The sequence below is a fragment of the Carassius gibelio genome, chromosome A6 (assembly GCF_023724105.1).
Source record: "Carassius gibelio isolate Cgi1373 ecotype wild population from Czech Republic chromosome A6, carGib1.2-hapl.c, whole genome shotgun sequence".
In the NCBI taxonomy this organism is placed as follows: domain Eukaryota; kingdom Metazoa; phylum Chordata; class Actinopteri; order Cypriniformes; family Cyprinidae; genus Carassius; species Carassius gibelio.
The window spans coordinates 21,694,011-21,838,189 of NC_068376.1; the positions used below are offsets into that span (position 1 = coordinate 21,694,011).

The 144,179-nt window shown below is 36.4% G+C and overlaps 2 protein-coding genes and 1 long non-coding RNA gene across 8 annotated transcripts in view; 1 reads left to right on the top strand and 2 right to left on the bottom strand.

The window, feature by feature from the left end:
- The first annotated feature begins 6,036 nt into the window (after positions 1 to 6,036).
- On the top strand, positions 6,037 to 115,491 carry LOC128015698 (neuronal growth regulator 1-like). Of its 3 annotated transcripts, XM_052599749.1 has the most exons (9): positions 6,037 to 6,403; positions 27,046 to 27,284; positions 45,254 to 45,379; positions 52,100 to 52,231; positions 67,065 to 67,185; positions 70,463 to 70,611; positions 84,031 to 84,072; positions 87,514 to 87,555; positions 115,192 to 115,491. In XM_052599749.1, the coding sequence occupies exons 1-9, from the start codon at positions 6,234 to 6,236 to the stop codon at positions 115,290 to 115,292; spliced, it is 1,122 nt and encodes a 373-aa protein (XP_052455709.1). In that variant the 5' UTR covers positions 6,037 to 6,233; the 3' UTR covers positions 115,293 to 115,491. The 3 variants fall into 3 exon arrangements, with proteins under 3 accessions (XP_052455709.1, XP_052455710.1, XP_052455712.1); XM_052599750.1 differs by lacking the exon at positions 87,514 to 87,555 and having other exon boundaries at positions 6,039 to 6,403; XM_052599752.1 differs by lacking the exons at positions 84,031 to 84,072; positions 87,514 to 87,555 and having other exon boundaries at positions 6,041 to 6,403.
- LOC128015696 (foot protein 1 variant 1-like) lies at positions 37,496 to 41,352 on the bottom strand. 4 transcript variants are annotated; one of them, XM_052599748.1, is made up of 3 exons: positions 40,095 to 41,352; positions 39,483 to 39,578; positions 37,496 to 38,210 (listed from the first exon to the last, which is right to left on the bottom strand). In XM_052599748.1, exons 1-3 carry the CDS (start codon positions 41,088 to 41,090, stop codon positions 37,779 to 37,781), a joined length of 1,524 nt encoding a protein of 507 aa, XP_052455708.1. In that variant the 5' UTR covers positions 41,091 to 41,352; the 3' UTR covers positions 37,496 to 37,778. The 4 variants fall into 4 exon arrangements, with proteins under 4 accessions (XP_052455708.1, XP_052455707.1, XP_052455706.1 ...); XM_052599747.1 differs by having other exon boundaries at positions 39,483 to 39,650; XM_052599746.1 differs by having other exon boundaries at positions 39,483 to 39,674.
- A 19,739-nt stretch (positions 115,492 to 135,230) lies between the features above and the next one.
- Positions 135,231 to 144,179, bottom strand: part of LOC128015701 (uncharacterized) — a 26,415-nt gene continuing 17,466 nt past the window's right edge. The window contains exon 4 of the long non-coding RNA XR_008183991.1: positions 135,231 to 135,393. This is a non-coding gene — a long non-coding RNA (uncharacterized LOC128015701). The remainder of the gene's footprint in view (positions 135,394 to 144,179) is intronic.

A 144,179-nucleotide genomic window follows, 5' to 3' on the forward strand; every position in this document is an offset into this window, starting at 1 on the left:
TCAAGGACTCCAACTGTGACCAACTGTGTTTGTACTGGTGGGCAATTTCCTGTTGGCTTCCACTGTCACTCTCTTCGATGATGCCAATTGAGCATAACACAGGATAAAATTTTCTTTTTCATTTTGGCAGAACAATAACTGCCAGTGTGGTGGATCTTTGCATGCATAACTAAATTCATCCCATGATCTGACTCCTGTAGACCATCTCTGTTTATAAAGGAAACCTTTTGCTGAACATATTAACGTTCTGAATACATCTTTAAACTACTCTCATTATGCATCAATAAGACCTTGCTTGCCGTGACTCCAGCTACTAATCAAAAGTGAAAATGTCATCAAAATGCCACCTTGATAATCAAAAATAGTAATATCATTCTTGCTTATCTCAGCTGTATAAACAGTAAAAATCATTTCATGAATTTATTGCATTATATACTCGCATTTTGGCTTCAACTTCAGTATTTCTTGACTTGGAATTTTACAGTTGAAAATTTGATTATGACAAACAGCATAACTACAATGAATAATATCAGAAATGTCTTTCTTCAACCACATCATCCAGTCAACATGCAAAGTTTAAGAGAAGGTTGTCTCACATGACCCCATTTGTCACTGTTTGATACATCTTAAAGGTCATTCTTGGATCTTGAGATTAATTGAAGATATAAATCAAATACTTCAAAGCTAGCTTGCCTTGATTTCCACCGCACAAATAATTACATTTATATATATATAGATCCCATCAGTGTGACTATTTCAGATATATGGCAAAACTTTATATTAAGGTTCCTTTTGTTAACATTAGTTTATTAACATTTATTCATTTTAGTTAACGTTAATTTCAACAGTTACTTTTACATTAAAACAATGAAAAGTTATATCTGATTGATTGATTGATTGATTGATTGATTGATTGATTGATTGATACGAGTGCTCTTCTAAAATCCTACATGAAGTTCTACATGAAATTTTCAGAGGAGTGTGTTTATTTAATCCTACAACAATACAGACTATATATGTCATGTTACAAATTATCCAGTGTTCCAACCAGCAACAAAGTGGTGGTGTTCCTGCAGTGAATCAGCGTTTTGAATGAATTGGTTGAAATAAACAAATCAATTGATTGATTCAATAATATACTTGAACAGAATGACTGTCAATTGGAAAATTGGAGATATAAACTCATAACTCTGAGGAAAAAAATCAGAAATATGAGCTATAAACTCTGACTTCTGACTTTCTTTTCCGCAATTTCTGAGTTCCCATCTCACAATTCTGTGTTCTGAGTTTTTCCTCAGAATTTTATTTACATCTCGCAAATCTGACTTCTTCTCTTTTTTTTTCTTTTTTTTTTTTTTTACTGAATTCTGAGTTTACATGTTGCAGTATTTATTTTCTTCCACTGAAAAATAGTTATGATAAAAAGCTAATTGTGACTTTTAATTTCACATTATTGACTTTTTTGCAATTGCAAGTTTAAATCTCCAAATTCTGAGTTTATATGCCTGTCTCAAAGTTATTTTCTTTTTCTTTTCACAGAATTGCAAAATAATAATAATAATAATAATAATAATAATAATCAGAAGAAAAAAAGCTTCACAGTCTTGTTGGACTGAATCAGCACTTTGGGAATGTTGCAAATTCAAGGACAATTATTATCTGAATAGTTGCAATGTATCTAGATTTCCTCTAACTGCATAACATCACTTTTATTATTGAGTGCACTGCTCTTTAGTTGCTCTGCCCATACCAGTAAAGCTACTGCAGGGTGCACAAATCGCTCCTGGACTGCTCACGTCAGGCATGTAACCGATGTCATGCAAGTGTGAGGAAAAAGGAAAAAATATTCTGTGATTTAAGCCTCCAGCCAGGCTTACGTTTCAGTAGCTAGTTCATCATAGATTAAACTTTCCCCTGACTAACGTTGTACTATAACATTGTCCATTCTTTTTGACTCTGAATCATTGTCATTCTTTTAGAGATACAGCTTGTTTAATAGCTCTGTGGTATAAAATAGTAAGGAAGACTATGGAATCTAAATGTGTTTCTTTCTTATAAAGATTTGGCAAGACAGCACAACACAAAAGACCCTGCCACTGTGGTAGAATCCTGAGCGTCATTTATCTTGTCCATTATTTCAGGAGCTGCACTGTGTAAAAGTGTGAAAAGCTCCCATTTTCCCTCACATCTTCACAGAACTGTGTTGGAGTAATAATAATCACAGCTTTCATGCATGAGCAGGTAGACTCAGTTCCGTGTGCTTGAGAGAATTTCAAAAGTCATTTTGGTTATTAAGTGACTAGTTTTGCTATATTGTTTTGTCTTATGGTACTTTCATATGGGTGAATGGACATCTTTGACCAAGCCTCAAACTTGGTAAAGTTCTCTCTCTGTCTGAGAAAAAGGAGCGATTCCTTGATTTTGAGGATGATGTCTTTTGGATGATATCGTCTTCTACTATATTATTAAAATAATATATTTTCCATCTCTCATTTGTTGGTTATACGTTACCATGAATAACTGTTGCAAATACTGTAGCTGTTACATTACTTGTAACGTAAAAGTCACAAAAACTCAATAATTAAATCCAGTGAACATTATTTCATCCAAGTAATTAATTAATTCAAAGCACAATTGGTCCCTAAAGGTGAAAACTATTCAGAAATATTAATAAAGGTGACAATTGTTCAGAATAATATTAAAGCATTGATGTGCTATATATTTTAAATACAGTTTATTTGTCATATTTTCATAACTGAAGTGTCTTAAATTCAATGTTATGATGTAATATCCTCATTATAACTTTGGTATAACTTCATTATAACATAGTTACTTTGGTACATATAAATATTTCTTATGCTGAAAGATGGCAAGCATATTTGTAGAAGTCTCTGAGCTATGGAAAGTGACAAAATTATAATTGACCCGTTTTTCACAGCAAGTGACAAAGCATCATTATGTTTATGTTTAGATTCTTTTGAAGCTGTGAATAATATTTTTGTTCTGTCTCCATTATTCTCAATAATACCTAAATCAGTATTTTTCAATATAGTTGTTACTTTCAACACATATATATAAATATATATTATTATTATTATTATTATTATTATTATTATTATTAATGTGTTGAATATGCATGTATTCTCCTCTTATTTAAACAATTACCTAGTAATGCATGTTTGGCTCAGCGTAAATGATTAGTACAGACCAGCTATGCCAGTCCAAATTAGATGCAGAATGGAATGCAGGGACTTTGGTTGCCATTAACGCTAATGACATTCAGGCAATTATATCCAAACCATGTCTTTCCCAATTAAAAGGAAAATACTCAACAGGAGCAGGTTCAAAATGCTTTTATCAGAGCCATTTTACAAATGGGCCAACCATGTCAGTGAGTCAACAGTAAATATATTTCTAATTAGACAAATACATTAGCTGCAGGATCCACAATTGATTAAACTAAACCCAATGAGTATGAAGCCAGTCTTGGTGCAGAATTGTCCCTTAGAAGATCCTCATCTAAAAAAAGAGAAACCTTTGGTTCCACTGACATTGAATGTTGTGCGCTTGTACAGTATCGATTGTACCATTTAAAATAAAGAAGGCGATACCACAGTGTGCAGAGAGAAAAGTAACAAAGAAAAATACATTTTTGAAAGAAAAAAAAACTGTATTGAAAACCCAGAATGATGGGAAAGGAAAATCAAAGGAATGGTCACATCATGAGGAGAAAATGAAAACATTCAATGAGCACATGAACACTACAAGCACAATAAAGAAAAACCTATATCCCTTATCAAAGCATGTCTGTACACCTTGTAGCTTCTTCAACAACCTGGACCTCGCTAGCCAAAAGAGGCGAATGTGAGCAAGCAAACAAGTAGTTGCAACTGTGGAAAGTGCTGTTTCAGATGGTGCCAAAAAAAAAAAAGGAAAAACTTGTGATGGGTGTGAGAAATCCCCCAAGCTTATTAGTGAAAATGCTGATCTGGTTCTCACTTTATGCTTTAGCTGTATTGTACTCTACTATGACTCTTAAAAGCATACTGCTTTTCCTCTTAAAGAAGCTATAGAGGAAAAGCACTGAGGATTATAGCCTTGAGCAGTAAGGGAAAAAGGGAAAATGTAGGTTACTTTAATGAAAGATTTTGAGGTAGCCTTTAGCTGCTATTGTGGGATGTGTCAACCATTATTTTAGCTGAGAATGATTTTTCCTTCAAGCACTTCCTTTGTTCTAAAGCAGTGGCTTTCAACTGGTGTGCCGCAAGTCTGCACTGATTGGGTCAAGGACACCAGGGGGAAAAGTGTTGAATGCAGATAATAAAATGGAAGTATCTAATTGTGTACAGTACTGATTGAAAACTGACAACTTTTTTTTTGGGGGGGGGGGGGGGGGGGTATTGGCTTACAAATATTTAAAACGCAGAAAAAAAATATAATCTTTTGTTGTTGACGTCCAACCTTATGACCTGCCATAAATTGGCTTATCAGAATCATAAATTGGCTTACCAACATTTAAAAGACAGAAAATACTTTTGTCATTGATTTACATGTTATGACCCAGACCTAGGAATTCATTATAAAACATAGTGCGTGATCAGTGGATTGTTCTTTTGTTTAACAAGATGCCAAATGTTAAGTTGATGAAACAGCTTTCCAAAACAAAAAATAAATAAATCTTTCAATATGTAAAACTCCATAAAACAATTTTGAATGTTAAGAGTTGTGAAAATTACATGATCTAAGACCGTTATACAGTGTGTGCCAATATAAAGACTGTAAGTCTGTCCATCACAACCTTAAATTCGGTATGCTGTCAACCTGACTAAGGTGAATGACTTTGAATGTCTTGAAGGAATGCTTCATTCTGATTGGTCAGTTGTGAATTTCAGCACACTCATTCAGGCAACTGAAACCAAAACATACTATAGTAAGCTATTATATAAATATATTTAACACTATCATGACAGTTTGTAACTATTTTATGTTTTGGGCAAATTGGTGGCTAATTCATATGATAGCCTATTATTTGGAGCTTTCTTACAATCTGTCCATGCATGGACAGTTAGGTTTGGACCTTGACATTTGTTTTGTTCTTAAAATCATAAGTTTTTGTACAAATCACATCATACAAATATTATATCAAATTGTCCCCCGTTAAAATAGTTGCAAACCTTATTGGTTTGACATTTTAAATTAATGTTGTTTGTATATAACTAGGGTTGATGAAAGTGACTATTTTAAGCGGCCCCGATTTCTCATGAGACCGGACTCACTCTCTTGTTTCATACACATGCCACTGTCAATAGCTGCGAAAATGAAGAGGACTTCAGTATTAATATTAGGCCTACTGTAGCTAAAGTTGCAGTTTTGCATGTGGTTGCAAGGCCAGTTGTTTCATATTGTTTGGACTATTTTAGCAGAAAATATAAGATATGCATGCAGATTTTTTTATTCAAAGTCAGATCAGTATTTCATGTCTATGTAGCTACTGTATCTGCTGACTATATGGTGTTATGTAATATTGTTAATAATATGTTTAATCTTAAAGACAATTTTGCTTACTTTGGTATGATAAACAACACACAAAAATACTTAGACTAAGAGAACTAAGAAATCTTTTAAGCTACTGAGTCTAAAAATGGACGGGGACATCCCTCCTGCAGTAACTTCTCAGAACAAATAGCAGCCTATTGCATAGCTGCATGGGCCACCAATGACACAAACAAGACCTGACCTATGTCATTTTACATTTTGCTCTTTTCATCTTTAATCTAAGGTTTTGTTTTTTTTGTTTTTAGTTTTTTTAGAGACGTCACACGCAATAGCGTGTTTGCAGAAGGACGCCTTGAGGTTGCAGGGCGCTAAACCCCGGGTGGTCAAAACTCACTCATTTAAATAGTATTGCCGTGGCAAGAATAAGCACCCGCTTAACTGCTCCATCACGAGCTACAGGGAGCAGGTTGCCTGGGAAACGGCCGCATGGCAACAGGATCAGAGCCGGGGGGTTGTCTGCTGCTAGCTCTGCTCCCGTTTCCTCACTAGTCACTAGATGGTGTGCAAGCCACTGGAGAGTCGGCTTCCTCCCGCGGTCAGGTTCCGATCAAAACAAATCTGGGATACTACACGGAACGCCATTTCTCGGGGTTTTCGAAGAGGATTATTATATTTTCTTCCAGATATTTATATTTTTATTTTTGATAAGGGCGCGGATCGTGCTCCACTCGGCGGTGATGGACATAATGATTGCAGTGCAGGATGCGTGCGTCTCCGGTCAGTGGCTCACCGCTATAATTCTCAGTCTTTGCTGCTTTTTACCGTCGTGTTTGCCCGCTGGACAAACTGTGGACTATGCGTCCAGCGAGAGTGTGGTCAGCAGACAGGGAGACACCGCGCTGCTCAGGTAACGTAGGAGACTCAAGTCACTGTAGAAGTGTTGAAACTAAACTCGGCTGGCACCTGCATCAGTCGCTCTGCTCTCCGTTTTGTAAACAACGCGCGGCAGATCCCCCAGTGCCGACCCGTCACTTTTATTTGGGTCACAAGCCCTGCTGATTCCCATATAGACCAGAACAGTTTGGGACCATGCTGATTTTACCGACGTATTTTCGAGTTTTGGAGATGAACTGACTCTGTTATACATTTTTAAAGTCTAGGGTCCAGATAAGGGGTCTCTATATGGGGTTTCATAAGGAGCTGAGGAAGGGGGTAGACTTTTGTAAACCCCGCCAAGCGGAACACTTTGCACAATTACAATGAAGTCATTCATGATTCCCACCGTCAGAAAGAGCCCAACGAATGTATGAGTCCTGAAAAAAAATGAAAATATCAATAGATAGAAAAGTTGCTCACGATTATGTGCGGGATTAATGTGGAACTAGAGTCATGTTATAACAAAATTACAACCCATCCGCGTTTATTGAACCCCTTTTTTTCATGGGTGTGTCTGGCGGTATGCAAGTGTCTGATGCTTAGTTTTAGTTTTAATTTTATTTTTAAGTCTCACTAGTCCATTCTTGCCGTTTGCTGCTAGATGTTATACTCCCAAATTCTCCCTATTCATTTTTTTCTTCACAATTTCAGATATTGTCTTATTTCATCCCGGGGAGCCTATATTTTTCTTTTTTTAGACCTGATCCAAACAACGTTTATATATTAAATTCCATAAAAGATGTACTGGCAAAACAATTTAAAACATTATATGACATTTTAAATATTTGACCCCTCTTGCCAATTTAGCTTGTCCCCCTTTTCATTTCTAAATATATTTTAGCACAGGACATATACATTTCATTTTTTCCTTCAAAATTTCCAATATTGTCTTGTTTCATCCCGAGGAGCCTAAATTTTTCTTCTTTTAGACCTGATCCAAACAAGGTTTATCCCCCTTTTCATTTCTAAACATATTTTAGCACAGGACCGCTATGGTGGGAAGCTCGACTCATTTCATCGAGTCGGTTCTTTCGAGCAGTTCGTGTTAAAGAACCAGTTCAAAAACCCATTTAGCAATTCTTTTGCTCTTGTTTTCTTATTTTGTTATTCCCGTATATGTTTATTGTAGTGTCACATATTCTAGTGCAGTATGTTGTAGCCAAATAATTAAGTGATTTAGAATTGAAAACCAAATTAATTGTGTTTTATTAAATTACATTCATAAAGTTTATTACATCTCTGCATGCTTTAAAATAAAGTATTATTTATGAAAACAAACTGTAAAGCCAAATAACTAAGTGATTTCGAATTTAAAACCTAATTAATTGTGTTTTTTTAAATTACATTCATTAAGTTCATTACATCTCTGCCTGCTTTAAAAGAAAGTTTTATTTATGAAGACAAACTGTCAGCTGACGAATTAGACGTGTTCATGACAAATTTCATAGTTTAAATAGTCAGTGACTCATAAACTGCTCAGACTGATTAAGTCCGATTCGTGACCTAATAGACCTAAATAATTATGATCCATCACCCTTTGTTCACCCATTTTTGCCACAAAATTGTTTGCTCGGCTTAAGTGACAGTCAATTTATACCATTTGGTTATATTTAGCAGACTATTCAGACTTCAGTTATGCTCCTTGCTGTTTTTTTTCCCTAGAAAGCCTCGATTGTTATCTTAGATTTTTTCATATACCCACATAGGCTAAAATACACCATATAATGTTTTTTTCATATTGTTGTTACATTTTCAGAAATGAAGTTACTTATTGAAGTAATTTCAATATGACAACATTATTGTATCTCAAAAACTGTAATGGGAGGCTACTTTGCACTGTGAAAAGGGCTGTCATGAGTGTCCCAGATGACCAGAGAGTGTCAGTTTTGGTCTGTGAATGCTTCGAGCCAATACTTTAAACATGTTCCTCACCAGCGGCATCGTTTTATGGAGACATGGGTGGGAACCTGCTTTTTTTCTTCTCATGCCACACCTCTTACTGTCAGTGCTGATTAATCAGAAGGAGGTTAATGTGAGGTTTTCTCCTCTGTTTCATCTCTTCTGTTGTATTATTAACTACACCAACACTTTAACTATAGTGCTGTGCTCTCTAAAATAATAAATGGATGTGGTCGAATATATATATATATATATATATATATATATATATATATATATATATATATATATATTAGCTCGTCTTGTATTTTGCTTTATTTGTGAAATCGTGCTGTACTCAACACAAAATGATCACACATTTAAGCATGTAGGTATTGAAGAGAATGTTTATGATTTAAAATGTTAATCACTTCTTATCTATTCTTTCTTTATCCTTGGCGTTGTTGATCTCTTGAGCTGAAGAGCATGAACTATAATGGTTCTTGACTTTGTGCCAATAAGCCCACGTTAAATATTTGCAATTTGGGTGTAATATATTAAAGGGTATGATTCTGCTAAAAAGAACATTATTTTTGTGTATTTGATGTAATGAAATGTGTTTATGTGGTTTAAGGTTAAAAAACACATTATTTCCCACATACTGTACATTTTTGTTTCTCCTCTATGCCCCGCCTTCTGAAACGCGTCGATTTTCACAAGGCTCACCTCTCTGAAAAGTGAGGTGTGCTGTGATTGGTCAGCTATCCAGTGCGTTGTGATAGGCTGAATACCTTAAGCGTGTGACAGAAATGTTATGCCTCTTAACATATTGTGAGACCTTGTCCAGCCGGAGCGATGAGACAAAAACATAAAACCCATAATAAATTAGGGCTGGGCCTGGGTAAAAAAAAATTAATTTTCGATTAATAGTTTTTTAAAATGTGTTCGATTCAAAATCGATTCTCAAAGGCCATGAATCGATTATTTTTTCCATATTTATTTCTGCAAACATTGACCGCAAGATTAACGTTAATCTAATTACTAGTCTTCTCCACTAGATGTCACCCTCTTATATGCCTTGTGCGATGTTACCAAGGAGCGAGAGGCGAACCTGTCATTCATTCATTCACTGCTTAAAATGGCGGTTTCAGGTGCTTTGTCGATGTTGATGCCACCTTCACATAAAAATTCAGAGTTATGGAAGCATTTTAGATTTCGTAAGCAAGACGGCAACGATAGTGTTGTGAACAAGTACAAAGCATTTTTCATCTTGCATCAAAATTGTATTGTATTTATTTAACATATTTGTTATCATTTGAAAATTAGAGATGGGTTCTGTTTTAATTTACCCAAGTGAACCTAAAATGAAAAAGTTTAATATACAGGTTTGTGGCTCTTAATTTCTTTTTATTAATCACCCAATTGTAAACTTATGTTCACTGTTCTTTTTTATACATATAGTTTTTGTATTAAATCTTTATTCATTGACTTGAATCGAGAATCGAGTATAGAAAATTGAATCGAGAATCGAAATTTAAAATCGAATCGAGAATCGAAATCGAAAATCGAATCGAGAATCGAAATCGAAACGATTTGAGAGCTTGTGAATCGAAATTGAATCGATCTGGAACATCTGAATCAATACCCAGCCTAGGGCTGGGTACCGAACTCCGATGCCTTTATGATATTGAACGAAAGACTTCGATACTATGAGTATCGAAAAATTATTAACTTTCGGTGCCAAATTTCGGTTCCAAAAGTCAAGCGGCGTTTTTTTTTTTTTTTGCCGAACGACTGTGTCCGTGTGAGCTTGTAGCATGCGTGCATGTAAGGACCCAAATTCGCCGTGATTGGCTGTCCACCACCACGTGTCGTGACGGGACGGGGAGGATTTCTGAAAATACTCGCAGTCACACAATACAACTGTAGTTGTTTTTTCTCAAAACGTTTCCGGCTGCACTTTATTAAAGTCGATGCCGAGTCAGCGAAGTGCAACATATGCAATAAGAGTATTGCAACCAAAGCCGGTGTTAATGAAGCATTTGTTTGGATGAGTGCTTTCCCCTCCCTCCCGGTTTAGTTTGGTCTACTCTATTACGTATCTTGAAACACGCCCCCTTTCACGTCGTCTAAAAAACAGAGAGAGAGAGAAAGATTTATTCAGTATAGCGAATTTCTTTAAGCAGCAGTCCACTGTATACGTTCACTTAAAACATAACCGACTGTGTTTACGAGAATACTTGCAGAGACAATTATTTTGATATAACTGTGTGTGTGTGTTCATTCAGAAGTTACGATACTCGAAAGATGAATTCATTCTCTGTACGCACATTGTCTGAAATGCTGCTCACAGCGCGTGCTTTGAATGAGTGAGCACAAGCTCCGAATGCGCACAAATTGTTTAAAAAGCTTGAATCAGCAATATTTAGAAACAAATGCAAACGATCGGCTACGATCCGTTTCACCCCTTCAAGCGAGTGAACAACGCGAAGCAAGTGAAGTTAGGAATTTTACGTCACTATTCACGATAGCCCATCGGACTGGAAAACACATAGCCCCGGGACGTCAGGATAGCGATTTTGCAAGCCCTGCACCTCATATCTATCCAGTTCGTGAAACACTGGTTTCCACACTGGTTTCTAAAATAATAAATTATTATTTTAAAAGATTGACTCAAAAGAATAATCTGTTCACTAATCGGATAATGAACTTATACCAAGCCGATTATCTATTATTGAACATCTCGAATGAATAAAGACTTCAAGTTCATCTGTAAAGCACATAAAGCTATCGTTTGAGTTTATAAACTTCTATTTCTTGCATGACTCGTATGGATCTGCTAACTGAATGCAAAGTGTGAGTTCTAGAAGAATGTTTGTGTCTTGATGAGCATGTATCGCTCACTTGGAGTCGCTAAATGAACAGCTGTTGTTCTTTTTTTTTCAACGGAGGATCAGTTGCCCTATTGGTTAAAATCCCCAAACTGTTTACTTAAATATAAAATTAATAAATGACATAAAAACAGGGGCGTTTGCGTTATGATGTGGTGGGCTGCTGTGGGCCAGAAAGCCTGGGAAACTTTTTGGTCCCAGTCCGCCGCTGAATGGCACACCCCTATCCAAAAAAAAACAACCAGTTGTATTAATAATGTTATCCTGAGTGCGAAGTGTTACCAGAATTTGTTTTAATTAAGGTAAAAAATAAAAGTTTTGTGTTTAATGTATTTGTGCTGATGTTGTATCGAAACTGAGGTATCGAAATTGGAACCGGATCGAAAGATTTCGCCAAACAAAGTAGTTTCGCTTCCACATTGAAACACACAGCGTCTATACAACATGGCGGCAGCAACAACAATACTACAGGAGAATAAAAGGTATTCTTTCTTTGTGTGGACATCTGGGTGCCGTTATGCAAATCTTCCCACATAGTGACGTGGATATGTGGGGGCGTGTTAGAATGAGCTGTTTCAGGAGGGCGTGGACGAGTCTCAACTTTTATAAAGAATATCTCTTTGGAATTAATACTTTAATCTTTGGAACTCCACAGATCTTCTTTATTCACCAAGAGCATGTTACACTCCAAAGAAAAAAGAAAATTTGAAATCGCATCATATGACTCCTTTAACATATTTTATACTACAGATGTGATGTCTGTGGTTCATCTTAACATTATAATGTTAACATTATCACATTTTTCTTTAATTTTGTTCAAGAATAAATTCAATATTAAGTGGCCACCAAGGAGTCTAAATTCTGTGTGGTATCTTGTAAATATAGAGAGAATCCTGGATGTTATTATTGGTGATACAGAAAGCTATTAGAAAGCCAGGCATGAAGATAACATTATCTGACATTCACCAGCCATGAATACCAGAAGGCAAGATGTTATTCTATGTTAAAGCACTGCAGGAATGTACAGTAAATATGAAAGATTGTGGTTTACTTGTTACCCTAAAAAAAAAAAAAAAAAAAAAAAAAAAAAAAATTTCATTCAAATGTGTTCGCATAGATGTTTTCACGAGCTGGTGTGAATAAATATAGATTTAAACTCAAAGACACAGGAAATCTGCGCATTACCTGATATTTTATTCGAACCCAGAAGCGCTAAACAATCCTGCAGTGTGTTTTTCATTCATCATCGAAGCCGGAGCGCGCTCTTGCGCAGAAAGTCAAATCAGGAAACTCCTAATATGGGCAACAGCGTCCAGCTATCGCTATATGAAAGCAGTTGTTTTGACAGGAGAACTGAAACTTTTGGAAACACGAAGACATTAATATACGATTGCAACAATATATGTTTTTTTCAAGTCATCTCCAGCAGGTGATAAATACAGTATATAAACAAAACAGTACTAATTGACATAGATTTTTTACAGTAGAAACTATTCTGCCTTATTATGTGATAAATAAGTGTTTGTAGTATATAAAAAATATTATTATTTGTTAGTTTCAAGCAGTTATTCTAGCAAATTAAAAGCTAGAAATTAAAGATTTTTAAATTCCTATAGTATCCACTACCAGACAAGTCTTCACAAAGCCTGCATTTATTTGTTCCAAAGTACAGCAAAACAGTAAACTGAAATATTTTTACTAGACTATTTAAAATAACTGTTTTCTATTTGAATATATTTCAAAATGTTATTTATTGAGATTTTAAAGCTTGCTAATAAAAGTATTAATTTCTATCATTTCTTTTCCAAAAAATATATTTTTTGAATGACATACTCTACAATGTTGCAAAGGCTTTTTATTTCACATAAATGCTGATCTTTGGATCCTTCTGTTCATCAAAGAATGCTTAAAAAAATGTACTCATGTTTTAAATATTGATAATCAGCAAATCAGCATATCAGAATGATTTGATTTCTTAAGGATTTGACACTAGACTGGAGTAATGATGCTGAACATTCACCTTTGATAACAGGAATAAATTACATTTTAAAATATTTTCAAATAGAAAATAGTTATTTTAAATAGTAAAAACTTTTACAACTTTTGCTGTACTTTGAATCAAATAAATGCATGGCTTGATGAGCAGAAGAGACTTCTTTAAAAACATAAAACATCTTACTGTTCAAAAACTGTTGACTGGTAGGCTATAGGTTACAGAAATGTTCTATTGTAATGTTTTATATTATATTGTAATGTGTGTGTGTGTGTGTGTGTGTATATAATTTACGTCCCCCTCACTTCTGAAAAGATGGCTACGCCCCTGGTACTTGTAATAAGATTTAAAATAAGTAAATATTTTTTGATTACATAATATGTTTAACACAATATCAGTAACTATTTGTCATTTATTGATTACACCCTTATTTTATTTTATTTTACATTTTCCTTTTATAAAAAACCTATGATTATATAAGTTCAAAAAGTATTGTATTAATTGTTTTATTTTTATTTATTTATTTTTATTTTACATTTTTATGATTTAATTAATTATAAGCTTTCCATCAACTTATGAACCCCAGTTTGAAAAAAACATGATAGGGTGACGCTTAATGCACTTTTTGTTGTTGATGATAACAAATAGAATATATGGGGGGGGGGTTTTTCAGTTCTTTTCTGTGGCAATATAGTTGTATAATTGCAATATTTTAATAGAATATTCCTAAAGAAGCCCAATTTCAAGGTCATGGTCATGGGCCCGAGGTCATGAATCTCAGGATAAAATATGCAGATAAAACAATAATTATCATCAGATAATGGTTATAAGTAATTATACCTGAAGTAAGCACACAAACAAAATAAAACAAAACAGTACTGCCTTGAAGTATATGTAACCTCCTTTCTCCTCAACCTGTCACTGATTTTCATGGCTTTTGATGAAGCAGGCTTTCTAGATACCAGATAAGCTTCTTTGTCCCTCAGGTGCTAGATACCCAGTCTACTCTCAAACTGGAGAGCACACGGGCCTGTGCCGTTCACTTTAACAGTAATTCTATCATTAGCCTTCGCCACATTTACTGTTAATATTGAAGACTTATTTGTCATTGGCTCTACTATATGGTATTGAATTTATTATGAGTACAATAAAGTCCTCATTGAGAACACTAGAAACATCTGAACCATTTGTTAATATTTGGCTTAAGTGCTTCTAATATTCTTTGTGCAGCATTAAAAGGAAACTGTGTCTCAATTTATTTGTGCAGTGCATTGCCATGGCTGCAGGTTTTTAAATGGAGTCATGTAAGCAAGCCTTTAATTAGTCCCTGTCATTTGCATAATGAATCAATGTGTGTGGATTGCACGTGGCTGTTAATGCAAAGTAGAGCCAAGTAATTGGAGGGACCGCATTGGTAATTATTAGTGTATGGAATATAAAGCAGTGAAGCAGATCAATAGCATTTAGGCTTTCTTTCCCCTTCCTAGAACTTAATGTGACGTATCACTATGTTGGCAAACAAAGAAATCAAAAAACTGCTTGATGTAAGGCAATGTTGACAGCAGTTTCACTTGTATATGAATAAAAATAATATTCTAGAATCTAGATAATTGGGATATTTTATGAGGATTATTTATTTAACATAGATACTTCAGCTTCCAAATTGTGTACTGACATGTTTATTTATTTATTCCCTGCCATTGGAAGCATAACATTCTCATATATAGCTTGTTAGTCCAGTGCAAATTAATTTTGTGTATTTGGCTTTGTTTTTATTGCTTTTATTCAAATCTATTTCCAGTGTATTCAAGGTAAACATTGTCATGTGTAAACCTCATCATGTGTGTTTCCTGCAAACTAAGCTCCTAAAAGTTCCTGAAGAGATCAAACTTCTTAGACAGATTAAAAGATTTTGCTTTCAAATATTTTAAATGTCTTATTGCGTGCTGATAGGCTTCTGCTAAGAAATTTGGCAAGGCTTCACTCTGACTGAGTCTGGTAGTTTTCACCATTTTGAATGCCCATTGAGCACATTTGAGTTACATAACAGGCCCAGTTTTCCGGCTGGATGGCAGTTGCAGTTTTACTTCGCTGTTTGTTAGTGTCTGAAAAACAATGGGCAGTATCATGTTGACAACATTAGATCTTTCAGAAACTATTTTTTAAGTTTGAAATGAGAATGTATATATATAGTATATAATGCATACTGTATTACTTGCACTCTAAATAAATGTTTGGTTTGCATCAATCTTTTTGATTTATGACAGCTTATAATAAAATTATGTTCAGCCAGCAAACTAGCTTTAGTTAGAGACTTAATTGGTAGAATAAACAACCCTTTGCAAAAAAAGTTAAGTTGTTCCAATTAATTGAGTTCTTATTTAACATGTAAATATAATAAACAAGCAAGATTACTTTGTAAATTAAATGGATAGTATCCATTCCAATGCAAAGCATGCTGAGAACTAGAAATCCGAAGCCCAATTTTCTAAGTAATCAAGACAATTTCATTTAAAAAAATTTGCGTACTGTTCTCTGAGGTCCACTTTATAAATTATGTTATAAAGATGTATACATCCATAAACATCTCAATTTAGAAGTAGGGCCAATAGGCTGTTTTAAACCAACTCAGCAGAACACGTTTGAATAGGCGTGGCAGATTGTTGACTCGGAAGTAAACGCCCACTGTTATGATTGGCTAACATGTTTGACAGCCTACATCCTTCATATATGGACGCTGCTGTGGTTTACATTAAAAATGCATGAATGCTCAGTACATATCAAATGATCTGTAATAACAGACAAAGCAATCGTGACCACATATTAAAAAAAAAACACTTGTGTGATGTGACATTACTGTCTTTTACAGTAGTTTCAATCTTTCTGAAAATCCTGCATAGAATTGTGCCGTGTTTGGAAACAAATCTGAAAAGTGAAGTGAATAGTCTCGAACATTAAAAATAAAGTTCAACACTCTTTCCTAATGTTGGGACCACACTATACACTATTACACTATATACTTGAATCGGTGGGCGGGGCTAAACAGGCAGCGACACAGAAGCAGGTGTTGATCTTCTTCTGCAGAGGCGGTGATTAGCCACACTAGTACATCACAAAGTGGCACATTCCACAACCTGTCAGACTGACTTCAATATAAGCTGTTTTGACTTGTGAAATTTACAGAATGTTTTTAATAGTACAATAACCTCTTTCAGAATTTATCAAGAGAATTTTGAGTTCTCAGTCCAATGACCCCTTTAAATAAATAAAATAACACAGAATATATGCACATACTGATTATAATGGCAACAAAACTCATGAAAATAAACTTTGTAACCTAAGGCATCTAATTAATTAATACATTTACATTTTTAACTTGCAAGATGTGGTAGTAGGTCCCCTGAATTTTCTTTTTAGAGTGTTGATCTTCTGAGATAAAAACATAATTAGCACATGATTCAAACTAATCAAACAAGCTAAAAAGTAGATGATGTTATGCCCCATTTATGGCCGCGATGTGATTTTTGTCCTTCGGGACTCATTATGTGCAAAAACATCTATTTCATCATTTCAAGCAAAGTTCTACCTAACTAGACTTTAAATGAACTGTCACCCGCAAGCTTTATCAAAACAAGAAAATGAAAAACGAATGAGAAATGAACTTGTCTCAAAAGTTGCATGCCTGACAGGTTTATTCAACAGCCTCTGCAAAATGAGTGACACCTTACCAGCTTGACAGTTCTGGATGTTCATAAATTGAACCAATTCTGGGAAGTTATCAGTGGCTAATTTAGTGGACCACAGTCTAAGAGAAAGAATTTGCAAGGTTGTCCAATTAGCAATGAAGAGTGTTGGGTTGTGAGTGCATGTCAGCAGGGGAGAGAGGGCCAGTGGAGGCGTGTCATCAATCATCTCAACCGCCTTGCCTCTCCATTCTTGGCAGACTGGAGGCCCTGCTCAGACTGGGAATGCCACACCATCATCACAGACTGTCAGATGCTAAGATGCCCGTCATTTCTTCTGAACATTGTTTCATATTTTGCATATCTCGCTTTGTGCTTAATAGGTCGCATAATGCCAGATTTTCCATTTGTCAGAACTATAGAGGACTAGCATTACGGCACAATATTAGCTGAAGTGAGCTTATGTATGAAATGAAAGTAGTTGCCTCTTGAGAGAAGGCAGCGCTTGGTTTCCTTCGAGAACATGAGAGTTTTAATTGCAGCTGTCAAAAAAACCCAACAAACATGAACAATGGCGTTTAATTTGTACCAACTCACTACTTTTTACTTTTAGACCACCCAACTTTTCTTTGTTGCTAATTCTCTGATGCTTTAAAGGTGTCTGGTATTCTAAAATCAAATGTTTTAAAAGGCCATTAATGAAATTGTGGTAAAAGCAGAGGACTCAATCTGCAATTATTAAAGTGCTGTGCTGAGCTGAGAATATGTTTTAGCCAGAAGAACAAACTCACAATGCTTGACATTGTTCACACATTGTGGATAGGCTTGTATAATTGTGCCAGTTGGATAGCGCTTGCATGCTACATACATTTATCAGATAATTGGATAGTTCACCCAAAAAAAGAAAAGTCTGTCATGATTTACTCACCTGTATGTCGTTCCAAATTATAAGACTTTTTTTCTTCTTCTGTGGAACACCCCTTTTTGTCCATACAATGGAAGTCAATGTGGTCCAAAACAACATTGATTTCATCCCACGGACTTGTATTGTGTGTCATCCAGTGGTGAACGAAGTACACAAATCAAGTACTTGAGTAAAAGTACAGATACGTATAGTAAAATATTACTCCAGTAAAAGTACTCCTTTTCCAATGTTACTCAAGTGAAAGTATAAAAGTACTCGATTTTTTATGTACTTAAGTAAAAAAGTACTGAAAGATAGATGTTTGCAATTTTATATAGGCTACTTAATTTAATTTTATATTAGCACCGATTTTTTTTAATAATGTTTAATAATTTTCATAATGTTTTTTTCCTTCTCAAATCTTGTCTGTGGTGTAAAAACACCCCTGGCCAAACGGGGTGCATCTCTTCCAAGTTTGATAATTACTAGGGCCGGGACTTTAACGCGTTAATTGAGATTAATTAATTAAACAAAAAATAACGCGTTAACTAAGATTAATTAATTACAGTAAAATAAAACTTAAAAATAAACTTATTTTTGCACCGCGGAACGTTTCTCACTGGATGAGTTTCGGCGGGACCGATTATACTGGAGCACCAACTAGCGTTCGCATATCATCGCAGCAGCACATCGAGCCTCAAGTATCACCTAAACGCAAAACATATAGCAGCTAGCGTGGACTTTACATTTTATGTTGAACTATGTATTATTTTGTTGGTGCAACAGTTTATGTTGAACTCTTTATTGTTTTGGCCAAGGTTGTTGAGAGTTGGACTTAGTATGTTATGGCCTCTGAAGCAACAGAGAGATGTTTTCTAATAGTCAGTGTTTCCAATGTTCTGAATGTAATTGACAGTATTGTGTTTTACTTAAAAAAAAAAACACTTTACATAAGGTTCCAGCACCTATAAGCTTCCTGAATTTCTGAAATGTACTATTTCTAAATTGTTTCTAAATATGCTATTGCTACACTTCATGGCAAAAATTGCACTGGTCTGCTAGACTTGGTTGAACAAAAATAAACAATATTTTGTTGCTTAAGCTTATGTATTCAGTCATTATTCAATGGTATACTATAAATCCATGTGAAAAAAAATTACTTCTCACTGTTCTCAGGTCAAATATTTATATGCGATTAAAATGCGATTAATTTTGATTAATTAATTACAAAGCCTCTAATTAATTAGATTAATTTTTTTAATTGAGTCCCGGCCTTATATAATTACTATAATTACTATAGTTACCATCTTATGAACATCACATCACACACACACACACACAGATTTACACACACGGATTTAGTTCCCATACAACTGACAATTTTGACCTAAATATTATTTTCAGTGACAATAATTAATCCTAAATTTCGAAATGAATAACTTACTTTTAGCAACATCGCACGTGGCTCACAAGATCTACTTCTGGAGACTCGCACTAAACGGTTGATTTGAATCAGTGAGTGGTCGACTCCAGAACAGCTGCAATCGGATAATTTGAATTCATAAACGAATCGTTTGGTGTGATTTGCGATCAGATTTAAACGTTTATTTTGAAAAGACTCAGTTCGTTCATGATGAATCAGACACAGCTTCTGCGTGTCAGAGCACGTGATATATTATAGGGAGTAACGATATGTTTTATGAAATGTAGTGAAGTTAAAAGTAAGATTTTATGCTTTGGAATGTAGTGAAGTAAAAGTAAAAGTTACTCAAAATAAAACTACTCCAGTAAAGTACAGATACTTGAAAAATGTACTTAAGTAGAGTAACGAAGGAAAGCTACTCCGTTACTGTCCACCACTGGTGTCATCTTATTTATGCCGAAGAATAAGAGTGTCGTACAAGTTTGGCTCATCATGAAGGTGAGTAAATAATGACGATTTTTATCTTTGAGTGTACTGTCCCTTGTTGTGTAAACGCCTACCAAAGTGTTTGAACTAGTGTTAGATAGCAGAGGCTATCTAGTGCATGTCCATAGGGTGTGTTGCCGTGGTTACCATGGCCGGGTGTCTCTTTCTGTATCGGGAACACAAGAGCAAAACCAGTGAGAGTCTGTAATATACATCATGTTGTTCACTGTTTTTTAAAGACATCTTAGCATGGACGCATTTTAACAAATCTTCCATTGATTCAGCCTCCCTGCTCTGCAGCATTTCAATTTTCCCCTATTGCAGCATCACAGCACCTATCATAGTCCCTTTAAAGAAAATGGTCCCCCCTGTTGACTCTCATCTAGTATTGAAATGCTCTGCAATTGTTTCTCTATTTGACTGTCAGCATGGTGGAATATTTTCCACTCTTCTCTGGCACTATGCTGTTACAGCGTAAGCCGGGTTGTTGTTGAAATGCTTTTGTATTTGAACGCATTAATGTTTTAATCACACTGATTACATTTTAGTGTTGCTAATCCCTTTGCTCTGTAGCGGAATCTGATTAAAGCGTTCTCACATGCACTAGTTTCTCGATGAATGTAAGTGTGCTTTCAAATCTCAGTTATGAATCAAAGATCTTTGTGGGACGGACATACTATAAGCTGGGCGTAATCTCTGCCAAATGGTCTCAGAGAAAGCTTACCCAAGGAGGTTCAGTCCCTGCCAAAAATGCAGGGAATGTGAGGGAAGAACGCTCATTAAACTACCTTATTCTTCTACCCTCCATCCCAGTCAAATTAAGGGTTCTTAAAACACACGCCTTCATGTCATACGTCTTCTTCCTGCTATAAATGGCAGCCTAGTAAATTATTTTCTGTTTGTAGTTTGTTATGTCATGATATATCAGCGAGGCTGTTTTTTCTGAAAGTAAGCACGTTCAATACTGGCATGGAAACCACAAAGAACGAGTTTCCTTCACTCCTTGCGTCTTCTTTTGAGGTCCTGAGATGATATCTTCCAGCGCAAAGAAAACATCGGGTGAATGATCGAGTTTTTCTGTAGCCTAGTTCTTCCACTACATTAAGTGGCAAAGGGTATGATGGCTTGCAAGAAATATGTCACTTAAGGAAGACAGTGAGCAGAATTAGGTCATTCAAAATCTGGCAGGGTCCCAGCGGACCCTCACTCATATAATTTATCCAGTATTTGTTGTAGGAATTAGAATTGAAGTTGTGAGACACTTTGCTGATTTATTCACATACTATTCGTCTCAACAGGGTTTGAGTTTTAGTACAACAGCTGAAAGCTCCTTGTTCACATGCTGTTTTCATGTTTGATTCAATTCAGTGATATTTGTATGGGGCTTGTCATAATTCAAACCATTCCAAAGCAGCTTTACAAAGAATTCAATTCAAATCATCCTGGACGGAACCATTTGTGTATAATTATCGTAATGATAGCTTTTATAATAGCTTTTTGGGGTATAATTATAAAGCCTAATAGAGTGGCATCAAAGTATTTAGCTGCATATACGGAACAATATATGGATTTCAATATAAGCCAAGAAGAGACAGTTTTTTTTTACTTTTAATGCTGATTAAAAGTGCATTTAAATCATTGCAATATTCAAAATTGGTTGGATGGGTTGATACTACTGTGCTGTATGTCCCCATATATGCCTGTGTAATTTAGATATACTTAAATATTAAAAGTTTATTAAAAAGAATCTCTTATTTATCTGTATTTTATTTATTTAATAGCTTTTATGAATCTTTTTCTATGAACTTGTTGTTCCTGTCCTTTTATTCATCCTGTTATTTGTCTTAAATTATCTGTTAATTAAGGTATAGTTAATACAGTTTAAGTGGCTAAGCTATTTATGAAAGTCTGGTATACAATTTTATAGATATACTCACTAAAATTGTTACACAAGTCACCCAGCCCTAATGATTAAAGAGAATAGATTCTCACCATGTAATGAACAGTAGTTGGTATTTGTCTGGCAACAATCATAAACTACTGAGAAATAGTGACATATAATTGATGATTGATGATAAATGATTTTAGCAAATTTTTTGATTTAATGAAAATAAGGCTCACTGTGATGCCCTGCTCCCTAAATTACATATAAAATAAATAAAACACAGAATACATGATTAGAATCAAGTAAAATTGTAAGTCTAGGTACAATCAGAAGAGTCTCGTTGACAGGAGAGGTATTATCCAACAAAAGCTTCTTAGGTGAGCAGAATCCAAACATCATATAAATTCAAATGGAAACTTTAAATTTGTCCTTTGAGAGGTAACACTGTAATAACCATAACTATTAGTTGTCTGATGCTTTGGACTGGAGCACAGATGGCTAGGGGAGGCTGAGATCCCTAGTGGATTATTTGATGTATTTTTGCCGGTTTTGAATGGGTAATTTTGACACAGGAGATACAGTGTTCATTTGAAATAGCAGATGTTGGGATAATATTGTGCATGCATGTGAGAGTGTGTATGTGTGTATGAGAGATAGAGGTAAATGGTAGTTAGTTGCAACATAATGTGCATTTTTGTTCATTTATTAAAACAGTTTTTTTTTAAAAAAACTCTGTCCTTTAGAAATCACGACCTATGTGACCTTAGGCAGCATTTTTATAGTGTCCCCACATTCAGTCATCTTTATTAGTTTTGGCCATTGTTTGGCATTTGTCAGCCAAAAGCTTCAGTTTCCATGTCCATCATTTCTCATCACTAAAAGCACTTACGGGAATGTCGCCAGTTGATTTTCAACACAGTAGAGACAATATTATAGCTTGGCTATGACATTTACTCTGGTGTTGAGAACTTGTGGCACCTTGTGAGACAAGATTTATTGGCTGGGATCGACTTAATCTTATTTTAATCCTCAGGTCTTCACAAAAGAGTAGCTCTCTTGCTTTAGCTCTTTGGCACACGTAAAATCAACAGTGGGGTCAACATTACGCAGGCACACATGTCTTATGAAAGAAAAAAAAAGATAGAGAAAAAATTGTGTGGGAAAAGGCTCCTTTGGGGATTGAGGAGGATGCTGCAATCCCAGTGACATTCTGTTCTTGGATCTCTCTGATATTCAGTTTAAACATCTTCTGTTATAGGATTTGCTCTAGTAATGCAATTTTCATGTATGTAGTATGTAGGTGTTCTGCTGATGTTGAAGTCAACATGAAATCTAAATTGACCCTATTTACTTGTTCCTGTTCTTATTCTGCGCAGCACATCTTTGCATGCTATTGTCTCTCAAATCTTTAATCAAAATGTAATAACTTGCTCCGTCTCTGAAACAACTTCTCATTTTGCCTAACATCGTCTTGATCAGTGGGGGAAAAAAGCCAAACATGCTTCGAATACTGTATGCTGTTAGCTGCATCCACTGTATGAAACTAGCATAGCGAGCACAGAGAAAGCTGGAAGGTGCATTTTCAGCTGTTTCCTTCCCAAAATCCTGTGCACTATTCCTATTCCCAAACTACCCTGGTTGTGTGCCTGCTGGCTTGAATCGTTCTGCTTTGAAGAAGGAAGAATATCTGTGAGGTTGTGGTTCAGTTTGAGGCATTTCAAATGCCTCCACAATTTGATCATAAAATGGGGTTTGCAGGAATTTTTCAAGCATTAAAAAGGTTTTAGTAAAAAATATGTAGATAAAATTGCTGTTTACTTTTTAATTCCTAGTGCATGCTACATGTAATAATACAATTTAAAATAGCTGCTCTATTTTAATACATTAAAATATAATTTATTCCTGTGATGGGCTGGCAAACTGAATTATCAGCAGATTTGGTCCTCAAGGAACTCTTCTTACTCTCAATGTTTTTGTGGAAAGGGTCATACAGTGCAGTGACCATTTTAAGGACTTAGTACACATTCAGTGTGTTTAACGCACCTTGGCACAGTTCTTTAGATGCCTCAAATCCAAAAAACGTACACTTCCAGCCAAAACAAGAAAAAAGCCTCCTGCTTTTTAGAAATCATGTTTTGAATCAGAAAATACCAGATGAAGACCTAATCAGTGTTGCACAATGTGGAAAGCCTCTATGGATTCTAAAAGAGATCATGAGAGGAAAAATCCCACCATGAGTGTGAAGAGGTTTGCCCTTATGAGCTTCACAGAGCAGTGCTTTGAAGGGATGAATAACGATGATTGAGGGAAATTTTGGAGGAAGAGAAAGAACAAACATGACTTGATTATGGTCTCTTCTCTCTGCTGTTTTCAGGCTTTGAGAGTTAGATGCTTATTTCAATTCTGAAATCCTGAAAATACATATTTGGATGTGAAATACATGCTGCAGTGTTTGTTTTTGTTTTTTTTGGGTAGGAGAGAGTTGGCAAGATATGTCAGGAAGTAAGATGGCATTTCTGCCATATAGCTGCCTGTGATTTGAGAGATGATCATGAGAAAATAGATATTTTTAAGAAAAGCGGTGCACATTCTCTAATGGTAAGGTGTCAAATCAAATATATGTCTATATATATCATACATATTGCAAATGTAAAACTAGGCTAAATCCTGTCCCCACTGACTTCCATCATGGGGGGGGGGACTACTATAGAAATCAGAGGGACCAAGAAACTGTTTGGTTGGCCACTAATGAATGATGGTGAAAACACAGACAGTCCTACAAGTCCCACAGTCCTAAGTCAAGGGGTTTAAAGAATAGCACATGCTAGTAGGCACATGCACCTTTGCACCTGTTCCTTACAGGCAGTACAAAGGAAATATAGCACATGTGGAGGTCTTTCTTTCACAGTAGCTTACATCTCAGTAGGAAGCACTTAAGCCTTTGTGAGAGTTATTGTGAGGTATGTCCAAATAGATCTCTGTGGTGTATGACACCAGCCATCCTGCTGTTTCAGGGGTTAGAAATGGTGATGAAACCTTCAGTGTCAGTGATGTACAGCTTTCTACCAGTTTAGCTTAAAAAAAAATCAGATTTTTTTATAACATACTAAAAAGTATATCCTAAAGTCATTCCAAACCTATGTGACTGTTAAACAGTTTTGGTTCAATTGACTTCTATTGTATTCACAATAACACAAACATACATTTTTCCAAATGTCTTAGTTTTGGGATCAATTCTCACTATTAACTATGACTTTCTCCTCAACTCCTAATTTGCTCAAGGAAATTATATTAAAAAAGCATTAAACAAAAGCATTAAACATTTCAAAGGAATAATTTTGGCTTTTGTAGGACAGAGTTGAGCATTAACATTTGCAAAAACTTAAGAATGTACTTCCATATTCTGCAGTTGTAGTTTGGTTGAATACATAATTTGAAGTCATGGTTATATATGTGTGTTTATTTACCACAAGTATTTATTTAGATAATTATTTATTTAAGTGTAAAAACAGTTACAACATCTAATATCTCTTGTGACATTAATGTTAATGTGAGGAGTATATCATCTCTTTTGCCTTTAATTAGTTATGCTTATGAATGTAGGCCTACATAAGTTATACTCTGTTATCTGTCATTTAAATTCAGGATGTGGCATGCATAAACTGAACTGCACAAATTATGACATAGCACTAATATTTCAGATAGTTTGTCATACTATTCAGATTGAAGATGTTACTAACAGTACTAATAATTCATGTTCTGATATGGATTTACAAAGTTGTCTGCAACATGCAATTTGAGATGATGAAATGTTTTTAATCTAAAAGGTTGTATTCTAGAAGCATCAATACATTTTTAATAAGATCTGCTCTAAATCACATTCTCAAGTGGGCCGTTCTCATGCATAATGGTAAATCAACTGCATCGTTTTAAATCTTGTCTCATTCTGTGTACAGTTTTTGACAAGCCCTAGAGAAACTAAGTTAAATCCTGTTTCATAACATTATTATTATTTTTATTTTTTTTGGCTGGGGGTGGGTGGGGGGTGTAGCATGAGAACATGTCAAGCACATTTCCAAAAGATCCAGTCGACATTGAGAATGTGAGTTGCAATGTACCGACGGGTATGTTGACTCCCGTTTCACCTCTAACCTCAAGAGCATCCTGTGTGAATAACTCTCAGCATGGACACCGTACTCCATTGCTGACACCTGATACCAGATTAAAGTTCCAAGCCATCTTTTTTGTTAGTTTGCTTGGTTTGCTGAAGTCTTGTTTTGAGGTCAGAACTGTCATTTTGAAGACGTCTCGTTTAAATGAATACAGAAGACAGAAATCCAGGAAAGAAAGGCAAATCGGCATAACCTTGAAACAAATCAAATCAAAAACATGGTTTTTGAGGAAGAGGGCTTGCCATGCAACCTGTCCATGTTGGTGTCTGCATAATTTGGCTTCAACAAAGTGACGGAAGGATTTGCACAAAAATTCTTTGGAGTTTAATTGGGCCGCATGGCTTTTAATGCCAACAACAAAGGAAATGGAAAGTGTTTTTTGCTTTCATTTTTTTTTAAATGTTGATAAGTCTATTTAATTTGCTGCCCTAAATGCTTGATTATTCAGTTATTTGCTTTTTATGATTTACATTTGACGTTTTTTTTTTTTTTCTGTGCTGTTTTAGAACAACATGGCCCCATTTTTGGGTTGCGACCCACCAGCTGGGAACCACTGCTTTAAATGTTAAATAGTCATTTTGTTGTTTTTGTTGTTGCTTGGTATATTTTGTGCACACCAGGGACTAATGTAGTTTGTATGATTTACAAGTGGTGTTTATAAAACATTTTATGTTTATAAAACATCAAACATTTATGAACAAACATAAAAAAAGAAGACTTTTTTTTGTTTGTTTCTTTTTTTCTTTTTTCTTTTTCCATGTTATACATGGAAAGACAATATCTTGACAGTATATATATATATATATATTTTTTTTTAATAGTCATCAGCTAATAAATCACATTCTTGGTCTATATGTTTATAAAAAATAAGGGTGAGTTATACAGTGTCATTTACAAGTCGATGTATCAGAATGGTAATGCATTTTATTTGTATTTTATCAAATAATTTTATCATTCTCTACAACATCAGCTAAAAATGTGTTGCTAATTTAACACAAAGCATGTTTCCATATGCCATTTCAAACAGCCAATGATATGAAAAGCCCCAACCTGCGAATTGATGGGATTGGTTGCATATTTGTGATGGCAGGAAACGGGCTGTTTCAAACAGCATTTTTGAGATCGTCTTCGGTACACCGCAGTTCTATGGCAAAAATACTCAGCAGTGTTGAGTGATGAATTTGCACATGGTTTGTCTCGAAGCATACTAAAAGCTCTAGACAGATATGTAAACAACATTAAAAACTTGATTTTCACCACATGGAGTCCTTAATTTTCTGCTTTGTTTTTGTTTTCAGATGCTACCTGTTAGATGGAATCTCAAAAGGAGCATGGTTGAATCGTTCCAGTATCATTTACGCAGGGAATGACAAGTGGTCAGGGGATCCTCGCGTGTCCATCTTATCAAATGTGGGGGATAAACATGAATACAGCTTACAGATACAGAAAGTGGATATAACGGACGAGGGCTTGTATACCTGTTCGATACAAAGTGAACGCAATCTACGCCCAAAGCTCATCCAGTTAATTGTAAAAGGTGAGTGTTTCATCAACAACTGCTTATTTCATCATGGTATGCTATGTTTTTTATTGATAAAAAAAAAAAAAACTAATTTAGTATTATAATAACACCTGGTTTGGTTTTTAGTTGTGAGGAGGGTTTCTTAAGCTCTGAAGTATTCATTGCATTAACAGCATTTGTCCTCTTTACTGATCATATTTCTTAATGCTGATAATAAAAATTTGTATTTACATCCATGTTCATAATACTATTTTTTGATTTCAAAGGCCCAAACACTCTCAAAATGTCAAAAAATAAAGTAAATAAATAAATAAATTCAGACTCTTGGCCACTGCATGCAATTTTACACTATTTATTAAAGCTTCAAGCACATTTTAAATGTGTATATGTTTGCATTAATACTGAAAATATGGATTGAATGTGTTACTAATGACTTTGAAATCATCAAACGTTGGAAAAAACTTTTTCATGTTTCTTTATTTAAATAGGGATTCTAGCTTCACATGTGTGTGTCCCCCTTTTAAGGAATTAGAGTAAAGTCTGTGAATTAGCATATAGGCTATATATAGCAGTTGGAGTGCAGGATTGAGTATTATGTAACACAGTGATTAAATACTGCAATTTTCAAGTGGATCTAAATAAATAAAAAATTATGGGGTTTGATTGTTATTTTCATATGTATTGATACAATTTCCTCACAGTGGTCAAATAAGTCAAAAGTAACTGTAAATTGCAAAAAAAAATTAGTGTCTTTAGAGGAGTGACTCAATTTGTGGTTCAGATTTGTAGAGGAAATAATTACATTTTTTCTCCATCGTGCTCAGCAGCATAATTACTGATAATGTCCATGTGGAATAAAATGTTACATCATAGTAGTCCATGCGCATGGCCACTCTGCAAAACTCATTTTTGATGATGTTAAATGGGCATCAGTTGATATAGTATATTATAATTTCTTTAGTGAGGAAAACATTAATTCACCTGTTAGCTTTGCATATTTCTATTGGTCATCTACACTTATCAATATTTTTACCTACCAGACTGAATAGTTATTAAGAAAATAATTCCACCAATGTGGTTCTTTGAACAAACCTCTGATTGCCAGCTAGAAAAATTGGCATAAACCTTTATATGTCTGCATGATAATCCCCTCCTCTCAGTGAATATTATAAGGTCTGCTCTCAGAACTTGTGTACATAAACTTTATGTGTATGAAGAAAATAATCAGCTTTCACTATAAATGACAGCAGAGGCCAGGTATGCTATTTGTGCGTTTTGCTTTTCCGGATATTTTTTTTTAAATATATAAAAATTAGTTGGAGTTGTTCGATTCAGCTAGGAAAATAAATATAATGTATCTATGTGTTCAACTATATTTGTGCATGTACTGTATATACTGTAGTTTCCTATTATTTCCTTTAGTTTCTTTTCAAACTATATTAAAATTGTTATGTTTATTTATATATTACAATGTATATATGCATATGGAATATTATTTTACATATTACTAATTATGTATTGACTTTTTTATTATTATTACTTCAGAACTATTTTACTAGCCTTTTCAGTTTAGCCAGCTATTACCTTGATATCAGCTCTGCAGAATCTGGGCATTCTCTCAAGCAGCTTCATGAGGTGCCACCTGGGATGCCTTTTAAATTATATTCAAGGAGTTCCTATGTATTTTGGTTCCCTTGTTGGCTGCTATTCCTTTACTATCTGTTCCAACTCTTTAAAAATGATCAGCTCATTTCAGTTGGACGCAATTTTAGTTTTATAGAGAAATTCATATTCAGGCACAATATGTGTTTGCTGCAACACATACATAAAACTGATGATGTTAATGAATATTTCATTACTCTTTTGAGCTGTTATGTAGATATTTGTTTGGTCGCTGGGTTCATCTCACATCCTAGTCATTCCGAGATATTTTAGTAATGGATATTTATCTAAATTATCTGGTAGGCTTATATTGTGTATATATATACAGTCGACACCTCAGTAGGAGGTCCATGGCCTATAATTAACTAGAGAAAGATCACCGCAAGCACCCTAACCCTCCTTGAGATAAAGCAAACTAATACAGGTCAGTCATATCTGAAGATGTGTAGTTTCAGAGGCCGTAACCTGTAGTCCATCGCTGAGTCGCTTCTGTGTAATTATAATCAACAAAATGAATGTCCTCCTTTTTCACACTCTTAGCCAAAGGCTGTTTCATGATCATGATGGATCTTTTGTCCTTAATAGAATCCATTACTTGCCTGTATCTCTACATGATCTGGGATAATTAATAAGCACTGGTAAGAAAATATACACGCACGGTTGGAGTAATGACAACAACTTAAGATAGAGAACAAAAGCGACAGGAAACACATGATGAACAGCAGTCTTGTAATAGGAATCGGTGAGTGGTAAACTTAATCTCCTGCAGAATTGTAACAGAAATAACATCGCTAGATTGACTCTTACAGTGGCACAAATCCTGGAACACCAAATCATATGTAATACAATTAAAACGGCTTATTTGTCCTTTATAACATTTGAACAGACTGTACTTGCGGTCTCTTCAAGCTCTCTTGATGTATCCTGAACATTTGTGTGGACGAAACCGTTTGGCTAGGACATTCTTTTTAGCCGACGGGTCAATACTGGGCATCATCAGAGAATGAGTGTGCTTGTTTGTTTTGTAGGGATCGAATGAGGATGGCCCACACACATTTTCTCCACCGCTTAAATCTTAGCCTCGTTTACCAGACAGTACCATTTGTCACAGTCCTCAGTGAGTCACCATCAAATAGAGCTGTTTGAGACTGCCACATTATTCTTTTATAGATGTGCTCAGTTAGTGAATGACAGATCAAATGCATTGCTATTCTGCTATAGCTAAATATTAAGAGTAATGGTCTGTTTGTCATCAGCAACCACCATTTTGTTTATTGTGGAAGATGAGCCAAAGAAATGAGACAGCTTGGCACTGTGCATATTCCAGTATTGCAGTAACAATGAAACTGAAAAAAAAAAAAAAATGTCTGTTGTGGCGTCTTTTGAAGTGAATCATTTCTGTGGAAGAAGTCCAATTATGAAACTGTGATTATCATGAGATAGCTCTACATTTCAAGGGCTTCTTTACTGTTGAACTTCCAAGTCTTTTGAAGTCATACAATAGCTATTTGATGAACACACTGAAATTTGAACTTTTGAAGTCATAATAGACCATTTTTTAGTTAGTGAACATTGTGACTTTTTTATGGGTGGAGCTTAGTTGGAGGCAGAAAGATTCCCACGACCGCTTTATTAACGCTAGCCAGCAAGCTTTTATTGCTTGTTTTTTTAACGGTGACTAGAGAAAATTAGGTTTTATCTGAATATGTAATGTCACTCACTGTCAGGGACAGCGATTGAAAATGTTAACTTCGACGGAAGGAACCAGATTGGATGACTCGTATACGCTCACTTAAAGGTGCACAGTGTAATTTTTAGCGGCATCTAGCTGTGAGGTTGCGAATTGCAACTTTCGGCTCAGTCCCCCACTCACTAGTGATGCGCGGGTCGTCTCATAACCCACAGACCCCGCAGGTAACCCACGGGTCGGGTTGGGGAAGGCAAAGAAATTGTCACCTTTGTTTGCGGTGCGGGTTGGTGCGTGTCATTAAAAACAAAATTTAAAAAAATCCATGTATGTTGCGTGCAAATCCCAAAAGCCTATATTAAATATTTGGATTATATATTTTCATATTTTATTAGGTTCTTTGATAAGGTTACAATACGAAGGTCTACTTAGCAACGTAACTTGCGTGATGTCCCCATTGTGCGGGTCGGGTCGAGAAATTTTACATTATTTGCAGGGCGGGCTGGGACAGGCCAAATAATTGTAATAAAAGCGGATCCCGCAGGTTGGAAAAAAATATGACCCGCACATCACTACCACACACCCCTCCCTTTAGAGAAGCTACGGTGGCCAACACAGGTAAAGATGTCGTCGGTAAAGACAGCAGAGAGCAATGAAATTTCTTTACAAGGTAAATCATGGAATTATATTTACTTAACTATTCAATAAATCAGTGTTATTGAGAATGTTTGGAATGTTAATGTACTTGTTCATCATTGATCATTCATCATTCATCACTTTTTTAACAACAAAGTGAGGAAACACGCTTTGTAGAGCAGTTTGTCTGTTTAAAGCTACTGTACAAACATGGTAGTGACTTCTATAATAAGGAGACCCGCGGTTTATGTAGATAGAAATAGCTCAATCTAAGGTAATAAAAACATAACGGTTCATTAAGAAATGTCTTTATACACCTCTGAAAACATAGTTTTATATATTATATTGCATTTCTGTAAAAAGATTGTTGTAAATATTAAACATTGCACCTTTAACGGATGGATGATCTGATATGAGTGGCCTGACACACCTACCAGATAGAGAAATCGTGTGTGCATAGTAAATAGAAACTGAGGGCATATACATCTTTAGGTAGTTATAACTATGTACTAACAGTGGCAACTGTAAACATATGCACTAGAACACACAACCATCACATAACATTGGCCTTTACTATTCCCTCTCAACAAAATCTTTAGAAATCTGCTTGTAACCAAACCATAATCCATAAAATACAATATTTTATTTAACCTTAACTGAAACACAAGTATTTTAGATTTTAGATTCTATCCAGTCCTCTTGTTTTAGTACAGCTTTCATAGTTTTTTTTTTTTTTTTTTTTTTTTTTACCAATGGCAGCATAAAATTTCAAATTTGAGACTGTATTCCATCATTGTGACACTCAGAATGACATTTTAAGCTCCTTATGTAGCCAACTTTGTGCTGGTTTGTATTGGCCGCCTCCACTTATTCCTTTGTTTTGCCTCCAGCTAATGCTGTGATGTAATTGTGACGTTGGCACAAAAAGGTCTATTCTTTGTTTCACATAGTTGAACTGGTGTCATGTTCAGCTACACAAGTGACATTAGCCTGGCTGTATTGTGCTTAATAGTCGTGGCTTAATGGTTAGAGAGTTGGACTTGTAACCTGAAGGTCGCGGTTTTGAGTCACGGTACCGGCAGGGATTGTATGCAGTGAGAGTGAATGAACAAAACTCTCTTTGACTATCAATACCACGACTGAGGTGAGACCCTTAAGCAAGGCACCGAACTCCCAACTGCTCCCCGGCACCACAGCAAAAATGACTGCCAATTGAACTGGGTGTGTGTTCTTGGCATTTGTGTGTGTGTGTGTGTGCACTCACATGGGTTAAATGTAGAGCACAAATAATGAGTGTGGGACACCATACTTAGCCACACATCACTTTCACTTAAATAACTGTTGGAATGAAGTTTTATTTTTATTTTTTTGTTGTTGTATTTTCCTGATCCACTTATGTACTGTTTTCCTTCTTTTATAATTTAGTAATGCTAGACACTAGTTTCTTTATATATATATATATATATATATATATATATATATATATAGATATATATATATATATATATATATATATATATATATATATATATATATATATATATATATATATATATATATATATATATATATATATATATATATATATACGCACATATTTTAATATATTTAAAAATGTAATTTATTCCTGTGATGGCAAAGCTTAATTTTCAGCAGCCATTACTTCAGTCTTCATTGTCACATGATCTTCAGAAATCATTCTAATATGCCGATTTGTTGCTCAAGAAACATTTCTTATTATTATCAATGCTGAAAACAGTGATGCTGCTAAATATTTTGCAACATTTTGTAACAGTGAAACAAATGTCTTTATTGTCACTTTTGATCACTTGGATCAATATGTAGTAATTGTATTTAATTAATAAATCTTAACTAAATAGTATTAATACTGTTTATACTGTGTTAGGGTGATATATATAATATTGAGTTGATCAAAAGTGACAGTAAACATTAATATACTGTATATATACAGTACACACACAAACATATGTATATATCAAGAAAAAACAACACCGGTACCACTAATTTGAAGATCCCCAATCTGGCCATCTGATCATTAAGCTATGGTTTGAACATCTAAAATGTCATAAAATATTAAGCCTCATTTTAGATTCTGTACCAGTGAGTCTGCACCTCACAGCAACCCTGCAAAATCTTTAATGTGAAAGTGGATCCTTTCATGAATGCCTAGTATTCCCCTCGGTGAAATCTCTGTATACTGTAAGCACTCCTGCTTATAGATTGAACTAATACAGTGTGCTGGAGAACAAAGCAATGTGTCCATGGCGGAATGTTTCTTGTCTTGCTTTTATACTGTATTAATATCTGAGATAAGAGATGGATAAATTATGAACCCAACATTCACAAACAGCACAAGAATATTAGAAATGTTATTTATTTTAATCGTGCACTTATTCAAAGTGCTATGTTTTTAATTAACTCTTCAAATGGACATGTTGTACCAAGAGAGCTCATGTACTGGGTCGTACACATTCTCACTGTCTCACGTTCCGTGGCATTACCAACTGAAGAAATCCCAGAGGGTAGAGTAGCCTGTCAGGATTTGTGTTTTGTTTCTGTCTATGACACCTAATTAGGGATCTAAGTTGGTTGGTTTTAGCAGCCTTCAGGTTGTATGGGGAATTGGGAACGACTATGAATGAATGTGGAATCTGGCAGTTTGCAAGTGTAGCATATTTCCACTTCCAGCCTCATGAGTACATTTAAAATGCATGTGCATATGAGTACAGTATAGTCGCTGGATCAGAATATTCAGTATTCCCTTGTAATGGTGTGCATGGATGAATCATAAGGAGTATTCCCAGCATACACTCTGTTTTAAAACCTGTTAAGCTGTCTATTAAAGAAATACTTCACCCAAAACGTTTTTGAAAAATGTGCTCATCCTCAGGCCGACTGAGATGAATATGTTCCTCTGCAGTAAATGGGGCCATCAGAACGAGAGTTCAAACAGCTGTAACGTCCATCAATTTACATCTTGTGCAATGAGAAGCTGTATGTTTGTAATGAACAAATCCATCATATAGCGTTTTCAACTTTGTACTGTTGATGAAATACGAGTCCTCTATTTACAAATATGTCGGTGATTTTGATGTGAGAGGACAACAGTGGATGGACTTTATCACAAATAGTACAATATTGCATTTCACTGCATTTCAGAAACATTCTTTGTCCACACTACACAAAGTGTATGAAAATGCATGTCACATGACCATTCATGCAGGTACAACTATGTGCATGATTTTATTGTTTAGACGGTCATCAAGGATATTCAGAGTGAATGTGGGCAGCCACGCCATCGTTTCCGTTTTGGTCCATTTACTCTGAAACACATTCCCAAAGTTTTAAAGCTAAACGCGGTCTACTACATTTTCGAAAGCCTCCATTTTTGAGGGTCAAAAACGCTGGGGTAGTTTAAATGACAGGTGCAACCGCAGCAAAAGTTATGCGTTTTAAATTGAAAATGCACTATTGTGAATGTAGCTTCATTCTGACCACACCCATTAACTCCTGAGGATCCACTGGTGAGCAATGGATGTAATGATGTATTTCTCCATATCCCTTTGAATGACGAAATAAACTCATCTACATCTTGGACAGCCTGAGGGTGAATATTTTTAAAGCAAATTTTAGTTTTTGGGTACCTATTCCTTTAAGGCAGCAATGGAAAGCATTAGCACATAAACATATTGAATATAATTACAAGTGACGTGACATACAGCCGAGTATGGTGACCCATACTCAGAATTCATGCTCCGCATTTAACCCATCCAAAGTGCACACACACAGCATTGAACGCACGTCCGGAGCAGTGGACAGCCATTTATTCTGTGGTGCCCGGGGAGCAGTTGGGAGTTCGATGCCTTGCTCAAGGGCACCTAAGTCGTGTTATATCCGGTCCGAGACTCGAACCCACAACCCTTAGGTTGTTAGGAGTCAAACTCTTTCAGTTTTTTGTACTGCAAAAATTATATTTTAAATAATAGTTGCTTCCGTTGCGAAGAATGCATGTAACATGCTTTTTTTTTTATTTGCTTTTCATTTTTGGGGGGTTTAGAAAAAGATTAGAAGGCAGCATAATCATGCATCCTACCTTTTACAGCCGTAGAATTGGGTTTGTGCTTGTGATTTTTTCAAGTGCAGCTCACTAGCTTTTGGAACAGAGCTTTATTGTGACCCAAAAGGGTTGTTCAGGATAAGAGTTTATTATTATGTTCGAAGTTGTTATTTACCCTTAGTGTCTCTTTTAGTTCAAGCTTTGTTTAATGATTTTAAAATCCTTCCTAACCACTTCTTAACTGAAATCATGGTATGTTTTGACTGAAGGCTTTCCACAAATTAGTTAATTTTATTTTTTTGTTTTGTATCTGTTTTTCGATTTCTCCCCTGACTGTTTTACGTGGTATTATTTGATTCCAAACTGCAGCAGATTTGCATCATCAATACGAGCACGAGAATGAGCACTACAGTACCTGTTCACAATTATAGCTAGATAATACAGTATCTCTAGAGAAGGCAAAATAAATGGAAACATTCACTTTTTTCCTCTCTTTGGTTTAAGTACCATAATAAAAAACACACAGAACAGCACTTATGTGTCTGATTTGTAGAACAAATGGAAAATGTGAGTTGCTAAACGCAATTTCTGTGGAGAATCGTTGCAATTAGAAATAAATTATTGTATATTAGACATTTATATGTCATCAAAATTGGTTCATTTCAACAAATTAGATCCAATTGCATTCAAACCAACTACATATTGGACTGTAGTCCAAATGAACCATCCTTCCTTCAGGCAGATTATAGTATGGTTCAATGTGCATGGCCAAAAAAAAAAAAATTATGTAACCTTTACAGTAAAATACTTGCAGCTGTGTGGTTTCCAAAATTTTACCGTAAAAATACGTTAGCAACATTTTAGGTTTTATAGACTTAACTTAAATTGACCATAATAAACTGTACTTCATTAACTGATATAATATGTCAATCTATTGAAGTACTAATTTAGTTTGTTCCACTGAAATACACTGACAACCACCAAACACTAGTGGTGATGAGAAAGTCACATGATAAAAGCTCTTCACAAACAGCTTTTCTACAAGCTGAGGAGGGAAATACTTGTAAATAGAAAGTGCACAGTGTCATTCACACAAAAAATAAACACCATCATGGTAACACACATTACTGAAACAATACAATAAACATTACTTTAACAACACTAGATGCAAGATAAAACCTTAATGTACACAACTGATATGAAAAAGTGTCATGAAGGGAATGTCAATTTAAGGTTTTTCACTGTAAATTATACAATTACTTTTTATTTTTCACTTCCCAAAAAAAAGTTAATTTTAACATGTTAAAAGTACAGTACAGTATTTTACTGTAAAATTACATTAAATGTAATCATAGTTATTCACTGTTTGTAATGTGGAAACTTACTGTTTACCAATTAACCGGTATTTACTGTAGCCTTTTACTGTTAAAAATCACAATTTTTAAAGTTTAGTATTGTTTTACTCTTTCTTTTAAATATAAGTCTGTCTGTAATGTTGCTTTCAGCATAAAAAAGTTTCAAAGTCCACGTCAGAAATCCCTTGTCAAAAACTTCAACAAATGAGTCGTTTGGACTACAATGCATATTTTCCAGAATTTGTGATATCACAAATATTGAGGACTGGGCCGAGACCTGGTTTAGCTGCATTAGAGAAGGGAACGCGTGTTATGACTATGTCAGAGAAAAGCTAGCTTTCCCAAGGCAGATGAACATAGAGTGGTTGCAATCCTCTGGAACAGAACACGGACATGTAAAGTCATCTTTTAGCTCAAGGTGCGCGCCTAAATGGTCAAATTTATGCACAAATGTGTCAAAATGCTGTGCTAGGAGATTATTCATGTATACCTTCGTCGGTCATGTAATAAATGAACGTAAAGAGTTAAGAATGAAAATACACACTGTCACGGTTGGGTTTGGGAAAACACAAAGAGAGGGTAGATCCAAATGCAGGTAAGGGTTTTTATTTAAACAGAGGGGTAACTACAAAAATAAACAGTCATGAGAGACAAACATAACCAAAAGAGGGAACCGGATGAAACGGGGAACTCGGAAGAATGAGAAGGTAGAGGAAGTCTCGGGGGAACGAGAGCATGAGACACATAGGGTAAGGACTCCATGAAGACAACAGAGAAAGACAGCTCTATATAGGGAAACCCCCAGGAAAACAAAGACTGGCAGCGTGACATTACCCCCTCCCTACGGAGCAGCTACCAGATGCTCCACCTAAACCCAGGAAAACCCCAACAGAAAAAGAGGCAGGAGGGAGGTGGAACGGCGGCGGACCAGGGGGAGGGACGGAGGGACAGAAAACAGGGACAGGAGCAACCAGGAGGAATGGAAAGGTGCAACACAAAACAAGGAGTCCAGGAGGGAGGCGGACAGGTGGAGGCTCAGGGGGAGGGAAGGAGGGCCAGACTAAACTAAAAGGAACAGACAGAAACAGAATTCAAAAAACACAAAACATAAGTCCATGAAGGGCATGTTGAGGCGTCCACCAGGACGGAGCAGATGACCACCACATCTTTGTGGTCGAGGCCGGAGTCCACCAGGGCGGAGCGGAAGACCACCACGGCCTTGTGGTCAAAGTCAAAGCCCTCCAGGGCGGAGCGGAAGACCACCACGTCTTTGTGGTCGAGGCCGGAGTCCACCAGGGCGGAGCAGAAGACCACCACGTCCTCATGGTCACCGCCGGAGTCCCCCAGAGCGGAGCGGACGACCACCACGTCCTCGTGGTCACCGCCCGAGTCCCCCAGGGTGGAGCGGACGACCACCACGTCCTCGTGGTCACCGCCAGAGTCCCCCAGGGCGGAGTAGAAGACCACCACGGCCTTGTGGTCACCGCCTCGGGAACTGTATCAGGCACCGCCTCTGGAACAGCCTCGGGCACCGCCTCGGGAACTGTATCGGGCACCGCCTCGGGAACAGCATCGGGCACCGCCTCGGGAACTGCATCGGACACCGCCTCGGGAACAGCCTCGGGCACCGCCTCGGGAACAGCATCGAGCACCGCCTCGGGAACAGCATCGGGCACCGCCTCGGGAACAGCATCGGGCACCGCCTCGGGAACTGCATCGAGCACCGCCTCGGGAACTGCATCGGGCACCGCCTCGGGAACAGCATCGGGCACCGCCTCGGGAACAGCATCGGGCACCGCCTCGGGAACTGCATCGGGCACCGCCTCGGGAACAACATCGAGCACCGCCTCGGGAACAACATCGAGCACCGCCTCGGGAACTGCATCGGGCACCGCCTCGGGAACTGCATCGGGAATCGCCTCGGGAACAGCATCGGGCACTGCATCGAGCACCGCCTCGGGAACAACATCGAGCACCGCCTCGGGAACTGCATCGGGCACCGCCTCGGGAACAGCATCGGGCACCGCCTCGGGAACAGCATCGGGCACCGCCTCGGGAACAGCATCGGGCACCGCCTCGGGAACTGCATCGGGCACCGCCTCGGGAACTGCATCGGGCACCGCCTCGGGAACAGCATCGGGCACCGCCTTGGGAACTGCATCGGGCACCGCCTCGGGAACAGCATCGGGCACCGCCTCGGGAACTGCATCGGGCACCGCCTCGAGAACTGCATCGGGCACCGCCTCGAGAACTGCATCGAGCACCGCCTCGGGAACTGCATCGGGCACCGCCTCGGGAACAGCATCGGGCACCGCCTCGGGAACTGTATCGGGCACCGCCTCGGGAACTGCATCGGGCACCGCCTCGGGAACTGCATCGGGCACCGCCTCGGGAACAACATCGGCCACCGCCTCGGGAACTGCATCGGGCACCGCCTCGGGAACTGCATCGGGCACCGCCTCGGGAACTGCATCGGGCACCGCCTCGGGAATAGCATCGGGCACCGCCTCGGGAACTGCATCGGGCACCGCCTTGGGAACTGCATCGGGCACCGCCTCGGGAACAGCATCGGGCACCGCCTCGGGAACAACATCGGCCACCGCCTCGGGAACTGCATCGGGCACCGCCTCGGGAACTGCATCGGGCACCGCCTCGGGAACTGCATCGGGCACCGCCTCGGGAACAGCATCGGGCACCGCCTCGGGAACTGCATCGGTCACCGCCTCGGGAACAGCATCGGGCACCGCCTCGGGAACTGCATCGGGCACCGCCTCGGGAACAGCATCGGGCACCGCCTCGGGAACTGTATCGGGCACCGCCTCGGGAACAGCATCGGGCACCGCCTCGGGAACAGCATCGGGCACCGCCTCGGGAACTGCATCGGGCACCGCCTCGGGAACTGCCTCGGGCACCGCCTCGGGAACTGCCTCGGGCACCGCCTCGGAAACTGCATCGGGCACCGCCTCGGGAACAGCATCGGGCACCGCCTCGGCCTCCGGAACTGCAATGGGAACCGCATCGGGAACGGCTTCGGTCACCGCCTCGGCCTCCGGAACAGCAGCGGGCACCGCCTCGGCCTCCGGAACAGCAGCGGGCACCGCATCGGGAACGGCCTCGGCCACCGCCTCGGCCTCCGGAACAGCAGCGGGTACCGCCTCGGCCTCCAGAACCGCAGCGGGCACCCCATCGGGAACAGCATCGGGCATTGCCTCGGCCTCTCGAACAGCATCGAGCACCTTCTCGGGAACAGCCTCGGCCTCGGAAACAGCATCGGGCACCGCCTCGGGAACTGCATCGGGCACCGCCTCGGAGACTGCATCGGGCACCGCCTCGGCCTCCGGAACATTAGCGGGCACCGCCTCGGGAACAGCATCGGGCACCGCCTCGGGAACTGCATCGGGCACCACCTCGGGAACTGCATCAGGCACCGCCTCGGGAACAGCCTCGGCCTCCGGAGCAGCAGCGGGCACCGCATCGGGAACGACCTCGGCCACCGCCCCGGCCTCCGGAACAGCAACGGGAACCGCATCGGGAACGGCTTCGGTCACCGCCTCGGCCTCCGGAACAGCAGCGGGCACCGCCTCGGCCTCCAGAACAGCAACGGGAACCGCATCGGGAACGGCCTCGGCCACCGCCTCGGCCTCCGGAACAGCAGCGGGTACCGTCTCGGCCTCCAGAACCGCAGCGGGCACCACATCGGGAACAGCATCGGGCATTGCCTCGGCCTCTCGAACAGCATCGAGCACCTTCTCGGGAACAGCCTCGGTCTCGGAAACAGCAGCGGGCACCGCATCGGGAACAGCCTCGGCCACCGCCTCCGGAACAGCAGCGGGCACCGCATCGGGAATGGCCTCATGGACGGCAGCCGCCCGCTCGGGAGCGTTCTCCGGGTCCTGAGGAACAGTAGCTGCCTGTCTCCTCCTCCGCCCTCTACGATGGAGAGTCGGTGGCGTTGAGTCGGCCATCTTGTGCTGTGGTGCTGGGCTGGCGGCCATCTTGAGCTGTGGCGCTAGGCTGGCGGCCATCTTGGGCTGTGGGGCTGGGCTGGTGGCCATCTTGGGTTGTGGGGCTGAGCTGGCAGCCTTGTCTGGAAACTCTGGTGTGGTTGTTGCATTCCACTGAGCACGATGGTGCAGGTAATTGGTAAACCCCCAAAAGTCCAGGATCTCTAACCCCTTCATCTCCCATTGAGGTAAAGGATCATCCAGGCAATTATTAAACCAATCCTTTAGTGCTGCATCATTGTAACCTAACCCGACTGCCAAAGTCCAAAACAATTGCGCCAGGCCACCCACCTCCCTTCCTTCTTGATGAAGGGTGGTTAAGTTCCGGACTCTCCCCCTCCGTTCCTCCATGGTGGCTGGGGAACCGATTCGAAATCTCACACCGCTGGATCTAGGCATGATGGAGTCCTTCTGTCACGGTTGGGTTTGGGAAAACACAAAGAGAGGGTAGATCCAAATGCAGGTAAGGGTTTTTATTTAAACAGAGGGGTAACTACAAAAATAAACAGTCATGAGAGACAAACATAACCAAAAGAGGGAACCGGATGAAACGGGGAACTCGGAAGAATGAGAAGGTAGAGGAAGTCTCGGGGGAACGAGAGCATGAGACACATAGGGTAAGGACTCCATGAAGACAACAGAGAAAGACAGCTCTATATAGGGAAACCCCCAGGAAAACAAAGACTGGCAGCGTGACACACACGTAACAGTGATTTGGATCCGTGCAGCTCTTAAAGTGACAGCGGGCTATTTTTTATTTTACATTTGATTGTTCACTTCTGTAGTAGGCTGTATCATGCTACATGAACCTTTTGATATAAACTTAAATACAAAACAAAAGCCAAACTAAAACTGAAATGAGACATTAATAATAAATAGTAAAGTGAATAAATGAAATAATCATACTGCTTGAGATTTGCATAAAAAATAAAACATTAAAGCGTAGTTTGTTTCATTTGTATCTTTTCTATTGTATATTTGTCCTTTGCTTTATTATTACTGAGAGTAAGATATTTTGTTTGTTTGTTTGTTTGCAATTCCACTGGTCCCTACAATGTAGATGTCATAGCAACCTTATTTACAGGAAATGCATATTTGATATGTATAACTATCTTTAAATAAATCACTCATATAAAGTTGGCCCCCTCATAATCATGTTAAATATTCGTGATTACAATATTGACCAAAATAATCTTGATTATGATTTTTGCCATAATCGAGCAGCCCTAAGGGCCGGGGCATGACATTTCCCCGAACAGGTGCAGAGAGCTGCCAATCACAACACACTGGCCCAGCTAACCAATCACAGCACATTCCCTATTTCAGAAGGTGGGTCTTTATTTGATACAGGAACTATTTGAGCAGTTCATGCCAGACTGGGGAGAAAGGCGTCATTATAATGTAAAATATGTGAAAAATAATGTGTTTTTCGAACAACCTAGTATGAGAGCCTGTTCCAAAACAAAATCTACACTTTGTAAAAGCATTTTGCGTAATAGGACCCCTTTAAAGGTTAATGAAGGTCTCAGCTGTGCAATAGAGTGCATCTTTTATAGTACTGCTTATTCCACTGGTAATTTACCATCTAGAGGCCTCATATATAATAAAAATTCACCTCATTTTTTTTCTATAAATACATATGCAATACTGTAACCTACAAGTCCATTTATTGTACATCAGCCTTAACTTTTTGTTTTTTCATTCCTTTTCAGCCGGAAGACAACAAATAGATAAAAGTGCATCTGATTTCTTTGCCTGTCTCTCCTCGGCTCTTTGCCTGTGCTAGTCTGCATTATGACAGGAGCCCACTTTTCCCTCAGCTCTGTAATTGGAATGTGGGCTGGCAGTAGGTGTGAAAGCAATGGGGTCTTGGAATTGGGTGGCAGCAGTCAGCCCTGGAGAACCTGTCAGAATTTATAGAGAGGCAAGCCATGTACTCCACTTTATTCAGAGGAAACTCTGCGTTTTAAAACCTGTAAGCGTTTCAGTAATTCAAGGTGGCGTCATTAGAGGCTTATTATTTTTTTCACTCTGGGGCTGCGAGACTGATAATGCCTTCCCCGTCAGCTGTGGCAGCTCCATCTCAGTGCCTCCCGCCGAAGAGAGGAGGGAGAATTAGAGTGGAATGGGCAAACATGACAATCGTGCAGCAGTTAATGAATTAAACTGAAAACAAAGCATCAGGTTGTCTTGAATAGGGCCTTGGGGTAGGGCTTTGCCGTTGTCTTGTTTTCCTCTTGTCATCATTACCCTACCGATTGAACAGGCTGAGTGGAAATAAACAGGTTAAAAATAAGTATGGCCAAAAGCATACAGAGGTTGATGCGCAGAAAGGATTCACAGAAGTAAATTGCGGTCAGACCCTGAGCTTGAGATTCAACAACACGTACTTTCATTTTGAACTTAGTGATAGTTAAAAGAGCATGCTGGGATAGGTTGTTGACCTTTGCATCTGTTTATACTGCCATGTTCAGTGGAGTGTTTAGGCATACCGGTCCTCTCGGCTTTTCAGCTACTTGAAAATACAAAGAGGGTTTCATTTCATCTGATAATATACTCTGTATTCGCAGGTGGTACACACAAGACCAGTATTGAAAGTCAAAACGATCTCGGGCGGTAATGAGAGATATTCCTTCAATGCACCAAATCCTCTGGACTTTTTTTCCTGCCAACTTATAAGCCCAAAAGCTCAATTGTTTCAACACAATTTTGCCATTATTGCATTGTAGAAGTAAAGAATTGTTTGAAAAAAGACTTCAAATCTCAAGGTGAGCATTTACAGAGAAAGTTCTAGAATATATGGCAATGAGATGAAACTGATGTTTCCTCACACAGGTTCAGTTTAAAGGCCCCACATCTCATTTAAAAGGCTGCTACCTGACTACTCAGGTGTTGACTTATAGGGTCTTGATCCTGTTGAAGGCAGGTATGATCAGTAGACGAATGCAACATTTTCCATTTGTGCTATCGGTGATTGTGGACATTTGTCAACAGTGGGAGGAATGTTGAAGTAAAGTGCAGTGGAGAGCGTGAGAGTCAGAGCAGTGCTTTCAAACAATGAAAGGGTTCATTAGAATTTCAACTCAGCCATTTAGTGCCAGCAGATTACAAAAAGCAAGATAAGAAAGACCTAAACTGGAGATCAAATAGTGTAGGAGTAAATAATATTGCTGTTTCTTTACAAATGCCGGAATGTTTGGTGTCCTTTTGCTTGGAAATAAGAAATAGTGCCATTACTTTGAAAACTTGAAAGCTCTCTTCTGTATGCTTCAAAGGATTTTATTTAGTTTTTGTCCGTGTCTTGTTTTCTTCTAATTGATTTTTCCCAGACGAGTATTTCTAATTCTATAATAGCAATCATTCATGATTATATATATTGTTTCTGGTTATGCATGGATGCAGTGGGGATTCTGCCTGTTAGGAGAACTATTAATTGACATTTCAATAAAATATATGTTAATTACAATTCCGTTTACTGTTTGAGAATAACATATTAATAGCTCTTGAGAAAGTTTGGTCATTACAAATCGGTCCTCAGGAAATGCATGGTGTTTAGAATATTATATTGGAAGGAGGGAGTCAAAGAATCAGAACCAGGCTAGTTAAATGCAATGCACTTCAAACAATTTGGCACAGAATCACAGCCAAACCTCAAAGGGAATAGCTGATTTTGCAGACTCTTGACATTTATTGCCTTTTCTTTTTATAGGAAAGCATAACTAGGAGGTCAGACATTTATTCATAAACCCCTTGACAACTGACAGTGGTGGTTTTGAGAAAGAGTAGAGGGCCTGTGTGATGAAAGGTAGGATAAAGACAGATTTGCATCTAGGTTTTTTCTTAAAGTTTGTAGTGAATGTGAGATGCAATGTGACCCATAATATCATGCAAAAGTATGTAGTTGCCTTCTATATGTCTACCAGAAAAATGCTATAGTTTCATCACCAAAATGTTAACTAAAGTTCCATGAAGCATTCCAAATCAGACGTTTGATTACAGAAGAGGTCCAAGCAGGAAATTCTGGGAATCATATCATTTTTGTCAGCATTATTATATTATGGAAAATAAATACAAAACCATGGTAGATAGTAGAAACGTGTTATAGTTTTTGCTTGTACTTAAAATTTTACATCATCACGCTCCTTGCCTTATGATTTAGGCATACCTACTGTATATTATAATTTATTAAATCAGATTACACTTAGAGTTTATAATTACAGTTGTGAACTAGGCTAATCCTAGGATTTTTATCCTGTCAGAATGAAACCATAAGAATAAGATTTTCTGGACTCCCCAGTGTCAATAATTATCTAAAACATCAGGTGTGGTCTTATGTAAACGGATGTAATTCCTTAATAAAATGACAGATTTCCATGAAATTTGGCACACATTCTCAGAGTATCATTCTAAAAACAAATGAAATATTTTTGTGGGGTTCGGTCCTGCTGTAACAATGAAAATGATTTTTGTGTTGGGTACATCTGAAACTGTATGGGTGTTGTTGTTGTTGTTCACATACACGACTTTCTTGATCCAATCTAACTGTTTGTTTTGTTTCACAGTTCCTCCCAAAATCTATGACATTTCATCGGACATTACGGTAAACGAAGGCAGCAATGTTTCACTCATCTGCTCAGCCAGTGGGAAACCAGAGCCCAAAATCTCTTGGAAACACATCTCCCCATCAGGTGAGTTCAAATCAGTTAAAATGCATTCCAATGCAATTGCAAGTGAGACAGAATATGAGACTGACTAAAACACAGTAGGAATGTCTTTCATGAGTGTTCATGTTGCAGTTTAGAGGCTCAGAAGATTATGGTGATGAAACTAACATTTCTTATTGAAAGCCGCTATAATGAATTGAGTTTATGAAAAGGCTTTTAATTAATTATTGCTTCAATTTGCTGATGTTCTCAGAAAGAATTCTTAGTTTAAGTCATCACTCTGCTGCAGGGTAAACAACATGTGAGGATACATCAACCTCAACTATACTTTTCATAGTTTATATTCAGCTGTTAAACCAAATATCAAATCAAATAAAAAATATATATAAAAAATAATAATTTGGCACATTTTCAAAGCAAATTGAAAATTCAGTGCACAGCAGTATTTTTGAGTGCTTGTGGATTTTTATTGAAGTCAGCTTCACTTATCTTTGGACTGCCATATTTATTTATTTCTCTAGTGTATTTTGTGATTGAATTGCTTTTTTGAGATTCTGATCAAAAGACTTTGAAGCGTCATGAAACCACTATTTACCAAAGGTAGGATACTTCAAATTATAGAAACACTTCAAACCAGACGATAAGTGCATCAGTAATAAAAAGTCCTTAGACAACTCTCCTGCATATGGTGAACTTTTACTTTTGGTCAACAGATTCAGTCTGCCCAAAAAATGTCATTTGCCTGAACAATTCTTCTTCAGGCTAAGTGACAATATAAACATTTGAAAAATATTGCTACCTCTGCGACTGAAGGTTGTGATGTACAGACAATTTGTAAATATTTTCTGTGATATTGTCAAGGATTCACATGCTGACATTATATATATAAATTCTCTCTCTCTGGACAAGCCAGTATGTTCAGACTAAATTCATTATTACATACCATCACGTATAACAGTATTTGGTGCACATATGGCAGCACTATGGTAATCATCAGCACTGTAATGACTGCAGCTCCTGGACTGTGATTTCCAGTAGTTATTGAATGACCCTGGAGGAGGTTGAACCTGCAACCTAGGGCCACTAGATTTAATTGCTGAAACACTCTTAAGTGAAGTTGGCCTCGTTAATTTCTTGTGTGTGTGTGTGTGTGTGTCATCAGAACTTTGACTTCTGTGCCTCTCATTATGACTTAGAATATAGATTTTTCATCAATATAAATTGGGTTTTTACTCTTAAAGACCCTTTAAAGACATTATGCATTTAAGACCTCTCAAAGACCTCTGACTCGTAATGATGAACAGATTTCAATCTGACTCAAAGGTTTGGTCCCCAAGAAGGATTTGTTGTAAATGGTACTTGACTGAGCAGCTGGATCGCATTAGTATGCTCATAGAGATAGCTCAACCAATTTATTATAAATAATAAATAAAAAACTCATTTACTTACCCTCATGTCGCTTAAAACCCATAAGACTTTGATTAATCTTTGAAGCACATATTAAGATATTTTTATTATATTATTCTATATATAATATAATTTTAATGATATTCTAAATCACAAATGGTAAACATGGAATTTTTAATATGGAATAAATAAGCCAAAATGAAATCTGTTCATCATATAAAGCAATCATATCTATATACAAGACTTCACTGAAAGAAGTTAAAGTTTTTTGTTAAATAACAAAAAATGTACTGGCAGCTCATTACCAGGACATTAATTTTACGGACGCAATGAAGTACAAAAATCAAAATACAGGTAAAAAAATAAAAAAATAAATAAAATAATTAATACAAATTAAATTAATACAGTACATTGTTTTTTAGAGTCTTGGATTAAACAGTCAATTCTTATGCATTCATTTTACAATGCCTTTATAACTTTTGGATCTTTTAGGATTTGATTACATGAACTTTCAATGAATAGACAGAAGCCTCTCGGATTTCATTAAAAATAACAGTATTTGTGTTTGGACTATTAACCAAAGTCTTGCGGGTTTGGAAGGATATTAGGGTGAGTAAATGATGACAGAATTTTCTGATTTTAGTGTAAAGCATACAATATGGATGTACTGACATAGTCTAAAAGGAAAATGTATTTACAACTTTAGAAACATAATTTCACAGCATGAATCCTTTATAATATAAATATATATTTGTACAGTATTATCACATTTTACTATGATACAGTACAGAATGAACCTGATAAAATGTCAGCATGCATAAATGCAAGTAAATGTGATGCAGTTGAACATATTTAATGCCATCGATTAAATACAATAAAATCAACTCCATTAATTCAATAATTAATGATATGTTACTAAGCTGTTCATAAACAAAATGCTTGTTTTAGTTGCCGTCAATAATGTACGCTTCAATTTCTAAAACATATATGTGCTAGAACCACAAATTACGTATGATCATGTTGGATTGACTCACAAGTATACAACACACTCTCTCCTCTCTCACTGCTGTAGGTTTTAAATGAGAGCTAAAGAACTTCAAATGTGGAGTTCTTTGTCTAAGCTTTAAATCACACTTTTTTAACACTTTCGGTAGTCAGGACATATTAAATTGCTTTACAGACATGATTTCAAATGCTGTAGATTAGATTAAGATGAAAAAACTTTAAAGTAAAACTCTATATAGAGATGTATTGAGGTTACAGGGCGGCCTCATGCTCTCTGTACAGTCTGGCCCAGCAAGCTTGATCCCACACATGCTTTCATAAGCTTTTTCCATTGTGATTTAAGACCTCGGGATATAAGGAACTCTGACCTTTCAAATAGCTGACTATAACAGTTCAGATTTGATTTTTTTCCTCATATGATAAGGCTACAGAAAAGCGTTCAATTGTCCTTTGTCAATCTTTTGTTCATGCCTCTGCCTCTCGAAATTGTCTTTACTCTGGTTTTTGTTTCCTGAACAATAGCTCTGTACTCGGCACTGACAGTCTGTCTAAACATCGCCAAATTGTTTCAATACAATGACCAGCTCTTAAAAAGTGCTTGGATAGATATTCAGCTATTGTTTTGGGGCACTTTGGGACAATGAGGAGGCTATCAGGGTTAAGGTGAGATACCGGGAATAGAAAAGTGGAGGAGGTTCAGGTGCATGTGCGTTTTGTGTGCACGATCCAGCGAGCGAGTATGTGTGGCGGTTGAATGATGGTTGATGGTTCATTGCTGACAACTCAATGAATGCCTGGGGGAAGCCTCTCATAATGCAACATTTGGACTGCCGCAATATTCTCTCATGGGTTAACAGAAGAGATATACAGAGAACTGCCACCATAGCCCATAATGCATTCTTCACCAGAGCTCATCATATCAGCAGCAGGCAGACCTCAAGGAAATGTACTTTGTGCTCTCCACACAATGTGTGAAAGTGCTTACTGTGACTGCACTTAGCGCAGAACAGTGTGGAATCCTAGATTAACCTGGCTGTGATTTGGCTAATTTGGTTGGAGTGACATTTCCCAGTGGCTACGACAAGTCTGTCTTGAGCTTTTCAAATAACCCTTAACATGCACAATACGGGAGGCAGTCGAGATTGCGGATTATAAGGGGAAAGTTTACACTGAATACATTTCAGGCACATAATCGGTGTCCCTTAAGCCACTAAAATGCTTCAGTTTGTGTTTTTTTTTGGGGGGGGGGGGGTTATAGCAAACTAGTTGGTTGACATAACAAAGGTTGATTTCACAAAGGAATCCATTCTTTATTAAATGTCACTAAACCATGTTAATTTCCTCTTTTGGTGTAATCAGTAAGATAAATGATGATTCATTTGGAAGTCTCTGTTAGGAAAAAGAAAATAAATCGCTGAAGTTGGGGCATTATGGAATGAGTTAATCACTGATAAAGATCCCTCTGGTGTTTAGCTCGAGGAAGAAATATGGTATGTTGTAGGCAATGTTTGTTAATTTTGTAAGTTCGCCTTTTACCTGGGAACAGTTGTTTTATTAATGTGATGATTGGCATTGCTGTGATTTAAAATACACAGTTTGCCTTGAAAAAGTATACACCGATAAATGTGTGTGGTTTTCATTTCATTAGGTGCAAAAGCTCAAACCAAGTGATATCTGACTGTAAATAAATGGCTTTTCTCAGAAACTACACTTTTCTTGGCTATTTTTGTAATATTGGGACTAACTGGATTCAAGGTCTTTTTACTAGATGGTTGAAGTCAGTTTTCTTCACGTTCACATTTCACACAGGTGTTCTAGCACCTTGTTAAAATGATGTTATTTCAAAAAAGATATATTTTTTTTTTATATGTATTATTTTTTCACTTTAGTTTTAGTCATTTTATTATTTGGTTTTGTCATTTTTATTATAATTATTTTTATATTTATATTTAGTTTCTTTTTATTTTAGTTTAGAACTTCACCTTCAACTTTTGTCATTTGCCAAGGGAACATTTATGATTTTCATCTAATATTTTTTATTTTATACATTTTACATACCAAATACATTCTAAGAAAAGCATGCCATATACTACTTGGCTTCAATCTTATATTTGGTCTTTTGTCAAAGGCTATTAGCTGTTAATCGAAACACCATGTAGTTTTAATGGTGGGAAAACAAGGTTATGTGTGAAAGATTTCATACTATTCACTTCCTTTGCTCTGATGTCCTTTTCATCTCGTATAGGCAAATATGGGTTGTTTTCCATGAATATGTTTGATACAATTTATCCTATTTTACAGTCTTCACCTCTGTTCATTTGTAAAGCATTGGGAGCCAAATAGCACCTTGTCAGCTCAGATACACATCTTAGTCAGTTCCTTAATAATGGCAAGGAAAAATGTTTTGTTCAGTTGTTCATTTTGTTACCTGCTATACAGACAGTGTCTGTGCCACGGGGGGTGGGGGTTCAGAGGGGGCTGTTCCCCCTCACCTCTGCATCATGCCGTCTCTAGTGGGTGACCTTATTTCAGTCTGTGAGGCAGTGTACTGTCCTGGGAAGGTCTCCCATGCATTTATTGGAAACAGCGCAGACATTCGGCGTGAACACTTGTCCACTGTGGAATATTTTTGCTCATTACGATATTTTACTATCGAAACTGGAACGCGCGTGAACTACAAAGCCTATTTTACCTAATAAATAGGCTAATGGTTTAGCTTCAAATAGGCTACATCGCAAATATGGACACATTTTGATTTGTGGCTAATTAGAGAGGTTATCCCAACTTTTCCTTTTTGTTTCGTTAAAGTTTTTTCTTGCTTATTGCTAAGCCTATATTATTATAGCTACTGCAACTATATTTATCCATTAGAATTATATATATATATATATATATATATATATATATATATATATATATATATATATATATATATAAATTCTTGTTCTGTTCTGATACAGTTCAATTTAAAGAATTTACTGTAAAGAGAGACAGAACTAAAACATCTTACAGTGTTCATAATGTTGGTACATTAAAACATTATTAGGCACATATCATAAGTTATATGATATGTGTAAACTGTTTTATTAACAAAGCAGCACCCCATCCACTACCCCACCAAAAAAAAATCTCAGCATGGCCACCCCTCTGTCGCCTTTACCGTGGCTACAGGTGTAATTGTTTTTATGCAACACACATATTTATGGAAATTACAAAAGGATTGAATCATTTTCAAGCTCTTGTTTCTATTAGTGTTGTAGCAGAATGATATTTGTGCAAGGAACAGATCAGCATTTAAGATTATAATAGAGGAGGCGATATCTGATTTGTGAAAGAATCGATCTTTAAAGTCAGATCCTCTCAATGAATCAAATGATCTAGTTACCAAAACAAACTGAATGATACTTTGATACTGGGTTCTCAAGCTCGACTGGCTCAGTAATCTGGTCTCATCTGTTCACAGTTCACTGGACAGAGATATCAGCAAATAACAACATAAATATCCATCTGTTTGAAATACAAATCTATCAGATGGTTTCAGATGATTTGCAATATAGTGAGTAAACCACAAAATTTGTATTTTTTAACTACCATTTTCTATTTATTCTTTGTAAATGCATGGTAAAAGGTTTGGAATGACATGAGGATGAGTACATGATGACAGAGTTTTCATTTTTGGGTGAACTATCCCTTAAGCTTTCTTAATGTCTGATCTTGAAGCTCTGTGATGCTTTACACAAGACTTGGTAAAAACACACCCCTTCTTAAGCTTTCCCATCCTCCTTTTTTTTGCATCGCTCTGTGTGCTTTTTTTTTTTTTTTATTCTGTGGGGGTTTTGCTGTGTCAGACTTCTCACCCGTATGCCAGGATTTACCTCTCTGTACCATGAGAAAGATTCACCTCTCTGTAAAGTGGGATATAAATAGGTTTCACTGAGGAATATTACAATAAGGTTGGATCCTGGTCTAGATAACCTGGGGAGGTTTTCAGTCCAATAGAAGCGTGGCATCCCCATGCTGTGCTATATTGCCTCTCATTACTCAATGAACTCGAAGTCATATTTTTCATATTGGCACAGTTCTGATTTCCTCACAGTATTTGACGCCAACAGTATTCATCCCTGTGTGAATCAGACTCACAGGGGAGTCTGCAAAAGCAATTATGTGCCTTAATAAAGCTTTTTTCAGTTTTCTGGGTGCACTTGGGCTTCATTTCCTGGCTGTTGAGACTCAATGGTGCTTGTACCTTTAAGCATTTAGCCATTAATTACTACATGCCTGCAAAAGAATGTTTCTGAAGGATTGTGCTTGTTTATTTTCTTATGTTCACAGCCAGGAAGTACGAAAGTGGGGAGTATTTAAATATCACAGGCATCACTCGGGATCAAGCAGGGGACTACGAGTGCGGCGCTGAAAATGACATTGCTTCACCCGATACCAAGACCGTGAGAGTCACAGTAAACTGTGAGTACCATATTCTGTACTACTTCTTTTGTTTCTGCTTGTTTACTGACAGAAGGTGTAGAATCACATGCACAATGACATTGAGTCTTTTTTCCCTCTTACTGGAGATACCTGCTCTGTTCTATAACCTAGTGAGGCTGTCAGCTGCCTACTGCATTAACTGATATTTGAAAAGCTCTACATAGGCAGCAACTCCATGCATCATATAAATAGCAGTCTCCTCAGAAGCACACAGGAAACTTGCCTCGCAGATGATTTAAATAGAGTATGGTGTTAGCATGTTGCTTAGCTAATAAAATGTTTTGTTAATGTTTTGTAAATGTTCAAATGTCAGTTTTAAACTATATTGAAACATTTTCCATACTGAATTAAATATAAAGACTTTTTTACATAATTACTTTAAAGAATTATTATATTATATAATTATAATATTAATAATGCAATGTTATTTATTATTATATTGGTCATACTATAGTTTTTTATGGATCAAATCTCATTATTAACTAACTATGACTTTTGCCTTAATAAACTCATAATATGCTGCTTATTACATTTAGGTATGGGGTAGGATTCTGGTATCTAAAATATATTAATGCAGAATGAGGCAATAACATGTGCTTTATAAGTACTAATAAACAGCCAATAACCATGCTAATAAGCATACGAAAATTGGTCTTTAAAATAAAGTCTTACCATTATATTTATATTGATATAATTATAGTAATTTAAGGTAATTATAGTTAACTGAATCTAAAACCAAAAAAAAAAAAAAAATTGTGTTACTTGAAAAAAAAATAAAAAAGTATTAATAAAAATAAGATATATAAAAAATTTTTTTGCTGGTTGCCAACATTTCTCAATTTTATTTATTTATTTGATTAACTTGATGTACTAAAATAACTTAAACTAAAACTGAAATAAAAATGAATAAAGACTATGTGGACTCATAACAAAATAAAGATTTCTAAAAATAGTTACAATTACTACCAATGACAAAACCATATAACAAAATTAATAATATTATTGATAAAACCTTTAATAGTATCTTAGGTATGTCAAGTTTTAAAAGAACACTCTGTCATCCATCTTGAACTCAGTTTCAGCTCATTGCAGTAAATTCTGGACTTGTTGTCTTCCCAAAGAATACATGCAGTGCTGCTTGAATTTTGCCTCTGTAGGCTGGTCGCTAGATTTTGAAACAAAACTACAATCTTACTTCTTTATCTCCAAGGTAGGCTGGGGTGGAAATTAGAATAGAATTCATGGTACTGGAGTTTCTTAATATTTAACGAGAGAATTCCCTTTTTTGTCTGGGATGGGATGATTAATTTTCAGTGAGGAATGGTCTCAGTGTTATACGGAGTCTTCTATTATGCAGGTAATGGCTCTCTCAAAGTGTGAAGAGACAGTAATGAGCACTCCAAGCATTAATGAATTATACTGACTTTAACCATCATGCTCATAGTGAGGATCTGCCTCCCACCAAATACAAAGGGAAGGACTCTTGACAGTTTCTCTTCCTCCTCTTTTCTCTTTTAAGTCATTTTGTCTCATCTGCGGTCACAGGGATCATTAATCTCTTAGTCTCTGTATATACCATATGCTGAATCACGGCACAGCGAGAGCACATAAATCAGATAGGCCAACACTCACACCAGAATAAATGTGGTGTTCGGACCATCAAAAGCCAGCTCCCTTTACTATCATGCAAACACAGACTTATGGGCAGATAACCACTTGGAAATGTCAAGATTTAAGCTGGAATGGCTAGATGAGGAGGATAAAGTCATAAGTCATATCACATCTCCTCCCTGTCGATTGTATTGACAATATCTAATGAGGAGTGAAGCTGAGAAGATAGAGGAATGGCTCAGTGCTGAGTCTGCTGGCCTGCAATTCTGCAGCTTAATGACCATTTTCAGTGAGCAATCCATTTATTTTATAGCCACTGTTTTTGCTCTATTTTGCATATGTTTGAGTTTATCTGGCTGGATTGGGGCGAGGGGTCGGGGTTTGTTTGGTTAGCATGGCCCAGTTAGCCCCTGATGATTGATGTCTATCTGGGGGCATCTTTCTACATTGACAGCCATTCAGATGTAGTCATTGACATGTTGAACAAAGTTTGTGGTGCTTAATATTTTTGTGGAAACAATAATACATATTTTCAGGATTCTTTTTTAATTAATGAAAAGCATTTATATGAAATAAATATATATATATATATATATATATATATTTGTAACAGTATAAATGTATTTTCTTTCACTTTTGATCAGTTTAGTGCATCCTTGCTGAATATATATATATATATATATATATATATATATATATATATATATATATATATATATATATATATATATATATATATATATATTACTTACTCAGAACTTGAACTATGAATTATAGTGTATTACAGTTTCACAGCAGCAAAACTATTTACAACAGTTGATGGTAATAAATAAATGTTTCTTGAGAACCAATTCAGCAAGATTAAGAATAATTTCTGAAGGATCACGTGACACTGAAGACTGGAGTATTGGCTGCTGAAAATGCAGCTTTGCCATTACAGAAAGAAATAATATATATATATATATTAAAATAGAAAAAAAATTATTTTCAGTTGTAGTAATTATTTAAAATATTACTTTTTTACTGTATTTTTCTTCAAATAAATGCAGAAATTGTGAACATTAGGAGACTTCTTTCAAAACCACTAAACAAATTGTGATTTTCGATAATGTTTATAAAGCAGAGATACTAAGAAAAAAAAAAGGAAATTCCTTATTTCTTCAGAACAGAAAACAGACCGACAGCATAACAAAACCACAAGTCATAATTGATGACTGATATTTGTAAAAAATATATATATTCAAAATTTCTAACCAAATGCCTAATATATATATATATATATATATATATATATATATATATATATATATAATATTAATATTTTGTATTTGTTATTTTATTTATTCTTATTTTTGGGACTGTGTTTTGTAGTGCCATTCAGCATTGTCATGACATTTTCCTGTGGCTCTGAAGTGATTAGTCACATGGCATTTACACAAGCGGATGGATTTCTCCAGGTATTAAAGACCACCCGGAACCGGTTGATTCACAGTGATTTACAGGGACATCTAATGGAAGCTTTAACAGCAGATCCTGTTCCTTTCGCAATATTCTTTTTTCAGAGCAGGAAAAGGGATAGACATAATCCAAATGTATCAATCAAAGCACTTTTACCCACTACAGCTGGGTGAAAAATTAGCGGGAATGGAGGTTTCAATGCTGGATTTAGAAGAAAAGTGTTATCTCACCATTGTGTCCCAAAAATAAAAGTGAGGAGGATGCAGGAGCACTACTCTGCCAGTGCCCATTGCCTTGAGTAAAGAAATCCTTGTGAAATGTGCAGCGCTAATAGGATTTTATTCAACCACTTTGACCGTCTCAAAAAAAATCCCTGCGTTATTTCAGGATATTACCAATATAATATGGTGGATCATCATTTCATTGCGTTTATCAAGTAGTATTATTCTGATTTTGGGTTGCTAATAATTTTTTTTTAAACATGCTAGTTGTAAATAAAGATTTTTACAAAATCGTGTAAAAATCATGTAAAATTTTGCATGGGCAGAACTATTAGTGATGTGACATCCGCAACATTTTCTTTGTATTTGTAGTTTTATTAGCCTTACACAAATGCAGATAGTGTGACTCGACTCTGACATTTCAAGGGTAATCAGCATAATTAAATGCACGCTAAAATAATCTGGTTTGAAAATAATTATAGCTTTTAGGTATGTGCAGAACTGACCTCCAGGTTAATTGCAGGTTATGTCCACTAATTGAAATAATTAAATTTATTTAATAAAAAAAAAAACTAATTCTGTGCATGTTTTAATGCATTTAGCGCATGTATGTGTAAAGCCACAAGGACATGTGCCATTTACTGCAGTCCTTTATCCGGCTGGGTGGAGGTGGCCGTACCCATCTTGGCAGCGTGTCACAGAGCGTCACTACCAGATGCTGAAACCACGCCCACCCAGCTCGACGGCTGTGACAGCAGCGGCAATCCACCTGTCACTCAAGTGGCTGAGCCCTTAATTATGCAGAACTTTGAGGCTTAACATAATTTAAATGGCTGAGAGAAAAATTCACATTAGACTTATTCACTTTTATTTAGAAATAAAATATTTAACTAGGTTTTATAAAATTATTGTTCACCCGTGATTTTTCTAGCATCTAGAGTATCTTTTGCTGCTGAATTATCCACCAGCCTAGTTTATAATAGTATTTTTGTCATAGATTATGATTATATATTTTTTAATTTGTTATTTTTCATTATATTGAAACTTAACACACAAAAGAGTGATGATCGGGTCAACATAGAGAAGTATAGAAATTCTACATTGATCGAAAAAAAAACTGTGCTGGTATCAAACTGGAAAATATAGTATCCTTGCATCCCTGATGTCAATGGCATAATCTTTGTAGGTATTGCAACTATTGACCTGCGGTAAATAATAGCCTAATGGGTCCATGTGTGACAAACACCTTGAATCATGTACTGTTATTGTTGCTACTCATTCCCTAGTGATTCCTCAGATAGTCTTCTGTCAGCATTCTATGAAAGTCATGTAGATCACTCAGCTAACTGAAATAGTGTTAACATTTTAAATGCACATTATGACCTCCAGTTTATAACCTTCATTTGTAACCTCCATTCATGCAAAAAAAAAAAAAAAAGTTGTTATTGTTCTGGCTGGTGTGCAGCGATTGTATCTCTGGGTAAGCATGCTAATTCCTAACATACTGAAATTTGGCCTCACGTAAACATTTCCCAGACCTGGTGCTCAGTTCCAGCCAAATCACACATTTAGAGAAAATTAAATGAAAAAAATAATTTAGCATACCATGGTTGTGCTGCACTGAGAGTTTAATTTAATTTAAAATGTTAAATATTTCCACGCGTGGCTCTTTAAACATTGCTTTTTAACAGAAAATGTACTTGTTATTTTCTGCCAGGACATTATCCATTCATTTTTTAGCACCCAAAATTCTAAATACTGGTAATATATATGTATATATATATATATATATATATATATATATATATATATATATATATATATATATATATATATACATATATATTATACGTATATTACTACTATATATATATTTCATCATAAATTGAAGAGTAATTAAATTTTGCTCAGTCCTGCATATAATTAAATAATTTACCATGACTTTGTTTTTGCAGCATTTTAAATCTACACTGTTCTAATGTGAAATTTGATGTCATGAAGCTCAGTTTGTCTTTTCTGTATATGCGACAATGTTTTTTTGTTTTTTTTTCTATTGGAATTCACACCAGATGTTTAGTTTTAAGTTCCACTTTCATACATGCGCTGCCTCTAATGACATCAAGGAAAAGAAATATATAAATAAGACAGATTAGGGGGTGTCACGTAGCTCACTGATGTTAGAATATTTATGCAAAATGCAATTGGTAGAGCTCTGAAGCGGCAATGTAATGCCTTTGCTTCATATGTCATTTTGTCAAGACACATTTTGAGCTAATGTGTCCTGGAACAACCACTTTGTTCTGCAAGTGACAAAAAATGACATAGTCTGTTTACATTCATATTTCACCTTCTTTTAAACCTCCCAGTGGTTTATAAAGGAATTAGTAGTCAGAGAGGGATTGGTGTTATTGTGTTGCGTAAAAGGTTGATTTAAGCTCTATAGCTGCATGAATGATTAGTATCTTTAATGGATGTTTAATCTTGAACTGCAGACCATATATTTTTATGCACTTTTGTTTTTGTTTTGTACCTTTTAAACATGATGCAATACATTAAATCTCCTGGTCTGATAAACATCATAAATAAATTTAAATTAAATTTAAAATTAAATTTATCATTCAGCAGACTCTTTTATCCAAAGCGACTTACAGTGCATTCAGGCTATCAATTTTTACATATCATGTGTTCCCGGGGAATCAAACCCCCAACCTTGCGCTTGCTTGCTTGCTAGCGCAGTGCTCTACCAGTTGAGCTACAGGAACACAAATAATAAGCAAATTGAAATTTTAGAATTTGTCTGGCATTAGCGGTAATAAACCAAACTTCAAAGGTTCCTGGATTATCCCCCGTCTTTCATTGGTTGAACAAATAGCCCTGCCCCAAACTCACACAATTGGTTGAGGATATGAAAACAAACCGTCTCCATTCACTGTAATTGCATGAAAAACTGCAACCAAGTCTATAGGTTATATATTTTCAGTAATGTGGCAAAACTTGTAATTGTCCATGTTTTAAATTGATGTGTTTACATGGTGGTTTCCTGTTATTCTAATGAGGCCAAGAGACCACTTCTGCACACTGTGTAAACATAGTCAATGACTAAGAGGTTATAGTGCAGCTTTAACTTTCATTTGAGGTTATTTAAACAATCTGTGAACAATGTTGCAATTAATTTCCCTTTTTTATACATTCTTTCCATTTTAAATAGGCTGTTCAGCCAGTTGTTTTTGGCCAAGTCTGTTTTGTTGCATTATTATTTTTGTTTGTTTATTTGTTGCACAAGAAAGCTGTCAGAAAGTCGTGAGTTAATTTAAGGCATTTGCATTTCGAGTCTGTTGCTGGAGTTTCTCAACATGAGGACCAAAGACATTGTTGTTGTCATTAAGCCGAGAAGCAGGATAAACTGATCAGAGGCAAAGCTGGTATGTCCAAATCACCTGTTTGAAAATCAGAGAACACTGACAAAAGAAGTGATTGTGATCCAAAGCATAGCACCCTATTTGTGAGTCATGGCTCTGTGCTATGCCCCAGGCATGTATGGCTAATTCTGTCTCCCTTGACTTTATTGATGTGAGTGCATATTAATGTAATGTAAGCTGCAATGAAGATGAATGTTTTTCAGAGCCCAGTAGACGAATAGTCTTGACAAACCAAGTCATTCCCTTGCTTAATCCAATTGAGCCTGCTTTTCACTCACCAAAGACAATTTAACCTGCCTTTCAAATGCCCCAAAAAAATTTCAGTCACTGACTGAATGCTTGGGGATTTTACTATGGTAAGTATGCAATAAGGTGACTTAAGGGTCATAAGGGTTTTAGTTATTGTAGTTACCTAAAACCATGGGAAAAAATTCCTTAGGGGGGGGGGGGTACAATGGTGTTTAGTGTATTCAGAGGTGTTCAGAGTAGCTGCGTTTACATGGACACTACTATTCCGATCGTAATAGGACTAGAAACACAATCAGAAATAAAAAAGTCACATGTAAACACATCAATCGGATTAAAACCGAAACTGGAAAGTACTGCGCATGCGCAGTGATGTAGTACTTGCGGGTTGGTACAAGTTTCGGCTGGTTTTTTTTGGTCGTGGATCTAATGACGTAGACGAGAGCGGAACATAGAGCCAGAGGAGAGCGAGACCGCGCACATCAACGCGCTTCAAAATTGTCGGCAGCGCTGCGTAGGATTTGTTCGAGAATGCCTCCAAATAATTGCGTTTTTGGATGTGATGGAAAGTTTACCGTGTTCACCTTCCCCAAGAACCCAGCTTTACATGAACAGTGGATGCAGTTTGTTTTTCCGGGGCAGTAACGGAGTTTATCAAGTGCTTTTGTGTGTTCTGGTCATTTGAGCGATGAATGTTTTGAAGACAAGGCCCAGGTCGACGTTGGATTTGCACATCATTTGCTATTAAAACATGGAGCCATCCCTGTGATAAAAGACCCCATTCATGTAAGTACAATTGCATCAGATTTCTGTATTTTGTTGGAAATCAGCACAGAAAGCTGTATATTACTTTTACAAATATGATAAAACTTAAGACTTATGAGATATATGAGGGATATATGAAGGATGCAGTACTACTCTATAGGTACTCAAGATTAACATGAGATTAGGTGAAACTGTGTATGTTATGTACCCTTTAACATAAAATAAATATTAACTGCAATAAAATATATTTAAAAAATAATTTTAATGATTATATTCATGCATGGACACAACGCATTTATGACTTGATATATTCGTATCACTGAAAGAATTTCAGCTTGTACAGCTGTATTCATTGGGCTATACAGTACATTGCAGCCAACCAAGCATATGTTAAAAGCAAGGCCCGATTTTATGGAACATTGAGATTTATCAAAGAAGAAATGCACTGTTACTTGGCACAGTTCAATAGTGACCCGTCATTTCTGTATGATTTGACGTGTGACTGAATTTGTGGAAGGTTTCCCAGTCAAGAAATGGCAAATGTAGATATGTGAAAATTCCTGAATGTTGTAAAGCACTGAAAGGGCCTCTTTGTCTGCAAGACAGGATAAGAGGGATATGGAGGAGGCCTTTGGATGGCATTCAGTGTCATTTTACTTTAATAGAAACCTAGCATGAAAACTAGCCAGAAGAAGTCAATGTCAACAGTTGTCCGGGGCTTACAATAGGCTTTTGAAATCAATGAATGACATTACCTCTGTTCCAAAACCCACTGCACTGCCTTGCTGCTATCAAAGGCAGCAATTGATTTCTGATTTCAATTAGTTGCTATTGCTAAGCTAACGATGCAACGCTATAATAAGCATAAAAACACAAAATTTGAGTAAAATAATCCTCTGTATTTAAATTTTTTTATTTCATTTGTGTACTGCTGTATGTACTGCTTATACTGTGAAAAAATTTTTTTATTGGAGTATGTTAAAAGAAAATATAATTCATTTTTTCAACTTAAATATTTCACATTTAAGCTTGGTGCTCTTTTTTTAAAGCCTATTTTCCATATCACATATTTTAGCAATCATCTGAAATTGGATATCATTCACAAGGACAAAACACATATCATTGGAAAGGTCTAAGTCTCTTCTCATCCATATATGACTATTTTGTAATTAAAGTAATATTATGACAGAAAGTTTACATTTATAACAGGGAAATGCATCAAAATAACAAAACAAAATCTCAAAGGAACCTAAATTTTTGTGACATCAACAATTTGGAACATTATTTACAAATAGATTTTATGGCAATTTCTAAATCTTTTGTGAAGAACAAAAACAAAACGAAATAAATAAATGAAATGTATATTTAAAAAACCATGTTTCTACTTTTTTTTCCTGTGTAGTTCTCAATAACCACAAAAAGTCCCGTCTTTAATGTAGTTCTTATGTGAACTAGATACACATATTGCTTTGTCCTTCACCATTTGCTGTGAGTCACTGATTGAACCAGTCGCCCCCTAAAACTGCAAACTATGTTCCTCTGACGCACATGATAACTGAAGACAGTAATGCATTTACATAGATGACTTTATGAATTATGCCCCTTTGATAAGACTTCACAGACAAATAACGGCTTGTCTCGAGTGCCCATCTTCACTGCACAGGACAATATGGCTCCTATTCTTCAGCATAATAGGCTAAAAGCCAATTTGTCTATTTACATAGATTTGTGACACTGTGGTTAATGTTTTCATTCAACTCAATACTTTTCGCCACAGTGCATATTCTCTGTGGGGCATACAAAGCACGTGTTCCCTTACCATGAGTGTTATTTATAAGGATTGGATGTGTTAGAGAAAGAGCATGATGTTATTCTTGAATTTTAAATGGAAAACTTAACGAATTAATAAATCTTAGCCGCTAAACCCAGTGCTGGCGAACAGAATAGGACAATGAGTTGGAGACAGCAATTGAAGCAGTCTCTCTGTTTATAAGCTGATAAGTCATGGACTGATGAGTCCATTCCTTAATTGTGAAGAAAACTCATTTTAGCCTTTGGCTGAAGAGGTGGGTTATTAATTGATCTCGTAATTAAAATAACATGTTATACTTGTTGGGAGGATAAAGGGGCAAGACTATATAATCATCCCTTCCTCCAAAGCGTCATGTGATAAATTAATTATTGTTGGTTTGGAGATGTGCCAGTTAGTCATTCTGTACATCCACCCGACACCAACATCAGTGAGCTTTAAAGTCAGACATGCTGTGATGTTATGAAACTTATTAAGAGGAAAAATAATAAACTGGATTAGCATGCCATTTCAGTTCAACCCACTAACCTCTGGCTTCAGTGTGATAATATATATATATATATATATATATATATATATATATATATATATATATATATATATATATATATATATATATATTAGGGATGCACGATATTGGATTTTGGCCGATATTCGATATGCCGATATTTTCAAAATAATTTTGGCCGATGCCGATGCCGATACCGATACCGATATATATGAACATTTTCGCCTGATATATTTAAACTTTAATTTTACTGAAGAGAAATCCATGTATCTCTTCTGTACTGATTCTACCATAAATGTATTATTTTACAAATGTAGACAGACATTCACACCTGAAAAACAGGTCAATTATTTCACTTGGAGAATATCGGTTTGCCTCATCGGCAGAAATATTCATATCGGCCTATACCGATGATGGTCATTTTAAGCTTTTATCGGCCGATACCGATGTTGTGCCGATATTATCGTGCATCCCTAATATATATATATATATATATATATATATATATATATATATATATATATATATATATATATATATATATATATATATATATATATATATATATATATATATATAATTTTCATCCTATTTAACTTGATTTAACTGGTGCTCCTATTCAATTTTTTCCCTTGAAAGATCAGTTTATACCAATCCTAGATTTACATATACCAACAATAAAATTATAATTCAATAGCAGTCTATTTTGAATTAGTCCAGGTGCATTTTTTGTATGTGTCAAATCTGTGCATAAAGACGAATCACAAAGGCATTGAACCCTTGAGAACCTTGTCTGGCATATATTGACATATTCACTGATTTGCGAGGTGCTGTGTTCACAGGTATTCTAAAACATAATCTCTGCCTTGTCGTTTTAATTTGCGTTTGTGATCAAGCCGCAACTGGCAAATTTGTCAAACAGTAAGCCCCGCAGCATCCATTTTTCATGCCAACTTTGCTATTTTCAGACCCTCCCATCTGGTACGAGCTTAGAAACTCACCAATGATTTACAGTTGCACTCTTTTGTTATGAAGCCTGTAAATGACTGGGATTGTAGGGCTTTCGTGGTTTTTACACCAGGATTTTACATTAGCCGATGCTGGTGTGTGATTGCTATAATGAGAACTCCTTAAAAGACTAATCTAATTAAATCTAAGAAGCTGTGCATATGGGTTTAATAGGGATTTTTCTTCATTCATGCATATTATTACATTAGGATTTACAGTATGCTCTCTTAACACAAAACTGTGTAGTTCACCCAAAAATGAATATCTTGTCATCATTTACTTACCCTCATGTAGTTACAAACCTGTGAGAAATATAATGAATGTCAATGGGGGTTCAAAACAAAATAATTGGGCCATGTTGACTTTATATTGTATGGATAGTTGTTCTTCAAAATGTCATATTTTTTGTTCTGCAGAAGAAAGAAAGTCATACAGGTGTGGGACAATATGAGTGTATAAATAAATGTTGTTGAATAAATCTTGACAGAATTTTTATTTTTGGGTGAACTGTCGCTTTAACCCTTGACAAATAATCTGCTCTATTTACAGTATATAAACTGTACTTAGTGAGTGGTTTTGTTGTGTATGCTGTTATGGTTCTTGTTATAAAAACTGAAAATGTTTTTTGTTCAAAATCTATATTTTTGTCATCATTTCGGAATTCAAACATTATTTCATTTTATTGTATTTGTTGCCAAAATATTTTTTTTTTCAAAAGATGTATCCAAAGACTAGCTGATACATTGACTTCTGTTCTGATTTAAAATATATTTTGATGTTTGAAATTGGATGACTTGCATGTATTCTGTCCCTCCGGAGCCTTTATCACTGCAGTATATGCGCTCAAACGATTTTAATTAATGTGAAAAGTTGTGGTTGCAGTTGTGGCTAATACGTTGTTTTCGTCCCTGGGTAGTTCTTGATAATGCAGCTTTATAATGAACTGGATCATCCCTCTGTGAGGACAGATGCAGTGGTTTGTTAGATAGGAGAAGTTAGCTATGTGGATATATATCAGAGCCAGCTTCTCTTGTGCTATTAGGCAGCCTGCCAAGGCATGCCAATAGCTTACAATACAGCCCAAATCTCAGTGATTAATGACACAGACAGATACATACCATATCTCACCCCCAGCAGATTTCAGCCACTCTCAGATCTCTTGTTTTTAGATGTGCAAAACACATAAGCTGAATTAACTTGAAATCCTCTTGTGTAACCTCCAATATGGAGGTGTTTTTGCAGATTTGAAGCATATACATACATATAACAGATGCATAGATGCTTCTAGTAAATGCACACTTGGATTCTCTCACATTGGCTAATTTTCCGGTTCTGCATCTGAATGCGGATTATAGCATCCAAATCCATTTAAAGCAAGCTCACACTGATTAACAGGCCAGAGAAGGTGTGAAATAATTTTTCAACTGCATTCCAACTGAAATGTCAGGTAGCGTGGCAAATGTTTGAAGTGAACAGGGCTAGAGATTCAGTTTTCTGTTAAAGGCTGAACTTGGTATCTCAAATCTATACGCATTCAGATCACCTGACGCCAGATTTTTTTCTCTAATATATGTTCGCATGTATTTTAAATTGCTTTTGACACCTGATGTCAAATTATAGCATGATTGTAACTGAAGAACGTATTGACTTATTTGAATTATCAGCATGAGGATCCATGTAAAATTAAATCCCATTATCATCTTGATGCATAAACATTTTATTGTGAGTAGATCCTGTGTGTCGTGTCCTGTGTCCTTTAGTCAATAATCAAGAAGGGGGGGGGGGTTGTAATTGTAACAACATTAACCAATTACCAAATAACAAATTAGGCATTGTTTTAGCAAACTCTGTATCATGTGCCCACTTTCACAATCTAACCCCACCCTTCCTCTTTTCACATGTTTTACTCATACTCACTGACATTTGTCAGATTACTGAAGTAAAATGGATTGCGAACAGCAGTTCACTTTGATTTTAAATTCTCTGCACTCTCGGCCTTGTCCTTTCTGCACCCATATATTATAGGCTCAGCAGTCATTTGTCCTCGCCTTTGTCATCGGCAATGTGTTCCTTTAATCTCTTATTTTATATTATCCTTAAATCTTATGCTAGCCTGCTTCTGTGATGCTCAGGTTATGTAATGCTCCCTAGGCATTTTCATGGGCTGATGCCTGTACTGTAAATGCATGATCCAGCCAAAGCACAAGATTCATTCTGGATCAGACAGACTTCTCTTTCAACATATGCCAAAACTCTGCATTCAAGCTGCGTTGATGTGTCACACTGCTATTTTCATACCTTCCCAAGAGACTGTGCAGAGAAGAAATAATGAGCATCACAATATCACAGAACAAAATTTCTCAACACAGTGATTACAATGATGGATATCCATATTCTTTATACAAGGTTTTTCACAGTCTTGGAAAACATTGTGATATTTTGATTTCTAGGAGTAAAAAGAGACATGGAAATTTATTTAGTGAAGATAATTATCATTTATTTCAAATGATTGGTATCTGACATGAAAAAGGTAATCCATAGCAAAAATATTGTAAACAGTTTTTTTTTTTTTTTAAATCTCAGTGAATAATGTTTCTCCCTCACATTGAGTCATTTAACTAAAAAGTTAGTTAGATTTATTTTTCTCACACTTATACTGTTAGATGCTTGGATTTGTAAATGCTGGAAATTAATTTTCCTGATACTTGAAATGAGAGAAACTCTTACTTCCGTGTAGAGTGTGGTGAAGCTCATGCCTTCACATTTGTTAAATGGTCATAACATATCTACGTGACGTAACTATGGAGCCAAAAGTCTGAGAAAATCATTCTTAAAAATCCCTTGTTACTGTTCTCACGACAATAGTGGAAATTCTTTTCCAGCTCTCAGATAACATGAAACATATTACAGTGAAGGCCTGGAGAACTTCATACCTTCAACTATGGGGTTATAGAAGAGAATGTCAAAAATGCAATCAGGAAAAAATAGTCTGAACACAGACCTCAATAACTTGCAGGTGATTTTCCAAGAACGAGTTGCCTGGAATATAAATGTCCCCCACTCAAATTCAGACATAGCAAGTAATTTAGCGCTAGCTAGAAAGACATAAGTGGATCTACTGCTTGAAGGGAGTTATTTTCAGATTTTTTTTATATTGTGTTCAACTTAGTATTCTGTACAGGCCTGCTTTATTTGTGTGTATATTAAGTATGGTGTTATTTCTTTCATAGCCTTTTTCTATATGTCATTTTGTATTTGAACACACGCCATTCTAGTAGCTTACTCTGTTTACTCCTCCTATAAGAAATAATATACAATCGAGATTTATGTATGATGAACATTTTTCTTTCCTATTGAGAGAGGATTGTTGCTTCTTGACTAGCTGGAAAATAAAAATTCACCTTGTAGATAAAGCTCTCTCGCTGACACCACTAGAGAGATTTACACTGCATTTGTGAACATGAAAGTGTCCTCATTTTACATGCACATATTCAGAGAAACCTTCCTCAGCTCCCCAGCCTTTGAACGGCCATTAAACAATTTATCACTGAGCAGTTAATTACATTTCTCCAATGTATTTCTCAGCATTGCACCCATAAGATTTACACGCATTGACCACTCTGAATCTTGCTGCTAATTTATTTCTGCCTCTTTCGCACCACTGCAAATGAAAATTTTCTCTGTGGGTTAGTTTATATATGAGTTTACTTATTGTGTGTATCCACTCTTCCCCTAAGTCACATTGGTTTTTATTTTCTTTCTGTAGTTCCTCCAGCAATTCATGAGATGAGAAGTCATGGTGTCCGACCCGGTCAGATTGCCCTGCTGAGATGTGAGGCAGCAGCCGTCCCCTCTCCAGTCTTTGAGTGGTACAAGGGAGAGAAAAGGTAAAACCAAGATAAAAGCCTTCGTTAGCTTACAGCTTACATTACCCTGTACAGTGATAATTTATCATGCATTATACATGTTCAGTGAGTTTATCTATGATTCAGAATGCTTACCACAGAGAAGGTTAGCGTCGGTCGAGGCTTTTGTGGCGAGTGTGTCTGGGTAAAAAGGTGTGTCTCTTTAGTTGAAATCACAGAATAATTACAGTACAATCAAACTGTACAGCACTTTTTAATCGCTGAACATTGATCTAAAGCTGTATTACAGACTTTAGGAGTATAAGTTTAATAGCTATGGATCTGCAGCTTATCAAATTTTACAAAGTGTCTTACTAAAGAGTCTTATTTTGAATGATAGTGACTCTTGGCACAGCATAAGCTCGTGAAAATCACTTTTGCAACTTAACCATCATTTTTAATTAAATGTTTAATCAAAGTCATACACTTCTGGCAAAAAATAATCTAACCTTTTAAAAGTGCTCTGAAGCAAACTGTTACATTTGAGTAATTTGGGCAACACAAAAAGGTGTTTTAATTGATCAGTGGGCATCATATATTATTTTAATAGTTGGTTTAAATGTATTATGTTTTGGGGGTGGGGGGATTCAATTGTAGTGCCCAAAAAGGGCTAAAAATGTGAATTTCTAGAAGGAAATACCAGTGTTGGCAAGGCAGTGATGCAATAGTTTCATGGCTGCTTCAGTTTTGAAGAAATTAAATGTCAAATCAGATCCATTTTTAACACTGTCATTGTCATGACACTCAGTACGCTTCTAGTTTTCTGTCAACTGTGCACAAGTATCAGCACATAATGTGGCTTTCACTTTGTGCTTTTTTGTAAAGTTGGCCACAGATGGTTAAGTAGACGTAAGACCAATCACAATTCAATATGCAAATGAATGCAAGAAAGAATGCCAATATGCAAATATTCATCACTGTCAACAAAATGAAAAACACTGGCTCATTGCTAGTTGTTCCAATTTATTGACAACATTTCAGCCTCTTTCTGTGGCTGTCAGTGTTTATATATATATATATATATAGATAGATTTTCTGAATTTAATTAACAATTTCATAAGAAATGTATACCCTTTTTAACACACTTAAGGCTGACATTACCTACAGACATAATCTTGTCTTTTACTGAATAAATCACTTGTGTTGATTTAAAAAAAAACTGTTAACAATATTTGATTATGTATTAAAACAAGCCAAATGAATGAAATGTTATGGAATGTGATTATTTATACAGTTACATAGAAGAACGCACAAGCCTATGTATGTTTGGAAGATCTGTCTTACTGTCTTAACCCTGCATTTTAATTGTGTGTTTATATAACTTCATCACTAGTATAGAGCATTCCAAGTCTTCGCACCAATCAGTGTTGACTCAAGTAGTGGTTCTTGAATTTAAATACCAAATTACCCCATTACCCGTCATTTACCCACTCTTGCTGAGCACGATCTGAATCAGCAGTTCACACTGTGCTAATTGTAATTATAGGCTTCACTCAATTTATTCAAATTGCAAAGGAGGCTTATTGACATCGGTCTGTTCTCTGCTTAATCTAAGGCTTTACATTGAACATTGTTGCTAAACTGTCCGTTTTACTGTATTTGTCTGAATGTGCTGACTCAATGCTGAACTAAAAGCAGGAAACAATGCGGAAAAAGAAAACATTAGAGTAATATAAAAAAAAAACAGACAGTAATTATGGACAGTCGTGAACGTTTTGTTTTTACAGTATAAGATAAAATAATCATGAAAAATGATAATCATGCACTAAATTTATGTTAATTTTTGTAAATGTAAAGATAGTTGGGTCTCTGAAATTAGATGCAGTGAAAAGCACTTGTGAAGAACATTATTCTTTTTTCCTGTAATTGCTGGCTAATAACTGAGGCTAAACAAAATATTATACTGCATAAGCAAGGTGATTCTGAATAGTTTTGTGTGTGTGTGTGTGTAATGGCATATAACACTCAGATACAGTTGTAGCTGTAGTCTTTTGTTTTAAGAAAAGTTTTTGTTCTTATTTAAGTAAGTGTCAGCAGGAGACAAGCTACTTGAGAGTTAGGGGACAAAAGGTCAGCACATCGCTTTACCTGTGAGAGTAACATGGATGACCTAAAGTCAGGACTCCCAAGAGCAGCTATAGCTGAACTTTTGACCTTAACAAAGCTACAAGCCATGTGCAAATTCTTCTGCTTCTGATTTTCTCTTTGGCTGTTCCCTTAGGACCAGGGACAATTGTAAAATTTCACAGACTGCCATATATCTACCTGTCATCTTTTGATGTAAGAAACATTAATAAGTGTTCTATAGATGACGAAAGGAATCAGTGCTTTATCATCCTCCATAACAGTGTGACACCTCAGAGGAACAATATTACTTTTTAAATCTATCAATTCATAGTATTAAAAAGCTTTTACATTTATTTGGTGCTAATTCCTTTACCTTTTGAGAAGTATTCATGTTTAACCCTTTTGACTTTATTGTCTTTATCTTTGGGGTTCCAGACTGGTTCTTGCTACCTGCAGTAATTAAAACCCAGTAGATTATTTAGAAACTCTAATCATCAATTATATCATAAAGTAGGCGTGTACCTTTAAAAAACAGTAACAGTAAACAAAAAATAAATAAATAAACAATAAAAAAAGAAATGAAAAAAGAAAATATAATATTAAACAGAAAATACAGTAAGCAAAGTACAAAATATACAACTAAACAATTTAAACAAATGATGGATTTTTTTCAACAAGGTTGCATTTATAAAAAATATGATTAAGCAGTAAAAAAAAATGTTTTTATGTATTTTAAAATTTAAATGATTCCTTCTGTAATGGTAAAGCTGACATTTTAATTAGTTTGGTATTCAGTGTTGCATGATCCTTAGAAAGAGAAAGCATACTAATATGCTTATTTGGTGCTCAAGAAACATTGTATTAACATCAGTATTAAAAATGTGTGTGGGGGCGTCTTCAAATTTGTGTACATATATTTAAAGTCACTTTTTAAAAATAAGTAATACATGCTTGCTGAATAAAAGTATTAAAAACCATACTTACCCCCAGAAAAGTAGTGTATGTCTTACACCTTTTAATCATCTTTTTTGTCACCAAATGAATTTTTAAAAGTACTATATTCCATGTAGCCTCTCAGCATGTATGAATGAGAAGTACTAAAAATAGTTTTGATGGATGGATTTATTGCATGCCACACTGCAGCAAGTGTCACTGCTTGACGTGTCATGTCAACTCATGGTCTTATTTTCAGGATTAACATGGGCCAAGGAATAGACATCAAGAACCTCAGCTCCAGATCAGTTCTCACAGTGAAGAACATGACACAGGATCGCTATGGCAACTACACCTGTGTGGCCGTCAACAGGTTGGGAACAGCCAACGCCAGTGTGCCTCTGATTCGTAAGTAACAATCATTACTCTCCCCTGGCTAACTCTTCTTGTGCTGGTAGTTACTTTTTCTTATACACTGTTACTGTGCTCAAACCAGTAATCTTCATTCTGCATTCACACACAGCATCATACCGGTAATTTACTGATAATGTCACAACTTCACTTACAGGTAAATTTCTGGTACAAATTTACCGGTATTTTTGAAAGCTACATCATCTCTTAACGGTAACTTACCAGTAATTTACCAGTAAAGACTTTGTGTGAAATGGGCTATTGTTTGGAGCCTGAAGTTTTCTGTGAAGCATTTTCAAAGAGCACTTAAAATGAGATGCAATTTCTTTGAGCTGTCTGTTTGAAATGCTTAGTGTTCTTCTGATTCAGTGGTCGCTGGAGTCAATGATAAAAGTAAGTGGGCTAACAAGATAAACAAATGAAAATAAAAAACAACAACAACAAAAGTGATTGTCTTAAAAGTGACAGATGGAAAAGTTGAGTCCCCTGCTTTTAAATGAAGCATATCAAAGACCCAGCTGAGATGAAAAATTCCAGTATTTTTCACGTTCTACTGAAGACCGACAGTCTGTGATGCGAGAAACCTAGAATAGACCAGAAAGCTGCATCCTCTTCTCCCACCAGAGTTACTTTGTACCTCTTATTTTCCTCATCGCTAATGAAAAGGAAACCTACCCTACTGTGCTCCTAATGAGAAATGGCAGGCAATTGCTCCACAACACACACACATCTCCACATCTATAGAGATTGCAAATGCAAGAGCTGGTCATCATTGTCTGGGACTAAATTGCTGTTATAATATTGGTCAATAAGTATTGATGAAGCAAAGGTGGATTCAGGGACACATTAATATTTAACGGAGTACCTCAACCTCAGAGACAAGGTGTGGAGTACTAATCAAAGTTGTGTTTGATTTTCTCCTCAGCATGAAGAAACCTATCATATCACTCTATTTTTAGCTCTGCATGTTATATCCGCCCTCATATTTTATACCTTGTATTGATTGAAAGTGTTTCTTAGATTATTCTCACACATTTGTTTTGTTATCTCCTTATTCTGGATATACACTATAGTTGCATAATTAACTACTTTCCCCCATAAATCCAACTGGGTCATTTATTGTACTGTACGTCTGCCAACACCAAGGTGATTGAGTGCTTTTGGCATCTACAAAGGGTATTTAGCATAGTGAAATGCTATTTAATGGCATGAGCCTCCATTAAAGTTTTTTTTTGCGACAAGGTGATAGGGGGTAAAGGCCATTATTCCATTCCACTAGGAAGTTACTGTAGTTTTGGACAAAAAGGGGAATTTACCCGAAACCAAAAATTTGGCCATCATTTATTTACCTACATGTCGTTACAAACCTGTATGCATTTATTTATTCTATGGAACACAAGAGGATATTTTGAAAAAGAAGAATGTGTCCAACTCCAGTGTTGGATCCATTGTTGTTTTGGACCCCACTGACTTCCTTGTATGTACAAAAACATCTAAAACATACTTTAAAATATATTATTTTGTGTTCTGCTGGTGAAAAATTATTGTGACGATATGAAGATGGCTAAATATTGACAGAATGTTCCATTACTGGTAAACTATGGCCAAAATTAACCTTCAAAACAGGCGTTTTCAGTGTCATTTTCCACACTGGCCCAGTATTACCACTAAAAGAGAGCTGGCAAATGAGTCTGAACTCCATTAGATCCTTATTGGCCTGGATATTTCATTCCTCGTTGTTTTATGTTTCACATAAAGTGCTTGTTTAAATGGAACCTTAAAGGCATACTCCACCCCAAAATGAAAAATTCGTCATTAATCACTTACCCCCATGTCGTTTCAAACCTGTAAAAGCTTTGTTGGTCTTCGGAACACAATTTGAGATATTTAGGATGTTTAAATCACTGCTTTGAACTGAGAATGCATGTACTGAACAACACTTTCTATGTGTATGATAGAGTAAACAGTAATATCACGTGCAGCGGCAGCAGTGAGAGCCTCCCCCAGGTCGTAATGCCTGTTCGGTAAGGAGTTTTAATTACATAGAGGGCGCTAATGGAATACTTTTAATAAAATGACAGTAAAAATACAAAATAACATTTAGACTGTTTCTGATTAAATAAAGCAGTAATTGATTTAATAAAATCATGAGTATGTCTTGATTTAAAGTTCAGAAGCTATAGCTACATGAATAAAATAAAACAAATTCACAAACATGACACTTGTAAATTAAATAACTGTATATATACTGATTTATTTATAATGTGTAATATGTTATATTTTTTTAATTATGAGCTCTAAAATATTTTCAGAATTTTTACAACTCTTGCTTTAGACCATCTACAAATGTTAAATCTTAAAATCAAAAGTTAAAGGTGCTGTAAGATTTTGACTCTACTAAAGCATAAATATGTTTGCAGATATTTAAGAAACATGCTAAGTTAACATAATTGTTTATCTGAAAAACAATCCCACAGTTAGTTACTCTCCTTTGAAAATGTTCGTTCCGCGCCAGAATGTCTGTCTCTGTTATGGTTTGTGAAACCCGCCTAGTTGCCGGTAAACACAGCATACCGCCTAGTTGGCGGTAAACACAGCATATTTCATTTCATTCATCGTCAATTCCGCTCGTTCCTGTTTGTGTTGTCATTCTGGCACCCTGCATTTGTCAAGTCTGAGGAGGAGGGGCCAGGTGAAAAAAAAACTCCTCTCCAATATTTTTAATTTGGACTGCAATACCTAGTTCAACCACTTGGTGTCAATCCTACATACAGCAACTTCAAGGTTACTACCGCATTTTTTTTGTGTGTGTGGGGGGGGGGGGGGGGTTGCAACGATTGATATATAGTTTATTTATAGTTATTTTCAAAGTTTCAGTGCACTGTCATTATAAAATAACTTAATTACCGTCTATTTAATTCTAACCAATAAGTTCTTGTTAAAAATAATTTGCTCATAATTTCCACACAGGAGAGACTTGGAGTTGTTTCCAAACAGAAGAAAATATAGAGAAGTAAAAAACAATATAAATACTGTTCAGTTTCTTGCACAGATCAATCGTTTTGTTTTGTGTCATGAGCCTCATGGTTTAATTTGGTTTTGTTTGTGTATGTTTGGTTTTTTTTTTTTTTACCCTCAAAGCCATGATTCCCATTTAATTCCATTTTATGACGATAGACTTCAACGGTATGGGTTAAAAATCTGTTCTACTGAAAAAACTAAGTCACCTACATCTTGGATTCCCTGGGGGTAAGCAGATAAACATAAAAAATATATATATTTTTGGGTGAACTATCCCTTTAAGAGATAAAAAAGTGCACTTTCATGAAACTTTGGCATTGGTATGCACTCTGCTTATGACGTTACAGTCAGATACACTCAGATAGTGAACCACATGTTTAAAAGTGCATTATTTAATCCTTACCAATTGTTGAATGACCCCAATATACATGTAGCTAATGGCCTTGTTTGCAATAGTCAGAGACAGATACTCTTCTGTAGATATAAAATGCCAAAGCAACATTCTCAGTCAGTCATTGTTTTCCACAATGTCTCAGTGACAATTCATTAAAGCCACGAGTTTAATTCGTAAACAAACCAGTATTACCATAGCAACCCAAGATTTTCAGAGATGTTTTTCGTATATATATACATATATATATATATATATATTTTTTTTTTTTAATTAAGAAAATATTATATTATTTATTATAGAAAATATTTTATTATTAAATTATAATATTAGCCATATGTCTTGGCTACCAGATTTTATTAAGTACCTGTGGTGGCGCTAGGGCGGGTCTTGACGGGGCTATAGCCCCATCAGAAACTTGCTGATCCCTGGCACAAAGCATATGGTTAATATAATAATTTAATAATTCAATAATTTCTATAATAAATAATATAATCATTTCGTAATTCAAAATAAAGTATTAATGAATACATCTCTGATAATCCCAGGTTGCTATGGTAACGCTAGTTTGTTTACGCAATAAACTCATGGCAATGAGAAATGGATGTCGTTCCGTCAACATAACATCTCGAGGCTATGACATAAGGATGTTGTTATTGTTACCCTGACAAAATGATCAAAATGAATGCCCATAACTTATCACATTCCCATGAGTTATCATGTCGTGGCCACGCCAAAACTAAGTGAATCAACAATGTTCTCTCCCCGGCACCGTAGGTTTTATCGCATGCATCTGGTTCAAATGATTGCGTAAACTGAATCACAATATTGTTGTTATACTGTATTTAATTTTTTTTTTCTTCAGTGAGCACACATGCCCAAACATGACAAATGTCTGGCATTTAGGGTGTCTCTTTTGTTTAATTTCTAAAACCTTCTTGACTATTGTCTGTGAACACCAGTTCACTGAACAGGCTCTTTTTGAAGACTAAAATCTGCAGGCATTGGGCAAAGGTGATTAATTTGACAAATGGATGTTTTTTAAAGTCTTTTTAATGTTGTACTGAGGAAAATGGGTGATATGTTGCACATGTGGTACGAATTAGAGTGACTTGACATTTACGTGGCTCTTTCTCCATTACTCACTGTCATCACATTTGATTGCACTTGGCATTAAAGTGCATTTTCAGTGATCGAATCACAATTGGATAGCATTAAACCACATTGAATGCACCCAGGGCATATTTTGATCGGATCACTGAAACCACATTCGAATATGGTCTACGTTTGAAATAAGTAGGTTGTTTTCATCTTATCTCAAGAACTTCTGTGGCAAATTTATTTAGTTATTTATTTATTTTATCTTACCAGGCACCAATGTTGTGGTTTCTTGTCTATTTTTTTTTTTTTTTTCATTTTGTTTTACACTGGTTTTATCCCATGAATTGTTCCACTGCACTATGCTTAAAATCTCTAATTTCTCTCTCAAATCCTCACTCTCGCCTCTCTCTCCCAGTCTGTTTTAATGTGGGCGCTTTAAAATTTTATTTTCCACCCTTTCCTTCACTTCTAATCCCTATTAGCATCCTTTACTCTGGGAATGTTTCAAAAGCAGCCAAACTCAATATACCAAATGTCTCCTGTTTTTTTTTTTAGTTTTTTTTTTTTTTTTTATCTACGAGCATTTTGAATTATAGGTGTTTTTCAAATTCAGTGGACAATGACATTTTTGGTTAACGCAATCTCTTATGTAACCGCAAAGTATGGGGGAGGGGCAGTATGTCCTTTACTTTTCATTTATGAAGGATAATCTTGGTGGACAACTAACCCTTAACTTTAAATTGGCTGTTTGCATTGCTTTTTTTTTTTTTTTAGATCATTGATCTGAAAATTGTACACTACATGTGAGTTTTTCATGTTATGCATGTTGCTAAATGCAGCATATTTTTTTATAGAAACAGTTAAATGTAAATGCATTAACACTGTCCTAGCTTTCTCTTTTTATGTCTTGAATAACGTAAAGAAGTTTAATGTGTGAGGCAAATTTGTCTTGCACAATGTAGCAAGGTACATCGCAAACCTGCTGTTTTCCATGCCTGGCGTTTTTCTGACTATGCTTTTCTGCAACTCTTTCTTCTACATTTTGCTGTCCTGACTGTAAGGTGCAACGCTGAGGAGCAAAGATTTTGTTGTCCTTAATTGGCAGATTGCGTCTGCTCTTTAAACCAAGCCCCCCCGCCTCTCCACCATTTCTGCTTATAGCACAGTGTAGGCTTTTCCGAATAATCTCCTCCAACCTGTCACTGAAGTATGACTAAAACAGACTAGAAACCTTCATAGCCTGAAGAAGCTTTTAGCCTCCCTTGATAAAGCCTCCACATCTTCTGCAGGCACCAGCCTTGCTCATTTGCCATGCCTATCAATCACAACCTCAGTGTCATCTTTTCATATTTCACCATTTCTTCTTGTCCTGGTTTAACTTCAGAGCTCTTACTGAGTTGTGCCAGATGTTGTTGTTTTCGTGGTTACCATTCTGTGACCCTGTCTGATTCATGGGGTAGAGGCATACAAGATGGGATGAAATGGAAGGTGAACTAGAAAAGAAGATACAATGTCAATTTATTCTCATGAATATAGTTTTTCTCCAGGCTGGGAAACTCATGCATTCATCTTGCCGTTCAGCCAGCCCTCCAGAGCCTATTCTTATTTCCCCATCAATCATATATCAGGTTGCCTTCCCCCCTGAGCACCTCTACTTGCACTGTAAAGAACTGCCAAACACAGACTGTGCACAATTTATGCTGATACATTTAAGTGCTGTGTTAAGTGCCCATGGAATATGAACCTGATTGGCTGGTATATGCACTATGATTTTTCAGTTCTTCCATACACAATTCAAGCTTCTAGATTTGACTATATTGTAAAGTCTGGTCTATATTCCAACTATTCAGCAGAACTGACTGGCATTTATAGTGACTGGCAATTAAAGTGACTAACCACGTTTCGTTTCTTTCAGGGTTCACGAATGTTCTTATTTTCATAATAGCAAAAAAAAAAATTATATAAAAAATGTGATCACTCAGGCCAAATATAATAAGCAATGATTATTTCACGCATTTTGTTGTCTTCATTTGCAGTGATTTTGAAGCTCTAATCAATTTCGGTCCAGTGCTGAAAAGGACAGCTGAACAGATGGACTGATATTTATCTTTCTCATTGACTTTTATCTTGTATTACAAGAGTCATCATTTTGACGTCTTAAAGGGTGCACTCTCACCGTTTGTATGCTGTATGTGCGGCAAGCAGGTACTTGGAAAAATAAGGTATTTGTGGTGCCGAGAGTCTGTTTTGGCTATAAAACACCTCCTGTCCTATCATTAACAGAGACGGCAAACCGCCTGAAGAAATAGGCAATCCTTGTGATGTGTTTAACCATCCATGGAAGATAGAAGGTTTAGCCATTCAAGGATACAGCCAAAGTTTTTCTTCATCAGCACTGTGCATTGTGGTTCTGAAGATTAGAGAATATTAGCCCCTTGAAAAAATTCATTTGTAAATCAAGTTTTAAAATCCATCATTAAGAGGTTGTCGTCAAATAAAGGAATACAAGCACAGCTCTCCTTTTTAATTCTTTTCTCACAGTCTCAGAGTGGTCTAACAATGCACAGAAGATAGCGCTCCACTCGTATCTGTGCAATTTACGTTTCTGTGAATTGTATAGAAGCTGGATGTTCCTTTCTTTGTAAAGAGAAAAGGGAAAAATGTGATGTTATTATACTGTAGAATGAAATGCAATTCCTCCCACCATGATGTTTTTTTTCCTTGCAAGTGAGAACAGAGGTCATCCAGCGTACAAATCAATCTGCTTTTATGTGGATGTAATGCAAGCTACTCCATTGCTCTGTACAGTACCTGAATATTACACGTCATGCAATACTGTCATATCAGGACTGAGAGCTCCACGTGTTAAGTAATTTCACAAATCACATTGTGGTGTTCATCTGATATTAACCGAGGCAGAGGAAATCTGAGAACTGCATGAAGACCATCAAAAGCAAAGACTATGATGAGTAACATGATCTTTGTTTTAGAAGAACTAAATGTTCAGCATAAATATAACTATGATAATCTAACCAGAATGTGAGGTAATCATAAACCATTTAAATATAGTGTTAGATTGATTTATATGAATTTTCACAAAATTAAAGTTAGTGTACTTGTTTGCTGTACCAAGGACGCAACAGTGGTGCATAATTGTGCATAAAATAACTGTAATCGTATGTAGGAAACATAAAATGCTAGCTATGAAATAAACCTTAGCAAGACAACCATCATAGCAAAAATATCCATCCATCCATTTTCGTCTAAATAGCAAAAATATTTAAAATGCAATTCCAATACAGAATAAATTCTGATTTGAAATGTGGAGGAAAAAACATTTATGGATGGGGAAAATAAAATTACTGAATTTTCCTGTTATATACAGTATATATATATATAGTCACGGTTTACGCTGCCGGAAGAAACACGGAGCCGAGGATAAACGAAATAAGGCTTTTAATATATACAACTCATGGAGCACAGCGATAGACACACGTAAGTGAGTGAGTCACAAGTGAGGATACCCGAACAAACAGAACTGAAAGGACAAGGCTTATGTACAAAAGGATAATTGGGGAAACACAGGTGGATGGCATGACTAAATTAACAGGGACATGGAACACATGAGGAATAGAATAGACACACCTGGGAACTAATCAAACCAAACACGGAAAGACAGAAACTGGGTCACGGGCAAAAACACACTAAATGAGTCCAGGTGTGACAGTACTCCCCCCTCCCGGCAGGTGCGTCCTCGCACCGTAGAAACAACCGAGGGAGGCGTGGGTGGGAACTTGGGAGGAGGTTCCGGTGGAGGACGGACTCCCAGGGGGGGGCCAGCAGACAGGGACCACGGAGGAAGGAGCCAGGGAGGAGACAGGAGCAGGAGGAGCCAGATGGTCCACCAGAGACCAGCCAGGACGGAGATCCAAGGTGGAGTCGACGGCGGGAGGAGCCATGGTGAAGGAGGGGTCGACGACACCAGGGGGCCGACAGGCGGAGACTGCACCGGTGGGTGAGGAGCCCAAGATGGAGCAGCACAGCCGCAGAGCCAGGGTGACGTCGAGGTTCCAGAGGGCCTAGGTGGAGCAGAAGGCTCAGGCGACCAAGGCGGAGGCGGGGTCCTGGCAGACCGCTGTGGAGCCGGAGCGACCGAGGATGGAGGTGGAACCGGAGGGAAGGAGGAGCCTGACAGAGCCGGAGGGATGGAAAGACGAGGTGGAACCGGAGGAGTGGAGTCCCGAGGCGGCGGATGGTCGACGACTGACCAAGGTGGAGCCGGAGGGACGAGGGAGCCCGGTGGAGCAGGCGGGATGACAGGCCACGGTGGAGACGAGGGAGCTAAGAGCCAAGGCGGAGCCGCTGGGTCGAAGGACCGAGGAGGAGTCCAGGGCTCGGAGGCTGGAGGCGGAGACAGGGCCTTAACGCGCCAAGGCGGAGCTGGAGACTGGCAGTCCAGTGGCGAACCATTGCGCCCCGATGGCGCGGACTGAGGGTGAGCTGCAGGACTGACTGGCACCAGCAGGGATGACAAGGAACTGGCTGGTCTAGGAGGAGGAGAGAGGAGAAGGATGGGAGGAAGGACAGGAGGATCAGGGCTGGACGGAACCAGCGGAAGTGGAGCAGAGGGACCAGCAGGTTTGGGAGGAGGTGGGAGAGGGAGGCTGGGAGGGAATACAGGAGACACAGAAGATTCAGGGCTGGGTGGAACCAGCGGAGACACAGATGATTCAGGGCTGGGCGGAACCAGCGGAGACACCGAAGATTCATGGCTGGGCGGAACCAGCGGAGACACAGAAGATTCAGAGCTGGGCGGAACCAGCGGAGACACAGGAAATTCAGAGCTGGGCGGAACCAGCGGAGACACAGGAAATTCAGAGCTGGGCGGAACCAGCGGAGAAACAGGAAACTCAGGGCTGGGCGGAACCAGCGGGGAAACAGGAAACTCAGGGCTGGGCGGAACCAGCGGGGAAACAGGAAACTCAGGGCTGGGCGGAACCAGCGGGGAAACAGGAAACTCAGGGCTGGGCGGAACCAGCGGAGAAACAGAAAAATCAGGGCTGGGCAGAACCAGCGGAGAAACAGAAAACTCAGGGCTGGGCGGAACCAGTGGTAATGGAACAGAGGAAATGACTGGAGGAGGTAGGAGTGGGAGACTGAGAGGGTATACAGGGCTGGACGGAACCAGCGGAGAAACAGGAATATTAGGGATTACCTCCATAGACCAGTCCATCAGATCCAGAACTTGCTCCATATGACCTTCAGAGACTGTATACGGCTCACCCTCAGTCGCAGGAGTGTGGGCAGGGCTTTCCTCCACGCCCTCGATCTCCACGAGGACTCCCACGATGCACGGTGTTGCCGGCTCACACACCTGGTCAGTCGCGCTCTCGAGATCCTGTTCCCTGTCAGTGGATGGCTCGGGCTCTGCGGCGGGCTCTGGCTCCCTGCGGCGTGATGGTGGCTGGCTGGTCTCTGGGTCGGGAGTGGGGCTGGCGAGGTCCTCTATGGGGCAGATGGTGAAAGATGAGCCATTTCTCGCCAGAGTCCACTCCACGAATGCGGCGAAATCCCCCCCGAGGACCATCTTCGGACGGCAACGCTCTGCACTTGGAGTTCAGGCTGGTGTTGTAGAAGGCGCAGAGCGTGTCGTCCGGGTAGCTGGTGGCATTAGCTAACAGAAGAAACTGTCTGGTATGGTCCTCGAGAGAACGTCCTTCCTGCTTCAGCAGGAGGATGAGGAATTCGGGACGATAGAGGGGATCCATAGAAACTAAGAAAAGAAAAGACTGTGAAAAAACGAAAGCAAAACGGAGGGAAAAACACGCAGTTTTAAACTTTCTTTTTTAGGTCGGGTCTTCTGTCACGGTTTACGCTGCCGGAAGAAACACGGAGCCGAGGATAAACGAAATAAGGCTTTTAATATATACAACTCATGGAGCACAGCGATAGACACACGTAAGTGAGTGAGTTAGTCACAAGTGAGGATACCCGAACAAACAGAACTGAAAGGACAAGGCTTATGTACAAAAGGATAATTGGGGAAACACAGGTGGATGGCATGACTAAATTAACAGGGACATGGAACACATGAGGAATAGAATAGACACACCTGGGAACTAATCAAACCAAACACGGAAAGACAGAAACTGGGTCACGGGCAAAAACACACTAAATGAGTCCAGGTGTGACATATATATATATATATATATATATATATATATATATATATATATATATATATATATATATGTATACTGTTGGACATTGTTAATGAACAAAGTAGATAAACTAGTGAAAGTTTGTTCCACAGAGCCAAAGCTACCCACAGATGAACAAACAAACCAATGATACATGTATTTATGTAAATATATGAATAAATACAAGGATTATTTTTATTAAATCTTTACAAAACCTTTGTGTTTGCCTATTTTTTAAATTTACTTCTATGTATACCCTTTCTCTGATTTACTGTGAAATGTCAGTTTATTCCCAAAGCATGCAGAGCATGCAACCTGGATGATTGCTCCAGGTTGCATGCCTGTGCACTTAACATGAACGGCAGCTGAAAGCGGTCACACACATCGCCTGTTTTTTGGCTTCACGCTCACTGTCTCAACCCTGCCCCTGAACCTGCAAACAGTAATGATATGAACTGTCTCTAGGCACTGTGATTTCAACTCAATTTAGCAATGGGCTTACCAGAGAGAAGCCTCTGTTGAGGTCATTACAACTCTTAATCACAAAGTCACTCTTACTGTACGGATTCACTGTGATGTTGATTTGAACAATAAGAGAGAAAACACAGATCCTGACATTTTTTTTCTTATTCAGTTCATCACTACTGTCACAATGGATTTTAGAAGGCAAGTATAATTCTTTTGACAAATGTCCAGATGTTTATTTTTTCCTCTTAAAAAAAAAAAAAAAAAACTTTACACAACCACTTATACTACTGTTCTTCATAGTAATATGTTGTTCATGTGATTTTATTGATAAAGGTTCATTATATTTGTTGAAATTGAACCGAAGTACAACAAACTACGAAAAAAGGTTTTTAGTATTTAAATGGCATTGCATAAGACAAAAAAATATGAAACAAATGTTATTTTTTTAATAGCACAAATACCTTTTTAAATAAAACATTTCACAAAAGGATGTTTTCTTGTTTTTTAATTATAAATAATAGATAGACTCTTCAAAATTAAGGACACTTTCTGGTGGCATGAAAGGATACTCAAAAAAAAATGTTTATCATTTATTCATTGTTCCAAAACTTTTATGCAATTATTTTCTCTCTATAACACAAAAGAATAGATTTTGTCCAAATAACATTGGATCCCAATGACTTTTATATTCCAAAAAAATAACAATTCTGACATTTACTCACCCTCAGCCTCATGTCCTTTCAGACCTGTATGGCATTTTTGCGGCATAAAAGGAGATACATTTTGAGGAATGTGATTTTTATTTTCTTTATCCATACATTTTTAGTTCGGAATTATACATTCGGTAACATTAGATACCAACATTTTTCAACATATCTTCTTTTGTATTATAAGGTTTGGAATAACTTGAGGGTTATTAAATGATGACAGAATTCTTTTGAACTGTCCCATTTAGGTGCAGTCATGCTAGAGTTTGTTCATTCACTTCCATTCAAAGTCATGTGAACGTGGGAGACTGGAAACAGACACATGCAGAGAGTTTCACCTTTCAGTGTGTGCCAAAGTTTAAGTTTGGTGAACTCTGATTTACAAGTTCACATAACAGAAAGGTGTTTGACCAGTAGAGCATCTAAACAGATTTACTGACCTCTTGGTTTAATACAAAGAATAGGAATTGTAAAGCTGCATGTTTTGCATTGTTGCAGGAAAGTAGAGTTAATGGCATATTTTAACAATATATATATATATATATATATATATATATATATATATATATACATACACACACACACACAAACACACAAACACATATTGGTTACTCTACAAGGCCACTTGTATGGACTCACGAGAAACTATTTCACACATCTACTCAAAATGACCTTGAGACCAGGTGGTTAACAGTAACGGTTAGGAAAAATGAAGTTAGCCTCTTTTGTTTGCAGATGCCACTTGGTTTAATATTCTGTATCTAATGCAAAGGCAACTTAACCTTTTTAAGTGTTCAAATAGTTTTGCTTTGGCTATTGTGGACGGATTCATTTTCTATTTTTTTTTATATTTTGCTCTTTTATGTACATGTATCACCAGATGGAAAATCAGAAGACATTAATATTTCTGTATATCTCCCCCAGATCTAGACGTATCCCCCCAGTTAAGTTTTAATTACCATCAGTTAAGTAACTCACTGGAAAAGATTGAGCCTATATTGAGATTAAAAATGGATTGACATTAAAGTCCTGCTTTTAACATTACCCAAAAAGGGAGCTCTGGCAATTGAGAGAATGTGATATCTATTAATAATATGAAAACTATATTACATGGTCATAATTAAATGACTGTCTGCTAGGTGCAAATTTAATTTCATGTGTTAATTGAGCTGAGCTTCATTCCGGTCCGTTGAATTGAGTGATGCTCAGAAGCTTCTAATTTGGAGCATCGAAGATCAGCGATCATAATATGATTTGAAACCGACTCCGATGAAAACCCTCTGAACATAAAGAACAAACAAAACCTGATTAAACATTACGTTGTGATCATTATGATCAAGCTCAGCAGGAATTGTTTTATTTCGTGGTGTAAGGGCTCTTTTGTTGCCTGCTGACCACAGAAGCAAAAATTTCCACAACCCTTTTTCAAGTCTTTAGATGTTTTTGTTCTCTTTTCCTTTATTTTGGGTCTTCATTATGTTAATAATATATAAATGTCCTCTTTTCCCTCTCCCTTCTTTTCCTGTAGCAATTATTGAGCCCACAACAACTAGTGCTGTCTCAAGTCCAGGTCAGTATATATCACATGCTGTACGCAGCTCAGTAAGGGATCCAAAATGCTGCACTAACCAAAAATGACCTCTTCTTCATTGCAATTTCTCCTTCTCTTGATTGGCCAGGATGCCTGCTGGCGTTCAGCTTTGTGTGTTGTCACTTTATTTTTTATTTATTAATTTTTTTCTAGGGCTGTCAATCAGTTATTTTTAAATCATATAAATTAAATTACACTTCAATTAATTCATTCTTAATCAGTGTTTGCTGAGAAAAGAGTTTTAGCCATGCTTCAGCTTCAAAAAATGTCATTTAGAACCTAAAAATTAATTTGCATTTGCAATACTTAATACATTGTTTACTTATTTACATAATGTTTTGCATATTTTAATATGCTATCCGGTCTGGTATTTGTTTTGATAAAACTAAACATATTTCGAAGTATGTGTTTTTTGTTAACATTTATGGTTGTTAAAATCAGTCGAATCCTTGGCTCATTCTAAATGGACTTGCTATAAACTCACTCATCAGTTCTCTCATTACGAGCCGTACGAGTGTTTATCTGTTTATTTATTTATTTCTAAGTTTCGGTTCCGAAAACGGTTATGGTGCGACACATGACCAAGCACTGTGAGCTGCCTTGCGCCCGTGTTATGATGATTCGGCGTTTCTTGTAAAGGATGTCACAAACTGAATAACAGAAACACCACCCTGCCTCTTTAATTACTGAGCACATTGTTTCCAATGACGTGCATGCCACAGACGCGCCGCGCCGCATTGTTTCTTTAACTGCCGAACACATGTTTCCCATGACTGTTCGTTAAACAGCAAAACGTTATTGATAGTGTAAAAAACATCAACTTTGAAGCACATGCTGATTGATGGACTAGCGTTACTCAATATTGTTTACTATCTTCCAGCAACACTACATTCAGTGAAGGTAAAATAGTAAAAAAAATGAATAATAATTCAAATGGAACCTGAAAATTTGTATACTGTAATATGTTGAATTTTAACATTGCCATTCCTTTAAATTAAGTTGACAGTATGTAATAAACAGTATTGAGTAGTTGAGTTGAGTATTGTGCATTTTTCCTTACCGCTATTTTTCTATTATAGTTGATTAAGGATTTTAATGGAACCGTATTTGGAACTGGAACCGGAACCCGAAAACTTTGAACAATTCCCAACCCTACTCAAGAACCATCTAGACTGATTCAGTTTGGTTCTTAAACAAATCAGTTGAATCATTTAAAGATCCAAACCAAAAGATTTTTAATTTGTTAACAAATTAGACAAATTAACCATTTAAAAATGTGTTAGGGCATTACTTTTGTTTCTTTAAATGCATATTTTATTTAATTGTTTATCACTTTCAATTAAAAATGGACATCAATTGACAGCCCTTATATTTTCACTTTATTTATTTGTGTTCTTTGTGGGATTTTTTTTTTCTTTAACTTGTGGCATTGCACAGTACAGCACTGACACCCCTGTGAGCGGGCACTGTGGCGTTATGGTGGGCACTGTCATGTGTGGCACTCGGGCTTTCCTAAACGCTGACTGCTTCTCTCTGGCTTCCTCATTCTCTGCTTTAGTGCGGGCTGCATGAAGGGCGGGATATTGATATTACGCCTCCTCGACTTCTCTCTTTTATTTGTTGTCTGCCATTTTCTCTCCTCCTGAGCAGCAACTGATTCCGCCGCATCTGAACGTCTCTCACTATCTATGGCGTCGCTATGTTATCATTGTTGTGCTCCTTACTGAAATCACAGACCATGGTAATCTCTTGCTGGGGGAGCCTGGGATATTTGTGTGTGTGTGGGGGGGGGGGGGGGGGTTGTTCCTATGTGTAATAAAGGGATAGTTCACCCAAAAATTTTAATTCTGCCATTATTTACTCACCTTCAGGTTGTCTCAAACACATATTACTTTTTTGTTATTGTATCATAAAAATAACAAGTTTATGGAATTGTACTGGTCGCTGTTGGATATATTTTGCGGATATTTTTTCAGATATTTAATTTTGAATGGTCTTTTCTTCTATTTTTATATTTAGATTACTTTTGGCATCATGTCATTTTAACTTCAAAAACACTAATAATTTACACTAATAACTATTTTTCAAAAACACTAAGCATTTAATAACACTGTGTTAAAGTGACTCTCTAACATAAATCTCAAAATGAATATCCATTTTTTATACTGTACATTATAATGTGATTTAATTAACTTTTAGCATTAAACACAACTGTTTTTTGTGTTTTGTTTTTAATTTATTTATAACATAGAATTTTAATGTTTCTTATTTTAATAGTAACAGTTATTGGAGCAAAACATGAAAATAACTATTGGCTTAATGTTATTGAAAACTTAACTGTTTTGTTTCTTTTTGTGTCCTGTTTTAAAAAATGTCTTTATTTTTGAAAATGCCATAATACACTTTACACAAAAATAATAATAATTTAAAATTAAATTTTCGAATATTTTATTTCCAATTATTTTAGTCAAAAGGATGCCAAATACAGTAAATATAACCTCAATTGTTGTGCTTGTTACGTTAGTTCATTACGTTGATATCATTGGCCACCCTGCTCTTTAAGACATTGCCTTCAAAAAAACCATATCTTTCTACCACTAAGTCTTTTGTGCTAAATTGCAAGTCATCTGAAGCCAACAATAGCTTTGTGTGTGGAACAGTCTAAAGAAAACGAATCAGTTGATCCAGTTCACAAAAACTGGCTGAATTAAAAATCTGTTTGTGTCCAGAATGACCAGTAGATTCCTCAGAATATCTACTTTTGTGTTTTTTATTATTATTTATTTATTTTTGGTTGAACTATTCTTTTAAAACATGACTTTTAAAAGCCAGTGTGAAAATGTAATCCCTCAAAAGGGATACATTATTTCCCCTAATGCTTTCTCTTTAGCACATAAACTCTGACATATATGGACACAATGCACACACTAACAATGTGTGTGTGATGTGTTGTATTGCATGACTGTTTTTAGTAACCACAATGAGTTTCATTCAGCTTTACAGATCTTGTTGCATTTTCATACTCACTTTTACAGATATGCCACTGTATTAGAATGTATACCATTTTGTATGGAATGAATATAATTAGCCATGTGGTCCTCTCACTGCCATACTGTAGTTTAGACCTAGTGTGTAGCCCTTAACTTTCATTTGATGCAACGCTTGCAGAACAAATGACAATTTCATGGTCCACTGCAATAGCGGCAGTATCAATCGCTGAGATAAACTGTCTCGACGTCCCACTGTTCTTGTTGTGTTCCAAGTTCCAAATTGTATTTCTAGTTAATTTTGTGCTGTCCTAGTTGAGAGAGCTGGCCGAGAGAGGATAGTTTTAATTCCTCGCAACAGGTGCACTACTTATTTGACCAAGAATATAAATGAATTAATACATGCTAATTATGTTTTGACATCTCTTTACAGGAGGTTTGGATTATGGGTATTCAGAAAGAAGCAATACATACGGTATGCAAACGCAATGATGTAAAGAAATTTATATGAGCATGTATAAGGGGAGACTGAGGCTAGTTGTCACGCAGGGAATTGAACTGGTTGTAGAGACAAGGGTATTTATTTGTAAATGTCAGGTGTTGCATGACTTTTGTATGTTGTAATTTTTTAAATTACAATATTTATCGACCATTTTGTTTGTCATAATTGTTTTATTGATTGAACTGAGCTTTTAAAAACTATGTTATTCTTTATAATGACAGGTTCTGTTGTGACAAGGTACAGCCTCTGCTATAGTTGCATGTTGTCACAAAATATAATATTATTCTACACAATATATATATATATATATATATATATATATATATATATATATATATATATATATATATATATTTTATTATTATTATTATTATTATTAGTATTATTATTATTATTCTGGACAATAGCGGTGGAATTTAATTTAGATTTAATAGCTTTTTGTAGTCAAGACAAAAATTTTGTTTTGACTATTAGCCCCAGTCTCTCCTACGAATAAAATGAAAACATTGCACAACAGCTATTAAATCCATTCTTTACTTTTTTACTGTATGTGTGAGATATTTCATATATGCTAGAATGGAAACAGGAAGAGATGTTAGACTTTTACAGAACAGATGCTTGTCGATACCTACTCATAGTTATTTTGCATGATTTTGAAACATTTTGGCCTTTCTTTACACATTTACAACTGCTAAAAATGGCTATAAATGACTGTGACAATCAATCCTTAGTTCACACACAGTGTGCGCTTTTCTCAAAAAACACTGTCAGTACTTTTGTGTTTCACTGCATGTTTGCTGAAATAGCTACATTCAGACATGCCTTTGATTCCACTGGAAATCATCCTGTCTTTTGGTAATAGTTCAGATAGCTTCCACAAAATGTGAGATTTAGGAAGCATTTGAGCTATTGGGATTCATACAAGATTTATTCGGTGAAATCGAGTGTGTTTCATGAAAAAATAAAAAAACATATATATATATATATATATAGAGAGAGAGAGAGAGAGAGAGAGAGAGAGAGAGAGAGAGAGCTCAAACCACAACATTGAATCCACAATCACATGGACAAGTTATTCTTTAGATAAAGTGCAAACTTAAATGATTGGATCATTTCGTTTCTGTACCCTGTTGGTATATAACGTAATCTTATAATTACTCGTTTTAGATAATTAATTCTGAGCACTTTTAATTAATTGTGTACCATATTGATTTAAAAAGAAAAAAGAGGGAGAAAAATGTAATATATTCCATTCTTTATCAACAGTTTAAAATGCATTTACCTTTTGCAGACGCGTTTATCCAAAGCGACTTACATTCAGGCGATTTATATATATATATATCAATCCATGACCATTTGCACTGTTAACACAATGCTCTACCACTGAGCCACAGGAACAATGTGTAATTTAATGTAATTTAATTTAATTTAAATTATTTTAACATTACATTCCTCCAGGGTTTCCCAAAATGGGCTTTATGAAAGAACTGCAGGAGGTTTTTGAGTTGTTGAAAAGCTATAATTATTGAAATAAAATAAAAATTGATAATCAAAACAAATATTTGAACACTAACTATATATATATATATATATATATATATATATATATATATATATATATATATATATATATATATATATATATATATATAGGGAGGTTTTAAATATTTTAATCCAGACTTTTGTCCATATCAGTAATTAGTGAAGATCACTGGATATGAAGACATTTCACAGCTGTATATCAGCTGTTTCTAGTAACTTGAAATTTGACTGGTGTTTTTTTCCCCAAATTAATTTGCATGACATTTACATGGTCATTTTACCTATTTTGAATATAGAGTAGTCAAAGCTATGGTATGAAACCCTGTAGGATTTTTAGAAAGAACATTTAAAAAGAGAAAACATAAATCAAGAAATTACAAATAATTTACTGCCATTGTGTGAATAATATGAAATCATGTTATCCATAAAATAAAATAAAAAACTGTAATATAATTTAATTACAAGTACTTAATTTTTCAAATCTGGCTGCATAATCCTGATTACTTACATGTAATCAGTTACTGTCCAGCACTGACTGTCCTGCACATGTTCATAACCTCATTCCTGGTTGAGAGATCATTCAAGAAAATATGCAAAATGAAATATTGAAAAATTATTTAAATATTTTAGATTAAAATTTCCATAGAGAGTTTTTTGAGGATCTCAATTTGACACTTTGTCCACATTTAATTGTCTTCTCTTGATCCCATTCTTCAAACCTACAAATGAGCTTAGTTACAGGGCTTAATCATGTTTAAGAGCATAACTATAGCTCTGATATTCTGCCCAACTGTGTCTCGTTCAGCATATCAACAAATGAGGTTATTAGTTGGATGTCATTAGTTTGACATTGCTTATTTTCCGTCCTCTGAGACTCACATCCCTAATTTTTGGTGTCTGTAAACAAAGCAATTACCGGTGTCATCAGTTCAGGATACTGGCTTTTTTTGTTGTTTTTCAGCATCGCAAATGAAACTTTCACTTTCTGTCTCCAATTTGAATTAATCTGGCAAACTTGATGGAATAGTGTTGTCAGTTTTTTTCTTGTGTTACAATGCTGCGTACTGAATCCTTGCAGTGGACTCTAAGCATATGGGAAAACATATGCCAAGCGTGCATGGTGCATGAATACTGATTATTATTGCAATCACAGGACCTTTTTGACCAAAATGAGCATCAGCGTGAGAGAGCGCTATTGCCTATGGACACGTGCTTGCTTAGAATGGAGATGTGTTTATGATTAGGTTGTTTACCTCGGATATGGTCTGCAATGAAATAGTGAGGATAGAATATTTTTCTAATCCACTTTAAGGTTTTATTTTTTGTTGTTTGTTGCCTGTATGTTCATGTCAGGGCTATGTTTTCAAAATAAATGCACTCTTTCATTTCATTTCTAGTTAATTTTTCTGTTTTATTTCATTAAAATATGCTATTTAAAATAACAGATTTTCTGGTTTTAACTGGAACTGGAACTGAATTTTCAGCAGCGATTACTCCAGTCTTCAGTGTCATATGATTCTTCAGAAATTTGCTTATAATATATATATACAAACATGTTATCATCAAAGTTGAAAAGACTGAAGAGAAGTTGAAATTAGTGCTGCCTAATATATATATACTGTGTGTGTATTTATATATATATATATATATATATATATATATATATATATATATATATATATATATATATATATATATATATATATATATATATATATATATATATATATATTAGGGCTGTCAAATGATTAAAATTTTTAATCAAATTAATCAGAATTTTCAGTGGATTAATCAGGATTAATCACTATTTGCAATTACACCTGAATCCTAACCATTTTTTTTTTCTGAAATGCATACCAAAAGATAAATAACAGGACACAGATACATAATTTTCATGTATTGATTCATCAATATGTGGTTCTTTTTTTCTGAATTTCAAAAGTTTAACATTTACTTAGATCAAATTTACCTGAGCACTAGGTATCAAACCATGCCATTTTACTACGGATAGTGTAAGAATTTTAGGTGAACCAGTGGTTAAATATAGCCACATATCTATGAAATTATGCATAGAGAAACTTGAAAGAATGAACTCAGAAACACAAACATGCGCCCTCTGCACTCTGGGCACTCTTGTTTTTGGGAGAAGTTCATTTGCTCTGCCACAATACTTTAGGATCGATATTATCACGTTCTGAAGGCTTCAAGTGCCAGTAAAACCAAGTAAAAATGGATATGCTTTTCCAAAAAGCTGTAATTTTCGCTGCATTGCATGAAGGCGTTCTGCGCATGTGCAGTGTGAAACACAGGACGCTATAACAGGAAGAAGCTCCAGCGTATTAACTACCAAAGTAGTCTCTGTTTCTCAAGCTTGGCATGAATGTATTTGAGAGTAACTGGGGTAAAACCTTAAGCTTCTTCTGTGTTTTCGTTGCGGCGCTCGCCGCTGTTTTTTACTATCTTGAGAATTCAGAGATCGTCGAGACTTTCCTGACCTGAATAATTTGTCACACTGGGCATGCGAGAAATGCGTTAAAAAAATTAGACGTAATTAACGACAAACAACTAATTAACGTCGTTAACGCGCTATTTTTGACAGCCCTAATATATATATATATTTTCAGGAATTTTTGATTATAGTTCAAAAGCACAGCTTTTTTTAGAAATCTTTTGTAAAATTGTAAATGTCTTTGCTGAACAAAAGTATTAATTCCTTAAAAATAGATATATTACTGCCTTTTGGAAGATACTGTAGTGTATTATTTTATGTATTTAGGGCTCTTAAGATCAAATTAATCTACAGATTTTTACTCGTTTACTTACTTTAATACTCTTAAACTTTTTTTTTCTTAACTTAAAAATGCCTCTCAAGCACTAAAACTAAAGTCATTTATCCTCCCATTATATCTCTCCCTTACAGAAATGTTCTATTTTTGTGAAAAGGCCCCACACATGTCGAGTTTCCTATATAGTGTGTCAGATTCGAATAGAGCGTTTTATATGAGACCTTTACTTACAGCCATTAAAGCATTTTGGAATCACCTACTCATCTTCATGTAGCATGTATGATGGGTTACGAAAAGGAGTTATTGAATAGACAAAAAAGTACCATGATTGTCAGTGAATAACATTTTACATTTTAATCTGCTCCTCACACAAAACTATCATACAGCTCAGATGATCTGGAGCTCATGAGTAGCATGATACTTACTGGTACTTTTTGGAGAGTGTGATTAGATAATGACGGTTTTCATTTTTGAATAATCTGTCCCTTTATTTTAAAATAGCTATATTAATAGTTTATTTTAAATTGTAATAATATTACTATGCAATAAGGCTGTTTATACTGTGTTTTTTTTTATTATTATTATTAATTACAGTAATACCCTTGGTGAGACTTTTTTCAAAAAATATATATATTTTTTTTATCATACTGACCCTAAACTTTGAACAGAAATGTCTCTGTGTGTATACATCCAAGTATTCTGGTTAAAAAATCAAGTGAAATTGTTAGACCTGGTATGCCCCACGTGAATGGCTGTAATAAGAGTCCACTGAAGACAAGTGTTGTGAGAACCCAAATGCATTTTATTATATCCCAAAAGTGAACAGATAAACAAAAGAATCTTGGCTTGCCTTGGCTTGGCTTGCCTTGACTAGGGAAAATAAGAACATAGAGATGGACACAACACACCAACAGTAGTTACAGGCAACATAACGGCTGTATATACCAAAAGATAGGAGAACACGACAAAAACAACCAATGAGAGAGTAGACAGAAAGCGGAATTGAAGACTACATGACAAGACAATGAACCAATGAAAGCATGACACATGAACTAAAGGAACGCAAGACGAACAAAGGAAACACATGACATGAAGCAAAATTACAAATTACAAAATTACATAAATTATGCTTCAGGCACATACTCCAGGCTTGCCGCTGAATTTGGAATTATATTTGGTATTAAAATTCACCTTGTCGCACCAAGGTTCAATATTATATTATTTGTTTAATATTCGATTATATGTTCAGAATTTTTTGCTTACCACATATTCGTCTTTTTTATTTGTTTAATCCTTCAGACTTGCAGTCTCCTGGCATCCTGTGTACTCTCTCAGAATGGACGGCATGGGGCATAGTGGCCTATTGGGATATAATCCTGTTTAGCGAATCTTTCAGGTGCACTTATCAGATTTATGCTGCATCAGGAAGGAGCGGGATCAATGGAGGGAGAGACCCCTTGTAAAGATGTGATGTGGTGCTACCTGACCTTCATTTTGCTTCTCATTATAAAAAAAAACACCACCATTTCTGGTTGTGGATGATAAGCGCGTGGCATGTCATAAATCTTTCTTGACCTCTAGATTCTAAACAGGCAAGGATTGAGCAATATTGCTTGCATTCAATATGGTCCAACTGGAGTCTCATGTGTGCTTTTGTGAAAGACATCCCCAGTATAAATGATCCTGTGTTTACATGAGCCCTCAGAATAGCTCAAAAATCAATACTGTGCCCAGTTCTGCATACTGATGTGCTTAGCTTTGATCTCGCATTCAGGGGCATACAGTGAATCGGTTTAATTGTACATCACAGAAAAGCCTTCTGCTGTGTTCCACTACACTGAATGTTGCTTTCCTTTTGGTGCTTATGCACCAATGGATGAACTCCCTGATCAGATTTTGTAGCAGTAGTACTCTCTAGAAGATTTATTTTAAAATCGATGACTCTCAGGCTTAATTATTTTAATTTCAGTATATGTGTGTTTTAGAATCAGAGTGAGTTTTGTTTGAGGTTCACCCACACAAGGACTTTGAACTGGCAAAAAAAGTTTGCTCTACAGAATGAAAACAACTGAACTAAAAAAATTAAAAAATATATATATATATATATATATATATATATATATATATATATATATATATATATATATATATATATATATATATATATATATATATATATATATATATATATTAGGGCTGGGCGATATGGAGCAAAAAATATATCTCGATATATTTTGCTATATCTCGATATACGATATATATCTCGATATCTTTACAGGAAAAATAACCCCCAAAAAACTACTGCAAAAACAAATATGGCAAATATTACATGTTAAGGGGCCTATGAAACATTTTATTTTTTTCTTCACCATATGTTTTATTGTTACCTAATTCTGTGTTTTAGCATGTGCAATTATTTAAATGCATAAAAACAACTTAATTAGTTAAAAACAATTCTTAAAATAGCCTTATGTGAAATGTTTTTTTTCCCTTCAGAAATTCTGTGTATTTACATTTTTCTGATTATCACATGAAGGCATAAAACATTCATTTAATTTATCTTTTAATTATTTAAAATTAAGCAAACTTTATTTTTTGGTAAACAAAGGGGATTTACTATTAAAAATAAAACATGGGAGAAATGTTGTGTGATTATTCCTTATAAAATTATGTTCGTTTCATTTTAATAGTAGTAGTAGTGGGCTATCTACATTCTGCTGTACAATAGTAATAGATTTCTGTCAAATACTTTTATTTTGACGGGTTTACCTTTACAGTTCTGTGTATGTGATACCACAGTCTATGATGTGATATGAGCTAGTCTTACTCAAATCAAACGGTCAGATGCTCATGAAGTGACTCTCTAGTGCAGTTCTGGAGATGTTCCTCATGTGTTCACGTCTTTATTTAGAGAGAGGAAAGACAATGAAATCAGCGCGAGCGTTATGCGAGCTTCCGTGTTTAATGAATGAAGACGCGCTTCTGCTCCATTCGTTGACACAGACACGCAGAACATGCAGGATTCATATTTAAATAGACTTTTCCGGGTTAATATTTGCAGATATTAGTCCATTTCGCGATTTGATGTAAGTGCATGACCGACTTTTGATTAATTCATTTAAAATTTGACCAATTCCGTGACATTCCGCGTTAAACTGTAAATTCCATTTTTATGACTGGATTCCGCGATTCCGTCCGCGTTTCATTAGGCCCTACAGTAGACATCTGCCTGCCGTTCGCCCTACGCCTTAAAACTGAAGTATCTCCATATAATGGAGCCAGTTGTCTTTGTTTTTTTTTGACTAGTTCTCTACACGCAAGGTAAGAGGGGACAAAAGCAAGGAGGCGGGGGGCGAGCGAGCGGGGGCGAGTACAGCACAGGGAAGGCAAACAAGCAAAGTGGCGGAATCAGAATATAAACAATATATCGATATATACGATATGTCAAAATCCATATCGTGTTTAAAAAATATCTCGATATATTTTAAATATCGAGATATCGCCCACCCCTAATATATATATATATATATATATTTACCCTGTATACAGAGATAGTATACAATATATATATATGTGTGTGTGTGTGTGTGTGAAGCAGAAAATGAATATGTGCAGAGCAGAGCAGATGGATCTGTACAGCTAGTATAAATATGAAGAAATACAAATGTCGAACAAAAGTTCAAAATATGGAATTTGCATATTGCACAGATGGTTTTGTACAGGTATCATGTTTAAATATGAATTTACATATAACACATTAATTCAGCATCAATAGAGATATTGCTGAGTATTCAGTTTTGTGCATTTTTCCAAATTAACGCTTGGTGAGCACCAATTGCAAGTAAAAATTGGTGTGCATAGCGGGCCGTCGCCATCTTGGCAGCGCGTCACCTACGACTCTCCTGGGTAATCGAAAATGGGCAAAAAGGCAGGAGCTGATTGCTGAAGCCACGCCCACCTAGCACGTCGGTATTGTCAGCAGCGGCAATCCACCTGTCACTCAAGTGACCACGCCTTTAATTATGCAGAACTTTAAGTCTTCATTTAATTTAAACGGATTAGTTTTAAAAAAAAATTACCTCCTCACAGTTGTCACGAAGGGCAAAATTAGCAATATAGACCAAAATTTTTTTTTGAACCAGGCTGTAAACATGTTTTTTTCTGCTGTAAAGTTGGGCATTTTAACATGGGGAGTCTATGGGACTGACTCCCTTTTGCAGCCAGCCTCAAGCGGCCAGTCGATGAATTGCAGTTTTTGTCACTTCCTTATTGGCTTCAGGAGAGAGAGCGCGAGGTTGCCGCTCGGTCAACACATGTGAAATACTCCTCATATTAGGCCACCAAAACAAAAATATGAGAAACAAAACCACAATTTTTGCATTTTGCATGTTGATCCATCAGTGTTTTCTGCACTAAATTGTCAGAACCTGGCAAGAGAAATCATATATTACCTAAAATAATATTTTATAATATAATAATTATAAAATAATTATTTAGTATTTTAGTCTTTATTTAGTTGCAGACTACTGAAAATAATACTTGCAATTTAGTCAGTCAGACATTGAATATGAACAGTTTGATTCAGCAAAGTGTTTGTCAGGCTGATTCAAACCAATAACTCATCCTTTTGAAATTGTTCATCCAACGAACCATCTCAAAAGATTCATTAGTTCAGGAAATTGGACTACATTAGTCAAACGCATTCTATGTTTATTTTAAAAAAATTTATGCAACCCACATGGACAGCTTAATATAAAGACATTTCCTGCTATTATTTCATGGTACAGAGATTTTATTGCATCACATTTAATACAAACTACCAGCTTGCATTCACATCTCAAGTAAAATATTATTTTCTTTTGCCATGGTCACAAATATGGAAGGGAAAAAAAACTGCAAAACAACTTTATTTAGAGCAAAAATATTCGTGTATAATAATAAAACAAAAATGCAAATTCCAATTTTGTAACTGGTAAGCAATATTTATGAGCATAAATGTTCTATCATTGCCAGGTGTCGCACATTTTTTCGACCATGGATCTGAATATGTGTGTTGTTTTGCCACTAATGTTGCTTTCATCATTTTCCACATGCATAAATTTGCATCCAAGCACACATAAACACACTGGAACTGTCCTCACCAAAGTATTCAGAATTCTGTGAGCCAGCACTGTGTCTTTTTCTTCTACCTACACTAAACACAAACAAAAACATGCATTTTTCATGGACCAAAATCTCCTACCAGGAGCAAAAATGCACTCTTCCTCTTGTGAAGATTAATCTTTAGCCTTGAGCTCTGTACCCTCTTTGAGATGTCATGTTCTGCCACAAATGGGCAATAGCAAAGGATCACTCACATCCAGTCCATTCTCCTATACGAATCACCCCCACCTTTCCTTCTCATCTCTCTCTCTCCCTCTCCTACGCTCAATTATCTTTGCTTCTTCTACATGCACTCTCAGCCTGATTATCTCAACCACTCTAGGGGCTCCTTCACTGGGCTGTCCATTAAATGGTATCTGTAGCGTCCCTCTCCCTTCCCCCCACACACATCAGCACCAGTTCTGCACAAAAACATCATGGCCCAAACAAGTGCCTGGGTGCAAAGGATGAGCAGGTTAATGTTCAGGTATAAATGCAAAAGCTCTGAAAAAAAGCCAGCAGAGAGGAGATTTTTCAGTGAAATCTCACATGCATTTAGTTTGTAATAGCTGGACAGCATAGAGTATGTGACCCTGGACCACAAACCCAGTCTTAAGTCACTGAGGTATATTTATAGCAATAGCCAAAAATACAATGTATGGGTCAAAATTATAGATTTTTCTTTTATGCCAAAAATCATTAGGATATTAAAGGGACAATAAGTAACTTTTTAGGTATTTTATTATCTAAAATCAATATTTTTATTCATAAATATGCCCTCAATGGTGTACAAATACCTATGCCAATGTTTAAACTAATCCTTGTAAATGAAGAATTTATTATCTTTATATACATGGGACGGGTAGGTCGACGGAGGCTTCCATGTAGTTCCGCCATCTTGCAAAACTATAATAGCAGAGAGGGACAAAAAGTACTAAGCCAACGCGTTTCCACAGCGCGTTTCCGGTCAGAGCCAGAAACGCAGGTGCAGAGCAGTGAGAGGCGCTTGAAACTGCACCGGCAAGTTTAAAAGTCTGGATTGCATTCTTATTATGGACCATACATATGCCGCACCACAGGAGAAGAAAACATCGTCGCCAAAACAGTCAAAAATAGAACGTAAAAGGAACCGTGACCGTAGATTACAGAAAACAAGAGTTAATGTCGGGGAAGCTTTTTCTAGGTGGAAAGAGCTAATGCTTGATAAAGATTTCAAAAGAGACGCTGAAGTGGCCAGTTTTCTTCTCGACAGGTAAGTCAGTGTTACAATCTATATTATAATATTTTTTTTATATCTAACAATGCATATAATTCAGAAAATATAACGAAATAAATTAGACATAACTACTAATTACAATATTTCATGTTTTCCACAGTCAGTAATTCATACTGTAACATTCGTTTGTTAGTTGTCATGTTGCAGTTTGTTTGAAATAACACACCTGTTCACCTAAAGGAAACTCGACGAAGTGCTATTAGAAGACATCCTGTCAAAGCTTTTTGGTACATATCGCCTACCGTAGATGCAACGCGCATTTGAAAAAGCTAGGCGCTGGAGAGCAAAATTAGTTTGAATGCAAAATACAATTTCACCACTAGATGGGAGTAATTCCTACTTAGTGTCCCTTTAAGTAAAAAGCATGTTCCATTGAGATATTTTGTAAATAGCCTACTGTAAATATATTAAAACTTATATATTTGATTAGTAATATTACAATTTTGGACAACTTTAAAGGCAATTTTGTCATTAGTTAGATTTTATTTTGCACCCTCAAATTCCAGATTTTCAAATAGATGTATATCTGCCAAATATTGTCTGATCCTACCAAATCAAACATCAATGAAAAGCTTATTTATTCGATCTCAGTTTTAAAATGTACCCTTATGACTGGTTTTGTGGTCCAGGGTCACATATGCCAATAGAGTAACATTGCATTTTCGAGCCTTGGGAAATAAATATATATGTTAGCACATGCTTAGGATTGACAAGATGATGCATGGAACTTTCTTTGTTTTGACAGGGTCCTAGATCCTTATTGGTTAATTCTCCTCCCTCCTCTCTTTTCTGCTCTTGATCTCAAAGAAAAGCTTTTATCTTGTCAGTCCCATTTCAGTTCAGTCTTGAATATTAGGTGTCAACCTTTGTCTGTGTAAATGTATAAAAAAAAATGCATATACACAGACTGAAATGGATATGCTATATATGTATTACTGTATGTATACATTTTTATCCATTAAGATTTTTTCTATAGGAACTTATAGTCCATATTAATTTTTTTGATCGATTGGTTGATTGACCAATAAAATGTCCAAATCCTTTGTCTTGATGAGGCAAATTTTATAGTATTTTATATATCCTTTAAATAATATTTTCACACTTTTTGCATAATTTTTTAAAACTGCTTGATCGGAAATGCAATAAAACAAACACTTAAAAAATTAAGTGTTTTGTGTGTAGATAGATCGGTTTTGGGACTAAATTCTTATGTGATCTTCAGAACAAAACTGAAATCTGTTTGTTTTACTAAAAAAAAAAGAAAAGAAAAATTTATCTTGCACATAAATGTGCCAGAAGTTGAAGAAACACTCATTATTCTACTACATGCCTACAGCAAAAGGCCATGGTCTGTGTCTCTTCCTTCTCAACATTTGAACGTTATTCAAATTTATACTAACGATGGCCTGCTAATTTAAGATCCTCATGCGATTGTCTTTAAATGATAATGTCATAGGGAGTGTCATTAGGAAGTTGGTTTTCAGTGCTCTTTCATGTGGCTAAGCTGAAGGGGAAAATAATGTTCTTTCTGCGTGATTTCAAGCCGCAAACTAATGGATCTCACTTGGAGAGTGTTTTACATTTTTCGTTCTCTTTTTTTCCAGAGTGCAAAAACCCCTCATGAGTCAATAACTCTCAATCTGTTTCTCACTGATGCAGTTTACAATATGTGTGGAATGGTTTTTATGACACGAGAATGATAGTGTCAGTGGAAAGCTCTTTGTTGATTTTTACAGTAGTTACACTGTGATTCACTCCTGTCATTCTTGCCAGAAAGCATTTTTTGTAGATGCAGACTTACACGGCTTTAGCTGAGAACAAACTTTGTTTTTATGCGGAAGATTGTTTATTGAGCCACTAATGGTAATGGCGTTTTCAGATAACCAATGTTTGTAGCTATTTTAAGGTTTTGTGTGTGAACAATACACAGTTCTTATGTTGGCGAGGTTAGCAGGGAGATTAATTCAGACTTTCAAGTTGTCACACCAACAGCGCTCTTGTTATCTTGCTCTGTCTAAAATGGCCTCTGAACCTCGGGGCTTGTATTTATAAGAATATTTCCTACCTTATTTACATGTTAAAGGGGTTTGAAATTCTGTGCCTCAGAATGATGAAAAGGGGAAGTTGCATCATAAAGCTACAGTATTGTCCTCCTCACTACAATCATGGCTTCTCCTCACAGGGGCTCATTAAATGACCGTTTCACTGCTTGGAAAATGGCAGCTCAAGCGTTGAAGTGCATTTGATTGGAAGGAAATTCTAAACTGACCGTGGTGAAATGGCATGAATAAATCCCTTTGTTTTAGGAAATGCACAGTCGTGTGCCAGCGGCCAGTGGAAAAATAAAACGGTTTTAGATGCAGTAACAAAACTAAAATCTACAATAGTAAACCAAAAAGCCAACTTCTGAAAATGAGGAGAAATTGATGTGAAACTAAAATGCAGTATTACTGGAAATAAGCTGCTGTTCATCCAAACTGTGACATTTGTTTGTTTCAAATATAATTAATGAGCTATTTTGGTAAAACAAAATATAATTTATCACAAAGAAGGGATGTATGCTATATACTAGCTAGATCTAGATCATTCTTCACTGACATGACTTGCAATAAAACTCTGTATACTTTCATTACGACTTTTACAGTCTTATTAAAGTCTAAACTTTTTTCCAGTCATTATAGTCTGAGAATCTCACTCTCCTTTAGAATAATTTCCGACTAGATCTTTTTTTCTTTTATTGTGCCATCCAATTATTTCTGAAACCCAGTGAGGCAGGTTGTGCTCTTTCCTCAACGTGGCAAAACCTCTGTCACTCTTCACCTTTTCCCCATCTCTCTCTCTGTCTTTCATTTCGTCTCTCTTCCAGCTGCTCCACCCATCCACAGCCTTTCCTGCTCACTTACCATTGCAGAACTGAAATCCTGCTCACTTTACCTGAACCATAAACAAGCCTTATTAAGGCGTGCTTCACAACCATGTTGTGCCAAGGATAGATTTAGTTAAAGCGATAGTTCACCCAAAAATGACATTTTGTTCATTATTTTTTCACCCTCATGTTGCTCCAAACCTGTATAACTTGCTATAACTATTTATTTTTTCTCCATACGGTGAAAGTCAGTGGGGCCTAAGCAACACTGAGCTCTAATTTAAATTTTTGCCTTAGCTATTCCTTGTAATTTTGATCTGTTCCTCAAACAACCCATAGGAGGACAGAAAGTCATTAAATTTTTGTTTTAACTTTATTTCAAGACTATACTGTATATATTAATGCATATGCAAGGGTATATGTACAGTGCAAGTGATGTTAATTTTGCCATCAGCGTAGTATGCACACAGTTAGAAGGTGACAACACTGTGTTTCACAGTCGAAAAAGAAACAAAGGAGACAGAACAACAATAAACTACTGGAGGCCCAACAACAATGGACAGTCACATTGAAAAGCAATTGTATGAAGGGGTTAAAAGATAGACAGAGATATTTTTATCAGACATAACCTCTGGAGAGAAGCTGCAGACACTGCATGAAAGTTTTTTTCTAGTGTCCAGACACTCAATGCCTGTGTTTGAAAGGCTATGCCTTTGGCTGTACACATATAAACTAACCATTTGCGTTATCACTGCAGTACTTTGGGCTAAAGATTGTGCCATGGTGATGACAAATGCAGTATTCTTCATTTCAGATATACATTTTTTTTTTCAAAAACGTCTAGACATTTAAATACATTATTTTTAGTTATTTATTTGCCTTTTTACATGGAGAACAACAGACAAAAATGGACAAAGAGAGCTGGAATGACATTTGTGCATATTGCAGGCCAGATTCAAACCTGTATTTCTGTGAGCGCAACTGTTTTTAAATGTCATGAGCACAGCTAGGTACTATTGCTTTTTTCACACAATTATGAAAGTTAATGTAATTTTACAGACAGGTGTTCCCATTTAAAAGGTAATGTGTGTAATTGTTTTGTTGTTAAAATACTTTCTACTGTCCCAGCTTAATATGCAGAGACTCTTAAGTAAGCCATTTATCGGCTGATTTCTGTGAGAAGTGTAAACACTTTGGCATTATCGAAACTTTGCTCTGCTTGTTTGAGCAGCTTGACAACACCAAGAGCAGCTCTACCAATGGCGTCAGTTTGGGGCATGGTTATCTGTTTCACTGACCAATGGCATACAGGCGAGTTGTTTGGGTAACAAGTGAGGTTTTTTGCAGCTCTACGAATGAGATCTTCAACATGCAGATTATATTACCAATATGAATTGCTAGGGTAACATATATTGGGGCTTTGGGAAGGTTACGACCTTAAGCGTAGCTTTTGTGGCACGCCAGGGCTTGTCGACAATTGCAGCGCCACAGGGTTGTGACGATGTTCAGGTTGTGGCATTTTCCAAAGGACCCCATATGTCGTTCGACATAACTCGTAGTCACCGACAGATATATATATATATTTTTTTTTTTTGTAAGATTTATCACTGTAGTTACTGATCTAATTCCTCTATAACCAATAACGAATCACCTCTCGCTCTTTCTCTCTCTCTCTCCCTTGAATAAATACAGGAGCACACTGTACAATTTTGGCCACGATTTGGCCATCTGAAACAAACTCTTTAACTCCTGAAAGAATCCTCGGATCCTATAGGCTAAAATCTGAAGTCTTTGGGCTTTCATTTGACATGTTCACCGACAGCTAGTTAACACCGTTGCCATCAAATTTGACGTCCAATGAAATTCTTGCATTGTCAGAAGATTTGGCACACGGTCCTGCAGTGTGACTTCTCCTACGAAGAATGTCAAATTGTCTTTGTTTTTCAAGACAAGCCATGATCAAAATGTTATGGTGCATGTCTACTGGCATGGAGCAGTGCAAGCACCTTAAATTCATTTATATAGAAAATGAAAGAGTGTGACCAGTAGCCAACATTTAATTCCGGTGTGTAATACAGCTTACCTTCACCGAATGTGTCATGGGTTCATGTATCTTGCACAAGTCCGTTTTCAACATGTCTTGATTGTCGTTTGGTCTGACATCAATGACAGATGAGATTGTACTGTGTGACATGAGGATCATGTTCATACAGTCTGACAAGCAGCAACTGTAAAGGACTGTTATAAATGGCACAGTGTGCGCCTGGCTTAAAATGGGTGCTTCTTTAATCAGATCTCTTTAATCACAGATATCTTGTGCTCCATCATGATAAGCTCTAAACATATTTTTTAGCTTCAAATTAAGAAATTTGCCTTGAGGCCTCAGCTCTCCCAAGGGCTCAACATTTTCATTTTCTAAATACCTACGATAACATCAAGACTACACACAGGCATGCAAAAATCTCTTTGGGACATGTCACTTTCTCTTTCTGTGTTGTGCGAAAGATTAAGGTCAGTAAGCAGTGTGATCTCTTCGATAAGAGATCTTAAGTTGCGATTCCCAAGACCTGGTTGGCTCCAAAATTCCAAACACTTATTCGAGAATCCCGCCAGAATGTGACTAATCAAACAATCAACATTAATAAGTCCCGTCTTACATCCTATCCACACTGACAACGCTAATTTGTATGCGAAGGATTGGCAGGCAATTTTCTGAGCTGCTTTGAGAAAAGAGGATTAGTGAGTTTGCTTTGCTTTCGTTTTTATAGTGTTTACTGTCACAAAACCTTTTGAGCGTTACAGCGTTACCCCGTTGGTCTCTCTCATGCGCCATCATCAAAGTAAAGTGGAGGAGTATTAAAACCTTGACTTGCCTCACCCGAGTGTTTTGCGGCTCTTGTGGGGTGTGGGGGATTTTTTTATTATTATTCCCAGAGATATGTTTGCTACCTTGGGTTGTTTATTTCTAACGGCTGTACATGTTTTCCATGAGATTAGTTTTTGATAGTGTGTGTCCTTTCTTTTCTTTGTTGACATTTGGATGATTGAAGTGGGTTTATTCTTTAGATGAATAGCAGGTCTTTTGGAGCGCTGAGACAGAGGTGTCGTTCACTGTCTGTGGAAAGAAGAGGGAAAACAGTTTCACTTAAGAGACTTTATTTTACAAGCAGATGTCAGATATTATTTGGTGCTAGTATAAACTCACATTCTATTGATATACAGAGATTGGCATTTTGACTGCGCTTGCATTTGGCTCCTCCAAGGGTTAATCTCAATCACAGTTACTCAAATAACTATAATTGGATTTTTCAATCATCCTGAGAGAAGGGCATAATTTGTTTTTGTCTTGTATTAGTTTATTTCGATGACTTTAATGAAGGACCCTGTGGGTGGTGGGTTTGTTTGGATGCCGTGTTCATGCTCTCGCTCAGTGGCAAAGCCAGATATGAAACTATTTTCTGAGTTTTGCTTCATGGCCATGACGCAAATAAGACCAACAAGCAGCCTTGAAGTGGCATTTGTTGTTGTTAAATTTTGTACTGATTTTTTATGGTTTAGTTAATGAGATTTTTTTTTTATTTGCTTATTTAATTATTTTTTTAATATTATTATTAATATTACTCACACTATCACTATTTACTTATCTAGTTATTTATGCTCTTTCCACCAACATTATAGACTTTGTCAAATACAAAAAAGTACATTTTGAAGCAGCAGTATAAATAATTACTGAAATGAAAATAAATCAAATTTTTCTTTCTTTTTCCTGCTTAAGAAAAGCCATTTTGTTTTGTTGTTGTTGTTGTTTTTGCAGAATAGTCTGAGGTGAGAAAGGTACTGCAGAATACCTAAAAGGTTTACCTTCCTCAGTTTTTGCAAGCGCATATTAATTGACAGTGAACCGCCACAAAATTGGAATTTCATTGTGATGGGAAAACTGACACTTTCAAAAATGCTTGTGAACATTTTATCATTAGCTTCTTGGCGAGGCAATTTGGCTGCTCTCTGGAGTTTAACAATACCTCAAACATAATGAACATAATTTATTTGAAGGGCTTTGTCAACTCCATAATGTGGAAATAAGACTCTATGCAGAGAGGTGTGGTACAAGTAGATGAATACTGGAACACACTGAATTTCATGATCTTATTCATAAGAGAATCTGTTGTCATGCACAGAGAGTGCCCTACTTGTCGCTATGATCAAGGGGTCAGGGTTTGTCTGGTTTGCATGGCCTTCTGAGACAAATCAAGCTGAAAACCGTTTATTAACTAGTTTATTGATTTTTACGTATTATTTTTTATTTAATTATTTTTCTCATTTTACTTCAAAGGGATAGTTTACCCAAAAATAAAAATTCTGTCATCATATACTCACCCTCAAGTTGTTGCAAACCTGTACTTTAATGCAATCATGGTGGGGTTTTTTAGGTTGTGTAGAGTTATTTTTGCCCCTGCATCTTGAATTTTGAGGGCATTTTTGTTGATTTTTGAGGCATTATTCTGAAAGGAACAGTACAGTTATGTTGTTTGTTATTAAGAGACCCTGCACTGGCCACTTTTTTAAAGGGGGGGTGAAATGCTCGTTTTCACTCAATATCCTGTTAATCTTGAGTACCTATAGAGTAGTACTGCATCCTTCATAACTCCAAAAATTATTTAGTTTTATTATATTCATAAGAGAAAGATAGCCTGGAGGCGTGACGTGTGGGCGGAGCTAAAGAATCACGAGCGCCAGTAGGCTTTTGAGTTGAGAGTGTTTGAAAGCTGTGACAGATGTGAATGCTGAAACTGAACGAGAGCAGCAGCAGCAACGACTCGCTCCGAGCGTGGCTTGAACCCGGGTCTCCGATGGGAGGGGGACGCACCAACAAGGAGGCAGAGATATTTTAAGCAGTTTTACTCACCGCCTGTGGTTCCAATACACAATAGTGACCCTTTTTCGTTGGGATTGCATCATCCTTAAGAAATAAACGATATGCAAATCCGTCGTCAAACTGGGCTTTGTTTGTAAAACAAGCATTTTAGAAATGCAGGGAACAAACACAAACACTTGCACAACTCCGTTGATGCTCTGTAAAAATAAACTCCATCCACTGGTCCCTTAATGCTGTTTTTTCTTTGGTAATCTGTGCAGGGTTGTCTTGCCCTGGCAACCAAAAACACACGTCTTTTGTGACATTTCGCGACGCTCTTGCTCTGATCAGTGAGTCTGTGCTCAGCCTCTCATTGCTCTGCTCTATGGGAGCGCACGCTCTTCCGGCAGACGTGACCTCAGGACCCATATAAGGAAATTCTGCTCCATTTAACGTCACACAGAGCCATACTCGAAAAAAAACTTTCCGAAACTTGTGACAAACCGGAAGGAGTATTTTTGGAACAGAAATACTCCTTCAAACGTACAACTTAATTTTTGAAACTTTGTCCATGTTTAGCATGGGAATCCAACTCTTTAACAGTGTAAAAAACTCAGTATGCATGAAATAGCATTTCACCCCCCCTTTAAGGATTTAAGCATTCTTAACATGCTTTTGAGTCATCTTTTACATGCTCATGTAGTGTATATGTACAACTTGCAAGCTTAAATGTTACTTTCACCCACTGAATACCCAGAGTATAGGGTCTCTGTGTTGTTTCATCAGCTCTAGTCTTGATTTTTTTCCCAGCGGTGGGTGTATTTCTGACAGGGCTGCAATGTAATTTGCACCACGGCTGCCAGAGGGGGTCATAGAAAGGGTCAATATCCCAGCCTAATTTGTCAGGAATCATCAAGTAAGGCTGATCAATAATTTTTGACCCCTTCCTGAAAGGCTCAAACGCAAAGGTATAAAGCACTTCCTGGCCTGAAGCGATGAGAGTTTGACAGTATCCATATCAAGCTAAAGTGCATGTGTCACTGTGGGGAGTTTGGTATTTATGCAGTGCTGTAAGTCCCACAGATAGTGTCAGGGTGCCTGAAAGGATACAGCAACGGAAGAAAGATAGACTGGATTTGATGGTGATAACATTTGAAGGTTTGTGTGCGCGGAAGTGCTTGTTTTTGAGAGTCATTGTAGTTGTTGTTGAGACTGTCTAATGCTAGCAGTCCTGTCAATCAATATGGCCTACAAAGCCGGCTACATGAATTTTGAATTTAAACAAACAGCAACAGAAATGGATAACTCTTGAGGTACCTTATTTCATCTTTAATAAGATAAAGCATCTGACCCAAAAATTTCCAGAGTCCAAACACTCTAGTGGTCCGATATCAGATATAAACGTGAGAAAACCACTAGGCAAATGTTCAGCAATTAATGTAGCTTATCTTGAGAATACAGTTTGTTTGCATTATGTGGCTAAAAGCACCATTTCCCACATCCAGCCTTGCAGCATGGAGATTTGTTTATAAAAAACCATCCTGACCATAGAAGAACAATAGGAATGAATAATACATATATTAAATAGATTTTTAGTATTCTGCAGATGATCTTTGCACTCTTAGAAGTACATAACCAAATTGTGCACTGAATGAATATAGCTCACTCGTGGACACTGTAGCTTTCATCCGTGTTTTCCCAGGGCTGTTCACAATAGGGTCCCGAGTTTCATCCTCATGTAATTGACTCATATTTAATGCATTGGAGTTTGAAGTATCTGATGATAAGAAAGCAGTGAGCACAGATAAGAGCTTAAGGTGGCTGTTGCTGTTTAAAACATTCAATTTTTTACATATACTAATGAGTGCATCCACTGCATATTTTAACTTCATTCTTCATAAAACATAACTACATTTATTATCTGGGCTTAGTGCGTGACTGTGCTTAGGGAAATTTTATATTGCATATTAATTTCTAAACAGTTGGTGGTATTGTATTCTGTATAACATGCTGTGTTTAATGTAATGCTTCTTTTACTTTTATTTAAAATAATAAATTCTTTATGTAAAAGGGTAGTTGAAATGTCAAGCGCTGACAAGGGTGTCCTGTACAGTTTGATAATGGTGGCATTTCATAATGTTTAAAAAAATATTATCTTATGCTAACCTAGACTAAAATGATAGGAAAAATAAATACTGAAACCATAATCTTGTGAAATATGAAATAAAATGTGTTAAATGCAAAATGACAGATAAACAAATACAAATGGTGATTACAACTGGTGATAAGATAATGGACATGTCATATGCAATTTACCCCCATTAAAAGTGGAAACTCAAACAGTTGCATTTCAGTGCAGAGTTTTTCATTAGCCGTCTCTCATAATGAGGAGCGGGAAGAATGGAAAAATGTCCAGATTATACCAGAACTGGCTGATTCAGCAATGAAGCCTTGCGTTACTGCTCCAATTCATGGTACTCATTATTTACGCCACCCACGGGACACTTGTTGATGAAGGAGGCAAAGACACCGAATCTCCCGTGTTTACTCCACAGCAGATGTGTTTCCTTTTTGTTTTTCCAAAAGGATTCTCAAAGAGCTTAGTGACGTCTTTAGCACACTGCGATCTAATCAAAACCCTGTAGGCATAATTATGTGCAGGAAATAGTGGCGTTTAAAATACAGCGCAATGATCAATCAATACATTGGGTCAATTATAGGCAATAACGTCACGCTTCCTCGCTCAGAACAGACAAGCCTGAGGATGAAACGTGCTTTGAGGGGAAAGAGTGTTTGGTGAAATTAAAAAAAAGTGATGACAGGAGATGGTTATCATACTAAATACGTCTCTTTTAAGAAGGTCCAGTATGAAAGTGCCACTTGGGCTGAAAAGTGTATATAAAAAGGGAAGTGAAATTTAATGTATTTTTGTTGTCTGCTGCAGTCTTGTATCAAACAGATTTCCTGCTGTGTTAGTGTTCAGGTGAAGCTCAAGGCCAGGCTGAGACGCAGTCGAGTTTTATTCAATACCAGCATGTCAGGTGAACTCCTTCTGTATACAATGTTGAAATAAGCTTTTACTCAGCACTGAATCAGAATTTAGCTCATTTATATCTCATCAGACCATCACACATAGCGTTAGGCTCTATTTATGATAATGCATTCCTGGGATTTCAAACCCATTATCATTATCACAGCAGAAACATCATAAGCATTTGTGTCAAAAATAACAACCTTTCTCAGTGCCCCAAGTTGTAGAAAGGTGGTTAACTCAAAACTGATCAGACAGTTGCACAGACACTTCATTTTGTCCAAGTGCTATTCAGTTTTGACTCATAGTGGCATCTTGTTCACCATGTGTTTGTTCTGTCAATTGCTGCTCAGATTGTAATTGCAGGCGTTGCGTTTTCGTTTTATGTGCTAAATAATTTATTCTCCTTGTTAGAGACTCACATTGTGCAGTTTCTTTGTTTCAACAAAATACTAAAAGTGCCATGTTTTATTGACATGGAATTCTTTTAAATACCATATATATGTCAGTACATAAATAATAGGAAGATTAACTTTTTTTAAACTCGTTAATTATATTCTGATTAATCAAATTACATAACAATATTATTAGAGTATATAAACGCATCAGTGTTTGCTGAGGAAAAAAAGCCCACCAATAAAGGTTATGCGGGGATATTATATTACTTTAGAAGTGATTTTATTGTTGTGGTTTTTCTGTGGGATTAAACATTAGCCTATCACTGGCCTACAGTCCATAGAAATCCATTTTTGGAGATTCTCTCTGTGCTTTTTCAATTGTAGGTCTATATAAATCAGTCAGACTTTTTCTATCATGTCATGTCTTGTCGTTCAGACTGACATCTTTGGTTGTGTTAAATCGGAAGTAATTCAACATACAAAAACATGTCTCGAAAACCCTTCCGTTCTGTTCCATTTTGTTTGTGATCCATCCAGCTGTTTTTGAATTCAATAACGGTGTGAAGAGCCTCTTACTCATTCTGTGCTGCTTAATTATAACTAAATGAATGTGTTAAATTGACAGCCCTAATGAATAAATGAAGAAATCTTTCTTTCTGAAACTGTTTCACTGCAGTGTTCTGATTACATGGATAAGGAAAGAACTTAATTATAGTTTTTCTATTGCTTTCTTTAAATTACTCCACTATCATGTAAATAACAATGAACATTAGAGCTGTCAGATCATTCTTTTTTTAAATCAAATTAATTGCATGATATTCAAATTAATTAATTAATCAGATTATATAAAGGCGTATTAAGACGATAAAACCACATTTATCAGTATTTGCTGAAAATGCATGAGCAGTGTGAACTGGGCCATAATCATAATGGTCTGCTTAATTGGGTTATGAATGTGTTAAACTGACAGCTCTAATGAGTATATAGAACTTTCCTTCTGATGCCGTTTTGTTACTGATTTAAAATAAGGAAAGTACTCCAAGCAAAGTTTTCGAACCTACAAGTACATGCAGCGCAATAATGATACCAAGTGACTGGATGTTTGTGCGAAAGCAAGCCGAGGAAAACCAAATTGTTCATGTTTGTTCTATTATGACAGGGAATTAGGTAGTTTATCATATGGAGAGCAGAAATACTGAAAGAGGATTTAAGGGAATATATGTCAAATCCAAGATTGGAGATGTGGGATTTACTCCAGATTGCCAAGGACTCGGCAGAAGCTTAGGTCTGCGTGGTGAGGCTTTCTCTAGAGGCAGTAGAGGGAACAATAGGCCACTGATTGATGGTCAAGGACATTGAACCCTTCTCTTGAAGCCAGAGAAGACTAGCCTAAAGGGAGAAGTGCTGCTGCCAGCCGTCATCTGTGCAGATTACCTGGATTACCTACAGCCACACTCACATAACCACCATTGAGATGATTGCTTTCAGTTCGTTATGTAAACTGTTTCGTTTGCCTCTGCTGTACTACATGTGTTTTAGGGAGAAACTATTATGAATTTGCACAACAATATGAATTTAAAACAGTTGACTATATATTGAATATGTTTTATTTTATTAAGTAATGAGCTAAAATTAATTTTACTAAGGGCCATCAGGGTTGTGCAAAATTAAGAATTTGAAAAAATTGACCAGACCCCACACAGGAAGTTGAGGTGGAATTTCAACTTAAGTGTCAGAAAGTGGAATTTAGTAAATGGCAAGTGAAAGAAATTCAACATAATGGCATTTTGGGAAATTAAATGTTTATCACCCTGGGCCATAAATCTGTCCGACTATAAGGTCTATAAACCTTATTTTCAAACTTTTTTCAAACTTTCAAATAAGGCTGTCAAGTTGATATTGAAAGTTTATCTTGACAAACTTTCCTTTTTTTTTGTTAATAACTTGACTTATTGGGGCTATGTTAATTCCTTTTTAAAATTCTAGTTTATATTCTCTTTTTATTTTATAATTTTTAATCTATTCCTGTGAAGCTAAATGTATTTATTTATTTTTTTTTACTGTCAGTGTTGAAAACACTTTTTTTGTTTATTTATTTATTATTTTGGAAAACGTTACTTTTGATCAGTTTAATGCATTATTTCTTAATGAGAGTATTCATTTTAAAAAAAAAATGTCTTACTGACTTCAAACATTCGAATTGTAGTGTACTTTTAATTATTAAAATGTCAGTACTAGTTCCTTAAATTAAATTCAGGAATTGACTAATCAGAACCAAAACTATCCATTTTATTGTAATAAAATGAAAATGAAAACTGTGGAAATAATCTTATTATAACTGTAATGCGTTTTATCACAGCATAAGAGTGGAACAAAGAGGGAGAGCATGGAATGGAAGGATGAAATCCATTAAGTAGCTTAACGATGGGTCTTGTGCCAGTTAAAAGGAATGGTGGGACTCGAACTTCCAGCTGATTATAGGGTGGCAGCCTTTCTTTTTATACTGTGCTGTCACACAAACAACATTATGCATAAAAAACTTAAGCAGTTAACTAAATCAACCAAAACAAATACACAAAGTAGAACTGAAGGAGAGCGCTCATTTGCTTTAATTGGAGTCTTGTACTTATATATAGGCTGTGCGGAAACTTCTGTCTGTGGCCTTAAGCAGTTCCTCAGCAATCATTATGCAGAATTATAATACGTGGCCTCTTCATAAGCATACAAACGGAAGGTTTAGACAGAGTGCATAACCATGATTTAGACGCACATGACTGATTACTCCCTGATCCGAACTTAATGAGGAAATTGATGCTCTTGCATCTCAAGATATGCCATCTTTAAGCGGTTAATCTGACGATTTGTTTTTAAGTGCGAAGTGTCAAGGCATTCCTAATACCAGAACTAACTTCAGTCATATGTCTTTGGGGCCACCATGTTGTTGCAAAAGCCAGTGCAGTAACCTATTTCTCACTGTATTTACACACTTTAAATTTAAAGCAGTGTAATCACAAGGCAGCCATTGTCTGCACGGGAGGGGTTGAGTTAATTAAAATGGCAAGTGCACCGTCACAACAACAGACTGATTTAGACGCAGTGGGATATTAAACAGCTCCCTAACTCACACAACGCAGCCAGGCAGGTAATATTGGTGCTTTCCTTAATTGCTTCTATAGTGCCAGATGATAGGATGTTTCTGGCACGACCCTGAATCATCGCAGACGTTCCAGTAGCTATTAGTCCGATGGGGCACTGGAAAGAAATATACTGTAGGGACAAAGCGTTTCGTCCTTTTACCTTTCACAGGCCATATGGCATTGTTTGTTTTTTGGCGAAGAGAGCTTATAGTTAGATACTGCAGCAGGTGCCTATAGCCTAAATGATTCTGTTCCATTGGTAGCGTTGTGCACACTCTGTGGCTCTGGCAAAGAGGCCAACGCAGGATGTGAGCTGTTTCCATGGTTACCGGCTCCACTCTCTCTGCCTAGCAAAAACTGTGTCATTATCCGATGCTTTGGATGGAGGCAGAATGAAGCCGCATTGTACAGGGCAGTTTGCTCTCCTCGTTTCCACCCCGGCCTGACCATGCATCTCATGCACATCATCACAATTTGCATCATTTCCTATCTCATATAGCCATTTCTGATTTTCCGGGCTTCCCTTTGCATAAGGCTGTATTTTTTTGGTTTAAAGATTTTTAAGCAACACTGGTGATTTAAAGCCATAAAAGCTGAAATGGAACCGAAAATGAACGCACGGCTTTTCATCTGAGCTTTGAGCTTCCATTTTCTGCAGTTCATGAGAGGACTTGTCACAAAGCAATTATTTTATCAACCTTCCGTGCACAAACATACTTATTACTGTCAGATGTGCTATCTGATGCCATGATTCAGTCTTATTGGGGTTTTCAATGCAGGAAAACAATTCAAACAAATGAATTCATATCATAATGACTCCATTAGATACTGGCGTCACATGTATTCGCAAATAGCGTGCATAACAAAAATTTGCTGGATGTAAAAGAAAGTCAGTATACCAGCCAGGACACATAATCTCCTGAGTGTGTGAGTGTGTGTTTGTGTGTGCGATGTACTAATCTCCTTAGGTAGGCCAGTGTCTGTCATTAACAGAGCTGTGAAACAAAAACTCTCATGAAGATGAATGCCTGTACACTCTCACACCTGTTCTGAAGCACCTCTCCTGAGTACTAGAGTCAAGTTATTTTGCTTCAGGGACAGACCTGAAGGCTTTCAGCCACTGAGATCTGCGTTGGCTGAGAAAATATGAGCATGCCCAGCATCAGCACAGGCTTATCACTGGAGCTTGCTAACGCATACATCACTGTTGCTAATGCTTATGCTTGGAGATTAAATTTTGCCACATACAATGATATGGAAGTGAATAACAATTTTTTGACTATCGACCACCGAGCAACCGCAGAGCAAAATAGAAAGAACCACTCAGTGCACTTTGCGACTACATAGCAACCTCCTGTCAACCACCACAACACCCTAGCAACCACAAAGCAATGTTCAAATAAGAACTCAGAATATCTTCCAGTTAGAATACACTAAAGATTTTGTTCTGATTTAAGAAGAAGAAGGTGATGCTAGTTGTCATTTGGCTTCACAGAAAATCTCATAGTGTATGATGTCCACAGACTCAAGCTTCAGAGCAGGAATCTCTCCAGTCAGAGGATATCAAACATATTTGATATTTTGAGCTGATTTTAGAACACATGTTGTTTTCATTTGTCACGTGTCTCCTAGCAACAAGAGAGTTTGTTGTGCCCGGAAAGACTTTAAAGTCTGGTAGTGTATGATCCTCATTCGTTTAATGTGTGATGGTCAGCTTTTCATCTATAACTATTTATAAAATCAAAGGCAAGTGTATGATGCCTAGTTTAGTGTATTCCATCCTTTAGCTGCTGCTTAGTAACTCCTTGGCAACCATCCAGAACACCCTTTGCAATGACAAAGCAATGTGGTAAGAATCTTTAAAAGTACCTTGGTGATATCCAGAACACCCTAGCAAAGGAAACCGCAATGTGCTCATCTCAACAGCTCCTTGGCAACCACCCAGAACAACCTATCAACTGCATAGCAACACCCTTGCAACCACATACTGTAGCAGTGTATTAAGAATTATTCATAGTTTCTCGGTTCCTCAGCAACTGCATAGCAGTGCCCCTGGTGACCATCCAGAACACCCTAGCAAAGGAAATAGCAATGTGCTCATAACATCTTAACAGCTGCTTAGAAACTCCTTGGCAACCACCCAGATCACCCTAGCAACCACATAGAAACGTGCCAATACTGCCAACCAGCCTTGAAGCATGTCAGCAAGTTTTTGCATATTTTCAAAAATATCTTTTATGCACATATATTTTCACTATGGATGAAAGAGATTTGATGTGTCCTAGCAGGTTTAAAGGTAAGAGCAGAGAAAGCAACATATCATATCTTTGAGATTAATTGTAATGCCTTCTAATTTTTAAGTACCCAGCATGGGTTTAAAACAAGGCATCTTTTTGAAGGACTCCTTCCGGCATGCGAGCTCGTTGTGAGTCTTGATTTGAGTGCGTGAAGGCAGGCAGCGTGAGCTTCGCTCATATGAAAAGGGAGGAGGTACTGCTTGACTGAAACTATGACTCGCTGCCAGGAGAGAGAGAGAATCTGCTAATCAGCGTGTGTCTCTGCTCTGTTGTTTACAGCACCCAACACCGCTCCGTATGGAAGTACAGGAGGCGCTGAAGTCCTGCTGGCCTGCCGGTACCTGATCCTGGCTCTCTCCTCTCTCATCAGTATTTACTAGCCCTGGGGATGGCCATACACAATGACTGTAAAGAACCCTTTTGAGCATTTACAGATCCTTTGACATTGCTGATGGCTGGATCCAATCTGGTACAGTGTGTTTGGAAAGCAGCGAGGGATTTTAATCAGCATTGCTTATGTTAGGATGGCAATTTTCTTCTGTGGTGTTTGTCATCATGTAAATACATAATGGTTTTAGAGGTTTGGATTTCTTTCTCTTGTCTTATTTTCTATTCTTTTCTTTTCCTGATTTCCCAATTTGTGAATCAGCACACATTGTCCCCTTTGAATGCTCACAGATTAGCTGAAAGCACACTTTGGAAAAGTGAGGGTGTGTGACATTAGTGTCTTTGTTATTGTAAAAGGAAAGACACTGTAGTGTGCCTCCTTGCTCTCTGTGCTGGTACATCATTCTCATACCCATAAAACCGGCAAAGTGTTTAAATAATGTGGTTTTTGCCAAGCTCATTTAAATCCAGTGAACCGAGAAACACTGTTTAGGATTTCACAAAGGAGAGATATTGAATTTGATATCAGAAGTGATACAGTCAAAGGTGAAGTGAACAACTGAAGAGCAACTTTAGTTTAATACGCTAATGTGCAGGGCTTTTCCACTGACAGTGAAATATGATTATGGACCAAAACTACAGCCATACCTCAATGGTTTAGACCTCTGGGCTATAGACTCCAATTGCATTTAACTGAATTATGCAGAGTACGATCATCAACCTTTCAGTACGATCATCAACCTTTCTAGTAATTCTAGAAATACATATATTAGTTGTTTTACTGCAGGAAAAAAATCCTAGATTGCACTCGAGATTAAAATATGTAAATGTATTAGATAAATTTGCCACTTGTAAAACTATTTGTGAGCCTAATTGTAAAATTACAGTGAGCCTCATTCAGTGGTCAAAAGGTTATAAAACAGAAAAGCAGAGTTACAGAGCTGACCTTTCTGCCACGAGGGTCTTTACAATAATAGCTCTAATATAAAAAAGGAATGGAGAAAATGTCTGTTTTGCATTTGAGATTATATATATATATATATATATATATATATATATATATATATATATATATATATATATATATATATATATATATATATATATATAGCACATAAAATACATTCTTTAGTTGTCAGCATGCAAAATAATGTAACAGGCCAATCCAAAGTAAAACCTGGAGGGAAAGCAGTAGAAAGTGTGTCATATTTGATGTGCACTTTGATTAAATGACGAAATTATAAACAGTGTTTAATAGAACTGATCATTCAAATCATTGTTGTGTTTTTTCTTTCATTTTTATGGTTGTAATAATTTGAACAAGATTTTTATAATGTATTAACATATTACCTGCTTGGCTTCTGTCAGTGTGAAATAGTTTTGAATAGGGAAGCAGAAAAAAAGAATATGCACTTCCCTTGTGGGGACAACATGGAACTTTCAAGTGTGGATCCAAACATGTGAATGAATATTATTTCAAAATACGTATGCAGTATGGCATAGTTTACAATGTTGTCTTTTTTGTTTTATTTTAGATGCCACAACTGTTGTTGATTCTTGTCAAACAAGTAGAAGTTGGAAAAAAGAACCGTTTGTAATCAAATAATCTACTTTTAACTCAGAGGGTGTGAACCAGTCATACGGTAATATAGAAAACGAGTCACATGTGTGTATATTCAAAGAAAGTAGACTTCATTTTATCTTATTGGTAGAGCCAGTGTCTAGGTTTAGTTTAACCTCTACCCTAGTTCCCACACACTTGTTGTATACTAAGATGTGCAGAATTATAAATGTGCTGCATGTCAAATTAATATGTATGTTAAGGTGGCCACTTACCATAAATCGATAATTTGAGAACAAAACCAGTTTCGAGGCTGCTTTGACTTAATGAGATGTGTTCCACACTACTGAACATCACTTGGCCTGTCTGTTGAGCTACGATGAAATGTTTTTTCTTTGTGAAAATCGTCACAGACTCATCTCTGCTCAGTGTGCAATACTGGGTCCTTTCCTATGGACTATATTAAGGCTATTTGGTTAAGGTGTGACAAGTTTACATTCTTTTTGTATATTATTTCTTGCACAAACTATATTTTCAGTGACAGGAAGAGTCTGAATACTTCACCCTTACAACAGATATATTCTGTTGTACACAGTCACAGAATAATATAGATTTTACTTATATGTCCCTTTGCGTACCTGAAAGCCTCAAAGATCAAACCGAGGGATGTATAAATATTCATCGCTGTGAAGGCCTGGCTCTCGCCATTGTGATGTAAAAAGTAACATTGCACTTGCTTATCATTACCACAAACCTCCATAATTGCAGATTAACACCAATCACTTTGACAGTTAAATAAGCTGCATGTCATTTCAACATAAAATAACATTTTGAGTCAACTCTAGAAGCAAGTACTGTATAAAATGTGCCTTTAAAAGTATTCATTGATATGATCTGTTGCCATTCCATGTCGATTGCCATGTCTAAGCCTATTAAGCATTTGCCATGCATACCAGACAAATCAGTGTTGTGCAGTATTTCTGGCTTCTTTCAGTCCAAACTAAAAGCTAATGAAAGATTCTAGACGCTTTTTTTTATGTCTACCAATTTTGAGTTCCGTAAAGATATAAAGTAGCACATTCGCTTTTAATAAATATTGTGAATGAAACGTTAACAAAGAGCTCATTAAAGCATCATTAAAACTGCATAAGTGGATATCAAGATTAAAAAAAAGCAGACAAGAGCATTCATGCATGCATAATTCTCCTGAAAGTTACAGCCTTTCAAAAGAGTCTGTAAATAACAGGCAAATGTGCTGCAAATTTTCACTCTTAGCGTCTAATGACTTGATAATCACATTCCTGGACATGCATTAATATTCAATGAAATTTCTCACGTGAGCCAAGCACTCATACGCAGAGTTGTGACAGGTAAGCGGAACTTGCGTGGTGCCAGTGGTCATGAAAACCCGGTGGTCCGGTGCTATTTTCAAATGGGTTCAAATTACTCCAAGCAGCACGGTATGTTTTGGCCCGAGGAGACCCCTTGGGTTCCAACACCTTCCCAGAGTTCTCGCCGTGTGGTATGAGGCAGTCATTTTGGTACTTTTTTAAATCCTATGAGCACATATCAGTATAAAAAATCTTTGGTGGATGTGTAAGCACCCGTGTAAGGTCCAAAAAAAACAAACATTTGAGATACTTCATCTCCTATCTCGAGTGAAGCTGCTGGCAAGACAGAATGAAGGTGGTAGTCGGTATTTTTTTTTTTAATGATTAAAAACCTGCCAGCTCCATCTCTGTCTTGGCCAGACTCTTTTGAAAGTCGGTTTGAGAGTGCTGTGTGTGCGGTCAGGGGAGGTGATTCTTCTGACCTGGCAGTTAATAAAATTCTTCCTGTGCCTTTGTCAGTTTCTGGAGGATGATTTTGTGGAGTGCTGGAGGGTGCTGCATTAACCAGCTGTGAGCGCTCACTCTCCCAGCAGCACTATGGCTGGGCTGACGGTAATCTACATAAACCTCTGTCCTTTTCAGAATGCGTGCCAGTAATTGCAGTTTTGCAGCATTCTAATTGACTCCATGGAGCGCCATAAAGAACAAAACCTATAATCCTTCGCAAAATCCTTTTGGTTTGCAGCCATTGTGTTAAACCTTCAAATGATACGAAACTGATGACAAATGAAGTGGCCGCCATGACTGTACTTAGCCGGTAGGAACGTTCATTGGCAAAATATTTGTCTGGATAATAAAGTAGCTGCCAAAATGAGAATGAGTGAATTCTAAAGCTTTTTTTTCTTCTTCTTCTTCGCCATGAAGTGTTTGTCAGCCCTCTCGCTCATTATTTTCACTGAGCTGGAAAATAAGTTAGCCAAGCACTGATGCATTGGTTCTGATAATGCTAAGGTTTTAGCAGAGCTGTCTTACACTGAGCTCTGTTTGAAACCACCGATTGTGTCTCATCAGGAGAAATGTTTAACGTGAAAAGCAAGGGATAAATTTAGAATGCAAGTCCAGAATTTTACAAAAGCACACCATTCTCTTTTATTCACCGTTATGTCTCATTAGATGTTGGTTGGCCTGGTAATTGTTGCTAGCTGTTTTGAATGGCATGGGCTATTTGTGTTGACATTGTTCATATCTTTAAGCAGTTATTTTGTGAAGTGGAATAAATCCACCAGTGAAACCACCCGTCTGCTTCCGAGTAATTGAGCACAAGAGGACAGAACCCACCAGAACGATCCAAATTTACACTAATTCTTTTTGGAAACATTTGGTGAGCTTTGGTTACATTTAGTATATACATGTTTATTTATTTGATACCTTTTATTTTGTTTTGTTCAATTTGGTGACTAAGTAAAATGGACATTGTAACCATATTGGGATGGCTGTAATTTTATTTCCTCAACTCTTGAAGCTGAAATGTCTGTGATGAGAAATTTGAAATGGTCATCTTTACTTACATGTGTATGGAGATACTTTAACCGCCAGGGATATAGTTGTATATTTTAGGCTCTAGATTACTGGAATGACATATACGGCTTTAAGTGGCATTGATATATATTGATATTTGTCAAGAAAAAAAAAAGGAATCACATACTTTAATTACTTTAAAGCTTACATTGTGTATAGCACGTATGCAAGTTCATTTTCATCATGTTTGATGTAATTTTGTAGCAGTGGTTTGATACTAATAAAGTTGGAAGTTGGTGATGGAACTCTGAAATGTGCATTACATGATACTTAATGAAATGTTATTATTTTAAAGTCATCCGCATATGATATAATTAAGACAGAATGCAAGATGGTGTGTTTTATTGTGTTTAAAATAAATATGAATACATTTAAATTCATTTACAGTAATTAAGACTACAGACTTCTATGTGAAAATGTTACTTCCCACATAATGTCACATTCACTGTAATAATGAAAACAACTTATTTGTTAGCTCATTTGTTAGTTAATTAGTTGTTTTTTTTCAGTCCTTTTCAATCAAGTGCCAAAGATAGACCCATTTAAATAGCATTTACACCACAGTGCTGATCATGTAGTTGACAATGACATTTTCTCTCACTTTGGAAACATTCCTCATGCTATAGCAGGATTTTTACTTTCATGTTAACATTCCTTGTTTGGTTTTCATTGGGACCATATGTATTGGCAGGTCTGTTGAAGTCTAAAGAGTTAATCCCAGTCTTTGAATTTCCATGTCAGTAGTGCATGGCCTGCTACACTAGGATCCAAGCAGTGCCTCATGGGGGATGGCACTTTATGTGTCCTGGAAACAAGCTGACCTCCGGCTGCACTTGATGAAAAACACAAATTTCCAAAAAAAAAGACCATTCCCCAGTGAATACATTTGGTTACATCTTTTGCAATTCATGTTTACAGAGTACATTCTAAACTAAAAATCTTTCACCTTTTGTGGTGAAAAACACGTTGTATAAGCGTGGTCACAAAGTGAATCATACCCAGAGTTTAGCCTGGAAATGATTTAGTACTCTGAGTCTGTCAGCCTCCTCCCACATCCCCATGACAGATGTCCACACTGCAGCATATTTATCTTTCATTTGGAGATCAGGCCAGGTCATTTTCAATGGCCCTATTAAAGCTTCAGTTAATGGCCCACATCACAGTGCTCCTTCAACTTCAAGTAAATGCTGCACTGAATAAAGAACACCAGTTAGAGGGGGTGTAACATTGCAGGTGTTTTTTTTTTTTTTTTTTTGTTTTTTTTTTGTTGTTGTTGTTTTGCACTGTGCATATCAATAATTGGTGGATAACATTGTAGCGTTAAATGAAAACCTGGACATCAGTTCAAATTGTGTATACTGAAAAAAAAAATTATAGAAACAATTGGTAACACTTTAGAATAGGTAACACTTGTTAACTAGAAACTACGACATTTCTCTCAATAAATTCTTAATTTGCTGCTTATTAATAGTAAGGTAGTTTTTAGGTTTAGAAATAAAAAATAACTCACAATTAAACATGAAGTTTTAAAATAGAAAGACTAGAACAACATTTTCTTTTAAAACATACTTCACTAATCTTTTATTTACATGAATTGTATGGTAATAAGTATAAAAAATCATTGTTTAAAATAATTTGAAGTAGCTAATTAAAATTATTTAAAATCTATATGGTAAAGCATAAATAAATAAATAAATATATAAAAAAAAACATTCTTGGTTTTCAGCATCTTTGTGGGTTTTTCTGATATATCTTTGTGATATTGTTTTTTTTTTTTTTCTAATTATTACTATTATTACTTTACATATGAAAAGATTGGATGCTGTTTATTAAATTAGAAAACCAGATCACAAACAGTCTTCCAACTGCTGCTCTCACCTCAGGAGGGCGGTCATGTTTGATAGTGATTTCACCCCTGTAGCTCAATTCTAATTGGTTAAACCGATGGTGTTGCAAATCACTCTGTGTGGCAACACTCTCCAGTCTCCCCTACTAAAACAGCTCCAAATTAACATTAGTCATAGATCAGTGACCCTCCCTGCTGTATTTACAATCAAAGTAGAATAATTAATTTATTTTTATTTTGATATTCGGGCTATGACAAAATTAATACAATATGTTGATTTGACTTGGAGATTGTAGAAAATGTGCTGAGAACAAACCTAAAAAAGTCTCTCTGATACATCATTCATTGGTCTCTCAGCATAGAAGATAACAACACCTTTACACAAAAGTTGTCACAGTTTGCACAATTTCCTCATTTCTTTGTGTTTCACAGTCTCGTGCTCCTCTTATCTACAGCTGTCCTCCACTGGAGGTTCTTTCAAGGATGTGATTTCTGCAGTGGACTAATAAGATTGAATTGGCATGAGTTGGCTTCTCGTCGATCTTCTCAATGTGCAGACGGAGGGGGAGAGAGGGGAAGGAGAACACCTGCAAGCGGATTAATGAGGGAGAGACTGCTCTCTGAGCTGCCCATCCTACTCGCGCTAATTAATCCTGCTGGTCATTACCAATAATGGTTAGCTTCATTCAAATACCGGCCATTTTATGTTATCTCCATATTGAAACTTGCACAGTAACTGTGTCCTGCTGAACATACAGGCTGAGATGATGAGCGGTTATATATAAATTCTGTCATTATTTACCTAATCGTTTGAACTGTTTCACTCTGCTATTCTAAGTATGTACGCTCCTATTTTTCTGTAAAAAATAAATAAATAAAAAAATGTCTCACGCTCAGGCCACTCAAGATGTAAATGAGTTTGTTTCTCCATCAGAACAGATTTCTAGAAATTTAGCATTGCATCACTTGCTCAGCAATTGCTCCTCTGCAGTGAATGGGTGCCGTCAGATTGAGAGTCTATCCGATAAAATCACAGTAATCCACACGACTCAAGATCAACAACATCTTGTGAAGTGGTGTGGTTTAGCTGGTTTGTATGGAAAAGACATGTTCTAAGGTTCTTCAAAAGACCACATTTTTGTTCCAAAAAAAAAAATTCATAGGGGTTTATTTCAATACAACAGTAACTATGAAATAGTATTTTCATGTTGAGGAATGAACTATCTCTATAGACTGAAAACAGATTTGTGGGAGTTATACGGATGTGAAAAACTTGGCTATTTCCGTTTGTGAGTGTGTGTGTGTTTGCACGATAGGATTTAAATAGACCTCTTAACACCCCCCTACAAACAGACACATACACACTTTCTGTCTTTCTCTATATGCTTGCCTCATTCCTATGCTCATGACAGATGAGAAGCAACTCCACATGGAGAAGGGGAAGGATGAGAAAGGACGTTGTGAGGGAGAGACTGAAGCGGTGAGAGAGGAAGCCGTGACAAGGAGTGCTTCCTAAAATCATGTTACTGTGTCATTATCCCACCTCTGCTCTCTTCCCAGCAATCATATTTGGAGAACATCTTTCAGGAGCTCTCAGTGCCACAACAACTGGTAAGCATGGCTAATGGAAATTTAATCAGTGACAAGAGTGGAGAATCAGTCATAATGCATGTCAAACTGAATGCACCCTGATAAGGAATAACAGAGAGATGCAAATAGTGGTTAAGGGAGGCTTCGCTGACAGACTGATAATGCCCTCGTACTTCCTGTGGCAAGCGCCGAAGGCTGTTTCATGTGAGTGGTTTATTTAGAGTGTGGTTTATGATTTATTAATTTTTTTCATTGATTTCAATGTCACAAATATGAGCACTCCAGCAAGGCACAAGGATGCAAATAGCCCTCTGTTTATGTTTTTTTTTTCATTAAAGCAATAAGAGCCAATCTAATTAGAACATCAAGATTTCAAGCAGTTGTTTCTTGCCTGCTTGTTTGTTGGGTTGGTTTTCATTTTTCATACTTTCTCCAGGCAGAACCTTGTAAGATTAAACCAATAAATTGCTTGCAATTGTTATTTAACTTGGGGTTAAATTGACTGCACATGACAAAACCTAAACAAATCCCTCTCATCCCATTTCAACTTCCCCACTGGTAAACAGAGCGCTATCTTGTTTCACCAAAGAATTGCCATGAGCAAGACAGCGCACAAAAACGCAATCTACAAAGGAGCAAAACTGGGATGCTCCACCATCACACCACGCATCCTCCATGTCTCAACTTACCCATGAAACAGGTTTCTTAAGGCTAGAATCATGCAAATGTTCAATAAGAGCTTCAAATCAAGCTTGTGTGAACGTGAATGGTATTTAACCCTCTCTGTTGTTGTGGCCTGTAACAGATTTTGTTTGAACATTGCTAGAACATTGTAAACCAAGATTTCCTATTTGTAGAATGTCAACCATATTCATGGTTACTTGTATCCTAAATATGTTGTGATATAGCACTGTTTGTTCAAATATATGGATATCAGATATCTTTAGTAATGAAATTTCAAGTTTGGGGTATTTCTACTTTATTTGAGTATGTAGGTTGATTAATTCTTGCTTCCCTGTTTGAAAATACAATCAATATTAAAATGCTTTATTAAAAATCCATTTAAAAAGATTGAAATGCTCTTCACACACAAAAACAAATCATCTTCTTCTATGGCATCACTGAAAAAAAAAAAGCCATTTTTGAACCTTTATTTTTAATAGAGCAATCGAATCTAATGTATGCTCTAGCTTAGTATTTTCCTATATTTTTTTGTCTTATTTACCCTCACAGTGCATCGATATCAAATTAGAAGTGTGTTCCTCTTAACAGATGTCATACTGGATATTTTTCAACATTAACTTTAATTTTCTTTGAGTGTAGACATTGTTAAAATTATTCAACCTTTAAACTTAAATCTGTTAAAACTGTTGGTGTGGGTTGGTTCCTCTCCTTTTAATGAGACACCTGAGCTTATGTGTCTATCACAAGCTTTGTCAGTTCTTGGGGCAATCACATTCTTTAGAAATACCTCACAACCTGCGTAAGTACTTATGTAGTTGCACCTCTGACTGGGAATCACAGCTTAAGCCCAAAAAAAGAGTTTGCAGACTATAAGCTTGATCTTTATTATAATTAGATCCTACCCCTACTGATAAGGATGGCCAACTAAGCTGTGTAAATTATCACACACAAATCATCTTTGGCAAATAGGAAAATGTGAAATGGAGAAAATAGGAGGAGGGTCTCCTCTTAGGACAGGAGACCCATTATGGATGGGATCCAGGAAGGTTTATATTCTGGTGTTGGCTTCTACAAACAAAGCTCTTTGATGCAGGGTATGCATGTGTGAGTTCATATTTATTAATTGACCATATGGCTGACTGTGTGAGTGTTATCTGCAGTTCAGGAAATGATGTGATGTTGGTGGCAGTACACAGACTTTATGGATTCCACAAACTGCTATTGGTAGTAATTTAAAGGGGTCACGTGATGTTGCTAAAAAGAACATTATTTTGTGTATTTGGTGTAAGGAAATGTGTTTATGTGGTTTAAGGATAAAAAAACACATTATTTTCCACATAATGTACATAATTGTTTCTCCTCTATACCCCACCTATCGTAAACGCAAGGTATGCTCTGATTGGCCAGATATCCAGTGTATTGTGATTGGCCAAATGTTTCAAGTGTCTGACGGACATGTTACGTCCCGCAACATATACTGTTATGACATATCCCAGACAGAACACCGGTGTTCTGTCAATTTGTCCTTCCCTGTCAGATTTTCCTCCCACTAAAACAATTCGACAATGAAAAATGCTACTGTAAAGTTTGGATTATTAACATCTACACCTACCACAACCCTAAACCTACCCTTACAGTCATGTAAATACAGTAATTATTTGTGATGGCATGACAGTTGTAGCATCCAATGGGAACATAATTACTGAGTATAATAACTTATACTGTCTTTTTACACGTTACGTTGCATATCGCGCTGTTAACATAAAACAGTGTCTTTATTTGTAATCGGAGAAATGACAAACAACAAGTGCTACTCTACACTGCTCAAAACTCACGTTTGAATCAACAGTGGCAAATCCTTTACATATGTAAACCTACTTACATAACCTGAATCAAAAGACTGTCTTAGAAAAGATTGACGGTAGGTGGATTCGGCGAAGGAGTAGATGGGGGTTGCGGCAACCACATGTGATTTCCTCAGCGACCAGCACGAATCAGCTCTAGGCATGACAAAGTGGATATCATACTTTTTTGGAAGGCCAAACAAAGTAGTTTAACTTTCACAGTGAAACACACAGCTTCTCCACGAAATGGCACTGGCAGCAACAGCGAGAATAAAAGGTAGACCTTCTTTCTTTATGTGAATATTTAGGCGCAGTTTTGCAAACCTTCCCACATAGTGAGGTAGAGATGTGGGGTATGTTTGAATGAGCTGTTTCAGGAAGGCGTGGACAAGTCTTAACTTTTATAAAGAATATCTCTTTGGATTTTAGAATTTAGTCTTTGCAACCTTACAGATCTTCTTTATGCACCAAGAGCTTGTAACACTCCAAAGAGGAATGAAAATTTTAAATCGCATCATATGACCTCTTTAATTGCATGGCCTTATTTTGTTATTAGGCTGACCTATTATGTATTTATCCAGCAATGTGAAAAGCAATGAAGACTAAATTGGTATATCAGTGTGGTTTTATTGAACTTTAAGTGTAATACTATATGATGATGGCACCTCTAACAGCTGCGCCAGTTGGGTTGTCGGGCTAATGGGATCAGCCAATGTCTGGATGTCAGATTAGTCAAAGACAAATGAGCTGCACATAGGCCTACCTCTACATTGAGATTGTAAGTGGCTGTAAGTTTCTGTTAACATAATCACCGATAGCCAGTGTATTAATCCACTTACCAGGTACCAGGTATTTCCAAGTATTTTACTGAAGCTCACCTTTACTTACTTAACTAAGTTTCAAATTAATTGAAGCCCACATTAACTTAACTTACTTTTGAGTTTATATATAATTGGTTTAAAAGCAATTGATTGATTGATTGATTTAAATAAATTGATACTTTGATTCAGCAAGGATGAATTAAATTGACCAGAAATTGCAGTCTGACATTTACATTGTTACAGGATGTTTCTATTTCAATTAATTGCTGTTTATTAAACTTTATATTCATCATAGAGTCCTAAAAAATGTATCAGACTCTCCACAAATATATCAACCAGCAGTCAACAGTTATAAAACAGTTATAAACTCAGATTTACCATCACAGGAATCAAAAACAGTTAATAATATTTAACTCTTTTCACTGTACTTTTAATCAAGCAATACAATAAAAATTATTAATATATTCTTTTGTCAGAATTTTTTTAATTATTATTAGATATGGCACTGTGCTTAACATTAAAACATATCCCCTTTAATCACACTGAAAATCCAGGGCTGGCTCAAGCGAAACTCAAGCTTACCCAAGTAGCCACTTAAACCTACTTTGTGACAGTGTATTTAAATAGACACAGAAGGAGTTACACCCTGCACTCTAACTGAAATGAGTCTCTATTTCAGGTTGATTATGTCTCTTCTCTTGATATATACAGAATCTTCCCATGCAGTCACCATATGGCCATTGAACAGGGATGCCCTCCACATTAGAAGTAGTTCACACTTCAACTTCAGTCAAGCACCAACATCAGCAAAAACCCTGGATTGCCTGTGAATAAAAATCATAGTCATGACAACTGTGGAAAATGTCGCCCCAGTAATGGTAAGCGCTATTCATAATACTTCTAAGTGCACTGCTTACAGATTCAGTGAATATGTTAAACACAGCTCTGTAAACCGTCAGTGGCTGGATATCGGCAGATCCACAAAATGTAGTCTTTTGTGTGGAAATAGGACAGCATTAAACAACACAATATTATAATGTATTTAAAGGTTTTTTCATAATCAGGATTATGGAGTCTGGATCAAACCAAACATGTCCTCTTGGATTTATCCATGTTTCTCCCTGGGACTTAATCTAGGTTTATTCATTGAATGTAACATGGTATTTTCTAACATAATCTTCTGGCCTTTTGTTTAACCACAGTCTCCAGGGACAAGGTCATAATGTAAATAAGGATAAATCTGATTCCTGAGAGTCACTGATCACTGGCATTTGTGTTCCAATGACGTAAGACATGCCATGTGAATCACTCAAGAGAAGCAGGAAAATACTTGATATATATTAGGGCAATATGAGTCCCAAAATTTCATATGATAAAACTGCCACCAGATGCAAGTCTTCACTGCAACTCGTCAAAAAAATGCTTGGTTTAATTTGAAGAGATTATAATAGAACTATATTACTGTTGTACAGCAGAATGTATTCTCAACGTATTAATAATACTAATAATATAGCTGATTAAAAAAACATATCCCATCCATGTTTTAATTTAATTTGATTAGATCCTAAAGGTTTCATTGAGTTGTTAAATTGTATTGATTTGTTTACCAGTTTTTGATAATACATACAAAAATATTAAAACAGTCAACACTGAATTTCAGGAAAAATAAAACACATTTTATTGGGAATTATTACTGTTGAACTCTTTGTAGATTATTAAATTGTTTGGGTTTTATGAATTTAGTGAATTGGACATCATTTTGGATTATTAAAATTGAATTAAATCATTAAAACAGATTTCATTAGGCCCTATAGTATTATACAATACATTTCAATATTGTTGTGTTGTGTTGAGTTGTGTGCCGTCAAATGATTAAATCTAATAAATTAATAAATAAAAAAATAATAATAAATATTATATATATATATATAAATACACATACATACATTTCTATATTTAAGAAAAAGTTTGTTTTATGTATATATATATATATATATATATATATATATATATATATATATATATATATATATATATATATGTAGCAAACATGTTAATATGTTCTAAGAAAAAATACTGTATGTGTGTATTTATATATGCATATTAAATATACACAATATACACACATGTAAACAAAAACTTTCATTTTGGATGCGATTTATCGTTTGAATGCACCATTTATATTATATTACTTAATATCATATCATATATATTACAATTCACAAATACTTTTGAATGGCCGTCAATACAGAAAGACACATTTCGTCCCTTTGGAATTATAAGGTTCTATCTTCATTCCGAGTAGTTTTGAGATATTGAGCTTCAAAGTTTTGCATTCCATTCGACTGTGTGGATAGATCCTTATTGTTTTTTTAAATAAAATCCCATAATGTATACAACATAAAAAAATCTATCACATAATGTAAATAAATTGTCACAGGATAACAATATGGGAATAACTAATTTTTGACAAAAATGTCAGATAGAACCTTTTAATTCCAAGGGAACGATTTTGCTCTTGGTGTTGCTACTAGGCCATGCAAGCCATGCAAGCCAGACAAACCATGACCTCACAAAATAGCATATTGCAGGAAATTGTCTGATGCATCATATTAAACTGTTCTAAACAAGTGAGATAAAGCAATAGAAGTCTCTAACATGAAGTATATCCGTTCAGAATAAAATGCTCTCTTCAGAAGCAGCTGTCGATGTTATTTCGCAGGTATAGTTGTTTCAGGGAGTATTACACACTGTTATTAACACTAATGGAGCTGTCACACTGACTGCAAAAGTGACCCTTTAGTCAGTAGTCTGTTCAGTGCATAGAGTACCTCTAAGGCCTGTCTGGCTTTTATTGTCTGTTTGGTTGCTGACATACAATTACTTACCGACTTCCCATCAAGTGATATGTACATGTTTACAGAATTGCATCTGCGGTGTCACAATGGCATCAATAATCTAGAGTTGTTTTCTTCCTCTCAAGAACTACACCAGCTTTCTCTTATGTTGAATTTGACAACCCTTTTTTTAACCTTTTCTTTGACAAATGCAGACAATCTTTTTTTTTCTGTTTTATTTCTTTCCTACCTTCTGGCACTAAACAAATTTCAACCTCAATGCAGACCAAATTGATTTATGTCAACAATATGGATGGGGATTCTCTAGTCATAATCCTGCCCTCTTTCTGAGGAAATCTCAAGGTTTCCCTCATTCCAGGAGGTCTTGTGAATGATTTGATTCATAACTTTGCTCATCTGATTTGCCAACATGCACTCATTTATCTCCCTTTATTAATATAAGGACAGAAATACGGCCACTGAGACATGGAAATATTTAAATAAGATGAATATACCAGCATTCAAGTGATCTGAACATTATTCAGCTAGAAACAATATCACTCCCATATGGAGTTTTGCTGAAATGAGCTAAAATTAATGGTTTTCAATGTTTTCCTGTACCAACATATGTTTTTTTCTGTTTTCTGTAAAATAACCATGTCAGGGAAATTAGTCAGTCAAGTTTGCATTATTTAGGAAAATAACTTCCATTTTAATAAAAAAAAATCATATATATATTAGGGCTGTCAAATGATTAAAATTTTTAATCAAATTAATCAGAATTTTCAGTGGATTAATCATGATTAATCACTATTTGCAATTACACCTGAATCCTAACCATTTTTTTTTCCTGAAATGCATACCAAAAGATAAATAACAGGACACAGATACATAATTTTCATGTATTGATTCATCAATATGTGGTTCTTTTTTTTCTGAATTTCAAAAGTTAAACTTTTACTTAGATCAAATTTACCTGAGCACTATATCAAACCATGCCATTTAACTACTGATAGTGTAAGAGTTTTAGGTGAACCAGTAGTTAAATATAGCCACATATCTATGAAATTATGCATAGAGAAACACAAACATGCTCCACCATCACATAAGCAGCACTCTGGGCACTCTTGTTTTTTGGAGGTGTTCATTTGCTCTGCCACAATACTTTAGGATCGATATTTTCACGTTCTGAAGGCTTCAAGTGCCAGTAAAACCAAGTAAAAATGCATATGCATTTCCAAACAGCTGTAATATTCGCTGCATTGCATGTAGGCGCTCTGAGCATGCGCAGTTTGAAACACAGGACGCTATAACAGGAAGAAGCTCCAGAGTATCAACTACCAAAGTCGTCTCTGTTTATCGAGCTTGGCATGAATGTATTTGAGAGTAAATGGGGTAAAACCTTAAGCTTCTTCAGTGTTTTCGTCGTGGCGCTTGCCGCTGTTTTTTACTATCTTGAGAATTCAGAGATCGACGAGACTTTTCTGACCTGAATAATTTGTCACACTGCGCATGCGTGAAATGCGTTAAAAAATTTGACGTGATTAACGACAAACAACTAATTAACGTCGTTAACACGCTATTTTTGACATATATATATATATATTAGGGGTGTAACGATACGCGTATTCGTATTGATGGTTCGTTGGACTAATTAATTATATTTGAAAAAAAAAAAGAAAGTGAAATATAATGATATGCGTTCAACAAGGTAGCCCAATAACCCAAACGACGTAACAGGCAACGCCCCTGACACCCCAGAAGAAGAAAAATACACCAACTTATATGTTTATGTTAGGCTACTCAGTCAGGCGCTCGCTCACTCAGTACGCGCTGAGTGAGCGAGCAGTTCATGCACGGTATGCGGTGGCCAATGCGTTTAACAGACCAGAAATCCTCCAATAACCAACAGGTCTGGTGTTTGGGTGCACTTTGGATTCCCTGTAAGCTATAATGGTGATGGCAAGAGAGTGGTGGATAAAAAAACAATGGTATGTCGCATCCACGTGACAATAGGGTACACCAGCGGGAATACAAAAAAAACAAAACAAAAAAAAACACCAGCGGGAATACTTGAAACATCAACTCATTTACGCCAACATCACCTTAGTGTGTCAGTATCTGGGAAAAGACGAAAAAAAGGAGAAACATACATGCAACAAACTATCCCCGCTGCATTTAGACAGACATTTCCAACGGATTCAAACAGGGCAAAAGACATCACCGCGGTGATCGGTAGGCTTCATTTACATTATAGCCGCGGATATGAGACCTTACTATTTACCATTCATTCTGTCATCACCATTATAGCTTACAGGGAATCCAAAGTGCACCCAAACACCAGACCTGTTGTTTATTGGAGGATCTTCTATTTCTGGTCTGTTAAATGGATTAGGCATTTTGCAACGAGCCTTCAGCGCGTGCTGAGTGAGCGAGCGCCTTTGGGGCCGTTCACATATCGCGCCTAAAAACGCGTGGAAAACGTTTGGCGCGTCTTTCTCCTCCTTTCCAAAGCGCTCGGGCAGTTGCGCCCCTGAGGTGTCTGCCTTTGCTAAGCAACAATGACGTGCTCTCTCCATGAAGACGCGGAAATTTCAGCAAAGGATAAATGGATTTGCAGCTATAAAAATCATTTGCAGTAGGTTAGCTCTGCTACTAAATTTATTTCAAAATTGCAATCCATATACAACTATGATCAGCTGTTCCTTCATCTTGGCTGAGCTTTCAACGTTGTTACGGGAAGGGATTAAGCTGATTATTTAGTTCTTGTCACATGACCCTTGGTGCGCTTGCAGCATTCTGAAAAGTTTAGATGTTTTTAATTTTTGCTGTATCTAAAATGTACCGAACCGTACCGAACCGAACCGTGACATCAGTGTATCGTATCGAACCGAACCGTGAATTTTGTGAACCATTACACCCCTAATATATATATATATATATATATATATATATATATATATATATATATATATAAACAACAAAATCTATTAAATGTAACCATTTTAAAGAAAAAGGGATGTGTTGTTAAAGCTTTTGGATCAAGCGCGCCACCATCTTGCTTTACCACTGCGTGTGACATCACGGGGTTCGCTCCGATGGCCAGTGCAGTAATATAAGCATTTTTTTTACATTTTGGACACACGCTTGTTTTGAAATTGAGGAATATGACATTGAAAGCACTGTTAAATCCATAATTTGTACAATTGTCTATGCATTAGCATATACAGTGATGGGGCCGAATAGTGGGACCTATTTATAAGGGGTTGAAGAAGTCGTGGACCTGTGGGTTTGGGGTGTAGTGCGGATCGGAAAAAAATTATTCGTTTACGTGGATACTCCTCAAGACTGTCATTCCTACTTGCTTTGTGTGCATTTGCTGATGAATGTCATGACTTAAAACCAGTGGTGTATAAAGTACCTGAAAGTCATACTAAAGGAAAAATACAGATATCTTACCAAAAAATTACTTTGATAGAAGTTGAATTCACCGTTTAGAATATTACTTGAGTAAAATTCTTAAAGTCTGTGATATTTATTATTTTAAAATTATTTTTTAAATCTTAAATGTAATTAATGCTGCGTTCCAGGCAGGTTTTTGAGCCCGTAGGTCTCGACTTCAAACCACGATTCACAACTTTGTAGCGTTCCAGGCAAGTCCTGCCAAACTTCCTGAGTGCAAGGAATTGTAGCTAGATTGTTAATTTTATTGCCACGTTATATTGTCCTAAAATCTATTTTTCAACATGTACCACTTGAATAAACACTGCATCCGTAGACAAATATCCGTAGGTGCTGCAATTGTTGTTTCGCAGGCTATGTGATGTCAGAGCTCGGAACTGGGAGTACAGTATACATCAATCTAGTACGAGTTCACGAGTGGGTTTGACTGCTGTTCCAGTGCACTTTCACGGGTAGAAGGTTGGAAAAACACGGATTACAGGTTGCCTGGAACGTGGCATAAGTATTTAAAGTAAAAGTACAATTAAATGGAAAATGGAAAAGAAGCAAATAAATATACATATTAAAATTTTCACTCACAGCTGGAGTAGCAAGATTGTGTTCAGTTATTATTTCTTCCATTTTGTATTTTTGGGTAAGAATAAGAACCACTCCATCCGGTACTTAGTATCTTTCATTCCACATAAGAAAACGTTTCTGGAATATGCATCTGAAATAGGAGGTATTTACACAGTTTATGTATCTCGAAGGGGATATAGATGAATTTAAACTGCAGATACAGATGTATAAATAACCCTAAGGTTTTGTTTTTAACATAAAACATTATATACTGATATTTGATTTATATTTAATTTAAAACTTGAAAGAAATAGTCGAAATGTGAAATTAAAACATTATGTTAATGTGTGAGTCATTGAGATTCAACCGATTCATTAAACGGCCGATTCATTCAGAAACAAAGCATTTGACTGCATTAATGTGTGATTCACTGAATCATTTATTCACCTTTATCATTTATTCAGGGAGAGTCCGAGAGAACTGCCATCTCTAAGTCCCAGGGCAGGTGCACAGAAATGCTCAGCAACACCAGTTTCAAAATAAAAATAATTGGTAACACTTTATAAGAACTGCATGCTATTAATCATTAGTTAAGCATTAGGAAACAGTTAATTCATAATTTATAAAGCATTAATAGACATTTATAAGCTGTTTATAAATACAGATATAAATGCTTTATACCTGATTTAAAAGCATATCTATAATGTATTTAATAATAGTTTTTCCATACTTTATTAATGATCAATTTATCATTTCTAAATTAAGTATAGCATTATTTACACAGCAGTTATTAGGGAGTTGTCAGTGGTTCATAAGATCACTTAGAAATTGTAAGTAAATGATTAATAAACTATTTAAATGTGCATTCATACATCTTTTTATTCAGACATATAGTAATAGTTACTTATAGTGTTAATAAATGGTTTATTAACATGTATTTCTACTGTAATTCAGGGTTAATTCATGTAGTTGTTAGTTAACTATTTTTGTGAGCTCATCTAAAGTGAGGACTATTTATGCCTTGTAAAGCTTTTACAAATGAGATTCAAAGGCTGTTACTATTTCTATGTTCTGTATCACTGTGTTGTTTGTTTCTGTTTTTTTTGTTTAGAAGATAACTGAGCCTTTAAATATCCTTAATAAATGCTTTACCAGGCATAACTAGTCCTCACTTTAGATGAGCTCACATAAATAGTTAACTGACCACTACTAAATGCTTTATAACTACATGAATTTACTACATTTCTTGTGATCTTATGAATCACTGGCAACTCCTAAATAACTGGTTTGTAAATAATGCTATACTTCATTGAGAAATGATAAATTGATCATGAATAAAGTATGAAATTACACATTATAGATATGCTTTTAAATCAAGAATAAAGCATTTATATCTGTATTTATAAACTGATTATTACTGTCTATTAATGCTTTATAAATTATGAATTATATGTTTACTAATGCTTAATTAATGATTAATAGTGTGCAGTTATTATAAAGTATTACCAAATAACTTATTGAACAGAATGTGAGAAATACTTAAAAGAAGGCTTCAGGAGGGGAAAAGGCCAAAACAATAAACCAAAAGGTACTATTACTAGGCTTTTAAGAAATACATTTCCTATCAAAAGAAAAGAAAATGAAAATAAAGAGACCCTTCCCTGACTCCCTCTCTAATTCAAACACAGGAGAAAAAGATCATTTTCAAAATAAATGGCATCCACCTCCCTACAAAATTCTCCCACTTACTGTATACAATTTACAAAACAGTTGAAACATTCTGCTCAATACACTTAACATCTTTACCTTAACACTAGAAGCAAAGCAAACGATGAACACGGAAGATAAAAACAGCACTGGGAGCTGAAGATGGTAGTTGTAAGCACGGAGCACCTCAGCCTCTCTCTCTGGACTGCAGTTCTGTGGGTCCCTTTGTACTCCAGCTATTGAGCTTGAACAGGAATCAGGTGGCACTCATGAGCCTGTCAAACAGAGAGCAGGAGGTGCAAGGGAGGGGACCACAGTATACACACACAGAAAACACAATTGTTAGTCAGATCGTATAAAATAAATGAAAATAAACGTATATGTCCTGATGGACGTAACATATGTCATGTTTTAAACTAACTAAAATGCAATGACTGGTCTGCAATTGTTTGATAAGAGTCCTTGCCTGAAGACTTCTAAAGGCCAATAATTCAACTGCAATCATAGCGCCACCTGTTGGCAAAAGGATATGTCATGTTTTACACTAACTTAAACATGCATGAGGTGAATCCATGTGCTAGGGCCCTTTCAATGCTGCTTGGAAATTTCATTTTTAATTATATCATTTTATTACATATTTATTGAATATGTGGAAATCATTCATTCAGTACAAAAGGTCAATTGTTTTTTTGGGGTTTTTTTGTTGTTTTTTTTAGCCTAGACTTTAAATCATGGACCTCTTCGGAGATTGACTTTCACTAAGAAATATTCACCTGAGTAAAAAGTGTGACAATTAGCCCTGGTCTCCTCTACTTTATGAGGCAAAGATGTGTAAAAGCCTAAATCTCAATGCTTTTAAATCATTGTAAGGATGTAGGGAATAAAAATTAGCCAGAATTAAAAATATACCTAATAAAATATGCTCAGTGTTGCAGTCTCAAGACACAATTATTATAATGATTTTTATTTTTTTTTTATTTTTATTTGAGGGGACATCTTCCATTCGTTTCAGCAACAGTGAAAAATAAAAAAAAAACATTCTTGCTAATTTATTTCAGCAATGTCTAGAGGGAGATCTGAAAATGACTACATTTCCTCTTTGCTACCAAATGCTCTGTGTATTGGAAAGTCATCCATTTCAATGGCGTTATTTTCCCAGTGTTAACTCAGGCCATCCGTATGCAGAAAAACACTCTGAAATAAATGTCACACTTCAATGAAAGATAAAGGCTTAAAGTAGTGAAACAATAAGATCCATCATTGTGACAGATGAGAGACAGAGAGGTTAGCATTCTTTGCCAAGAGATTACATCACAATGAATGAACCCACAGTGGTGTTTTTTGTATTGTTTTTTTTTTTTCAGCTGCACATTAAAAAAATAATATGTGACTAGGGACTAGTCCATAGAGAAAAGAGTTTAGGCCTGTCACATGGCAGACATTGATTTGTTGTGAGTTCAATACTGTTATCATTTTGCTGTGTTTACTCTCGGTCAGGAGTGGCCGATAGCCATCTGAAACACTTTCAAACAAATCTGAATGCATCCTCCGAGTGCTATGGATATTTCCCAAGGTCATTGTTCCTCAGACACCAACCCACCCCACCACTTGCTGTTGAAAATATTAATGCAGCCACTATAAGAAGAAAATTCATATTACTTGGAGAGACCCTGCTTTTCCTTTTTATCCATTTCAGAAAACCATATTGTGAAAGACTAACCCCAACATTAAAAGAAAAAAAAATGCACCAGTCTAAGAGCAAGATCGAGCATGTACGTTGGCGACCACAACAATCCTAATATTTACTCCGCATCATCTGGAAATGAAACTTGTGGGAATAAATTGTGCTTCATGTCTGCTAGCACAAACGAGACGTAATTTATTGCCATTGCATATAGTTTTTGCAATTTACACAGTTTGTGAAGACATTACATCAGATACCTAATGTCTGTCTAGCCTTAACTTTAATATTAGCAATGCAGAGGTAATACAGAGGACATAAATCAGTGCACTAGGTGGTGATCAAACATACAACACTTCCTGAAATAGTCTGTTTATTTTAGCCAGCTTCTGCTGCACTCATAGGAAAAACTTGGCATTTCAATTATCAGATATAGGCCTATATGCATGTTGTTATGTAAATGATGGTATGGTCTCAAAATTCACTTTATCCTGTGACCCTAACCACAAAAGCCCATATGCTTACTCAGCATGGATGAGTCATGATTCTTCAACCTCCATTATCATGAAAAGAGGATTTGCTGTTGTGTGTGTTGCATGTGTATTTTCACTGCTAGTCACTGCTAGGTACTTTTCACCAAGACAGCATTTTTATTTATTTTTTAAGTTTGTTAATAGGGTGCTTAACCTTTAGAAAATGATTTGTTTGACCTTTGATGAAATGACACTTTTTTTATGTTTGCTGTTTTGCAGCATTGTTATCAAAAATTGGACTAAATGCATTCTAAATGCAAATTAGAAACTTAATTTGTGGGATTTTTTGCAATCTTCTAGCAATAAACAGCTAATAGTTATCAAAATTAAATAGGCAAAATATAAACAATATTTTATAAATGAGAAAATGGACAGACACCCAAGTCGAAAATAGAAAATGATTATTAACAAAAATTTATGAGAACAATAAGTTTGTTCAAATGTCTTTATAGCCCTAGTTAAAAACTACCTACTCCCCATGCTAGGTCAATTTTATGTTACATAATAGTCTAATACACATTTTATAGTTATCCCAAAACAATTTAAACAATAACAAAACAAAATTATAAAAATTGTGCTTCCAATGCTTTTTAATAAAGGTCAGGTGGCATCACAGTGTACAGTATCTGTAGAAAGTGATTCCAGCTGCAATTTAGATCTAGTGAAATGTTTAAAAAAAGGCTGAGACAAAGATCCTTAAAAAGATAAACTTGTATACAGTTTCTGCATCTTTTCTGATGCCGTTTCGTCATGTATTCAGGGCGGATAAGCAGAGCCGTACTACCCCTACAAATGAGCTCTACCTAGAGGTATAAAAATGCCCCTTGAGGAAATAAACATGCTAAACAGGATTACATTTCAAGTGCAGCTGGTGCTATTGTTTTGGCCTCTCTTGACTGAAATTATCTGACAGAGAGGCAAGCCCTTAGGCTAACACACCATCACTAAACAAGCCAAACCCTTCACTCCCCTTTTCGTCTGACTCTTGTCCTTTCTTCAATTTTCCCAAGCTGTGTCATCTCAACATCACAGGACTTGACATTTGCACAGGTAATATAATGAGACCTGTTCCTGTCATTGGGAAACGAATGCATTTTGGGCTTAGGCTATTTCTCACTTGACATTTACATACATTAATACCTGCTCACCTCTCGTTTCCAATGCCAGCTTGCGTTTTGAGCCCGTATGGAAATAGCATTTTATTTCTTACGACGCTTTTTCAATTACTCTAGCACTAAATCTACTGCAAACTATTTACAGCATGAGTGTTTAGAAGGTTCTTGCAGGGGGAGATTAGCTTTGCCGAATTACCAATCAAGCAATCTGAACTCAGATCTCTGTTTATGAGCTAGCAGCCCTTTACGTCTTACGTTTTTTTTTTTTTTTTTTTTTAAGATAGAGCGGCCGATAGAGATATTTTTCAGTTTCAGTTCAAAAGAAGTGCATCAGCACTGCATTTTTGTCAGATCTGTGCTTCCTTTATTTTTGTAATAAGGTCATATTTGCCAAATGGTTTAAGAAAAAGGCATATTCTGTTGAAATCTGTCAAAGACAGTTAAATGTCAGGGCTCTTCAGTGATGTTTCGTTTTTTCACATTTCTTCAGGAAGACTTTGCAAAAATTTTCCCTATTGGGATCAATTAGCCATCAAACCCTGACTACCTGCAAGACGCCAATGCACCTTCATTGATAGTTGAATACATTTTCAATAATCTCTGAGGCAACTAATCCTATCAGATGTATTCATTTGCTCCTCGTATGAGCCCAATGCGCTGATTTCTTTTAATTAGTGAGTAATTGGTACTTAATGTGTTGTAGTAAGAGATCCATTGAACGTGGCGCCGTGAGGGGACGCCTGCATAGATTCCATTGTGCATGAACGAATAACGCCATTGATCTTTCAGGCTTGCGACAGGCAGTCAGCTTGAGCAAGGCAGTCAAAAGCATATTTGTATGCCAGTCGCCTCTACATAAGCGTGGCTTGTAATCAGGTGGAATCTAATTAACCTTTTCACCATAATGATTGCTCAAGTGACTCTCACGACAAAGGATACTCGCTGACAACAGCGTGGCCACTTTTGAACTGTGAAGGTCCCAGTGAAGTATCCGAGGTTTGCGAAATGTATATGGGCCACTTACTGTGAAATCTCTCGGCACTTGGAAACAGTGGTGAGGGAAAATCATTGACTTAAATGCTAATTTACTGCTTCAGATGATTCATTCGGCTCATGATCGGAGCGTAGAGACACTCTGCGGTCATCAGTCATGCTTAGTTCTTTTAGTCATTCTGAGTTTATCACAAACAACTTGTAATGACATTTAATGGAAGAGAGTAACACTGGGGTAAAATGAGTATCATTGATCCACTGTAACTGATTCATTTCATAAGTATAGATCTTTGCTTGTAAACTACTCTTTTGTGTTATCCCTTTATTCATTTTTACAATAACTGGGGCAAATTCTCATAGCCTACCATAATGCTTTGGACATGAGAAAAGGATAATGAAGGCCTGTGGCACATGATCCGACTACCTTAAGAGTGATTTCCTTTAATAAAAAGCAAATCTGTGTTTCTCACTTCCACTCTCTCTTGGATGAATATGACATGTAGAATCGCTCAGCTCCTGCAGTCTGACAATATAATTTATACCTTGGAATGGTAATTTCTTCGATGCAGTCGCGAGTCTGAAATACAAATTAGGAGCAGGCGTGCGATTAACTCCAATCACAAACACTTGTGGTAGGCCATCTGAAGTAAAAACCCTTCCCTCGGTAATCAAACCAAATAATCCACACGGCACAATAGCCACCTTCTTGCTTTTAGTTAACCTTAAACAGAATTCAAATGACAGGTGAAATCGGAATGCGCTAACTAGTCATTAGCATACGCCGAGGGTGCATTTGCAAAGCCTCTCATGTGTGCTGTTGGTTCGCCTGCTCCATCTGCCCGCTTTAATGGCTGCATAAAAAAGTATGAAAAAGAGCACAGTGACAGTTCCAAAGTAGATCCCCCGCCATCCTTTTCCTCTCAGAGCGATTAAAGAGCGAATGTGAGGTGGTGACAGTTCTGGCTTTTGATCATGTTGCCTGTCAGTGGAATGTTGACTAGTGGGGAGTCTGGCCAGGTAGTCTTATAAAGGGGAAAATCATGAGACAAGGAGAAAGAAAGACTTTAGCAAATCAATGCTTGCAGCTCTTGAGGGTAAAGACAAAGGGTACTCTTTGAGTTTTGGTTTATGTTTGGCTGAATTTTATTTTATCTAATATTCAGCACATTTTTACATCTGGGTTGAAAGCAGTGTAATGTAATATATAATGATATATATTATTATATATATTGTTTGTGGTACGGGTTTGGAATACATACAAGTTGTGTTGGGTTTCATGAATTGGAAACATAAATCATACCTGAATCCTTTCATAATGTGTGACACTAAGCTGAGAAAGTAAATACAAATGAGAGGATGTAGCCAGCATGGGTGGCTTCTGGATTCAGGTACTCATTATAATATCAATGTGAAAGGGAATTGATTGCGGTAATAAAAAGTAGACAGAGAAAAATAATAGAATTCCAGAATGAATAATTGATTTGAGCTGTATGAAGATACTGCAATGTGTTTGCGTATTTCAGTACCATGACTGCACTATAGGTGAAACAGCAACAGCTGACAACGGTAAAACAAATATCTGATGTGGCTATTAATTGTCTTAATAACGCTGGTCTCTGCATGTAAACAATGTCTGTGAATAACATACTCTTTGAAGTGTGCATGACATGTAATGAATTATTACACATCTCATTTTTGTATATCTAGATGAGTGACTCTGAAGTCAGTTCTAAAAGTATACAGCATGAGAGAAACAATGCTATATGTTAATATTACAATTCAACTAACCCTGCAGTCATTCTAAGAAAATATTGCTAATTTCTTTTCGTTGTTGACTAATCAAATTCTACAGCATTTGGCTGCAATTTCATCTTAAAGGGTTAGTTCACCCGAGAATGAAAATTCGTCCATCTTCTACTCACCCTCGAAGCATTAAAGGTGTATGTGACTTTCCTCTTTCAGAATAATCCAATCAAAGTTATATTAAAAACTGTCCTTGCTCTTCCAAGCCTTTCAGTGGGGTAAGTGGTGTTTTTTGTCAACAGTTCAGAAGACATGAAATAAAGTGCATGCATCTGTATTAAAATGTCCCTCACAAGGCTCCGGGGCGGTGAATAAATGCCCCCCTGTAGCGAATCCACGTGCGCACACTTTATTTTGCTTCTTCTGAACTGTTGACAACAAACACCATTTTGCCCCTATTGAAAAGGCTTGGAAGAGCAAAGACAATTTTACAATTTTTAAATTAGGCAGATTCCAACACGGACAGGTTGGCTGATGAGCTCTTAGTGTTTTCTTTAAAACAAGGTCAAACAAAATACAATCCACATTAAATATGGACTCACATAGTTAGAATTAACATAATTGTTGTTTTTTGTCTGACTGCTAAGATAAATTATTTATGTATTTAAAAACAAAATTGCTTTAATTGTCCCTTTTGTAATATTAATAATTTTGCAAATAAGCAGTTAATAACATTGCAACATTTCAGATTTTAAGGATATATTTGTTTAATTTTATACAGTAAAAATCTGGATCCCACAACTAAACCCGCCAAATTGCTAATCAAAACTAGCCCAAAATCAGCATTTATCTCTTATAATTCACAAAAAAAGCTTAGATATAAAATGCTGACTTCCTATATTTACTGCTTTTTCCTCCCATTCATTCCATTCATCTGGGTTTTTAATGTAATCTGCAGAAATCAGCTATGTTGTGAAAACCTCTGTCTACAATGGAGGACAGTCTCCTGTCATACCTAAATGACCTAAAAGCATGTATTTAATTTCCTTCAGAAATAAAAGAAAGTGAGACATAAAAGACCGTCTCCAAAGGTCACATTGGTTTTAGCAATTTTAAAAGAGATTAAAACTATGTCACTTATTGTACTAAAACTCTATTATGTTATGCCATCATTGCAACACCTCATTAATCTCAAGCATTAGGCTCTCTATATGCAAGATGTTGTGCTGTTAGTCTGAGAACATGTTTACCACAGCACAAGGAACTCTTGTCTGAACATGTTCTCCCATAACTACCAAGGCATGAAAGAGAAAATAAACCTGAACATCACAAGTTGAATGTAGATGATAAAACGGGATTTAAAAATTGCGTTCTGACACAAGCCCCTTTGTACTCCGGTGGGTAATTAGAAAGTGTGCACTACAGTCGCACAAATTAAAAAAATAAATAAACAAATGAAGGGTAGAAGCTTGGCATGGTTCCCTAGGGTTTCCATTAAAGGATGTTTTCTTGAATCGAGGTTAGGTGCATTGATCTCTGTCAAGACTGGCGAAGCTGGGAGTTAACGTTCCTGGCTGCAAGCATGACTCATTTCATACATTATTCCAATTAAATCACTGTGAAGCATGGCCTCTTGGGCTGGGAATGTACCGAACTCATCACAATGGCCCCTGTCACTTTCCGGTCATATTTCTCATATTCGACATAAAAGACAGTTGAGTATATTAAAATGAACAGAAAGAATAATGCTTTCCCTATTCTTTTTTTAAAACATCTTTGTCATCTTATCATATCTCTCCACCAGAAAATGTCCAATTGGATTTCGTACAAGCATCAGTTTTGTCTTGATGGATGGTATTCAATTTAAAACAGACATGTAATTTGTAATGTGTGATGCAACAAGGTTATTTAGCTAGTAATGCTATGTGCTGTGTTGCTGGAAGAATCCAGTCACTTGTTAGATGAAGGACATTCAATGATATTCATGGAGATATCAGTCATCTTTTTTCAGTTACACACTTTCACATTATATAATCTAAGGCAACTGGATATAAATGTCTCTTAAACAGCAATCTGATTGCCTTCTGGAGGCCTCAACCTGGTTAAAATCAATTGCTTTATGGCATATTTTCAGTGCTATGCCAAACGTGCCAATTTTACAGAAAACTGCCTTGGGTAGCATTTATTTACTGCAAACCTTAGCACCTGTCCTCTGGAGATAAGTGTCAATAATTTATTTTAATCCTTAAGCATTTGTAAAACATGTCAGCCAAGATTTTTCTATTTTCTTCAGTGTAGTTGGACAAACTATTTGCCCTTTTGCCCTAATTTTCCTTATCTTTAAGTAAAATATGATGACTCAATATGGGCACTTCGTTCTCAGGGATTTTCCACTTGTATATTCATGATCATTAGTTTAACCAGAACACTTTTACAGCTGCTGCTGTGTAGTATATTGTGGTCTGACAACAAGAATCAATTTGATAACTGATCCAGTTTAAATTCTTAAAGAATCTAAAATAGACTGATAAACAACATAAAGACTGTTGCAGTGGATATGAAATAAACTGTATAAGTTTTTGACAATAAGGTAATTTTCATTTAAAACTTTTTTATTTAAATATATATAATTTCATTAGTTAATAAAAATAGAATTTATTTAAAGAATATAATATGTGTGTGTGTGTTTGTGTCAATCAAATCCTCATAATTCATATACTGTATACATGTATGCATAGAATGTGTGATTTGGATTGAACATTGAGTCTTGTCTTAAATTGTCTAGTTTGTAGAAGATACATGATTTGCATTTATTTATTCATTTATTTGGTAACACTTTAGTATAGGGTCCTATTCACACTAATAACTAGTTGCTTATTAGCATGTCTATTATTAACATATTGGCTGTTTATTAGTGCTTATAAAGTACATATAATGCATACCATCCATAATCCTACCCAATACCCTAAACTTAACAACTAGCTTATAAACTATTA

Excerpts from the sequence above, each read along its gene's own strand:
- LOC128015696 (XM_052599745.1), bottom strand. The coding sequence starts at position 41,090 with ATGCCTAGATCCAGCGGTGTGAGATTTCGAATCGGTTCCCCAGCCACC. Across the intron at positions 38,511-40,094 it reads TGCCTGATGCAGTTCCCGAG|GCGGTGCCCGATGCAGTTCC; the intron begins GTGGTGCCCGAT and ends GTTGTTCCCGAG.
- LOC128015698 (XM_052599749.1), top strand. The coding sequence starts at position 6,234 with ATGGACATAATGATTGCAGTGCAGGATGCGTGCGTCTCCGGTCAGTGG. Across the intron at positions 45,380-52,099 it reads GAAACACATCTCCCCATCAG|CCAGGAAGTACGAAAGTGGG; the intron begins GTGAGTTCAAAT and ends TTATGTTCACAG. Across the intron at positions 87,556-115,191 it reads AGAAAGAAGCAATACATACG|CACCCAACACCGCTCCGTAT; the intron begins GTATGCAAACGC and ends TGTTGTTTACAG.